This window comes from Ziziphus jujuba, chromosome 9 (assembly GCF_031755915.1).
Source record: "Ziziphus jujuba cultivar Dongzao chromosome 9, ASM3175591v1".
In the NCBI taxonomy this organism is placed as follows: Eukaryota; Viridiplantae; Streptophyta; class Magnoliopsida; order Rosales; family Rhamnaceae; genus Ziziphus; species Ziziphus jujuba.
This window is the reverse complement of record NC_083387.1, coordinates 17,652,875-17,797,053: the sequence shown is the minus strand read 5'-3', so window position 1 is coordinate 17,797,053 and position 144,179 is coordinate 17,652,875. Positions and strand designations below refer to the sequence as shown.

The window sequence follows — 144,179 nt, the reverse complement described above, 5'->3', positions numbered from 1 at the left end:
TTTTTAATTATTTTTTTAAATGTTACATTAAAAATGATGAAAAAAAAACTAGAAAATGAAGGAGTAGGAGTAGGATTTTTTAAAATGTTTATATTTAACAAGGATAATTGTTCATCAAACACCCCTTAAACTATAATTGATTTTGCATATGTGGTCCTTACTTATTTATTTATTTTTGTTTGGCAATTTGTCTCCCAAATATTTGTATAAAGGCTTCTTCAAATTTCTATCAAATCCATAATAAAAAAATGTACATTCAAGATACATGTAAAGATACTGTAAATTTCCTTAATGGAGAAATTACTAAGAATATACATCTAAATTCAAGATTCAAATATTGATTCAGATAAAACTAGCATTTATTCCGTGCGATGCATGGTATATCTAATCATAATATATAGTTTTAAAAATAATCTATAATAATTAATTATACTTAAAAGCTTATTTAAAAATTTTGTTATTAATAAATATATTTGGATTTTTTTTTTCAATCTGTACTATAAAATTTTATTAAAAAAAATTATAAATTTGACTTCTATATATAATACTATACAATTATAAAATTCAAATTCAAAAATATTTATCGATATAATATTTTTCATATATGAAATTTTCCTATCTAATTTTTTTATTTATGGAATTTTAATTCAAATTCATTTATATAATTTAATTTAAATTCAAATATATTTAAATAATATTTTCCATCTATAGAATTTAAACGCAAATTCAAACGTATTTTGATTCCTTGTAAATATTATCATAATTTTAAGATTATCTTTTTAATGCAACTTAATGTAAATATATGACCGGATGGTGAATTTTCGGACAAAAAACGTGATGAGATGGGAAATCGTTGGATTTTCACATCAGCATGAATGGCCCAAATTGAATAGCAACTCACGTATGAAATTTTGCCCAAATCTTCCCTTCCCATTCACACCTCTCTTCTTTTCTACTCTTCTCCTCTGCTTCCACACTTCCACCGTTCCAACGACATTGTAAGCTACCACCATCTCCAGCTCGCATGCAAGCCATTCCAGCCCCACTGTTCCATCCAATCTCCACTGGTTCCACCGACCAGCCCTGCCCCAGATTCTCTGTTGCTTCCACCATCTAGGGCTTGGGTTGAATCTTGAAGATCCCCAACTTACAAGCGTTCCAACGCCCAGGGCTTGTCATTGATAATCTCAAATCGATTTAGGGCTTGGGGTTAAAGGCTAGTAGCTGACCATAAACTAGATGACCTTGATTAAGATTTAAGATATAGACACTGATGGAGGTATGATACTACAAATTTGAAATACATTAATTAGATAGTCCATATGATATGATTAGGATTTTAAATGATATGATTATGTTTAGAATTGGGGAATACAAAATTCTGAATTAGGAATCTTCTGGTTGTTGAAGTTGTACTATCAAATTAATAAAGAATGAGATTTAATGGAGAAGAAGAGTCCAACTTAGTTATTTCATATAAAGGTCTTTGGTAATGGAACTACTGCTGTTTGCTATCATACTTTCTTTTTTGGTGAATGCTTATCATCATACTTTCATGTGATAATAAATTATAAATTAAATGAAACTATGATGGTCATTTTATTTGAATAGCATCTGTATTTTTTATTTTTTGGTTATTATTTTACATTTTTGTTTTCTTCTGGAATATGAGATAGGAAGGTTGTGTCTGCCATGCGCTAAGCATAAACAATTATCACAAAAAACCAAGTAATATTAGTTCGTTGATACTATTATTGCAGAAAAACAAGTTACTTTAGTTCTTTGAAACGTAAACAACGTTGTGAATGCTGCCAGGATTAGGAGACTTGGTACCCCTGAGCATTTTGTTTATTTGATAGTTGACTTTTGTATGGCAGGCCAATCTTGACTTGATACAAGCATTCCAAGCTGCTGTTGTAGCTAAAGGATCTGGGAATTCTAGTGCTTCTGTTAACAAATCTCTCAATGCTGTGATTATTGGTGATCTGGGAAGAAAAATTGGTCTTCGGTTAAGCATGTGAAAATTTGATGTCACTACTGCTATATATAATCCTTTGACTACTTTAAATTGGATTTAACATAACATTTTCTCTCATCTTTGTAATCTGTTCAGCTACCTGCAGATTCTCTGCCATGGAAGATACTCAATCAGTTTCGACACTGATAGACTCTACAACGTCTAAGATACAACAGCTTCAGAAAGCATTTGCTGAACTTGAAAGTCACCGAGCAATAACTCATAACTTGAAATGGAAGGAGATTGAAGAACATTTCCATGGGCTTAGAAGTCCTTAAAGAGGCGTTTTCATGAGTTGGAAGATCAAGAAAAGGAGTTTGAAACCAAAACATTGGCAGCTCGTGAAATGTTGGAGAAGAAGGAATCAGCTATTGTAGCCATGGAACAAGCTTCGCTGGAAATCCTCCAAGAGAAGAGAGATGCTGCTATATTTGCAATTGCTGCTGCTCGAGAGAAGCACAGGAAAATATCCTCTGAGGATCCAGATGTTGTCACTGATGAGGGCCAGGGAGGGCTACCATGTGTGGAAGAGAAACCACCAGATGTAATGGCTTCTGAAAGCAACTTTGAAGAAATGAAATTTTCTGAAACTAGGAATGTGGAGGTGAAGTCATATCCCCAGTTAGTGAAACTATGCAAACAGATGGACTCTGAAGGACTTCACAAATTTATATCTGATAATCGAAAGAATCTTGCTGCAATAAGGGAGGAAATTCCACTTGCATTGACAGCTACAGCTAACCCTGCCTGTTTTGTCCTAGACTCTTTGGAAGATTTTTACCGCATGGATGTGCCTAATTTGGATGGGAAGAAGGACTCAACCTTACTGGGTCTTCGTCGAACCTGCATCATGTTGATGGAATGTCTGAGCATTTTGTTAACAAACCTAGATATAGTCTCTGCTTCTGAGGTAATTACAGAAGAGGTTAAGGTGCGGGCAAAGGCAATTGCTGAAGAATGGAAGCCAAAGTTGGATGCCCTTGATATGGATGCTAGCAATGGGAGCTCTTTAGAGGCTCATGCATTTTTGCAACTTTTGGTGTTCAATCTGATTTTGATGAGGAAGAACTATCAAAGCTAATACCAATGGTTTCTCGTCGTCGCCAAACAGCTGACCTTTGCCGTTCCCTTGGATTGTCTGAGAAAATGTCAGGTTTGTCTTTTAATGTGAATGCTACCTAGCAATGTGGATTAAATCTTACCATGTTATTAAATATAGATTATAGCCAATTTTGCAAATATAGATTATTACTGAACCTACACACCTAGCTTTTGAAAATGAGTCCATAGCCAATTTCTTTTGTTCTTTAGAATGCCTCTTATTTTCATCCTAGGTGACTAATACAAAGTAAGTCAATGTATGTGGGTTTTGCATTTGCATATTGTGAAGAGGGTCAGCATATCAGCAAAACTCACTCAGTTTTTTTGGGAAAGTTTTGGTGGAGCTACTTTGGCTTGGATGAGACGATGGACCGACAAGAAGAGGCTTATATGATTTGGCTTGATGGATCAGACAGAAATACCAAGTCTAAAGAAATTTTTTCCAACTATTTTAAAATTCTATAATTTTCTAAAAGCTTCTTCTGTTCTCTTGGATTCTGCAGGTGTAGTTGAAGTACTTGTAAATAGTGGAAGGCAGATTGATGCTGTGAACTTGGCTTATGCGTTTGACCTCACGGAGAAGTTCTCACCTGTGGCTATACTTAAATCTTACTTGAAGGAGGCAAGAAAAGCTTCTTCACGTGTCAAACCTGAAAATGCATCTCCCACTGTACAGGTGCATGATGATTCTCAGCTTTCTTGAAAGTAGTGGTTTGTTGATTTTTGATTGCTTTTATTGAGGGATAAGAGGACACGGCAAGAAACCCATAATTGTGTTCAGACATAGTAATGAGTATGTTCCTTGCCAAAATATCCTTTAACATATGTCTCAGTGCTACTATAACACAGTATCTCTGACTCTGCCATTATTGTTAGATGGCTCCATACTATGATCTATTTTGTATTTTTCCATTAAGAATATTGCTTTGGACACAATGTCAGTTAGTGAGATTGACCTTTGGACAGTATACCAATGTTTCCATCAAACCATTTACCATGTGCGCTGAGGTGGAGGCTGGACAGGGTTTGGAGAAAGAATAGCATTTGTTTTTGCAATGCAAAAGGGACATTCCTAACTTATTTATTTATTGTTTCAGAATGAGGTGAATGAGCGTGAACTGACTGCACTTAAGGCTGTGATCAAGTGCATTGAAGAGCATAAGCTTGAGGAGCAGTACCCTGTGGATCCACTTCAGAAACGGGTTATCCAGCTGGAGAAAGCCAAAGCAGACAAGAAAAGGGTGACTGAAGCTGCAAAGCCTCAACCAAAGAGACCCCGAGCTAATGGTGTTGGATATGTGCCTCGTGTTACTAATATTGCTGCTGAAAAGAATTTTTATCCTAGAGTTGCCGATAATAGGTATCCACAGTACATGTATGAGAGGTCGTATGTTTACCCTGGGCCTAATGAAAACCATTGCCCCTCTCTGCTGGGTTCTGCTACTTACAACCTGTCTCCTGGTCACAGCAACTACTTTGCAAATGGCTACCAGTACCAAACCGCATATCTTCACTAGGAAGTAAAGGTGGCGAAATGGTGACTGATCCTCTCATTTTTAACGGTTAGTCTTTAACCCTTCAGTTCGCTGATATCCCAATGTATGAATGAATTTAGTATTTAAAAAAATGACCAAAAAAGAAAAAAAAAATGAAAAAACTCAAAAAAAAAAAAAAAGTCTTGTTAATTTGTTAGTTGATGTATGAAGAATATATTTTGATCCTCTAATATATGCACTTTGTTTTTCTTTTGTATAAGCGATTATTATATCTTGATTGCATGCAGAGATCCTGCATTTATGGAGATGGCCATAGGACGGAAAGAAAGTGGGATTCTTTCTTTCTTCAATATTTAGAAGTGAAAATAAAAGGAAGCAATTTTATTTAGGGTTAATTGCGCTTTTGAACTTTATGGTTTGGTTGCATTTTGAGTTTCTAAGTTTAAAACATTACAGTTTAGGCCTTCAAATTTTGATTTGTTGCCTTATGGTCTGATTATAATTTTTATTTTTTAGCTAATAGTGGTCAAAGGTAAGAGAGGGAATTAAAATGCAAATCTTAGAAATTAGAGGGGTCTAAATTATGACAAATTAAAATTAGAGGGTTTAAATTGGAAGAAATTGTGTTTTAGTGGTGATCATGTACGATGGTATTGGTACTGTTAAAAACATCTCCAATGGCATGGCATTTGGGCATATGCTATTACCAAAATATGTTTGTTTTGTGGTAATATGGTCAGTTTTACCAGGTTGCTTTGAGAGTTCATATTATCTAGAAAGGAATTTAGTTTTGCAGTGATGTCAATTCGGTTAAGCATGTGAAAATTTGATGTCACTACTGCTATATATAATCCTTTGACTACTTTAAATTGGATTTAACATAACATTTTCTCTCATCTTTGTAATCTGTTCAGCTACCTGCAGATTCTCTGCCATGGAAGATACTCAATCAGTTTCTACACTGATAGAGTCTACAACCTCTAAGATACAACAGCTTCAGAAAGCATTTGCTGAACTTGAAAGTCACCGAGCAATAACTCTTAACTTGAAATGGAAGGAGATTGAAGAACATTTCCATGGGCTTGAGAAGTCCTTAAAGAGGCGTTTTCATGAGTTGGAAGATCAAGAAAAGGAGTTTGAAACCAAAACATTGGCAGCTCGTGAAATGTTGGAGAAGAAGGAATCAGCGAGCGAGAGAGAGAGAGAGAGAGAGAGAGAGAGAGAGTTACAATTGGAAAATACAGGACACAAAACCCTAGAAAACATGGCGGTGAACAAGACAGTTGATGCGCCATCAAATGAAAAACAGACAACGACCATGGCGGCGAACAAGACAGTTGGTGGGCCATCAAATGAAAAACAGACTGGGCAGCATGAGTGCCCGTTTCAGCTGTTCGAAGACTTGGGTGTTGGGCTCGCCGGCCACTTGGCCTTGTACTTCGCTGACGGCTTCGTCAATACCCCGGCCGCTACCGCTACTAGGGTCATCGTTGGCGGCTTCCAGGCGTTCAAAATGAACGCCGCCAGGTTGCCTGCGGATGCGGGAAGATTTGCCGCGTTTTGCGGCTTGACGACGGCGTTCGATAGTTACATTGCACGGGCTTGCGGAGTCAATGATGAGTGGAATTTCGTCGGCGCTGCGGGAGCTGCCGCTGGGCTTGTACAGTGGCGTGGTGGTCTCCGATCATCACTGGGCTCAGCTCTCTCTGTTGCTGCTGTGGCCATCCTGTTTCAGACTTTTGAGGTAAAAGAGTAATTCTACCTAATTTCTATCAGGCTTTTTTATCATATATATATATATATAATATGTTTATTTCCTTCTGGTTGCTATATATAATATGTTTATTTGGAATTGTCTTTTCTAAAAACTTATGGATTTCAATATAATATGTTTATTTGGAGTTACCTTTTGTAAAAACTTATGGATTCTGATTTTGTTGGATCAAACATTGTGTTCCTTGTGGGTTTTATATTAATATTTAAACTCTTGTATTTATCTTTTTTTTTTTTAATCTTATTTAATAGTCTATTAGCTAGGATTATTCCCTTTATTTAAGTGAAAATAAAGGCGAAAATAAACATTGTGGTCATTTATTTGATCCATTTTAATAAAAAAAAAAGCGAAAATAAAATTGAAATTTAAACGATTCAGATATGTGGCTTTACATTGGGTCTGAGCTCATTCCAATTCAAGTTGTGAGGAAAAATTGATTGATTTTTAATTTTTATTTAATTTAAATTTTTTCGTTAGTATTATTATTTTTAATTAAAATTAATGGTATTTAATTTCCCAACAGATCTATCTGGCTTTTTATTTTTATTTTTGGTAAAATAAAAATAATGTCTTAATTTTTTGATATTTTAATTATTAGATTATTATTATTATTATTATGTTTTTTTTACTTGTCCTTTGTTTTCTAGTTGTTGCACATATCCTCTTTATGCTTATCCTCTAGTTCTACTGCTAGGGAAGTCTCAGAGTCTCACACTGGGGTTTTATTTAATTAATCAATAAATTTATCAAAAATAAAAATAAAAAGCCAGGTAGATCTGCCGGGAAATTAAATACCATTAATTTTAATTAAAAATAATAATACTAACAAAAAAATTTAAATTAAATAAAAATCGAAAATCAATCAATTTTTTCTCACAGCTTGGATTGGAATGAGCTCGGATCCAGTGTAAAGCCACAGATCTGAATCGCTTAAATTTCAATTTTATTTTCGCTTTTTTTTTTATTAAAATGGATCAAATAAAGGACCACAATGTTTATTTTCGCCTTTATTTTCACTTAAATAAAGGGAATAATCCTAGCTAATAGACTATTAAATAAGATTAAAAAAAAAAAAGAAGATAAATACAAGAGTTTAAATATTAATATAAAACCCACAAGGAACACAATGTTTGATCCAACATAAATTAGAATTCATAAGTTTTTACAAAAAGTAACTCCAAATAAACATATTATATATGAAATCCATAAGTTTTTAGAAAAGACAACTCCAAATAAACATATTATATATAGCAACGGGAAGGAAATAAACATATTATATATATATATATATGACAAAAAAGCCTGATAGAAATTTGGTAGAATTACTCTTTTACCCCAAAAGTCTGAAACAAGGCGGCCACAGCAGCAACGGAGAGAGAGCTGAGCCCAGTGATGATCGGAGACCACCATGCCACTATACGAGTCCAGCGGCAGCTCCTGCGGCACCGACGAAGTTCCACTCATCGTCGACTCCGCGAGCCCGTGCAATGTAGCTATCGAATGCCGTCGTCAAGCCGCAAAACGCGGCAAATCTTCCCGCATCCGTAGGCAACCTGGCGGCGTTCATTTTGAACGCCTGGAAGCCGCCAACGACGACCCTAGTAGAGGTAGCGGCCGGGGTATTGACGAAGCCGTCAGCGAAGTACAGGGCCGAGTGGCCGGCGAGCCCTACACCTAAGTCTTCGAACAGCTGAAACGGATACTCGTGCTGCCCAGTCTGTTTTTCATTTGATGGCCCACCAACTGTCTTGTTCGCCGCCATGGTCGTTGTCTGTTTTTCATTTGATGGCTCATCAACCGTTTTGTTCGCCGCCATGTTTTCTAGGGTTGTGTCTTGTATTTTCCAATTGTAGCTCTCTCTCTGTGGGAATCAAAAAAGGAATTGCCTCTGGTTTTCGTAGCACGTGTCCATTTTCAATTATTATTAGGGAAAATTTTATTGATCCCTCTGGTTTAACAAAACCACATTTACCTCTGTAAAATTATTTAATTCATCATTAACATCCCTAGATATTAACATTGATTAACAAATTTTATATTTTAATTTATTTAAATTACAAAAAGTCTATTTTACCTTTATATAGATTAAAATTAACATTAATTCAATACTTCATCATTTTATCATTGTATCATAATCTTGTTTTTGGTAAATTGTATTACAATCTTTTTGCTAATGTGTATCACAAATTATGATATATATTACCTTATACATGTATATATATATAAAAAAAAATTATTCTAACAATTTTGAAAATTTTAATATTTATATTTATCTTATTAATTATGAACATGAAATGAAATATCACGTATGAAATACTTACTAAAATAAATTCAAAGCTTAAATCATTATGTTCAAACGAATACGTGTATAAAATAGGTAACATTGCAACAAAACTAAAATGCACATGAGAGAATGTTTATGACATAATTTACAAAGTATAAAAACATGCAAAATTGATAAAACATAGGGAGTGATATTAATTCTTTTGTTAAAATTTTTTTTTTCTTTTTTTATATTAACTTTTTTTTTTAATCTTTTCAAATTTTCACATGCAAATCTCATTTATTTTTTCAGTAAAACATTCATATTTAAGATTAGATAAATTCAAACTAAACGATTGAATATCTTAAAGTCTAACCAATATCGCTATTATATATATATATATATATATAGTTTATGGTAGAAAAATATGACATGAATTGCCATATATTTCGCTATTTAAGATTTAAAGTAATAGTTATTGTTATGTATAAATAAATATTTTATTAGTTTTATTATTATTATTTACAATAATTTATCCTTCTTAGCATCTCATATCCAGATATGAATATGAGAAATTTATCAATTGAACCAACTTTTTTACTTAACCCTCTATCATTGTTTGAATATCTATATATTATATGAGTAATACTACATGCATTAAATTTTTTTACCAAAATTTTAGTAATAAATTAGGTGGTAATTTTTTAATGGTGTTAAATTGATATTGCTATATATACATGAAAATGTAAACCATTTAAAAGATACTAAATCATGAATATCAAAATTTTGATAAAAAAATTTGATCACTCTATATTTATCCATATTGTATACATGCTTATCATTCATAAAATATGTTCCATACAAATTTGAGTTTTTTACTTGTTATATCACTGTGTATCCCATGGCATATACCCAAATTTATTTATTTATTGCATTGACTAAAATATGAATTTATTTATTTTTAGATGGAGACATAGAGATTTAAATTAAAAATTAAAAACAGTGATAAATGATTTTATGACTGTTAATCACTCTATTTTTTTTATAAAATGTATTACTATTTATGATTGTTTGTCATAATCATTAGTGAAACTCCAAATGAATTGATTCATTTAAAATAATTTGCAAATTAAATTGTCATATGGACATATAAAATGTATTTGGTAGTAATTTTTTTTCTCTTACAAATGCTTTTATTTTGTGGCGTTGTTTTCGTTCAATAGCATATCATAAAACAAACAAAATAAATAAATAAATAAATAAATAAATTTTGAATTAAAAGGAGTAACATAGATGTAAAATGAACATACATATAAAATTTATCAATGATCATTATCAATTGTAATAAATACTCAATTTTTTTTAGTGCTGTGTAAACACAAATCGTTGAATTCAATCCTTCTCCATAAGAAAAGGATGTTTGTTTTTTCTTTTGATGTTTTACGGTTTTGTGTTTGTGGAAACAAAACAAGTTTTTTTTTTTTTTTTTCTTCATTAGTTTCTTCTTTCCTATTAAAAGATACGAATCGCTAATGTCCTGTACATTTATAGATTCATACAGTGAGCTGAGACCTGTTGTCGCCATCATTTTGCACACAAAATTCCTTCCCCAAGCCACCAACAAAATCCTCCATGGATAGCCTGCAAGTCTCCATGCTAGGAACTTGCTTAGCAAGTTCCAGACCAGTATTCATCCATTTCTTTCCCACATATACAGTGAGCTGAGACCTGTTGTCGCCATCATTTTGCACACAAAATTCCTTCCCCAAGCCACCAACAAAATCCTCCATGGATAGCCTGCAAGTCTCCATGCTAGGAACTTGCTTAGCAAGTTCCAGACCAGTATTCATCCATTTCTTTCCCACATCAATCTGACCTAACCGCATTGGCAGTGCTGCCCTGTTCCAAGCCGTCGTGGCTAGCCATTTTCCCTCTTCAATGGGATACTCACCGTCCTTCAAACCGACCATTACTCGGTACGCTTGCTTGTACATTGCATGCAATGCTTCATCATCTGTTTCACCCTTGCGTATGCTGGCTATTACAATGAGCTTCCGGACAATGAGAGCCACATTTTGGTAATCCGGGGATGGTGATGAAAGAAGAGCTGAAAGGCACTCATTTAGAGCAAAAGTGGCTATTTCGTAATTTGGCCATGGACCCTGTGAGGCGCGGAGGCCAATCTGAAGGAGGTATCTGGGGTTGCACACCTTTGAACTGGCGAAGCCCTTCACAAGGACTAATTGTGATCCTAAATCGTTGAGCCGTCCTTGTATTTCATAGGCGCAGAAGGTGTATATGAAGAAGAGATCGGGCTCAATGTTGCTAGCTTGATCATCATTAAGCCGAGTTCCTGTTGAGTTTGTCTTCAGTATCTGCATCAGGGCAAGAAATGAACGCCATTTTAAGGTGATCCTCCGTTAAACCATAAGACATAGGCCTATCATTTCGACAGTCAGTTTTAGCTAGACAAAGATGGTTGCAAGTTCTATACGTTACTTAATAATGTGCTGCAAAAGAACCATTCAAGTCACAAAATGCTATATGAATCTAAAAGGCAATTAGTTATTTCTTACCTTCCCTGCTCTATCTAGCAATTCGATAGCTTGTTTTACTTCACTGTCCGACAATGCAGCATTTTTCTGATTCTCTGAAGCAATCGTGGCAGATACAGTCAATATCAACGATTTGCAAACCATGATACTGTTTTCTTCTACTTCCAAATCAACCAGAAATCCATAAAATTTGGATGCCAATTTCATGAAATGGGAACATAACTCAAAATTCCTCTCCTTCCCAGTTTTTGTCCCTAAGTTCCATGAAGTCACCGCAAACCAATTCCTTTCCCGTCTTCCAACCTCACCTTTCCCAAAGAAGCAATCAGAGCCAACCTCAGATGCACGATTATAAGCCCATTTAACAAACTTGAAAACTTCCAGTTCATTGCCAGGCTCTTGAGTTAGGATTGTAATCAAGGTACGTAGAACTACAACTTCTGGTGTTGGCATGGATTTTCCATTGGCATAAAAGTTAAGGAGACTAGATAGAGCAGCAACAGCAACAGTAAGAGCACGGCAAGCTACAGCTTCATGCGCAGCAAGGGAGAGAAAGTCTGGACTAAAATCAAGGCAAGTTGTCATTGCTTGAATCTGATTAATTGAACTATTCTTGTCGTTCTTCTGCAGATAGATCTTTAACTGCATAATATAGAAAAGCTATAAAGTTGCTCATAACTTATTAAAGAATTTTGTTGCAAAGATCTGAATAAATTGTGGTTTTAGTACTCAGTACAAATACAATAACTAAATATGTTTTACAAGTTAATGGAGAAGACATATTTATATAATGTTGTGTGAGAGAACCTTCAGGAAGGCAGCAGTAATGTTGGGTTCAAGCTGTAGAGATGAAAACAAGGCATTATTAGAAGGTGAACTTTTTTGTAGATTGCAAGCAAGATATCAGTGATCTTAAATACCAGAATTCCAGCTTCTTGTACGCATTAGAATGTACCTTTTCTGCCTCATTGATGTATTCTTGAGCTTGATCAAGTTGAGAGAGACCAAGGTGGCAGAGACACAAAACTCTGAAGCCCTTGGCTCGGAGTATACTATTCTCTGAATCATATGGAACATAAAGCATTGATTTTTCGAAAATCTCAGCACTTGTTTCATAGTCTTTGGATCGAAAATGATCTGCAGCGCTGTTAATAAAAGAAATTAAATAATCGAAATTTCGTAAAACGAAAGACTTCAACTCACGAAAGTATAATGAAAGCACAAGATCATAACTACCAAAGTGAATCGCAAGCTGGGCCGACTAGATAGAAAAAGCCAAATATGACTCGACTATTTCTTTAACTTCTGTTTTTCACTCATTGGGTGGAATTCATACCATGTTTTACCCTGCCCTTGTCAGAAACTCGTCCTCGATTGGAGTTCAAATCGAAACTTATAATACTTAATTGGAATTATGCAAAGAAATTACAAGGCGTTAATTTATTTAAGATGGTTATTAATTAGCCCACAGTCCTTCAACATGCTCATAGGGAAATAAATCTAATAAGCCGCTTCAATTGAGCATGGAAGCGATCATTCAAATTCACGTTAGGCAATTCATTACCAAAGCACGATGAATTTCAAAAGACAAATAAGCATAAAGAATTACGAACTTACCAATTCCATAGTAGAGCATGCATAGCCACCCTCTGCTTCCCGGCTGCCTCGCCGGAGAAGAGTGCTACGACCCTCTCATCCGACACGAGCTCCGCCACCACTTTGGCCCTCACCCTCGCCCCCTCACCGCCACTTCCACCATCCCCAACCACCTTGTGGGCGACCCTCACGGCGGCGCTGGCACTGATGTGGCACCGCCCCAACAGCCCCAGGAACACCCCCTTCGCCGTCTCTGCTCCGGCCGTCCCAGCTGCCTGAAAGTAAGCCTCTACCGCTGATACCCAAACGCCCTCCGGAATCCCCTTATTTACCACCTTGCTTCCGAGCTACTGTTCACATATACTGTTCACCTATGGTTAAATATCTCTTTTTTTTTTTTTTTTTGATATTTTGGGCTAAAATATCTGCATATAAACATCAATCTCCAGCTTGTATGGCTGCCGAGCTATCTTGCTTCTGAACTACTGTTCACATGCACTGTTTACCTGTGTTGTTTAAATATATTTTTTTTTTTTTCTAAAATATCTGCATATAAACATCCATTTCCAACTTATACTGCTGCGAGATACTGTTTATGTGCACTGTTTATCTTCTGAGCTACTGTTCACGTGCACTGTTTACCTGTGTTGTTTAAATATTTTTTTTTTTTTTTTGGCTAAAATATCTGCGTATAAACATCAATCTCCAACTTGTATTGCTGCCGAGCTACCTTGCTTCCGAGATACTGTTCACATATACTGTTCACCTATGTTTAAATATCTTTTTTTTTTTTGATTTTTTTGGGCTAAAATATCTGCATATAAACATCAATCTCCAACTAATATTGCTGCCGAGCTACTGTTCACGTGCACTGTTCATCTGTGTTGTTTAAATATTTTTTTTTTTGATTTTTTTTTTGGCTAAAATATGTGCGTATAAACATCAATCGCCAGCTTGTACTGCTGCCGAGCTACCTTGCTTCCGAGCTACTGTTCACGTTCACTGTTAACCTATGTTTAAATATGTTTTTTTTTTTTTTGATTTTTTTGGACTAAAATATCTGCATATAAACATCAATCTCCAGCTTGTATTGCTGCCGAGCTACCTTGCTTCCGAGCTACTGTTCACGTGTACTGTTCATCCATGTCTAAATATCTTTTTTTTTTTTTTGATTTTTTTGGGCTAAAATATCTGCATATAAACATTAATCTCCAGCTTGTATTGCTACCGAGCTACCTTGCTTCTGAGCTACTGTTCACGTGCGATGTTCACCTTTGTTGTTTAAATATCTTTTTTTTTTGGCTAAAATATGTGCATATAAACATCCATCTCCAGCTTGTATTGCTGCCGAGATACTGTTCATGTGCACTGTTTATCTGTGTTGTTTAAATATCTTTTTTTTTTTTTGATTTTTTTTTGGCTAAAGTATCTGCGTATAAACATCAATCTCCAGCTTGTATTGCTGCCGACCTATCTTGCTTCCGAGCTACTGTTCACGTGCACTGTTTACCTGCGTTGTTTAAATATCTTTTTTATTTTTTTTGATTTTTTTGGGCTAAAATATCTGCATATAAACATCAATCTCCAGCTTGTATTGCTGCCGAGCTACCTTGCTTCTGAGCTACTGTTTACGTACACTGTTCACCTGTGTTGTTTAAATATCTTTTTTTTTTTTTTGATTTTTTTTGGCTAAAATATCTGCATATAAACATCAATCTCCAGCTTGTATTGCTGCCGAGATACTGTTTACGTGCACTGTTCATCTGTGTTGTTTAAATATCTTTTTTTTTTTTTGATTTTTTTTTGGCTAAAATATTTGCGTATAAACATCAATCTCCAGCTTGTATTGATGCCCAGCTATCTTGCTTCCGAGCGACTGTTTACGTGCACTGTTCACCTAAGTTGTTTAAATATCTTTTTTATTTTTTTATTTTTTTGGGCTAAAATATCTGCATATAAACATCAATCTCCAGCTTGTATTGCTGCCGAGCTACCTTGCTTCTGAGCTACTGTTCACGTGCACTGTTCACATGTGTTGTTTAAATATCTTTTTTTTTTTTTTTTTTGGCTAAAATATCTGCGTATAAACATCAATCTCCAACTTGTATTGCTGCCGAGCTATCTTGCTTCCGAGATACTGTTCACGTGCACTGTTCACCTATGTTTAAATATCTTTTTTTTTTTTTGATTTTTTTGGGCTAAAATATTTGCATATAAACATCAATCTCCAGCTTGTATTGCTGCCGAGCTACTTTGCTTCTGAGCTACTGTTCACATGCACCGTTCACCTGTGTTGTTTAAATATGTTTTTTTTTTTTTGATTTTTTTTGGCTAAAATATCTGCATATAAACATTAATCTCCAGCTTGTATTGCTGCCGAGCTACTGTTTATGTGCACTGTTCATCTGTGTTGTTTAAATATCTTTTTTTTTTTTTTTTTTTTGGCTAAAATATATGCGTATAAACATCAATCGCCAGCTTGTACTGCTGCCGAGCTAGCTTGCTTCCGAGCTACTGTTCACGTGCACTGTTCACCTATGTTTAAATATGTTTTTTTTTTTTTTTGATTTTTTTGGACTAAAATATCTGCATATAAACATCAATCTCCAGCTTGTATTGCTGCCGAGCTACCTTGCTTCCGAGCTACTGTTCACGTGTAGTGTTCACCTATGTTTAAATATCTGTTTTTTTTTTTTGATTTTTTTGGGCTAAAATATCTGCACATAAACATTAATCTCCAGCTTGTATTGCTGCCGAGCTACCTTGCAGCTACAGTTCACGTGCACTGTTCACCTTTGTTGTTTAAATATTTTTTTTTTTTGGCTAAAATATCTGCATATAAACATCCATCTCCAGCTTGTATTGCTGCCGAGATACTGTTCAAGTGCACTGTTCACATGTGTTGTTTAAATATCTTTTTTTTTTTTTTGATTTTTTTTTGGCTAAAGTATCTGCGTATAAACATCAATCTCCAGCTTGTATTGTTACCGACCTATCTTGCTTCCGAGCTACTGTTCACATGCACTGTTCACCTGCATTGTTTAAATATCTTTTTTTTTTTTTTTTGATTTTTTTGGGCTAAAATATCTGCATATAAACATCAATCTCCAGCTTGTATTGCTGCCGAGCTACCTTGCTTCTGAGCTACTGCTTACGTACACTGTTCACCTATGTTGTTTAAATATCTTTTTTTTTTTTTGATTTTTTTTGGCTAAAATATCTGCATATAAACATTAATCTCCTGTTTGTATTGCTGCCGAGATACTGTTTATGTGCACTGTTCATCTGTGTTCTTTAAATATCTTTTTTTTTTTTTTTGATTTTTTTTTCGCTAAAATATTTGCGTATAAACATCAACTTGTATTGCTGCCGAGCTATCTTGCTTCCGAGCTACTGTTCACATGCACTGTTCATCTGAGTTGTTTAAATATCTTTTTTTTTTTTTGATTTTTTTGGGCTAAAATAATTGCATATAAACATCAATCTCCAGCTTGTAATACTGCCGAGCTACCTTGCTTCTGAGATACTGTTCAAGTGCACTGTTCACATGTGTTGTTTAAATATCTTTTTTTTTTTTTGATTTTTTTTTGGCTAAAATATCTGCGTATAAACATTAATCTCCAGCTTGTACTGCTGCCGAGCTACCTTGCTTCCAAGTTACTGTTCACGTGCACTGTTCACCTATGTTTAAATATCTTTTTTTTTTTTTGATTTTTTGGGCTAAAATATCTGTATATAAACATCAATCTCTACCTTGTATTGCTGCCGAGCTACTTGCTTCTGAGCTACTGTACATATGCACTGTTCACCTGTGTTGTTTAAATATCTTTTTTTTTTTTATTTTTTGATTTCTTTTTGGCTAAAATATCTGCATATAAACATCAATCTCCAGCTTGTATTGCTGCTGAGCTACTGTTCATGTGCACTGTTCATCTGTGTTGTTTAAATAACTTTTTTTTTTTGATTTTTTTTTTGGCTAAAATATCTGCGTATAAACATCAATCTCCAGCTTGTATTGCTGCCGAGCTACCTTGCTTCCGAGCTATTGTTCATGTGCACTGTTCACCTGTGTTTAAATATCTTTTTTTTTTTGATTTTTTTGGGCTAAAATATTTGCATATAAACATCTACTGTTCACGTGCATTGTTCACCTGTGTTTAAATATATATATATATATTTTTTTGATTTTTTTTTGGCTAAAATATCTGCATATAAACATCAATCTCTAGCTTGTATTGCTGCCGAGCTACCTTGCTTCCGAGCTACTGTTCACATGCACTGTTCACCTGTGTTTAAATATCTTTTTTTTTTTTGGCTAAAATATCTGCATATAAACATCAATCTCCAGCTTTTATTGCTGCCGAGCTACCTTGCTTCCGAGCTACTGTTCATGTACACTGTTTACCTGTGTTGTTTAAATATCTTTTTTTTTTTTTTGATTTTTTTGGCTAAAATATCTGCGTATAAACATCAATCTCCAGCTTGTATTGCTGCCGAGCTACCTTGCTTCCGAGCTACTGTTCACATGCACTGTTCATCTGTGTTGTTTAAATATCTTTTTTTTTTTTTTTTGGCTAAAATATCTGCATATAAACATCAATCTCCAGCTTGTATTGCTGCCTTGCTACTGTTCACGTGACTGTTCAACTGTGTTTAAATATTTTTTTTTTTTTTGATTTTTTTTTGGGCTAAAATATCTGCATATAAACATCAATCTCCAGCTTGTATTGCTGCCGAGCTACCTTGCTTCCGAGCTACTGTTCACGTGCTTTGTTCACCTGTGTTGTTTAAATATCTTTTTTTTTTTTTTGATTTTTTTGGGCTAAAATATCTGCATATAAACATCAATCTCCAGTTTGTATTGCTGCCGAGCTACCTTACTTCTGAGCTACTGTTTACGTGCACTGTTCACCTATGTTGTTTAAATATCTTTTTTTTTTATTTGTTTTTTTGCTAAAATATCTGCATATAAACATCAATCTCCAGCTTGTATTGCTGCCAAGATACTGTTTATGTGCACTGTTCATCTGTTTGTTTAAATATCTTCTTCGTTTTTTTTTTTTTTTTTTTTTTGGGTAAATGAAGTAAGCCCATTTGGGGATTCTGAAGACCACAATGTGGATAAACGACATAGGTATTAAACAAACATTTCTGGATTTACCTTATCAAAAAAAAAAAAAAAAACATTTCTGGATTTAAGCCCAAAACATCGCATCCACTCACAGGCACGCCTTATATTTTAACCCAGTCGGATACATGTATCAACATGAATTAGTCTTCTCTTACATATTACAACTCATGTAATTATGCATTTAACAAAAAAATAATAATAAAAGAAAAATAAAAAAAAAAAATCACGGAATAATGCATGTTTCTTTTTTGCCTTTAAGCCAGCTTCTTACTTCTTCATTCTAAAAAATAGAATTGCACCTAATTTAAAACTGAATGAACAAGGTTTAAAATAATCCATTTCGATCCAATTCATTTAACATTCTTATATCTTACACCAAAGCCTAATAGGATGATGAATCCTTAGGAATTGCATATCCCTTCTTATACGAAGATAATAAATACATAAAGCCCCGTAGACATATTTTCCTACGTGTACTAGGTCATGCTCAAACAAAAGATTCTTTTAAGACTACTATTCATTAATATATGTTCATATATCTCCCACATTTTCTTTTTTACTCTAATTATATGGCATTCGCCCTCCATATTACAAACACATTTCATATTACTATTCATCATTGCTCAGTTTCCACCTTCTATAGTTATATATATATATATATATATATATATGCCCCCCACACCTTACACGCACACACCTCTATACGCATTATACACACACACACACACACACACACACCCCTCGGCCTCACACACACACGCCCCTGTATATGACCATACATTATTTATTCTATGCATATGCTTTCATACACTACACCCACATCCATAATCACGATCCTAACTTTTATACATAATTTACTGCATATATACGCATTCATACAGTATTTTTGAAGTTTAATCCAAATATATATATATATATATATATAACGAAATTTAAGTGAGGATGTTTTCAACTTTTTAATTTGAGAATAAATAAAATTAATTATTTACAAATGTCAGATTATATTTATTTGTTATAGAAGTTTAAATAAGAATATTTTTAACTTTTCAATTTAAAAATGAGTGAACTTGATCATTTAGAGTTGTTAAATTATATTGTGATTATATGCATTTGATGTGATTAATATATGTAATCAATGGCTTTACAGGATCAAACTCAGTTATTTTTAAAGAATCAGTCTAACAGCTTTAAACGATAATAGCTTTCTTCCTATTGCTTGTCGTCTATCTATTCTTTTAAAGCCAATTAAGTGGTTTCTTTAAAGCAAAATTATTAAAAATCACTATTATATTTTTTTTAGCCAAACACTATCGAATAATTTTATCTTCTTTGCAGCACTTTCAAAGATCTAAAAAATCACTCTCAAATACATAACAGTCTTATTAAATAAACGATTTGATTATTTTAGAAGCTGGTCCCTTGTAAGCCCTAGATCCAAAGAACATATCGTTCGGGTTTTTTTTTTTTTTTAATTATTTTGGTTGAAAAGAACCTATCGTTAAATTTTGAAAAAGTTATACGCTTTGGCATCCAAATTATTTTGCAAACTCACCTTTGTATTTTTAAAAACTACACTAACTCTTCTATTTTATGAATTTTGCAAATCTATCTTTGTATTTTCACAATCCACCTAAAAGTGCCTCATGAGTTAGAGATAAGCATAAACTGCTATGAACAGACCAAATTGAATTGATTTGGTTCGATTTAATATTTGATTTGTAATTGATTGGATTCGATTTGACCAATTTTTAACCCAAATGATCCAATCATTAATATTATATATAATTTTTAATATTTTATTGTAATTAATTATAATTTTAGTATAATTTTATGCTTTTAAATTATTTTTGTCAAATGTATTAATAATCAAATTCAAATCATTAAAAAATAATAATATTTCTTTAAAAAATAATTATTCAAAAATTATCGAAGTTAGGTCAATTCAGTTTTGTTTGATTCTTTTTTTTTTTTGGGGCAAAAAAAGGGGGAAAAAACCAACTACTTGAACTAAGGCCCACACCTACCCTGAATTTGACGTTTAATGCAATGTCATATTTTTTCTTTTGCATATATAAGTTGAATTTATTTTAAGTAAAATATATATATATATATATATATATATATGTGTGTGTGTGTGTGTGTGTGTGTGTGTGTGTACGTTGAATTTATGGGAATATAGAAATGTCAATTACAGTAGTTAGATGAGAGTTTGACAATTTATATGTACAGTTATATTTAGATGCAACTCTTTGCTCATTAGAATTCAGTTTCAAACTTTAGAATATAAATAATTATTGGCTAAAAAAAAAAAAATACAATCATTTTAGCTAAAACTAAAAATTATAGATTTTCGCACATCTAACTTGTATATAAAATATTTTAAAAAATGTTTATCAAATTTATTTACTATAGATAATGCTAAATTTTTTTCTAAAAAAAACTTGCTTATAAAATATTTATATAATTTGTTTATCATATGACATAATAAATTATGTGACATTTTTTATGGATATACACACACAAATATGTTAACTAACCCTATATTAACACTTTTCAAGTTAAAAAAACAAAAAAAAAAAAAAACCTATATTAACACTTTTTATTTGGTAAATATTTTTAATAAATATTATGATATGCGTTGCATTAGTGTAAATTTTTGCTGGTTTATTATTGAATTTCATTTAGCCATTACTTATACATATCTAAATCATATGAAAATTTTGAACTATTAATTTACTATCGCATTATTTAATAAATAAATTTAATTTTGTTATTTATTATTAATAATGATATTTTTTGAAAAAAACTGTATAGATAATATAACAATTGACTATGCTAACTGCGTTTTAACTTTTTAAACTAAATATTAAAAAAAAAAATGAACAGTTTCTGATAAAGTATTAGATAGAGATGACATGTGAATCCCAATAATTATATAGCATAATATGGAGGGAGCTTGGAAAGGCACAGAGTCATCGACCAGAAGACTATCGGTCAGACAGAAAATCCTTAACACCGCTCTAGCCCTTAAAAACTGGAATAGGAATGTTTTTGGTTTTTGTCAATCTAGAGTTTCGGACCTCGAAGATAAACTCCAACGGATACAAAGAATTAATCCAACTGATGATAACTTGCTTGAAGAGCAGAGTTTACAATGGGAACTAGATGAGTGGAGAAAAAGATTAGAGCTTCTGTGGCGACAAAAATCAAGAGAATTGTGGATCAATGTAGGTGACAGAAACACCAAATTCTTCCATGCCTCGACAGTTGCAAACAGGAAGAAAATTTTTATACCTGCCCTGAGAGATAGTAATGGAACCTGGAAAACAACTAGGAGCGAAGTGGGAAATCTGCTAGTAGAAGAGTTCATAAAGTTGTTTAAGGCAGACCATTTAAGGAGAAGTGAGAGGATGGGAGAGTTTATCCAAAGTTGTATTACTTATGAAGATAATAGATCTTTAAAAGCCATCCCTTCAGAAGCTGAAATCTGGAACGTGGTGAAAGGGATGCATCCTACTAAATCTCCTGGGCCCGATGGAATGTCTGCAGTATTCTCCTAAAAATATTGGAGCATTGTCGGAAATGATATCACAACCTTGGTTCAGAATGTGCTTAGGTCAGGATGGCTACCAAGAGACCTCCACCGCTCCTTTGTGGTCTTGATTCCAAAAGTGATCGGTGTGTCGGAATTCAAACATCTTAGACCGATAAGCTTGTGTAACATGGTGTATAAGATTATCTCGAAAATCTTATTTGACAGGATCAAGCCGCTGCTTAATAAGATTATTTTGCCAAATCAATTGGCCTTTATTCTCGGTAGATGGATTGGGGAAAATTCCATCTTAGCTAATGAAATTTTGCACTCCATGAAGCGGAAAAAAGGAGTGGAAGGTATTGTAGGTATTAAAGTGGATATGCAGAAGGCATACGATAGGGTTGACTAAGTCGTTATGACCAGGATCCTCATCTTCTTTGGTTTTAAGGACAGATTCGCCAAGCTTTTCCGCAACTGCATTTTCTCTGTTTCGATGGAGCTTTTGCTTAATGGTAGCGTTTTCGGGAAAATTCCTATGGAGAGAGGCCTCCGGCAAGGTAATCCTTTATCTCCCTTTTTATTTATCATCTTAATTGAACTGCTATCTAGGATGCTACACTCTTGGGAATTTGATAGGAAATTTAATGGTGTAAAGCTCGTTCGTCTGGCCCCTCCTATTTCGCACTTGTTATTCACGGATGATATGATCATTTTTTGCAGAGCTAATTTGGAGGAGGTTAGAAATGTCCAAAACTGTCTTCATTTGTATTGTAAGTGGACTGGCCAGGATTTTAATAAGGATAAATCTAGCTGCATTTTTTTCTCATAACGTTCCCGCAAGGACAAAAGCCTTGATTAAGAGATGTTTGGGAATGAAAGAGTTTGACAAAAGAACAAAGCATCTAGGTTTGTCGATGGTGGTGGAGAGGAATAAGTCTCTAGTTTTTTAGGACCTTAAGGACAAGGTGGAAAGCAAGTTTAAAGGTTGGAAGGCTAAATTGTTATCTCAAGCTGGTAGAGCGACTCTAGTGAAACACGTTGCCACGTCGATTCCGGTCTATACCATGTCTTCGATCCTTCTCCCTAAAGGGTTGTGTGAGAGCTTAGATAAGATGGCTAGGGGTTTCTTATGGAATAACAACCAGAGAGATTCTAGAGGTTTTTATCCAATCGCTTGGAATCGTACCTGCCAACCGAAATTTAATGGAGGTTTGGGCATTAGAAAGCACTGGTCTTTCAATGGAGCCTTGATCGCCAAATTAGGTTGGAACCTCGCCACCAAGGATAATTTACTTTGGGTGAAGGCTTTTAAAGCAAAATATTTTCCTCATTCTTCTTTCATGAATTGAAAAAAGAAAAAAGATTGTTCCTAGTTCTGGAGTGGAATCATGAAGACTAAACCTTTACTTGCTAAAGGTCTATGTTTTAGAGTGGGCAGAGGAGATTCTGTAAATATTTGGGAGGACCCTTGGGTTCCTAATCTCCCGAACTTCCTTTCGAAACCAAGAATTACTTCTGAGTCCACTATAGGAATGGTTAGCTCGTTAAAATTAAGCAACGATCAGTGGAACCATGATTGGCCGGAGAGTCTCTTCGAGTATGAGTCGGCCAAGTGCATAAAGGAAAATTTCTGGGCTAATAATGATCAAGCTGACAAAATCATCTGGATAGGGATCAAATCTGGATCTTTCAAAGTTAAATTGGCTTATAATATGGATGTTGAAGGTGAGGTTAGAAATGAGCAGTGGTGGAAATTCTTGTGGGAAAGCAGGATCCATAAAAGAACCAAGTTTTTCCTTTGGAATCTGGCCAATGTAGGGCTTCCTCTATTCTCTAATCTGATTTTTAGAGGTTTATCTTTGGACAATGTGGAATGTCCTCACGGTTGCCAGGCGGTGGAAACGGAACTCCATCTCTTCTTCCACTGCAAAATTGCCAAGAGATTATGGTTTGTGAGCCCGTGGGGTATTAGGTGGAAGAGTTTCGATAACCATGATATTTTTACCCTCCTTAAGTGCATTTCCAACCTGGAGGCTTCCCTTCCAGTTCATCAGGAGGACAAGGCAAATTTCTTCATGTTTAGTGCTCTCACCCTGGAACATATCTGGTGGATTCACAACAAAGTCATCCATGGTGGCCGAGCGGAGGGTTTTGAGCTTGCTCCTGAAGTTGTGATGAAAAGATTCAAGGAGCTTAAGAATGCCATCAGACATGATGTTTCAGATAGGCATCCCCAGACAATAGACATTAATCGTTTTCTGTCTGGCTGGAGAAAACCACCTGAGGGTGTTATCAAGCTTAATTCAGATGCTGCTGTTAGAACCTCAGGTAGTCATCTGGCGGTGATAGCCAGAACTAGCAGAGGTAAAGTTCTTCATATCCAAGCTTTTAAATCGAATGTGAATGTCCTAGAAATCACATAGCTAAAAGCTATTTTGAAAGCCATTCAAGTGGCGAAATTCTTCAATTGGAGCAACATTTAGTTCGAATTCGATGCGTTAAATGTGATCAAAGCTCTTCATAATGACGATTTTAGTAATCTTCACTGGGCGACCGAACCCTTTTTCAATTCCATTTCTTTGATTTTGGACAATTTCAGTTCTGTTTCTTTTTGCTGGGCCCCTAAGAAAGCTAATGCTTTGGCCCATTTTGTTAGCCATTGGGCTGAGAGCCGAAATATATATGGCCCATTGACCTAGATTGGCTCCCGCAAAATTGGTTCCGTTATATAGTTCGGGAAAGCGCTCTTAAGGACACTCCCCGAAACTAGGTTTTTGCTTCTGCCATCTTTTGGTTTCTAATGAAACTCCGTTCTCAGCCCCAAACAAATTAAAAAAAATGGTTAGATACGGTCTCAACTTTGTATAAATAGTATTTTCAAGAAATTTGATAAATGTTATTATAAGCGGCACCGCAGTGCTGATGTGGCACAATTTTGAGAGCACTTCTAAATTCACTAAATACCCACAGGCGCACCAAATGTAGAATGGTCTTTTAAAAGCCTTCCTGGCGTAGGCGTGACTCATCATGACCCATTGCTGGCGAATAGTTAAAAAGGGAGTGCCCAACAAAAAGCAAAAGGAAAGGAAGGCTGCGATAAAACACACACTCTTGCTTGTCTCAACTTTCCTCTCTCTCTCTCTCTCTGTCTGTCTCTGTGTCTATGTAGGGATTGCGGAGTAGCTAGCAGCCACACCACACATTCACCCAATCCATCTCAACGCTATGGATTGATCGTTTTCTCGGCGAAATTCTCAATTTCTGACCCAATTGCTCGGTATATCTCTCTCAATTACTTTCGGCTCGCTTAGATATTTGTTTGGTCATTGCTTTGTACTCAGATCGGGGTCGTTTGTTTCCTCGGAAAATATCTCCATTTTCTTGCGGAATTGGTCAAATTTTCGTTGGTCGGATAAAGGGTAGGAATTTTTTCTCTTTTTCCTTTTTTGTGTGTCGGGCTCGATTTTGTGAGGAAATTTTTTTCCGCGGAAGAAGGACTCAACCTTACTTGAAATGGATGACCCTGCATCATGTTGATGGAATGTCTGAGCATTTTGTTAACAAACCTAGATATAGTCTCTGCTTCTGAGGTAATTACAGAAGAGGTTAAGGTGCGGGCAAAGGCAATTGCTGAAGAATGGAAGCCAAAGTTGGATGCCCTTGATATGGATGCTAGCAATGGGAACTCTTTAGAGGCTCATGCATTTTTGCAACTTTTGGCCACTTTTGGTGTTCAATCTGATTTTGATGAGGAAGAACTATCAAAGCTAATACCAATGGTTTCTCGTCGTCGCCAAACAGCTGACCTTTGCCGTTCCCTTGGATTGTCTGAGAAAATGTCAGGTTTGTCTTTTAATGTGAATGCTACCTAGCAATGTGGATTAAATCTTACCATGTTATTAAATATAGATTATAGCCAATTTTGCAAATATAGATTATTACTGAACCTACACACCTAGCTTTTGAAAATGAGTCCATAGCCAATTTCTTTTGTTCTTTAGAATGCCTCTTATTTTCATCCTAGGTGACTAATACAAAGTAAGTCAATGTATGTGGGTTTTGCATTTGCATATTGTGAAGAGGGTCAGCATATCAGCAAAACTCACTCAGTTTTTTTGGGAAAGTTTTGGTGGAGCTACTTTGGCTTGGATGAGACGATGGACCGACAAGAAGAGGCTTATATGATTTGGCTTGATGGATCAGACAGAAATACCAAGTCTAAAGAAATTTTTTCCAACTATTTTAAAATTCTATAATTTTCTAAAAGCTTCTTCTGTTCTCTTGGATTCTGCAGGTGTAGTTGAAGTACTTGTAAATAGTGGAAGGCAGATTGATGCTGTGAACTTGGCTTATGCGTTTGACCTCACGGAGAAGTTCTCACCTGTGGCTCTACTTAAATCTTACTTGAAGGAGGCAAGAAAAGCTTCTTCACCTGTCAAACCTGGAAATGCATCTCCCACTGTACAGGTGCATGATGATTCTCAGCTTTCTTGAAAGTAGTGGTTTGTTGATTTTTGATTGCTTTTATTGAGGGATAAGAGGACACGGCAAGAAACCCATAATTGTGTTCAGACATAGTAATGAGTATGTTCCTTGCCAAAATATCCTTTAACATATGTCTCAGTGCTACTATAACACAGTATCTCTGACTCTGCCATTATTGTTAGATGGCTCCATACTATGATCTATTTTGTATTTTTCCATTAAGAATATTGCTTTGGACACAATGTCAGTTAGTGAGATTGACCTTTGGACAGTATACCAATGTTTCCATCAAACCATTTACCATGTGCGCTGAGGTGGAGGCTGGACAGGGTTTGGAGAAAGAATAGCATTTGTTTTTGCAATGCAAAAGGGACATTCCTAACTTATTTATTTATTGTTTCAGAATGAGGTGAATGAGCGTGAACTGACTGCACTTAAGGCTGTGATCAAGTGCATTGAAGAGCATAAGCTTGAGGAGCAGTACCCTGTGGATCCACTTCAGAAACGGGTTATCCAGCTGGAGAAAGCCAAAGCAGACAAGAAAAGGGTGACTGAAGCTGCAAAGCCTCAACCAAAGAGACCCCGAGCTAATGGTGTTGGATATGTGCCTCGTGTTACTAATATTGCTGCTGAAAAGAATTTTTATCCTAGAGTTGCCGATAATAGGTATCCACAGTACATGTATGAGAGGTCGTATGTTTACCCTGGGCCTAATGAAAACCATTGCCCCTCTCTGCTGGGTTCTGCTACTTACAACCTGTCTCCTGGTCACAGCAACTACTTTGCAAATGGCTACCAGTACCAAACCGCATATCTTCACTAGGAAGTAAAGGTGGCGAAATGGTGACTGATCCTCTCATTTTTAACGGTTAGTCTTTAACCCTTCAGTTCGCTGATATCCCAATGTATGAATGAATTTAGTATTTAAAAAAATGAACAAAAAAGAAAAAAAAAATTGAAAAAACTCAAAAAAAAAAAAAAAAAAGTCTTGTTAATTTGTTAGTTGATGTATGAAGAATATATTTTGATCCTCTAATATATGCACTTTGTTTTTCTTTTGTATAAGGGATTATTATATCTTGATTGCATGCAGAGATCCTGCATTTATGGAGATGGCCATAGGACGGAAAGAAAGTGGGATTCTTTCTTTCTTCAATATTTAGAAGTGAAAATAAAAGGAAGCAATTTTATTTAGGGTTAATTGCGCTTTTGAACTTTATCGTTTGGTTGCATTTTGAGTTTCTAAGTTTAAAACAGTACAGTTTAGGCCTTCAAATTTTGATTTGTTGCCTTATGGTCTGATTATAATTTTTATTTTTTAGCTAATAGTGGTCAAAGGTAAGAGAGGGAATTAAAATGCAAATCTTAGAAATTAGAGGGGTCTAAATTATGACAAATTAAAATTAGAGGGTTTAAATTGGAAGAAATTGTGTTTTAGTGGTGATCATGTACGATGGTATTGGTACTGTTAAAAACATCTCCAATGGCATGGCATTTGGGCATATGCTATTACCAAAATATGTTTGTTTTGTGGTAATATGGTCAGTTTTACCAGGTTGCTTTGAGAGTTCATATTATCTAGAAAGGAATTTAGTTTTGCAGTGATGTCAATTCGGTTAAGCATGTGAAAATTTGATGTCACTACTGCTATATATAATCCTTTGACTACTTTAAATTGGATTTAACATAACATTTTCTCTCATCTTTGTAATCTGTTCAGCTACCTGCAGATTCTCTGCCATGGAAGATACTCAATCAGTTTCTACACTGATAGACACTACAACCTCTAAGATACAACAGCTTCAGAAAGCATTTGCTGAACTTGAAAGTCACCGAGCAATAACTCTTAACTTGAAATGGAAGGAGATTGAAGAACATTTCCATGGGCTTGAGAAGTCCTTAAAGAGGCGTTTTCATGAGTTGGAAGATCAAGAAAAGGAGTTTGAAACCAAAACATTGGCAGCTCGTGAAATGTTGGAGAAGAAGGAATTAGCGAGAGAGAGAGAGAGAGAGTTACAATTGGAAAATACAGGACACAAAACCCTAGAAAACATGGCGGCGAACAAGACAGTTGATGTGCCATCAAATGAAAAACAGACAACGACCATGGCGGCGAACAAGACAGTTGGTGGGCCATCAAATGAAAAACAGACTGGGCAGCACGAGTATCCTTTTCAGCTGTTCGAAGACTTGGGTGTTGGGCTCGCCGGCCACTCGGCCTTGTACTTCGCCGACGGCTTCGTCAATATCCCGGCCGCTACCGCTACTAGGGTCGTCGTTGGCGGCTTCCAGGCGTTCAAAATGAACGCCGCCAGGTTGCCTGCGGATGCGGGAAGATTTGCCGCGTTTTGCGGCTTGACGACGGCGTTCGATAGTTACATTGCACGGGCTTGCGGAGTCAACGATGAGTGGAACTTCGTCGGCGCCGCGGGAGCTGCCTCTGGGCTCGTACAGTGGCGTGGTGGTCTCCGATCATCACTGGGCTCAGCTCTCTCTGTTGCTGCTGTGGCCATCCTGTTTCAGACTTTTGAGGTAAAAGAGTAATTCTATCTAATTTCTATCAGGCTTTTTTATCATATATATGTATATATAATATGTTTATTTCCTTCTGGTTGCTATATATAATATGTTTATTTGGAATTGTCTTTTCTAAAAATTTATGGATTTCAATATAATATGTTTATTTGGAGTTACTTTTTGTAAAAACTTATGGATTCTGATTTTGTTGGATCAACTTATATTAATATTTAAACTCTTGTATTTATCTTTTTTTTTTAATCTTATTTAATAGTCTATTAGCTAGGATTATTCCCTTTATTTAAGTGAAAATAAAGGTGAAAATAAACATTGTGGTCATTTATTTGATCCATTTTAATAAAAAAAAAAAGCGAAAATAAAATTGAAATTTAAACGATTCAGATATGTGGCTTTACATTGGGTCTGAGCTCATTCCAATTCAAGTTGTGAGGAAAAATTGATTGATTTTCAATTTTTATTTAATTTAAATTTTTTTGTTAGTATTATTATTTTTAATTAAAATTAATGGTATTTAATTTCCCGACAGATCTATCTGGCTTTTTATTTTTATTTTTGGTAAAATAAAAATAATGTCTTAATTTTTTGATATTTTAATTATTAGATTGTTATTATTATTATGTTTTTTTTACTTGTCCTTTGTTTTCTAGTTGTTGCACATATCCTCTTTATGCTTATCCTCTAGTTCTACTGCTAGGGAAGTCTCAGAGTCTCACACTGGGGTTTTATTTAATTAATTAATAAATTTATCAAAAATAAAAATAAAAAGCCAGGTAGATCTACCGGAAAATTTAATACCATTAATTTTAATTAAAAATAATAATACTAACAAAAAAATTTAAATTAAATAAAAATCGAAAATCAATCAATTTTTTCTCACAGCTTGGATTGGAATGAGTTCGGATCCAGTGTAAAGCCACAGATCTGAATCGCTTAAATTTCAATTTTATTTTCGTTTTTTTTTTTTATTAAAATGGATCAAATAAAGGACCACAATGTTTATTTTCGCCTTTATTTTTACTTAAATAAAGGAAATAATCCTAGCTAATAGACTATTAAATAAGATTAAAAAAAAAAAGAAGATAAATACAAGAGTTTAAATATTAATATAAAACCCACAAGGAACACAATGTTTGATCCAACATAAATTAAAATTCATAAGTTTTTACAAAAAGTAACTCCAAATAAACATATTATATATGAAATCCATAAGTTTTTAGAAAAGACAACTCCAAATAAACATATTATATATAGCAACGGGAAGGAAATAAACATATTATATATATGATAAAAAAGCCTGATAGAAATTAGGTAGAATTACTCTTTTACCCCAAAAGTCTGAAACAGGGCGGCCACAGCAGCAACAGAGAGAGAGCTAAGCCCAGTGATGATCGGAGACCACCATGCCACTGTACGAGCCCAGCGGCAGCTCCTGCGGCACCGACGAAGTTCCACTCATCGTCGACACCGCGAGCCCGTGCAATGTAGCTATCGAATGCCGTCGTCAAGCCGCAAAACGCGGCAAATCTTCCCGCATCCGTAGGCAACCTGGCGGCGTTCATTTTGAACGCCTGGAAGCCGCCAACGACGACCCTAGTAGAGGTAGCGGCCGGGGTATTGACGAAGCCGTCAGCGAAGTACAGGGCCGGCGAGCCCAACACCTAAGTCTTCGAACAGCTGAAACGGGTACTCTTGCTGCCCAGTCTGTTTTTCATTTGATGGCCCACCAACTGTCTTGTTTGCCGCCATGGTCGTTGTCTGTTTTTCATTTGATGGCCCATCAACCGTCTTGTTCGCCGCCATGTTTTCTAGGGTTGTGTCTTGTATTTTTCAATTGTAGCTCTCTCTCTGTGGGAATCAAAAAAGGAATTGCCTCTGGTTTTCGTAGCACGTGTCCATTTTCAATTATTATTAGGGAAAATTTTATTGATCCCTCTGGTTTAACAAAACCACATTTACCTCTGTAAAATTATTTAATTCATCATTAACATCCCTAGATATTAACATTGATTAACAAATTTTATATTTTAATTTATTTAAATTACAAAACGTCTATTTTACCTTTATATAGATTAAAATTAACATTAATTCAATACTTCATCATTTTATCATTGTATCATAATCTTGTTTTTGGTAAATTGTATTACAATCTTTTTGCTAATGTGTATCACAAATTATGATATATATTACCTTATACATGTATATATATATTAAAAAAAATTATTCTAACAATTTTGAAAATTTTAATATTTATATTTATTTTATTAATTATGAACATGAAATGAAATATCACGTATGAAATACTTACTAAAATAAATTCAAAGCTTAAATCATTATGTTCAAACGAATATGTGTATAAAATAGGTAACATTGCAACAAAACTAAAATGCACATGAGAGATTGTTTATGACATAATTTACAAAGTATAAAAACAAGCAGAATTGATAAAACATAGGGAGTGATATTAATTTTTTTGTTAAAAATTTTTTTTTCTTTTTTTATATTAACTTTTTTTTTTAATCTTTTCAAATTTTCACATGCAAATCTCATTTATTTTTTCAGTAAAACATTCATATTTAAGATTAGATAAATTCAAACTAAACGATTGAATATCTTAAAGTCTAACCAATATCGCTATTATATATATATATATATATAGTTTATGGTAGAAAAATATGACATGAATTGCCATATATTTTGCTATTTAAGATTTAAAGTAATAGATATTGTTATGTATAAATAAATATTTTATTAGTTTTATTATTATTATTTACAATAATTTATCCTTCTTAGCATCTCATATCCAGATATGAATATGAGAAATTTATCAATTGAACCAACTTTTTTACTTAACCCTTTATCATTGTTTGAATATCTATATATTATATGAGTAATACTACATGCATTAAATTTTTTTACCAAAATTTTAGTAATAAATTAGATGGTAATTTTTTAATGGTGTTAAATTGATATTGCTATATATACATGAAAATGTAAACCATTTAAAAGATACTAAATCATGAATATCAAAATTTTGATAAAAAAATTTGATCACTCTATATTTATCCATATTGTATACATGCTTATCATTCATAAAATATGTTCCATACAAATTTGAGTTTTTTACTTGTTATATCACTGTGTATCCCATGGCATATACCCAAATTTATTTATTTATTGCATTGACTAAAATATGAATTTATTTATTTTTAGATGGAGACAGAGAGATTTAAATTAAAAATTAAAAACAGTGATAAATGATTTTATCACTGTTAATCAATCTATTTTTTTTATAAAATGTATTACTATTTATGATTGTTTGTCATAATCATTAGTGAAACTCCAAATGAATTGATTCATTTAAAATAATTTGCAAATTAAATTGTCATATGGACATATAAAATGTATTTGGTAGTAATTTTTTTTCTCTTACAAATGCTTTTATTTTGTGGCGTTGTTTTCGTTCAATAGCATATCATAAAACAAACAAAAAAATAAATAAATAAATAAATAAATTTTGAATTAAAAGGAGTAACATAGATGTAAAATGAACATACATATAAAATTTATCAATTGTAATAAATACTCAATTTTTTTTAGTGCTGTGTAAACACAAATCGTTGAATTCAATCCTTCTCCATAAGAAAAGGATGTTTTTTCTTTTGATGTTTTACGGTTTTGTGTTTGTGGAAACAAAACAAGTTTTTTTTTTTTTTTTCTTCATTAGTTTCTTCTTTCCTATTAAAAGATACGAATCGCTAATGTCCTGTACATTTATAGATTCATACAGTGAGCTGAGACCTGTTGTCGCCATCATTTTGCACACAAAATTCCTTCCCCAAGCCACCAACAAAATCCTCCATGGATAGCCTGCAAGTCTCCATACTAGGAACTTGCTTAGCAAGTTCCAGACCAGTATTCATCCATTTCTTTCCCACATCAATCTGACCTAACCGCATTGGCAGTGCTGCCCTGTTCCAAGCCGTCGTGGCTAGCCATTTTCCCTCTTCAATGGGATACTCACCGTCCTTCAAACCGACCATTACTCGGTACGCTTGCTTGTACATTGCATGCAATGCTTCATCATCTGTTTCACCCTTGCGTATGCTGGCTATTACAATGAGCTTCCGGACAATGAGAGCCACATTTTGGTAATCCGGGGATGGTGATGAAAGAAGAGCTGAAAGGCACTCATTTAGAGCAAAAGTGGCTATTTCGTAATTTGGCCATGGACCCTGTGAGGAGCGGAGGCCAATCTGAAGGAGGTATCTGGGGTTGCACACCTTTGAACTGGCGAAGCCCTTCACAAGGACTAATTGTGATCCTAAATCGTTGAGCCGTCCTTGTATTTCATAGGCGCAGAAGGTGTATATGAAGAAGAGATCGGGCTCAATGTTGCTAGCTTGATCATCATTAAGCCGAGTTCCTGTTGAGTTTGTCTTCAGTATCTGCATCAGGGCAAGAAATGAACGCCATTTTAAGGTGATCCTCCGTTAAACCATAAGACATAGGCCTATCATTTCGACAGTCAGTTTTAGCTAGACAAAGATGGTTGCAAGTTCTATACGTTACTTAATAATGTGCTGCAAAAGAACCATTCAAGTCACAAAATGCTATATGAATCTAAAAGGCAATTAGTTATTTCTTACCTTCCCTGCTCTATCTAGCAATTCGATAGCTTGTTTTACTTCACTGTCAGACAATGCAGCATTTTTCTGATTCTCTGAAGCAATCGTGGCAGATACAGTCAATATCAACGATTTGCAAACCATGATACTGTTTTCTTCTACTTCCCAATCAACCAGAAATCCATAAAATTTGGATGCCAATTTCATGAAATGGGAACATAACTCAAAATTCCTCTCCTTCCCTTTTTGTCCCTAAGTTCCATGAAGTCACGCAAACCAATTCCTTTCCCGTCTTCCAACCTCACCTTTCCCAAAGAAGCAATCAGAGCCAACCTCAGATGCACGATTATAAGCCCATTTAACAAACTTGAAAACTTCCAGTTCATTGCCAGGCTCTTGAGTTAGGATTGTAATCAAGGTACGTAGAACTACAACTTCTGGTGTTGGCATGGATTTTCCATTGGCATAAAAGTTAAGGAGACTAGATAGAGCAGCAACAGCAACAGTAAGAGCACGGCAAGCTACAGCTTCATGCGCAGCAAGGGAGAGAAAGTCTGGACTAAAATCAAGGCAAGTTGTCATTGCTTGAATCTGATTAATTGAACTATTCTTGTCGTTCTTCTGCAGATAGATCTTTAACTGCATAATATAGAAAAGCTATAAAGTTGCTCATAACTTATTAAAGAATTTTGTTGCAAAGATCTGAATAAATTGTGGTTTTAGTACTCAGTACAAATACATAACTAAATATGTTTTACAAGTTAATGGAGAAGACATATTTATATAATGTTGTGTAAGAGAACCTTCAGGAAGGCAGCAGTAATGTTGGGTTCAAGCTGTAGAGATGAAAACAAGGCATTATTAGAAGGTGAACTTTTTTGTAGATTGCAAGCAAGATATCAGTGATCTTAAATACCAGAATTCCAGCTTCTTGTACGCATTAGAATGTACCTTTTCTGCCTCATTGATGTATTCTTGAGCTTGATCAAGTTGAGAGAGACCAAGGTGGCAGAGACACAAAACTCTGAAGCCCTTGGCTCGGAGTATATTATTCTCTGAATCATATGGAACATAAAGCATTGATTTTTCGAAAATCTCAGCACTTGTTTCATAGTCTTTGGATCGAAAATGATCTGCAGCGCTGTTAATAAAAGAAAGTAAATAATCGAAATTTCGTAAAACGAAAGACTTCAACTCACGAGAATTGATCAATGAAATTATAATGAAAGCACAAGATCATAACTACCAAAGTGAATCGCAAGCTGGGCCGACTAGATAGAAAAAGCCAAATATGACTCGACTATTTCTTTAACTTCTGTTTTTCACTCATTGGGTGGAATTCATACCATGTTTTACCCTGCCCTTGTCAGAAACTCGTCCTCGATTGGAGTTCAAATCGAAACTTATAATACTTAATTGGAATTATGCAAAGAAATTACAAGGCGTTAATTTATTTAAGATGGTTATTAATTAGCCCACAGTCCTTCAACATGCTCATAGGGAAATAAATCTAATAAGCCACTTCAATTGAGCATGGAAGCGATCATTCAAATTCACGTTAGGCAATTCATTACCAAAGCACGATGAATTTCAAAAGACAAATAAGCATAAAGAATTACGAACTTACCAATTCCATAGTAGAGCATGCATAGCCACCCTCTGCTTCCCGGCTGCCTCGCCGGAGAAGAGTGCTACGACCCTCTCATCCGACACGAGCTCCGCCACCACTTTGGCCCTCACCCTCGCCCCCTCACCGCCACTTCCACCATCCCCAACCACCTTGTGGGCGACCCTCACGGCGGCGCTGGCACTGATGTGGCACCGCCCCAACAGCCCCAGGAACACCCCCTTCGCCGTCTCTGCTCCGGCCGTCCCAGCTGCCTGAAAGTAAGCCTCTACCGCTGATACCCAAACGCCCTCCGGAATCCCCTTATTTACCACCATGCCCCTTAGCTCCTTCTCCGCCTCCATGAACCTCCCTAACCCCAACCATCCTTTCATGGCCAGCACGGGAAGGCTTGGATGGTGGTGTTCCCCACTGTCACCATCTCTCAACACCTTCACGCACTTGATTACGCTCTCGTACTCACCCATCTGCAGATGAATGGCTGAGACGAACCGAAGCGTCTTTGATCTCAAATCCTTAAGCTCATGCATCTCTTCCCGTGTTCTCGCCGCATGCAATCCTTTCTCGTACAAATCCAGAGCCTCGTTCATCAGTCTCAAAGCTTCGCTCAGGCCACCACTCTCACTCTTGGCCAGCACGGTCTTCCCGAACATCATGTACTGGCTCGCGAGCGCTTTGTAGTGTTCCGCCAAACCGAATAGCAAGGTCCGCGCCCGGTTCAGCAACGTCATCGCAAGATTCTGATCCGAGATTTCCCATGCGGTTCGAGACCTAGCAATGCTCAAATCCAGCAGCAGTTTTCTCTCCCCAGCATCCGTGATCGTGTTGAGATCGAAATTCGATACCAGATCCGTGGCTTTCTCGAAGCAGGTAGAAGCAAGATCAAAGTTCCGAAGCTCATGCCAGATCAATCCGGTCTTGTGGTAGAACGAGGCGGACTTGATCACCGGAGAAGGAACACTGCTCACTCCGCCGGCGACAGCTAGTAGGTCGGCGGCGATATGGCGGAGCTTGGCATGCTCTTCGGCGGAATCTTTCCTGGAGGATGAAGAGGAGGAGGGATAACGAGAACGGATGGAAGCAGCATTGGAGAGGTCGATGCAGGCGTTCCAGAGGCGATAGCTGAGCTTCCATACGAGGAGCTTGAGGGAGTTCGGGAAGGGAGCGAGTTGGCTAAGCTGATTAAGATATTTTCTGAGATCATCGGAGATTGTTACCGGTAATGGCTTTCCCAACGAGAGATTTTCGGCTTGCTTGATTGAGGACTCGATTTGAGAGACGAGATGAAGATGATGTTGCTGCTGAAATTGAGAGTCATGGTGGCCTTGCCGGTGGTCCGGCGACGACATCTCGGCGATCTTCATCTGTTTCGGAGTAGATAGATTACACAGAGAATAATTTCTGAAATTTTGAAAAGCACATCCAAAAATGTGAATTCGGAGGAAAAAAAAATACAAAAAATACAAAAAAGCAGCACGGCGCTGAGCTTTGGATACGACGCACTGAATGATGTCGTACAAAATAGGCTCCCAAGTCCATAATGGGCTAGGTGGATTTGGACCGATGTGAGCCCCTTCCAACTTCCCTTTTTTTTTTTTTTTAAATACTTCTTTTTACACTACTGTTTTCCCTTCTTTGAATTTCCAAAAATGCTTTGTTTTTTCATGACCAACAAAAATACACTTTTTCATTAAAATTTTGTTAGATCTTGACAAAACAATATTAAAAACTGAATTATTTTCTTATACCATAAATGAGAACATTTAATCTGTCCAAGTAGGGCAGAATTCATTCATAAATTTTATTAAATATAATTATATTTGATAAAAAAAATATTAAATTAATAAAGTATTCAACTTTTAAAACATTTATTAAAATAAAATATACAAAAAATGATTAAGGTTGGAGTTTTAAAGGATATTTAAATCTCATTTGTCACATAAAATTATATTTTTAAAAATTAGATAATGTATATGTGAAAATTATATTACATATAATGAATAAAAGTTATATGTTTTTACTATGAAAAAATTATTTTTAAAGGTCAAAAGTATGTTGTGTTCTTATTAATTGAATATATTTATATTTTTCGGTTAAAATATATTGAACAATTTAATATTGTTCAGTTGATATATACTGAAATTTAATATTTTTTAATAAAATATTGATCATGTGAAGAAGACATTAATAAATAAGAATATTTTTGAAATTTGTATAGAAGGTAGTGGGAAAAAAAATGATTGTATAAATCCTTTTTCTCTTTTTCTTTTTCATAATATATTTTGTTTTCCATTTCAAAATTATATTTTTAAAAATTACATAATGTATATGTGAAATTTATATTACATATTATGAATAAAAGTTATATATTTTTGCTATGAAAAAATTATTTTTAAAGGTCAAAAGTATGTTGTGTTCTTATTAATTGAATATATTTATATTTTTTGGTTAATATATATTGAACAATTTAATATTGTTCAGTTGATATATACTGAAATTTAATATTTTTTAATAAAATATTGATCATGCAAAAAAAAAAAAAAATTAATAAATAAGAATATTTTTGAAATTTGTATAGAAGGTAGTGGGAAAAAAATGATTGTACAAATCCTTTTTCTCTTTTTCTTTTTTATAATATATTTTGTTTTCCATTTGCTGTTAGTTAAACGTTGATATTATTTTTGACGCACCTAACCTAAGGCTTGCTTTAAATTCAACAAGACTATTTTTCCGGTTTAAAAACAATTATTTACCTCTCCAATGGTTTTACAAGATTTTCATTTACCTACGTTATTTTTACGTTCACACTTTTATACTTGACATCAATTTTGATCATTTGCACTATCTATTCGAGTACAATTGACATTTCAAAACCAAGTCGAATTAAATAAAGGCAAATCACATGGATGAAATAATTATAGCTTGTTTAAATAAGATTACTACTGAAAAAACAAACAAACAAACAAAAACAAAAAAGGGTAATACAGGGAAATGTCGGTATTTTATTTTAAAATGAAACTAGGGGCAATCCATCAAGAAAATGAAAAAATTAAAAATGAAAATTCAAGTTGGCAAGACACTCTGCGGCATTTTATATTAATGTTGAGTCAGAAAAAATTTTTAATTTTGCAAAAATTTCTTTACGACTCCACAACAAGGATGATTCAAGTGATTGTCTCCATTAATACAAGAAACCACATTGCTTAAATCAAGCTCCACACCCATACTGAATGGCTAACTTTTAGACCATAAACAACCACCAAACTTCCTCACCCATACTTGCAATAAACCCAGCAATCCAACTGATATAGAATGAGTCTTGTCGCATATAATGAAACGTATGTGTTGGTCATTCAGTCAATGCCGGGCAATCTTTCTTATTTAGACGTGCTCAAAATTTAAATCCGCATATAAGACTAAAAGAGAAATAAATAAATAAATAAATAAATAAATAGCATTCATATAAAAGGAACAGTGTGTCTCAAACCAAAAAAAAAAAAAAAAAAAAAGGTGTCGAAGAAGGATGAGGAAAGAAAAACAAGAAGGGAGGAACGGAAAGTCCATATCTCGTTTAGCAGTTGGAAGAAAAGGGAAAATCCAATGTGGGAAGATTGAGAAATGGAATGAAAAATTAGATAAGCAAATTTAGCCATAAGAAGACTTTATTCTTTTGTATGTTTCATCTCATGGCAAAGGAAAAGATAATACAGTTTACCAAAAGAAAAAGGAAAAAAAAAAAAGAAGGGAAAGAAAATATATTTTATTTCCTTCCTATAATAAGAGAGCAATATTAAGAGAAAGAAAGAAAGGAATGGGAGAGAGGAGAAATAATGAAAAGTAAATAAATAGTTTGACAAAAGGACCAAGAGCAAGGGGATAAATCATACAATGAAATTAATTAGCGTAAATTGTAATCTAGTACCTCTAATTCGGAGAAGATGCATTTCAACCTACGTTTCAATTTGTTGCGTTATACTCTAATTAGATATTTTGACTACCAATAACTAAGAACTATCTACTTGCAAATACCATTTTTTTTTTTTGGGCCAAAACTTGCAAATACCATTTTAGCATTACTATTTTTAAAATTTAATATTCACATAAACTTTTCTATAATAAATGTCAATACCAATAAAACATTTTAACATTTGACTTTCGACGTACTACAAAATAGCACTTCGAAATTATAAAACCACCGAAATTATAAAACCAACATTGGCAATGGATCCCACTTCAGTTTTACCTTTATCAATTAAAAAACAAATTTAAATCAAAATCGTATTAGTAAATGGTGTGAGCCCCATAAACTCTACTACAAGGGATCTGCTACCAAATTTTGCCAATAGCAAATTCAGTGTCAAAACAGGCACAAAAATGATATTGGCAAAATTTACAACTCGCCATTAGGAGTGAAAAAAAAAAATTGGATATTATGCTATATTTTGGTAATAGCATATGCCCAAATGCCATGCCATTGGAGATGTTTTTAACAGTACCAATACCATCGTACATGATCACCACTAAAACACAATTTCTTCCAATTTAAACCCTCTAATTTTAATTTGTCATAATTTAGACCCCTCTAATTTCTAAGATTTGCATTTTAATTCCCTCTCTTACCTTTGACCACTATTAGCTAAAAAATAAAAATTATAGTCAGACCATAAGGCAACAAATCAAAATTTGAAGGCCTAAACTGTAATGTTTTAAACTTAGAAACTCAAAATGCAACCATACGATAAAGTTCAAAAGCGCAATTAACCCTAAATAAAATTGCTTCCTTTTATTTTCACTTCTAAATATTGAAGAAAGAAAGAATCCCACTTTCTTTCCGTCCTATGGCCATCTCCATAAATGCAGGATCTCTGCATGCAATCAAGATATAATAATCGCTTATACAAAAGAAAAACAAAGTGCATATATTAGAGGATCAAAATATATTCTTCATACATCAACTAACAAATTAACAAGACTTTTTTTTTTTTTTTTTTTGAGTTTTTTCAATTTTTTTTTCTTTTTTGGTCATTTTTTTAAATACTAAATTCATTCATACATTGGGATATCAGCGAACTGAAGGGTTAAAGACTAACCGTTAAAAATGAGAGGATCAGTCACCATTTCGCCACCTTTACTTCCTAGTGAAGATATGCGGTTTGGTACTGGTAGCCATTTGCAAAGTAGTTGCTGTGACCAGGAGACAGGTTGTAAGTAGCAGAACCCAGCAGAGAGGGGCAATGGTTTTCATTAGGCCCAGGGTAAACATACGACCTCTCATACATGTACTGTGGATACCTATTATCGGCAACTCTAGGATAAAAATTCTTTTCAGCAGCAATATTAGTAACACGAGGCACATATCCAACACCATTAGCTCGGGGTCTCTTTGGTTGAGGCTTTGCAGCTTCAGTCACCCTTTTCTTGTCTGCTTTGGCTTTCTCCAGCTGGATAACCCGTTTCTGAAGTGGATCCACAGGGTACTGCTCCTCAAGCTTATGCTCTTCAATGCACTTGATCACAGCCTTAAGTGCAGTCAGTTCACGCTCATTCACCTCATTCTGAAACAATAAATAAATAAGTTAGGAATGTCCCTTTTGCATTGCAAAAACAAATGCTATTCTTTCTCCAAACCCTGTCCAGCCTCCACCTCAGCGCACATGGTAAATGGTTTGATGGAAACATTGGTATACTGTCCAAAGGTCAATCTCACTAACTGACATTGTGTCCAAAGCAATATTCTTAATGGAAAAATACAAAATAGATCATAGTATGGAGCCATCTAACAATAATGCCAGAGTCAGAGATACCGTGTTATAGTAGCACTGAGACATATGTTAAAGGATATTTTGGCAAGGAACATACTCATTACTATGTCTGAACACAATTATGGGTTTCTTGCCGTGTCCTCTTATCCCTCAATAAAAGCAATCAAAAATCAACAAACCACTACTTTCAAGAAAGCTGAGAATCATCATGCACCTGTACAGTGGGAGATGCATTTCCAGGTTTGACAGGTGAAGAAGCTTTTCTTGCCTCCTTCAAGTAAGATTTAAGTAGAGCCACAGGTGAGAACTTCTCCGTGAGGTCAAACGCATAAGCCAAGTTCACAGCATCAATCTGCCTTCCACTATTTACAAGTACTTCAACTACACCTGCATAATCCAAGAGAACAGAAGAAGCTTTTAGAAAATTATAGAATTTTAAAATAGTTGGAAAAAATTTCTTTAGACTTGGTATTTCTGTCTGATCCATCAAGCCAAATCATATAAGCCTCTTCTTGTCGGTCCATCGTCTCATCCAAGCCAAAGTAGCTCCACCAAAACTTTCCCAAAAAAACTGAGTGAGTTTTGCTGATATGCTGACCCTCTTCACAATATGCAAATGCAAAACCCACATACATTGACTTACTTTGTATTAGTCACCTAGGATGAAAATAAGAGGCATTCTAAAGAACAAAAGAAATTGGCTATGGACTCATTTTCAAAAGCTAGGTGTGTAGGTTCAGTAATAATCTATATTTGCAAAATTGGCTATAATCTATATTTAATAACATGGTAAGATTTAATCCACATTGCTAGGTAGCATTCACATTAAAAGACAAACCTGACATTTTCTCAGACAATCCAAGGGAACGGCAAAGGTCAGCTGTTTGGCGACGACGAGAAACCATTGGTATTAGCTTTGATAGTTCTTCCTCATCAAAATCAGATTGAACACCAAAAGTGGCCAAAAGTTGCAAAAATGCATGAGCCTCTAAAGAGTTCCCATTGCTAGCATCCATATCAAGGGCATCCAACTTTGGCTTCCATTCTTCAGCAATTGCCTTTGCCCGCACCTTAACCTCTTCTGTAATTACCTCAGAAGCAGAGACTATATCTAGGTTTGTTAACAAAATGCTCAGACATTCCATCAACATGATGCAGGTTCGACGAAGGCCCAGTAAGGTTGAGTCCTTCTTCCCATCCAAATTAGGCACATCCATGCGGTAAAAATCTTCCAAAGAGTCTAGGACAAAACAGGCAGGGTTAGCTGCAGCTGTCAATGCAAGTGGAATTTCCTCCCTTATTGCAGCAAGATTCTTTCGATTATCAGATATAAATTTGTGAAGTCCTTCAGAGTCCATCTGTTTGCATAGTTTCACTAACTGGGGATATGACTTCACCTCCACATTCCTAGTTTCAGAAAATTTCATTTCTTCAAAGTTGCTTTCAGAAGCCATTACATCTGGTGGTTTCTCTTCCACACATGGTAGCCCTCCCTGGCCCTCATCAGTGACAACATCTGGATCCTCAGAGGATATTTTCCTGTGCTTCTCTCGAGCAGCAGCAATTGCAAATATAGCAGCATCTCTCTTCTCTTGGAGGCTTTCCAGCGAAGCTTGTTCCATGGCTACAATAGCTGATTCCTTCTTCTCCAACATTTCACGAGCTGCCAATGTTTTGGTTTCAAACTCCTTTTCTTGATCTTCCAACTCATGAAAACGCCTCTTTAAGGACTTCTCAAGCCCATGGAAATGTTCTTCAATCTCCTTCCATTTCAAGTTAAGAGTTATTGCTCGGTGACTTTCAAGTTCAGCAAATGCTTTCTGAAGCTGTTGTATCTTAGAGGTTGTAGAGTCTATCAGTGTCGAAACTGATTGAGTATCTTCCATGGCAGAGAATCTGCAGGTAGCTGAACAGATTACAAAGATGAGAGAAAATGTTATGTTAAATCCAATTTAAAGTAGTCAAAGGATTATATATAGCAGTAGTGACATCAAATTTTCACATGCTTAACCGAATTGACATCACTGCAAAACTAAATTCCTTTCTAGATAATATGAACTCTCAAAGCAACCTGGTAAAACTGACCATATTACCACAAAACAAACATAATCAAATATTAGCATGAGGATGTACAATAATTCATATTATATATATATAAGTAAATTCAATCTGGATTCTGACATGTGGTATCAACATATATTGGTAATTCGATTGCTTTTCCAGCACCACTGGAGGTAAAACCATTAATCATAACATCATAACATATCATAATTGTCCCTCTTGAATAAATACCCCAAACAATAAGGGTACATCACATCAACAAGTTTGACAAAGAAAAGTTAATGAACTTCAATAAATAATCCAATAAAAGCCACATCCATAAAAGCTACCGAGCATAAGAGACACAGATCCTGATCTGTCCATATGTCTTGAGTACTTATTTGCTATATGATCCTCTTCCTTCCAGGGTTTCCACAAGTACTTCCCAAGAAGAACCTATTTCGTCTCCAAAACAGAACAAATTTCACTACTTAATTAAACTACAACATTCCTGACTTTGTGGACCATACATAAATAAATCCCCTTCCCTTGTCCAAAAAGGTGCCCAAGGCATTTTCAAGAGATAACACCTAGAAAATGAGAAAGTGCACACAGGCTTAACAAAGACCTTTTTATCACTACCCACGTTGCTAGTTTATAAGCCTCTTAGCACCTGTCCAAAAGCTAATGCCATCGAATAGTTTGAATTACTGTAATTAGTCAAATTTCATAAATATCCAGGAACCAAAGCAATGATTACTAAAGATCACTGGCAAAACAGATACTTATCTCCAATGAAAAGAAACCATTGCACAGCAATACTATGAAAGCAAAACTTATTTTATGAAAAAATAAAAAATAAAAAAAAAATTTAAACAGATTAACATATTTAACTTTATGTGCACCTTGGAACAAAATTTACATTTTTCAGTATTGCACTGGCAAAAAGTAATGACTTCAATGAATGTCCAGTGATGCCTTTCCATTTTCATCTGACTTCACTTGGTGTACACATAATGCCATTTGATTATCGAAGCTCGACAATCAACAATGCCATGCATAGCAGAAATTAAATGTAAAAATTGCAAAAATCTCATACTTTCTCTTTTTGCCACACATGCCTTCACATAGACACTTAACCTAAATATTACCCTCACATATGCAGACTACAGAAACTCAAATGACAGACTTAATCATTACTTAATGTAAGCTTGAAACAAACAGTACTTCATACGGCCCCTCCAAGACAATCAACCTATAAAAAGTCCGAATACTTTATAGGAAGAACATACAACTGAAAAATCCATTTTCCAGCCTCAGTAGTTTCTACATCCTTCAGACACCTCTCTGATCATCTTGATTATATAACTAACATCGATTATAAAACCCAAGAACTACAATTACGCAAGCTCAAATGAAATAAGTCAAATTAAGGGCAAATAAAAAACTGAGATACATACATGGCTACGCAGGTAGCTGAGCTACAAAAGATAAACAAGAAGAGTGAAAAAGGCTTTTAACAAAAAAACAACAAAAGAATAACTCACCAATTATATAGCAAGCTTGGATTTTGACAACAAGTATACCAACTAAGAGATCTCGTAACGTCAATTCACCAAAACATTCAAAACCCTAAACAAAACAAACCAAAAAAATCAATAAAAGGGGGAAAAAAAAAAAGAAAAAAAAAACATAAATTTTAAGATCCAAATGCTACGAAAAGCAGAAGAAATTCCCCAAATCCTGCAAACTACCCATTTCGCTTCCGCGGAAAAAAATTTCCTCACAAAATCGAGCCCGACACACAAAAAAGGAAAAAGAGAAAAAATTCCTACCCTTTATCCGACCAACGAAAATTTGACCAATTCCGCAAGAAAATGGAGATATTTTCCGAGGAAACAAACGACCCCGATCTGAGTACAAAGCAATGACCAAACAAATATCTAAGCGAGCCGAAAGTAATTGAGAGAGATATACCGAGCAATTGGGTCAGAAATTGAGAATTTCGCCGAGAAAACGATCAATCCATAGCGTTGAGATGGATTGGGTGAATGTGTGGTGTGGCTGCTAGCTACTCCGCAATCCCTACATAGACACAGAGACAGACAGAGAGAGAGAGAGAGAGGAAAGTTGAGACAAGCAAGAGTGTGTGTTTTATCGCAGCCTTCCTTTCCTTTTGCTTTTTGTTGGGCACTCCCTTTTTAACTATTCGCCAGCAATGGGTCATGATGAGTCACGCCTACGCCAGGAAGGCTTTTAAAAGACCATTCTACATTTGGTGCGCCTGTGGGTATTTAGTGAATTTAGAAGTGCTCTCAAAATTGTGCCACATCAGCACTGCGGTGCCGCTTATAATAACATTTATCAAATTTCTTGAAAATACTATTTATACAAAGTTGAGACCGTATCTAACCATTTTTTTTAATTTGTTTGGGGCTGAGAACGGAGTTTCATTAGAAACCAAAAGATGGCAGAAGCAAAAACCTAGTTTCGGGGAGTGTCCTTAAGAGCGCTTTCCCGAACTATATAACGGAACCAATTTTGCGGGAGCCAATCTAGGTCAATGGGCCATATATATTTCGGCTCTCAGCCCAATGGCTAACAAAATGGGCCAAAGCATTAGCTTTCTTAGGGGCCCAGCAAAAAGAAACAGAACTGAAATTGTCCAAAATCAAAGAAATGGAATTGAAAAAGGGTTCGGTCGCCCAGTGAAGATTACTAAAATCGTCATTATGAAGAGCTTTGATCACATTTAACGCATCGAATTCGAACTAAATGTTGCTCCAATTGAAGAATTTCGCCACTTGAATGGCTTTCAAAATAGCTTTTAGCTATGTGATTTCTAGGACATTCACATTCGATTTAAAAGCTTGGATATGAAGAACTTTACCTCTGCTAGTTCTGGCTATCACCGCCAGATGACTACCTGAGGTTCTAACAGCAGCATCTGAATTAAGCTTGATAACACCCTCAGGTGGTTTTCTCCAGCCAGACAGAAAACGATTAATGTCTATTGTCTGGGGATGCCTATCTGAAACATCATGTCTGATGGCATTCTTAAGCTCCTTGAATCTTTTCATCACAACTTCAGGAGCAAGCTCAAAACCCTCCGCTCGGCCACCATGGATGACTTTGTTGTGAATCCACCAGATATGTTCCAGGGTGAGAGCACTAAACATGAAGAAATTTGCCTTGTCCTCCTGATGAACTGGAAGGGAAGCCTCCAGGTTGGAAATGCACTTAAGGAGGGTAAAAATATCATGGTTATCGAAACTCTTCCACCTAATACCCCACGGGCTCACAAACCATAATCTCTTGGCAATTTTGCAGTGGAAGAAGAGATGGAGTTCCGTTTCCACCGCCTGGCAACCGTGAGGACATTCCACATTGTCCAAAGATAAACCTCTAAAAATCAGATTAGAGAATAGAGGAAGCCCTACATTGGCCAGATTCCAAAGGAAAAACTTGGTTCTTTTATGGATCCTGCTTTCCCACAAGAATTTCCACCACTGCTCATTTCTAACCTCACCTTCAACATCCATATTATAAGCCAATTTAACTTTGAAAGATCCAGATTTGATCCCTATCCAGATGATTTTGTCAGCTTGATCATTATTAGCCCAGAAATTTTCCTTTATGCACTTGGCCGACTCATACTCGAAGAGACTCTCCGGCCAATCATGGTTCCACTGATCGTTGCTTAATTTTAACGAGCTAACCATTCCTATAGTGGACTCAGAAGTAATTCTTGGTTTCGAAAGGAAGTTCGGGAGATTAGGAACCCAAGGGTCCTCCCAAATATTTACAGAATCTCCTCTGCCCACTCTAAAACATAGACCTTTAGCAAGTAAAGGTTTAGTCTTCATGATTCCACTCCAGAACTAGGAACAATCTTTTTTCTTTTTTCAATTCATGAAAGAAGAATGAGGAAAATATTTTGCTTTAAAAGCCTTCACCCAAAGTAAATTATCCTTGGTGGCGAGGTTCCAACCTAATTTGGCGATCAAGGCTCCATTGAAAGACCAGTGCTTTCTAATGCCCAAACCTCCATTAAATTTCGGTTGGCAGGTACGATTCCAAGCGATTGGATAAAAACCTCTAGAATCTCTCTGGTTGTTATTCCATAAGAAACCCCTAGCCATCTTATCTAAGCTCTCACACAACCCTTTAGGGAGAAGGATCGAAGACATGGTATAGACCGGAATCGACGTGGCAACGTGTTTCACTAGAGTCGCTCTACCAGCTTGAGATAACAATTTAGCCTTCCAACCTTTAAACTTGCTTTCCACCTTGTCCTTAAGGTCCTAAAAAACTAGAGACTTATTCCTCTCCACCACCATCGACAAACCTAGATGCTTTGTTCTTTTGTCAAACTCTTTCATTCCCAAACATCTCTTAATCAAGGCTTTTGTCCTTGCGGGAACGTTATGAGAAAAAAATGCAGCTAGATTTATCCTTATTAAAATCCTGGCCAGTCCACTTACAATACAAATGAAGACAGTTTTGGACATTTCTAACCTCCTCCAAATTAGCTCTGCAAAAAATGATCATATCATCCGTGAATAACAAGTGCGAAATAGGAGGGGCCAGACGAACGAGCTTTACACCATTAAATTTCCTATCAAATTCCCAAGAGTGTAGCATCCTAGATAGCAGTTCAATTAAGATGATAAATAAAAAGGGAGATAAAGGATTACCTTGCCGGAGGCCTCTCTCCATAGGAATTTTCCCGAAAACGCTACCATTAAGCAAAAGCTCCATCGAAACAGAGAAAATGCAGTTGCGGAAAAGCTTGGCGAATCTGTCCTTAAAACCAAAGAAGATGAGGATCCTGGTCATAACGACTTAGTCAACCCTATCGTATGCCTTCTGCATATCCACTTTAATACCTACAATACCTTCCACTCCTTTTTTCCGCTTCATGGAGTGCAAAATTTCATTAGCTAAGATGGAATTTTCCCCAATCCATCTACCGAGAATAAAGGCCAATTGATTTGGCAAAATAATCTTATTAAGCAGCGGCTTGATCCTGTCAAATAAGATTTTCGAGATAATCTTATACACCATGTTACACAAGCTTATCGGTCTAAGATGTTTGAATTCCGACACACCGATCACTTTTGGAATCAAGACCACAAAGGAGCGGTGGAGGTCTCTTGGTAGCCATCCTGACCTAAGCACATTCTGAACCAAGGTTGTGATATCATTTCCGACAATGCTCCAATATTTTTAGGAGAATACTGCAGACATTCCATCGGGCCCAGGAGATTTAGTAGGATGCATCCCTTTCACCACGTTCCAGATTTCAGCTTCTGAAGGGATGGCTTTTAAAGATCTATTATCTTCATAAGTAATACAACTTTGGATAAACTCTCCCATCCTCTCACTTCTCCTTAAATGGTCTGCCTTAAACAACTTTATGAACTCTTCTACTAGCAGATTTCCCACTTCGCTCCTAGTTGTTTTCCAGGTTCCATTACTATCTCTCAGGGCAGGTATAAAAATTTTCTTCCTGTTTGCAACTGTCGAGGCATGGAAGAATTTGGTGTTTCTGTCACCTACATTGATCCACAATTCTCTTGATTTTTGTCGCCACAGAAGCTCTAATCTTTTTCTCCACTCATCTAGTTCCCATTGTAAACTCTGCTCTTCAAGCAAGTTATCATCAGCTGGATTAATTCTTTGTATCTGTTGGAGTTTATCTTCGAGGTTCGAAACTCTAGATTGACAAAAACCAAAAACATTACTATTCCAGTTTTTAAAGGCTAGAGCGGTGTTAAGGATTTTCTGTCTGACCGATAGTCTTCTGGTCGATGACTCTGTGCCTTTCCAAGCTCCCTCCATATTATGCTATATAATTATTGGGATTCACATGTCATCTCTATCTAATACTTTATCAGAAACTGTTCAATTTTTTTTTTAATATTTAGTTTAAAAAGTTAAAACGCAGTTAGCATAGTCAATTGTTATATTATCTATACAGTTTTTTTGAAAAAAATATCATTATTAATAATAAATAACAAAATTAAATTTATTTATTAAATAATGCGATAGTAAATTAATAGTTCAAACATTATTAATAATAAATAACAAAATTAAATTTATTTATTAAATAATGCGATAGTAAATTAATAGTTCAAAATTTTCATATGATTTAGATATGTATAAGTAATGGCTAAATGAAATTCAATAATAAACCAACAAAAATTTACACTAATGCAACGCATATCATAATATTTATTAAAAATATTTACCAAATAAAAAGTGTTAATATAGGTTTTTTTTTGTTTTTTTGTTTTTTTAACTTGAAAAGTGTTAATATAGGGTTAGTTAACATATTTGTGTGTGTATATCCATAAAAAATGTCACATAGTTTATTATGTCATATGATAAACAAATTATATAAATATTTTATAAGCAAGTTTTTTTTAGAAAAAAATTTAGCATTATCTATAGTAAATAAATTTGATAAACATTTTTTAAAATATTTTATATACAAGTTAGATGTGCGAAAATCTATAATTTTTAGTTTTAGCTAAAATGATTGTATTTTTTTTTTTTTAGCCAATAATTATTTATATTCTAAAGTTTGAAACTGAATTCTAATGAGCAAAGAGTTGCATCTAAATATAACTGTACATATAAATTGTCAAACTCTCATCTAACTACTGTAATTGACATTTCTATATTCCCATAAATTCAACGTACACACACACACACACACACATATATATATATATATATATATATATATATATATATATATATATATATATATATATATTTTACTTAAAATAAATTCAACTTATATATGCAAAAGAAAAAATATGACATTGCATTAAACGTCAAATTCAGGGTAGGTGTGGGCCTTAGTTCAAGTAGTTGGTTTTTTCCCCCTTTTTTTGCCCCCAAAAAAAAAAAAAAAAAAAGAATCAAACAAAACTGAATTGACCTATCTTCGATAATTTTTGAATAATTATTTTTTAAAGAAATATTATTATTTTTTAATGATTTGAATTTGATTATTAATACATTTGACAAAAATAATTTAAAAGCATAAAATTATACTAAAATTATAATTAATTACAATAAAATATTAAAAATTATATATAATATTAATGATTGGATCATTTCGGTTAAAAATTGGTCAAATCGAATCGAATCAATTACAAATCAAATATTAAATCGAACCAAATCAATTCAATTTGGTCTGTTCATACCAGTTTATGCTTATCTCTAACTCATGAGGCACTTTTAGGTGGATTGTGAAAATACAAAGATAGATTTGCAAAATTCATAAAATAGAAGAGTTAGTGTAATTTTTAAAAATACAAAGGTGAGTTTGCAAAATAATTTGGATGCCAAAGTGTATAACTTTTTCAAAATTTAATGATAGGTTCTTTTCAACCAAAATAATTAAAAAAAAAAAACAAAAAAAAAAACCCGAACGATATGTTCTTTGGATCTAGGGCTTACAAGGGACCAGCTTCTAAAATAACCAAATCATTTATTTAATAAGGCTGTTGTGTATTTGAGAGTGATTTTTTAGATCTTTGAAAGTGCTGCAAAGAAGACAAAATTATTCGATAGTGTTTGCCTAAAAAAAATATAATAGTGATTTTTAATAATTTTGCTTTAGAGAAACCACTTAATTGGCTTTAAAAGAATAGATAGACGACAAGCAATAGGAAGAAAGCTATTATCGTTTAAAGCTGTTAGACTGATTCTTTAAGAATAACTGAGTTTGATCCTGTAAAGCCATTGATTACATATATTAATCACATCAAATGCATATAATCAATATATAATTTAACAACTCTAAATGATCAAGTTCACTTATTTTTAAATTGAAAAGTTAAAAATATTCTTATTTAAACTTCTATAACAAATAAATACAATCTGACATTTGTAAATAATTAATTTTATTTATTTTCAAATTAAAAAGTTGAAAACATCCTCACTTAAATTTCGTTATATATATATATATATATATATATTTGGATTAAACTTCAAAAATACTGTATGAATGCGTATGTATGCAGTAAATTATGTATAAAAGTTAGGATCGTGATTATGGATGTGGGTGTAGTGTATGAAAGCATATGCATAGAATAAATAATGTATGGTCATATACAGGGGCGTGTGTGTGTGAGGCTGAGGGGTGTGTGTGTGTGTGTGTGTGTATAATGCGTATAGAGGTGTGTGCGTGTAAGGTGTGGGGGGCATATATATATATATATATATATATTTATATATATAATGTATGTGTACTTACACACTATAGAAGGTGGAAACTGAGCAATGATGAATAGTAATATGAAATGTGTTTGTAATATGGAGGGCGAATGCCATATAATTAGAGTAAAAAACGAAAATGTGGGAGATATATGAACATATATTAATGAATACTAGTCTTAAAAGAATCTTTTGTTTGAGCATGACCTAGTACACGTAGGAAAATATGTCTACGGGGCTTTATGTATTTATTATCTTCGTATAAGAAGGGATATGCAATTCCTAAGGATTCATCATCCTATTAGGCTTTGGTGTAAGATATAAGAATGTTAAATGAATTGGATCGAAATGGATTATTTTAAACCTTGTTCATTCAGTTTTAAATTAGGTGCAATTCTATTTTTTAGAATGAAGAAGTAAGAAGCTGGCTTAAAGGCAAAAAAGAAACATGCATTATTCCGTGATTTTTTTTTTTATTTTTCTTTTATTATTATTTTTTTGTTAAATGCATAATTACATGAGTTGTAATATGTAAGAGAAGACTAATTCATGTTGATACATGTATCCGACTGGGTTAAAATATAAGGCGTGCCTGTGAGTGGATGCGATGTTTTGGGCTTAAATCCAGAAATGTTTTTTTTTTTTTTTTTTTGAGAAGGTAAATCCAGAAATGTTTGTTTAATACCTATGTCGTTTATCCACATTGTGGTCTTCAGAATCCCCAAATGGGCTTACTTCATTTACCCAAAAAAAAAAAAAGTAACGGGCTAAGTCCTACATGTGGTAAATGGGATAGAGCTCTTACTTTAAGTTTCGTGTTAATCAATCCATTTCTCTCTCATCTATGAGCCGCATGGTAATTTTCCCTTTTTTTTTTTTCTTTTTTTTTTTTTTGTCAGAGCCACATGGTATCTTGAAAGTTGAAACTTACTTTAAACTTTTGTTTTTTTGGTGAATAAGAACTGATTTTGCGCTTGGTACTTGAATGAACATGTTATGTGATCTGTGTATATTTTCGTTGAATTGTGTGAAATGTGCGTTGGTACTTGATTTAGACTGTTTGAATTACAATTTTGACTATTCAACAAATAGTTGAATAGTTAAAAAAGAAAATAGTTAAATAATTGTTCTTTATTTTTAAATCTTGTTTGGTTAAAAAATTGGAAAGTAAAATGTTGTCTTTATAATTAATGATTTTTTTTTTTAATACTGGTTAAATACTTTTTTTCTCATGATTCCTCATGAATTTTTTAAAGATTTTCTTATTGGCTGTAAGGATTTTTATTATTTATAAGCAAATAATTTTTAAAAGTTTTGACAAAAAATAATTTTAAATATAAATGTATGCCATAATGACACTGTTACAGCTCCAGGTAGCACTTTGGTCCTTCCTAACAAGTTTAGAGAAGTGAAATTATTAGGAATACCCTCTACACATATTTTGATTTTTTGGCACCATTAAATTTCTTACAATTAAATTTTTTTAATATTTTCTGAAAAATATTTAAGATGTACTTATATATATATATATATATATAGACAGAGAGGCTAGCATGAGGACCGACCGCATGAGTTATATGCGGACCAAACATGTGATGAAATTTCCTGCCCTTCGATTTGCACTGCTGGCATCTACGGCGCAACTTCAAAGCAACTCTCACGTGAGAATGGCTGGCCAAATTTCCCCTGAGCCCTTCCCCCTTACATTCCCGCTCTCATCAGCTCAAAAAGACTTTGCCAAAATTCCCAATCGCACCAGCAGTAACCAGCCAAAATTCCCAATCGCACCAGCAGCAACCAGCATTGCCATCCTTGCAAACCCACCAGATCGCACCACCATTGCCACATCATTTCCATCTTGCAAACGCACCTGTTTGCACCACGATTGCCACCCTTCTCTGTACCCACCAGCTCATAATCTTCTACTCTGCATGTCTATATTCTGGCTCTTCGTATCTGTGAGTGAGTGAGTTTATGTTTTGTAATTTTTTTTTTCATTCTATTTTTTATGTTGGTGATTTTATGTAATCTTGCATAATTGAAATTGTTAAATGTGGGATTGTGATTTGGGTTGAGAAATAACTTGAACGAAGGCCAATCTTCATGATGATTTTTGAAAATTTAGAAAATGATACTTTTCGCAGAAAAAGCATGAATGTATGCATGTTGTTTTTCTTTCCTGGTGTATAAATACCACTGTTCACGCATACTATTCACGCATACTGTTCATTGTGTAATAATCAATTCACTTAGTCTATCATAATAATATTTATACTATTTATTATTCTTATGCAATTTGTATGATTATACTTTGTACAAACCATGCTGCTCATCTATATAGGTCCTCACAAAATGAGGAAAGTCCTCAGCACGCCTCGGAATATGATTCTAAAGCTGATAGTTTTTCCTCCACAGGTATGAAACTAAGTGGTATCGTATGGTCTTCGATATTTTATTGAACTAACATGCTGCTAATCTAAGGACGTGCTGGACTTTGGCAGGTCTGCATGAGAAAATGAAAGGATGACCTATCTTGAAACAATTTGGGAGAAGAAGTTGTTTTTTTATTTTGGTGTGCTTGTCTGGGATTTTCTATCTTATAGCAAGCACTATCAGCTGACTATATAAAATAGAGATGTGTTTTGATTATTGGATTGAATGTATACTGGTTTTGCCATATATTCACGTGCTACTCTTTATGTTTGGAACGTTTAATTTCTGTACATCATGATAAATGAAGAGAAGAGGAGCCATTTTTGCAACAGATTATCTTCTTCCACATACCACTGCCATTTTGCTCTACTTCAATATTCTAATCTGTCATGTTATTGATTTACTTCTAAAATGCCACATTGTACTTCACCACCTTAGTTTATTTGTTAGAAGACTTATTGGCCTGTTTATTTCATCTTTCTCATGTTTTTTCTATGCCTGTTTATTGGATTTATGCTTATTAGGAATTTTCTGGCCTCTACTTAGGTGTGTTTGTCAATGGATAGATTGGCATCTCAAAAAAAGATCTAAAAAGTCCTAAGCTAGATGAAGCACATAGAAATATCCTATGGGACATTAATAATCGAAACGAAAAAGGAAAGTGCTCTAAGGAATAGGATGCTCAATGTTGTGGTAAATTATGCATAGAACAAAAAGCTGATATTTTGTTCATTGGTTTTGTAGAAAAGTAGATTATTTTCATGGGATTCTGTCATTGGTTGGTATATTTGTTAACTAGGATAAAAAAGTCATAGTACAAACTAGTATAGAAAACTTAAGAAAGCAAGAAACTTAAGAAAACAAGCTTCGTGATTATTGTTCACGCGTACTGTTCACGTAAACTGTTTACCTGCATTTAAACATTCTTCTTTTTCTTACATTTTTTTGTCTTTTTTTGTCATATTGCAATAACTATCAGCTTAGTTACTAAAAGAGAGTTGAGTTATGATTATAGACTTCTTAAATTGCCATGTATTGGAAACATGAAGTCTTGTTTGATTATTTGACGAAATGTATGCTAGTTTGCTTTTAGTCTAGTTTGCTGTTTATTTACCAATGTGGTTTACTTCAATTAGCAGGAAAGAGAAGCTGGAGATTGATGTTTATACACAGGTATTTTAGCAAAATAAAAAAATAAAAAAATCCAAAAAAAAAAAAAGATGTTTAAACACAGATGAACAGTGCACGTGAACAGTGCGCATGAACAGTCACGTAAACAGTATCTCGGCAGCAACATAGCTCGGCAGCAATACAAGCTGGAGATTGATGTTTATACATAGGTATTTGAGCCCCAAAAGCAATAAAAATAAATCTAAAAAAAAAAAAGGATGTTTAAACATAGGTGAACAGTGCACGTAAACAGTACACATAAACAGTAGCTCGGCAGCAACATAGCTCGGCAGCAACTCAAGCTGGAGATTGATGTTTATACACAGGTATTTTAGCCAAAAAAAAATTTAAAAAAAATCTAAAAAAAAAAGATGTTTAATATAAATGAACAGTGCACATAAACAGTACACGTAAATAGTAGCTCGGCAGCAATACAAGCTGGAGATTGATGTTTATATGCAGATATTTTAGCCAAAAAAAAATCAAAAAAAAAAAAGAAGATATTTAAACAACAACAGATGAACACACGTGAACAGTATCTCGGCAGCAATACAAGCTGGAGATTGATGTTTATATGCAGATATTTTAGCCAAAAAAAATCAAAAAAAAAAAAGATATTTAAACAACACAGGTGAACAGTGCACGTGAACAGTAGCTCAGAAGCAAGGTAGCTCGGCAGCAATACAAGCTGGAGATTGATGTTTATATGCAGATATTTTAGCCAAAAAAAATCAAAAAAAAAAAAAGATATTTAAACAGCACAGATAAACAGTGCATATGAACAGTAGCTCGACAGCAATACAAGCTGGAGATTGATGTTTATATGTAGATATTTTAGCCAAAAAAAAGATATTTAAACAACACAGGTAAACAGTGCACGTGAACAGTAGCTTAGAAGCAAGGTAGCTTGGCAGCAATACAAGCTGGAGATTGATGTTTATATGCAGATATTTTAGCCAAAAAAAATAAAAAAAAAAAAAGATATTTAAACACAGGTAAACAGTGCACGTGAACAGTAGCTCGGAAGCAAGCTAGCTCGGCAAGCTGGAGATTGATGTTTATATGCAGATATTTTAGCCAAAAAAAAAATCAAAAAAAAGAAAAAAGATATTTAAACAACACAGATAAACAGTGCATGTGAACAGTAGCTCAGAAGCAAGGTAGCTCGGCAGCAATACAAGCTAGAGATTGATGTTTATATGCAGATATTTTAGCCAAAAAAAATAAAAAAAAAAGATATTTAAACACAGGTGAACAGTGCACATAAACAGTAGCTCGGAAGCAAGGTAGCTCCGCAGCAATACAAGCTGGAGATTGATTTTTATACGCAGATATTTTAGCCAAAAAAAGAATCAAAAAAAAGAAAAAAGATATTTAAACAACATAGATGAACAGTGCACATAAACAGTAACTCGGCAGCAATAAAAGGTGGAGATTGATGTTTATATGGAGATATTTTAGCCAAAAAAAATCAAAAAAAAAAAAATATTTAAACAACACAGGTGAACAGTGCCGTAAACAGTAGCTCAGAAGCAAGGTAGCTCGGCAGCAATACAAGCTGGAGATTGATGTTTATATGTAGATATTTTAGCCCAAAAAAATCAAAAAAAAAAAAAAGATATTTAAACATAGGTGAACAGTGTATGTGAACAGTAGCTCGGAAGCAAGGTAGCTCGGCAGCAATACAAGCTGGAGATTGATGTTTATACGCAGATATTTTAGCCAAAAAAAAATCAAAAAAAAAAAAGATATTTAAGCAACACAGTTGAACAGTCACATGAACAGTATCTCAGCAGCAATACAAGCTGGAGATTGATGTTTATATGCAGATATTTTAACCAAAAAAAATTAAAAAAAAAAAGATATTTAAACAACATAGGTGAACAGTGCACGTGAACAGTAGCTCAGAAGCAAGGTAGCTCGGCAGCAATACAAGCTGGAGATTGATGTTTATATGCAGATATTTTAGCCAAAAAAAATCAAAAAAAAAAAATATATTTAAACACTGGTAAACAGTATACGTGAACAGTAGCTCGGAAGCAAGGTAGCTCGGCAGCAATACAAGCTGGAGATTGATTTTTATACGGAAATATTTTAGCTAAAAAAAGAATCAAAAAAAAGAAAAAAAGATATTTAAACAACATAGATGAACAGTGCACATGAACAGTAAGTCGGCAGCAATACAAGGTGGAGATTGATGTTTATATGCAGATATTTTAGCCAAAAAAAATCAAAAAAAAAAAAAAATATTTAAACAACACAGGTGAACAGTGCACGTAAACAATAGCTCAGAAGCAAGGTAGCTCGGCAGCAATACAAGGTGGAGATTGATGTTTATATGTAAATATTTTAGCCCAAAAAAATCAAAAAAAAAAAAAAAAGATATTTAAACATAGGTGAACAGTGCACGTGAACAGTAGCTCGGCAGCAATACAAGCTGGAGATTGTTGTTTATACGCAGATATTTTAGCCAAAAAAAAAAAAAAAAAGATATTTAAGCAACACAGTTGAACAGTCACGTGAACAGTATCTCAGCAGCAATACAAGCTGGAGATTGATGTTTATATGCAGATATTTTAACCAAAAAAAAAAAAAAAAAAGATATTTAAACAACATAGGTGAACAGTGCACGTGAACAGTAGCTCAGAAGCAAGGTAGCTCGGCAGCAATACAAGCTGGAGATTGATGTTTATATGCAGATATTTTAGCCAAAAAAAATAAAAAAAAAAAAAAATATTTAAACACTGGTAAACAGTATACGTGAACAGTAGCTCGGAAGCAAGGTAGCTCGGCAGCAATACAAACTGGAGATTGATTTTTATACGCAGATATTTTAGCTAAAAAAAGAATCAAAAAAAAGAAAAAAGATATTTAAACAACATAGATGAACAGTGCACATGAACAGTAAGTCGGCAGCAATACAAGGTGGAGATTGATGTTTATATGCAGATATTTTAGCCAAAAAAAATAAAAAAAAAAAAAAAATTTAAACAACACAGGTGAACAGTGCACGTAAACAGTAGCTCAGAAGCAAGGTAGCTCGGCAGCAATACAAGGTGGAGATTGATGTTTATATGTAAATATTTTAGCCCAAAAAAATCAAAAAAAAAAAAAAAAGATATTTAAACATAGGTGAACAGTGCACATGAACAGTTGCTCAGAAGCAAGGTAGCTCGGCAGCATTACAAGCTGGAGATTGATGTTTATACGCAGATATTTTAGCCAAAAAAAAAAAAAAAAAAAAAAGATATTTAAGCAACACAGTTGAACAGTCACGTGAACAGTATCTCAGCAGCAATACAAGCTGGAGATTGATGTTTATATGCAGATATTTTAGCCAAAAAAAATCAAAAAAAAAAAAAGATATTTAAACACAGGCAAACAGTACACGTGAACAGTAGCTCGGAAGCAAGCTAGCTCGGCAGCAATACAAGCTGGAGATTGATGTTTATACGCAGATATTTTAGCCAAAAAAAAAAATCAGAAAAAAGAAAAAAGATATTTAAACAACACAGATAAACAGTGCACGTGAACAGTAGCTCAGAAGCAAAGTAGCTCGGCAGCAATACAAGCTGGAGATTGATGTTTACATGCAGATATTTTAGCCCAAAAAAATCAAAAAAAAAAAAGATATTTAAACACAGGTGAACAGTGCCATGAACAGTAGCTCGGCAGCAACACAGTAGCTCGGCAACAGCACTAGCAGCAAACACAGCAAGCTCGGCGACAGCAAAAACAAGCTCGGCAGCAATGCAGTAGCTCGGTAATAGCACTAACAGCAACACAGCAAGCTCGGCAGCAGCAACAACAAGCTCGGCAGCACCAGCAACAGCGCCAACAGCAATACAGGAGCACCAGCAACAGCACCAGCAGCAACACAGCAAGCTCGGCAGCAGCAACAACAAGCTCGGCAGCAACACAGCAAGCTCAGCAGCACCAGCAGCAATACAGGAGCACCAGCAGCAACACAGCAAGCTCGGCAGCAGCAACAACCACTAAATATAAGGCAAAAGCAGAAACATGTAATTCGACAGATGAATTTATACTGCATGCCCAAGTTGCTTTCTTGTGTGTGCAAGAAGTCGCAGCAGATAGACCAAACATGGCAGATGTTGTGTCAATGCTTGGAGGATATGCAGTAACTCCCCCACATCCAAACGGGAGAGGTTGGGAGCATTGAAACTGATAAGGCAATCACAAAAGACTATCATCCAGCCATATATTATTGACAGCAAAGAAAATCAAATAAAAAATGTTTTGACTGGGTTTGATTAATTTATAAAAATATTGTAAAAAGGATAGGAAATAATACATTAAAAAAAAAAAAAAAAACACAGTCCATAGAGCTAATATATTTAAAGGACAAAACATCTCAAAGGAACAATATCATAGAAACTTGAATGAGTAAAATCCAGTACTACTGGTTTCACTATTGAGTAACTTGTAGTTTAAGATTAAGAGCGTCTTTTATTATATATGAATTTTTAATTTTGAATCTCTCTATTAGTAGATTCGTTGTCACTAACTATCCTTGATTAAGACCAACTTATGGTTTAACAGCCAGAATAAATAAAAATAAATACATAAATAAAATAATTCATTAAAATGATATGAAATTAGAGGGTCCGCAAAAATCAACAGTTGTTATATCCATAAAGACCAAAGAAACATACAGTGAAAGAGATGCTTGGAGAGAGTATCATTAGGCATATACTCCGCTACTAACAACTGCTCGTCTCCCTCAGTACATCATCCACAGAAATCTAACAAGCTTCTCAACTCTAGATATTGGAGCCACAATCTTAAAAAAGAAAGCAATTTCTTGAATATTTGCTCCCAATAAACAATGAGATCCATAGAATAAACAAAATAATTCAAAAGAGTTTATTACATTACGATTTCTAGAAGCCTAAGTAAATAAGAATAACTATATACATTAAGTGATTACCCAAAAAAAATAAAAAATAAAAACACTTTAAAAGCAATGAAACAAAAAGAGAAACATTATTATTATTTTTTTTTAAAAGAACAGAACTGAACCAGAATGAAAAAAGAAAAAAAAAATATATATAATATATATATATAAAACATAAAAACACAAACAGAGGTATAGAAAAATCAAAATGAAAGAGAGGAAGGAAGGAATGGCAAAGAACCCACACTCCAACGGCAAGGCACTAACGGTTTGAGATTTTTGAAATAATCAGGTCGGTGGCTGGTTGGGCTGGTTCCGAATGGGGAGATGCGAGCGGGAAGGGGGTGGAAGCAGAGGAGAAGAGGAATTTTGGCAAAGGTGGTTCCAGCTGATGCAAGGGGGAATGCGAGCTCCTGTGAGCGGGAAGGGGAGATTTTGCCAAAATTCTCACGTGAGAGTTGCAATTCCATCTGGACCGTTGACGCCAGATATGAAAATCCAATGGTCCTTATTTACTCACGTTTTTGGTCCGCATATAACCCATGCGGTCGGTCCTCATGCTAGCCTCTCTGTATATATAGATATCTATATATAGAGGAAGGCTACCTTGAGGACCGACCTGACCAACTTAAATGCGGTCCAAAAACGTGCAAAATATACTGGCCTTTAGATTATACCGAACGGCTCAAGTTGCATCTTTTTTTCCCCTCCCAAAAGGGCTCTTACGTGTGTTCCCTTACCCTTCTGCTTCCACCCTTGCTCCTCTCCTCTGCTTTCACCCATCCAGTAGCCAGCATCTCTCACCATTCCAGCAAGTCACCACCATCTCCCCGTCAAGCAAGCAGCTACCAGATTTTATTTTTAGAAAAAAAAAAAAAAAAAAAAAAAAGAAGAGAGGGATAGAGTATTAGAAATCTTACCATGTTATTAAATATAGATTATAGCCAATTTTGCAAATATAGATTATTACTGAACCTACACACCTAGCTTTTGAAAATGAGTCTATAGCCAATTTCTTTTGTTCTTTAGAATGCCTCTTATTTTCATCCTAGGTGACTAATACAAAGTAAGTCAATGTATGTGGGTTTTGCATTTGCATATTGTGAAGAGGGTCAGCATATCAGCAAAACTCACTCAGTTTTTTTGGGAAAGTTTTGGTGGAGCTACTTTGGCTTGGATGAGACGATGGACCGACAAGAAGAGGCTTATATGATTTGGCTTGATGGATCAGACAGAAATACCAAGTCTAAAGAAATTTTTTCCAACTATTTTAAAATTCTATAATTTTCTAAAAGCTTCTTCTGTTCTCTTGGATTCTGCAGGTGTAGTTGAAGTACTTGTAAATAGTGGAAGGCAGATTGATGCTGTGAACTTGGCTTATGCGTTTGACCTCACGGAGAAGTTCTCACCTGTGGCTCTACTTAAATCTTACTTGAAGGAGGCAAGAAAAGCTTCTTCACCTGTCAAACCTGGAAATGCATCTCCCACTGTACAGGTGCATGATGATTCTCAGCTTTCTTGAAAGTAGTGGTTTGTTGATTTTTGATTGCTTTTATTGAGGGATAAGAGGACACGGCAAGAAACCCATAATTGTGTTCAGACATAGTAATGAGTATGTTCCTTGCCAAAATATCCTTTAACATATGTCTCAGTGCTACTATAACACGGTATCTCTGACTCTGGCATTATTGTTAGATGGCTCCATACTATGATCTATTTTGTATTTTTCCATTAAGAATATTGCTTTGGACACAATGTCAGTTAGTGAGATTGACCTTTGGACAGTATACCAATGTTTCCATCAAACCATTTACCATGTGCGCTGAGGTGGAGGCTGGACAGGGTTTGGAGAAAGAATAGCATTTGTTTTTGCAATGCAAAAGGGACATTCCTAACTTATTTATTTATTGTTTCAGAATGAGGTGAATGAGCGTGAACTGACTGCACTTAAGGCTGTGATCAAGTGCATTGAAGAGCATAAGCTTGAGGAGCAGTACCCTGTGGATCCACTTCAGAAACGGGTTATCCAGCTGGAGAAAGCCAAAGCAGACAAGAAAAGGGTGACTGAAGCTGCAAAGCCTCAACCAAAGAGACCCCGAGCTAATGGTGTTGGATATGTGCCTCGTGTTACTAATATTGCTGCTGAAAAGAATTTTTATCCTAGAGTTGCCGATAATAGGTATCCACAGTACATGTATGAGAGGTCGTATGTTTACCCTGGGCCTAATGAAAACCATTGCCCCTCTCTGCTGGGTTCTGCTACTTACAACCTGTCTCCTGGTCACAGCAACTACTTTGCAAATGGCTACCAGTACCAAACCGCATATCTTCACTAGGAAGTAAAGGTGGCGAAATGGTGACTGATCCTCTCATTTTTAACGGTTAGTCTTTAACCCTTCAGTTCGCTGATATCCCAATGTATGAATGAATTTAGTATTTAAAAAAATGACCAAAAAAGAAAAAAAAAATGAAAAAACTCAAAAAAAAAAAAAAGTCTTGTTAATTTGTTAGTTGATGTATGAAGAATATATTTTGATCCTCTAATATATGCACTTTGTTTTTCTTTTGTATAAGCGATTATTATATCTTGATTGCATGCAGAGATCCTGCATTTATGGAGATGGCCATAGGACGGAAAGAAAGTGGGATTCTTTCTTTCTTCAATATTTAGAAGTGAAAATAAAAGGAAGCAATTTTATTTAGGGTTAATTGCGCTTTTGAACTTTATCGTATGGTTGCATTTTGAGTTTCTAAGTTTAAAACATTACAGTTTAGGCCTTCAAATTTTGATTTGTTGCCTTATGGTCTGACTATAATTTTTATTTTTTAGCTAATAGTGGTCAAAGGTAAGAGAGGGAATTAAAATGCAAATCTTAGAAATTAGAGGGGTCTAAATTATGACAAATTAAAATTAGAGGGTTTAAATTGGAAGAAATTGTGTTTTAGTGGTGATCATGTACGATGGTATTGGTACTGTTAAAAACATCTCCAATGGCATGGCATTTGGGCATATGCTATTACCAAAATATAGCATAATATCCAATTTTTTTTTTTCACTCCTAATGGCGAGTTGTAAATTTTGCCAATATCATTTTTGTGCCTGTTTTGACACTGAATTTGCTATTGGCAAAATTTGGTAGCAGATCCCTTGTAGTAGAGTTTATGGGGCTCACACCATTTACTAATACGATTTTGATTTAAATTTGTTTTTTAATTGATAAAGGTAAAACTGAAGTGGGATCCATTGCCAATGTTGGTTTTATAATTTCGGTGGTTTTATAATTTCGAAGTGCTATTTTGTAGTACGTCGAAAGTCAAATGTTAAAATGTTTTATTGGTATTGACATTTATTATAGAAAAGTTTATGTGAATATTAAATTTTAAAAATAGTAATGCTAAAATGGTATTTGCAAGTTTTGGCCCAAAAAAAAAAAATGGTATTTGCAAGTAGATAGTTCTTAGTTATTGGTAGTCAAAATATCTAATTAGAGTATAACGCAACAAATTGAAACGTAGGTTGAAATGCATCTTCTCCGAATTAGAGGTACTAGATTACAATTTACGCTAATTAATTTCATTGTATGATTTATCCCCTTGCTCTTGGTCCTTTTGTCAAACTATTTATTTACTTTTCATTATTTCTCCTCTCTCCCATTCCTTTCTTTCTTTCTCTTAATATTGCTCTCTTATTATAGGAAGGAAATAAAATATATTTTCTTTCCCTTCTTTTTTTTTTTTCCTTTTTCTTTTGGTAAACTGTATTATCTTTTCCTTTGCCATGAGATGAAACATACAAAAGAATAAAGTCTTCTTATGGCTAAATTTGCTTATCTAATTTTTCATTCCATTTCTCAATCTTCCCACATTGGATTTTCCCTTTTCTTCCAACTGCTAAACGAGATATGGACTTTCCGTTCCTCCCTTCTTGTTTTTCTTTCCTCATCCTTCTTCGACACCTTTTTTTTTTTTTTTTTTTTTGGTTTGAGACACACTGTTCCTTTTATATGAATGCTATTTATTTATTTATTTATTTATTTATTTCTCTTTTAGTCTTATATGCGGATTTAAATTTTGAGCACGTCTAAATAAGAAAGATTGCCCGGCATTGACTGAATGACCAACACATACGTTTCATTATATGCGACAAGACTCATTCTATATCAGTTGGATTGCTGGGTTTATTGCAAGTATTGGGTGAGGAAGTTTGGTGGTTGTTTATGGTCTAAAAGTTAGCCAATCAGTATGGGTGTGGAGCTTGATTTAAGCAATGTGGTTTCTTGGATTAATGGAGACAATCACTTGAATCATCCTTGTTGTGGAGTCCTAAAGAAATTTTTGCAAAATTAAAATTTTTTTCTGACTCACATTAATATAAAATGCCGCAGAGTGTCTTGCCAACTTGAATTTTCATTTTTAATTTTTTCATTTTCTTGATCGATTGCCCCTAGTTTCATTTTAAAATAAAATACCGACATTTCCCTGTATTACCCTTTTTTGTTTTTGTTTGTTTGTTTGTTTTTTCAGTAGTAGTCTTATTTAAACAAGCTATAATTATTTCATCCATGTGATTTGCCTTTATTTAATTCGACTTGGTTTTGAAATGTCAATTGTACTCGAATAGATAGTGCAAATGATCAAAATTGATGTCAAGTATAAAAGTGTGAACGTAAAAATAACGTAGGTAAATGAAAATCTTGTAAAACCATTGGAGAGGTAAATAATTGTTTTTAAACCGGAAAAATAGTCTTGTTGAATTTAAAGCAAGCCTTAGGTTAGGTGCGTCAAAAATAATATCAACGTTTAACTAACAGCAAATGGAAAACAAAATATATTATAAAAAAGAAAAAGAGAAAAAGGATTTGTACAATCATTTTTTTCCCACTACCTTCTATACAAATTTCAAAAATATTCTTATTTATTAATTTTTTTTTTTTGCATGCTCAATATTTTATTAAAAAATATTAAATTTCAGTATATATCAACTGAAATTGTTCAATATATATTAACCAAAAAATATAAATATATTCAATTAATAAGAACACAACATACTTTTGACCTTTAAAAATAATTTTTTCATAGTAAAAATATATAACTTTTATTCATAATATGTAATATAAATTTCACATATACGTTATGTAATTTTTAAAAATATAATTTTGAAATGGAAAACAAAATATATTATGAAAAAGAAAAAGAGAAAAAGGATTTATACAATCATTTTTTCCCACAACCTTCTATTCAAATTTCAAAAATATTCTTATTTATTAATTTCTTTTTCGCATGATCAATATTTTATTAAAAAATATTAAATTTCAGTATATATCAACTGAACAATATTAAATTGTTCAATATATTTTAACCGAAAAATATAAATATATTCAATTAATAAGAACACAACATACTTTTGACCTTTAAAAATAATTTTTTCATAGTAAAAACATATAACTTTTATTCATTATATGTAATATAATTTTCACATATACATTATCTAATTTTTAAAAATATAATTTTATGTGACAAATGAGATTTAAATATCCTTTAAAACTCCAACCTTAATCATTTTTTGTATATTTTATTTTAATAAATGTTTTAAAAGTTGAATACTTTATTAATTTAATTTTTTTTTTATCAAATATAATTATATTTAAAACAATTTAATAAAATTTATGAATGAATTCTGCCCTACTTGGACAGATTAAATGTTCTCATTTATGGTATAAGAAAATAATTCAGTTTTTAATATTGTTTTGTCAAGATCTAACAAAATTTTAATGAAAAAGTGTATTTTTGTTGGTCATGAAAAAACAAAGCATTTTTGGAAATTCAAAGAAGGGAAAACAGTAGTGTAAAAAGAACTATTTAAAAAAAAAAAAAAAAAAGGGAAGTTGGAAGGGGCTCACATCGGTCCAAATCCACCTAGCCCATTATGGACTTGGGAGCCTATTTTGTACGACATCATTCAGTGCGTCGTATCCAAAGCTCAGCGCTGTGCTGCTTTTTTGTATTTTTTGTATTTTATTTTTCCCTCCAAATTCACATTTTTGGATGTGCTTTTCAAAATTTCAGAAATTATTCTCTGTGTAATCTATCTACTCCGAAACAGATGAAGATCGCCGAGATATCGTCGCCGAACCACCGGCAAGGCCACCATGACTCTCAATTTCAGCAGCAACATCATCTTCATCTCGTCTCTCAAATCGAGTCCTCAATCAAGCAAGCCGAAAACCTCTCGCCGGGAAAGCCATTACCGGTAACAATCTCCGATGATCTCAGAAAATACCTTAATCAGCTTAGCCAACTCGCTCCCTTCCCGAACTCCCTCAAGCTCCTCGTATGGAAGCTCAGCTATCGCCTCTGGAACGCCTGCGTCGACCTCTCCAATGCTGCTTCCATCCGTTCTCGTTATCCCTCCTCCTCTTCATCCTCCAGGAAAGATTCCGCCAAAGAGCATGCCAAGCTCCGCCATATCGCCGCCGACCTACTAGCTGTCGCCGGCTGAGTGAGCGGTGTTCCTTCTCTGGTGATCAAGTCCGCCTCGTTCTACCACAAGACCGGATTGATCTGGCATGAGCTTCGGAACTTTGATCTTGCTTCTACCTGCTTCGAGAAAGCCACGGATCTGGTATCGAATTTCGATCTCAACACGATCACGGATGCTGGGGAGAGAAAATTGCTGCTGGATTTGAGCATTGCTAGGTCTCGAACCGCATGGGAAATCTCGGACCAGAATCTTGCGATGACGTTGCTGAACCGGGCGCGGACCTTGCTATTCGGTTTGGCGGAACACTACAAAGCGCTCGCGAGCCAGTACGTGATGTTCGGGAAGAGCGTGCTGGCCAAGAGTGAGAGTGGTGGCCTGAGCGAAGCTTTGAGACTGATGAACGAGGCTCTGGATTTGTACGAGAAAGGATTGCATGCGGCGAGAACACGGGAAGAGATGCATGAGCTTAAGGATTTGAGATCAAAGACGCTTCGGTTCGTCTCAGCCATTCATCTGCAGATGGGTGAGTACGAGAGCGTAATCAAGTGCGTGAAGGTGTTGAGAGATGGTGACAGTGGGGAACACCACCATCCAAGCCTTCCCGTGCTGGCCATGAAAGGATGGTTAGGGTTAGGGAGGTTCATGGAGGCGGAGAAGGAGCTAAGGGGCATGGTGGTAAATAAGGGGATTCCGGAGGGCGTTTGGGTATCAGCGGTAGAGGCTTACTTTCAGGCAGCTGGGACGGCCGGAGCAGAGACGGCGAAGGGGGTGTTCCTGGGGCTGTTGGGGCGGTGCCACATCAGTGCCAGCGCCGCCGTGAGGGTCGCCCACAAGGTGGTTGGGGATGGTGGAAGTGGCGGTGAGGGGGCGAGGGTGAGGGCCAAAGTGGTGGCGGAAATCGTGTCGGATGAGAGGGTCGTAGCACTCTTCTCCGACGAGGCAGCCGGGAAGGCTATGCATGCTCTACTATGGAATTGGTAAGTTCGTAATTCTTTATGCTTATTTGTCTTTTGAAATTCATCGTGCTTTGGTAATGAATTGCCTAACGTGAATTTGAATGATCGCTTCCATGCTCAATTGAAGTGGCTTATTAGATTTATTTCCCTATGAGCATGTTGAAGGACTGGGGGCTCATTAATAAATATCTTAAATAAATTAACGCCTTGTAATTTCTTTGCATAATTCCAATTAAGTATTATAAGTTTCGATTTGAACTCCAATCGAGGACGAGTTTCTGACAAGGGCAGGGTAAAACATGGTATGAATTCCACCCAATGAGTGAAAAACAGAAGTTAAAGAAATAGTCGAGTCATATTTGGCTTTTTCTATCTAGTCGGCCCAGCTTGCGATTCACTTTGGTAGTTATGATCTTGTGCTTTCATTATAATTTCATTGATCAATTCTAGTGAGTTGAGGTCTTTCGTTTTACGAAATTTCGATTATTTACTATCTTTTATTAACAGCGCTGCAGATCATTTTCGATCCAAAGACTATGAAACAAGTGCTGAGATTTTCGAAAAATCAATGCTTTATGTTCCATATGATTCAGAGAATAGTATACTCCGAGCCAAGGGCTTCAGAGTTTTGTGTCTCTGCCACCTTGGTCTCTCTCAACTTGATCAAGCTCAAGAATACATCAATGAGGCAGAAAAGGTACATTCTAATGCGTACAAGAAGCTGGAATTCTGGTATTTAAGATCACTGATATCTTGCTTGCAATCTACAAAAAAGTTCACCTTCTAATAATGCCTTGTTTTCATCTCTACAGCTTGAACCCAACATTAATGCTGCCTTCCTGAAGGTTCTCTCACCCAACATTATAAAAATATGTCTTCTCCATTAACTTGTAAAACATATTTAGTTATTGTATTTGTACTGAGTACTAAAACCACAATTTATTCAGATCTTTGCAACAAAATTCTTTAATAAGTTATGAGCAACTTTATAGCTTTTCTATATTATGCAGTTAAAGATCTATCTGCAGAAGAACGACAAGAATAGTTCAATTAATCAGATTCAAGCAATGACAACTTGCCTTGATTTTAGTCTAGACTTTCTCTCCCTTGCTGCGCATGAAGCTGTAGCTTGCCGTGCTCTTACTGTTGCTGTTGCTGCTCTATCTAGTCTCCTTAACTTTTATGCCAAAGGCAAAATAAAGATTACCAATGACAGATAACTACACCAGCTTTATCGCTGATAACATTTATCCTGCACCAGTTTTGTTTTTATCACTTGGAGGTGATTTGTTTGAAGCAGATTCTTGTTGATCCAGATTGTATGATGGCGTGGCTATGCGATGACATGGCTGCAGCACAGTCAGCTTATCAGTAATTAGGTAGTGTAATGTGTCTTAATCAGAACAGCGGTGAGGTCAAAAAGAAAGCTATACTATATGTCATATGGACGCGACAGTGAGCATGAAAAAAAAAAATAAATAAATAATATTATATTTAATTATTTCAATTTTATAAAATAGGACCAATTAAAAATGGAGGAGGAGAAAGTAAACATATATCGGGACAAGAAAATGGACGTGAGAAGAATATATTTAAATTTGATTGGGAATTCCAGGGATGTAAGATTTCGTAGCCAATTTGAGAGATATGATGGATGATGATGATTACGTGCTATGCCAACTGCTTCTGAGCCCACCCAACAGCTAAAAAAACAAAAAAAACTTGTTTTGTTTCCACAAACACAAAACCGTAAAACATCAAAAGAAAAAACATCCTTTTCTTATGGAGAAGGATTGAATTCAACGATTTGTGTTTACACAGCACTAAAAAAAATTGAGTATTTATTACAATTGATAAATTTTATATGTATGTTCATTTTACATCTATGTTACTCTTTTTAATTCAAAATTTATTTATTTATTTTATTTTTTTTTTTTTTGTTTTATGATATGCTATTGAACAAAAACGCCACAAAATAAAAGCATTTGTAAGAGAAACAAAATTACTACCATATACATTTTATATGTCCATATGACAATTTAATTTGCAAATTATTTTAAATGAATCAATTCATTTGGAGTTTCACTAATGATTATGACAAACAATCATAAATAGTAATACATTTTTAAAAAAAAAATAGAGTGATTAACAGTCATAAAATCATTTATCACTGTTTTTAATTTTTAATTTAAATCTCTATGTCTCCATCTAAAAATAAATAAATTCATATTTTAGTCAATGCAATAAATAAATAAATTTGGGTATATGCCATGGGATACACAGTGATATAACAAGTAAAAAACTCAAATTTGTATGGAACATATTTTATGAATGATAAGCATGTATAAAATATGGGTAAATCTAGAGTAATCAAATTTTTTTATCAAAATTTTGATATTCATGATTTAGTATCTTTTAAATGGTTTACATTTTCATGTATATATAGCAATATCAATTTAACACCATTAAAAAATTACCACCTAATTTATTACTAAAATTTTGGTAAAAAAATTTGATGCATGTAGTATTACTCATATAATATATAGATATTCAAACAATGATAGAGGGTTAAGTAAAAAAGTTGGTTCAATTGATAAATTTCTCATGTTCATATCTGGATATGAGATGCTAAGAAGGATAAACTATTGTAAATAATAATAATAAAACTAATAAAATATTTATTTATACATAACAATATCTATTACTTTAAACCTAACCATTTATAAATTACATTGATATATTAAATATTAAATAGTAATAATATAGTTTTGATAGATATGCTGATTGTCTTTGTTGTAATCTTGAAAAATTGTCCCTACGTGAAGTATAAATATGAGAGCGAAATATATGGCAATTCATGTCATATTTTTCTACCATAAACTATATATATATATATATAGAAAATAGCGATATTGGTTAGACTTTAAGATATTCAATCGTTTAGTTTGAATTTACCTAATCTTAAATATGAATGTTTTACTGAAAAAATAAATGAGATTTGCATGTGAAAATTTGAAAAGATTAAAAAAAAAAAGTTAATATAAAAAAAGAAAAAAATATTTTTTTTTAACAAAAGAATTAATATCACTCCCTATGTTTTTATCAATTTTGCATGTTTTTATACTTTGTAAATTATGTCATAAACAATCTCTCATGTGCACTTTAGTTTTGTTGCAATGTTACCTATTTTATACACGTATTCGTTTGAACATAATGATTTAAGCTTTGAATTTATTTTAGTAAGTATTTCATACGTGATATTTCATTTCATGTTCATAATTAATAAAATAAATATAAATATTAAAATTTTCAAAATTGTTAGAATAATTTTTTTTAATATATATATACATATATAAGGTAATATATATCATAATTTGTGATATACATTAGCAAAAAGATTGTAATACAATTTACCAAAAACAAGATTGTGATACAATGATAAAATGATGAAGTATTGAATTAATGTTAATTTTAATTTATATAAAGGTAAAATAGACTTTTTGTAATTTAAATAAATTAAAATATAAAATTTGTTAATCAATGTTAATATCTAGGATGTTAATGATGAATTAAATAATTTTACAGAGGTAAATGTGGTTTTGTTAAACCGCAGGGATCAATAAAATTTTCCCTAATAATAATTGAAAATGGACACGTGCTACGAAAACAAAAAATCTAAAAAAATAAATACTGAATTGCAATTGCCTTTTGTGAAAAGAGCAGCTCCTTTATGACGGCGAACAAAACAGTTGGCCATCAAATGAAAAATAGACAACGAGCATGGCGGCGAACAAAACAGAACAAACTGACTGGAAAGTCTAATAAAAAATAAAAAAATCACCTCTTATATCTCTTTGCTGTACTGCGCTATGCCATATCAAGAGATTTGACCTCACTTTCTCTGTTTCTTCCCCTCTTCCAAAACCCACCGATTGAATTTTATTAGTTTGGTCAGTTTTCACATTAATTCTATTTTTCCTATCTTTTCAACTTTCATTCTGAAAATCTCCATAAAACCCTCTTCTTAATTTATCCTTTAACCACAAAACAACATTCTCTTTTAGTTTCCAGTCCCTTACACATATTTTGTTACTATTTTGCACCTATAATAAAAGAAAAAAAAAATGCAAATTTCCCAGAGGAAAGAGCAATAAAACAAAATCCACATCATTTGAGCCAATTGGGTTTTTCTTCTTTTTCTTTGTAACTCTTTAAAGGACTTCCAATTGAAAGTGAGGGGAAAGGAAGAAGTCCCAACGGAATGTGAATGGGGATTGGGGATGGGACCCATTAGTCTGATTCTTGAAAGTTTAGGGGTGAATAAGAAGTCTAAATATAGAGTGTGGGGCCTTGAGTGGTGGCATAGTGGTTGGTCACATAAACACTGGGAGTCACTGTCTTCGAGTTTGAGAGCGACTGTGGTGGCCTCTGCCCCTCACTTCACCAACCACGCTCCAACTTAATGCGCCTCGGACCTTCTTTTTTTTTTATAATTATTATTTTTATTTTTATTTTTGTTCTGTCCACTTGTCACTACCTAGACTGTCTAGCCCTTGTACATATGAAAACACATGATTCATTAAGGGCCCACCATATCAAAAATCCCAAGCTGACGGGAATTAGCCGAAAGCTATTTACGTGCTGATTTTTCTTTTTTCTTTTTTTTTTCTTTCTTCTTTATTTGTTTTAAATTTGTAAAGATTTTTTGTGTATACATATATATATATATATATTTTTTTTTTCTCGTATGGATTGTGTGGAGATTATATATATATATTTTTTTTTGGTAATTTGCGGAGATTATATGTTGTTGATAAATATACTAGTAAAGAATAATTTTGGCTTTGTGATAAGTTATTTCAGTGGGAGTTTTGAGTGGTAGTTGTGTTACAATCATAGGAAGATTTATCAAAAAAGAAAAAAAAAAAGTTGAAATCTTAGGAAGATCTTGTAGCCAATTGATATATATATATATATATATATATATTTTCCATGAAAATTTTAAAATTGTTGATGTGAAATATTTAAATTTTTCTTAAAAATTGAAGAAAATTCACCATGTTTGACAAATAATTTTGAAAATTCAATAAAAATTTCCACAGTTTGACATATCAATTACCTATAACAACATAAAAAAAAAAGCCTTTTTTTTCCTTTTTTTTTTTAGCAACAAAGTAAATTTCTAGCCTAATTAAATTTAGCTAAAATAATTATTTTAGCAATGCAATAAGTTGTATCTAAACATATTTAGCCATAACAAACTCTAACCCAAAAAAAAAAAAAAAAAAAAAAACAAAGAAGAAAAATTTGAGCCATTAGGTCACTGGGCATAAGCCAGATAGCCAACCTCTTGATGGAGAGAGAATAGTGGATCGAGAAATTGCATGTGAATTCAGATTTTATTAAATTTTTTCTTGGTAAAAATATTTTACTAAAATTTGGATATTCAGATGTGAAAACTATTGTATATTTATATTTTTATGGCTAATGCTTTTAGTAATGAAATTTAATACTTTTGGCTCCAATATTCCTGAAGTACCAACAAGATTTCATCATTTTGGGAACTTTCTACCTATATGAAACTGAACTATATGTTCCTAATTGAAATGGACCTTTACTTCTTTACTATAATAATGCAAGTTGCTTGAACATTTAATTTTCTTAATAAAAAAGGGAAGAATTCAAATCCTGAAAAGAGAGACACATGTCTTATACATAGGTTGCAGCCCCTTAAATGGTTAAAAGTCTAAAATCAATATGTTTTCAACATTTTTAATTTTCATTCCCTCGTTTATTTTAAAAAAGCAATTTTTCATTCTCTCTGGTTTTTTAATTCGTTGACAAGAAACTACTACTATTCTTTGTAATGGGATAGGGTCCACATTAATTTGAAAGAAAATTAATTAGAAGTGATATATAAAAGGTGGTGTTTACGTACACTACTTTTCCAATGATGGGTCTCTATGCCTCTGCATATAAATATTGATATGAAGTATTATTATTTTAAAGTGTCTCATTCAATTAAAAGGGAAGCAATTAGAGAATAAATATTTGATAATTAAGTTTTTTGGTGCTTTTAATCTCTAGAATTTTAAAAGTAATGTTGGTGCAATGCACTTTCTTCATAGATTAGCCTTGTAGTTGTGGCATCTCCTTGACTAACCTGTACATTATCATTGGTCTCTATTGGTGTTTGGTGTTTTAAAGCCAACATTAGTAAAAAGCTTTAGGTAGTCATAAGAAATTTCCAATTGGAATAAATTCTATGAATGGTCCCAGGTTCTAGTAACTCAATGACAATAAAATAAAAAACAAAAAATTGTGAAGGGATTAATCCTTTGGTAATAATTTTAGATACAAAAAGTTAAAAAAAATATAACAATTCTTATATCAAAACAATTTAATAGTTTTTTTTATCAGATCTCATTTATTAATTTGTAATTATTTAAAGATTAAGATGTAAAAATATTTTTAGAGTTTAAGTAAGTTCAAATAAACTTTACTGTATTCTCATAAAATTTTAATATTTTATCAAATTCATTTAATCTATAGCCTTAAAATAATTAAAAAAACAAACGATAACCATACCATTAACATATCTAATAAAAAACTGACTATAAAAAATATATTGTCATAATAAAGGAGTATCAAACACAAATGTGAATGTTCAATAATTATAATAACAGAACAAGTAAGAATTTTACCTCCTGATTCACATCAAAGACATAAGAATATGCATCCTGAACTTCTCTAAGTTAACAATAATAATTATTATATTCATAAAAAATACAAATTATTAACTTATTTATTGTCTTTTTTTTTAAAAAAAATTAAATAATAATAAAAATATATATGTGTGGTTAAAAGATGTGCTTTACATGCAACCATTTTGGTCATTGAAATGCATTCAACCCAGGACTCTTATATTATGGAAGAGGTGAGGTGACCACTGCTACCTTTCTAGTTTTGATATTCCGCTTTTAGACTAACAGTAATTGACCTTTTTTTTAAAAAAACAAAAAAGAAAAAAAAAATAGTAATTGACCTTGATACGGGCCAGGCCGACGACTATGGGACTCGTTGGGGCTAAATTTTTGTAAAGCACAAACAAAAATGAAATCAAGTTTCCAAATCCAGATCTAAGTGTGGGTAATTCAGTCCAAATCATAGTATTGGACTGGGTAGATCTGTCTTAAGAAAGTAAACGTCGCCAAGTTGCCACTGGTTTTTGGACTGGATAATTAGCCCGTTATTCAAAATCCTAATAATCCATCGTCTATTTTCTAAACTAGACTTAAAATGGTTCCTCTTAGTTCTACACGGTATAATTAAAGGAAGGTTCATGATCCTTTCCACATTGCATTTTATGTGAAATTTCAAAAAAGATCCATATCCATTTTTAAAAATTAGAATTCAGTCCGTTCCATCCAAATGAGACTATAAAATGTTGAATTTAACACAACCAAACCATCTAAGCATGAGTTAAAGAAAGTGTTTTTAGGTTTTGAAAACCGCATTTTTGGCTAAGCATTTTATCAAGACAACTAAGAAAGAAGGATTTGAGTATGTACGCTTGCATTTTTAGCCCCTTGAATTTTCTCAAATCAGAGATTGGATGAATATATAATAAATTGAAAAATTGAAAATCTAAATTAAAACCTATACCACAAATTTAAAAGCCAAAGATATTAAAATATTATTAATCTTAAAAAAACAAAAGGGCATTTTTAGCACCTGTACCTCCTCAATTTTTAAGTTTTTACACTTTGGTTCGTGATTTTTTGCTTGGCACTTTATATAGTCCTCAAACTTGAAAATTTTCCACTTAGGTCCTCAACTATTTTGTTATGTACTTTTTTGCACTTTTTAAGCGTGTAGTACTAGTACATATATTGAAAAAGATAAAATAATGAAATTATAAAATAAAACAACCCTCAAAAAAATTCCATGCATGTTGCATTTAAATGCGCTACATATGCTTTAAAACCAGTAAAAAAACAAACAAATAAACGAAAAAACAAAAATTCTTAAAGTGGCGAAAAAACAATAATAATAATAAGAAGAAGTTTAAGGACATCGGATCACAAATAAAAAATAATAAACCAAAATGCAAAAAGCTAACACCAGGGCGGATTTACTGTGGTGTCAATGGATGCAAAAGTCAACGAACCCATCGAAAATATCGATAAATATATTGGAATTTTTACAAGTCTTGGCACCGATAGTGGGGATAGAAATATCTTTCTCGGTTTCACCAATTTGTATTTTCTAGTTTCGGAATGGATTAATGAGAATGACTTGACTTACTAGGTGAGTATAATATTAATGCTATATTTAATATTGTTGACTTATCTCCTTCAGGTGATGATTCTGATTTGAGATCAAATCTTTTTCAATGGGAGGGGACCAAACCAATTACTAGAGTACAAGCCAAGAGATTTAAAGATAACCTGATGGATTCATACCGAGAGTTATCACTTTTCAAAAGGGTTTATCTATATCGGAAGATACAAGAACCGTTTTATGCATCCAGATGATGGAGGCCGAGATGGACCCGGATAGCTGTTTTTGTGCAAATATGGACTCCGAACAGTATGGAATGGGTTCAACACTTCATGAATTCAATAAATATCACTAAGAGGTCATGGAATCAAGTCAAGGTAGAAGAAAAAGCAATCAAATAAGGCATTTGTGCATAGGAGAAGTTTTTGGCCGAAATTGTTGTTTTTGTTGCTGTCTTTACTGTATTTTGCTGATTTGGCATTTTCTCTTTGTTCCAATCAAGGACAACATATGGGAATCATCATTAATCCTATTTGGCATCTTACATGGCACATTAGATCAGATTTGGAGCCTTTACAGGCTGAAAATTAGTCAAAATTAACTTAGTAGTTAAACTAGTCAACTAGTTTCCTAATTTGATTTTGACTTTTTGTTTTAGGAAACTCGCTTTTATTTTGGTTTTATTTAATTATTTTTCTGGACAAATTAACTTAGGAAAGTTGTTATTTTATTTTTTCAATTGTAAATTAATTAATTCCTAATTCAAAATAAAGGAATTAATTAATCAAAATTAGATTAGAAAAGAGTGTGAAATTAGGCAATTTCCTAATTTGATTCTATGTTGGCCGAAATTTCCTAATCATTTTAGGGTTTCATTTTATTTTTTCAAAGCCTATTTAAAGGCTTATTTTCAATGAGAAAACACCTTCAATAATATTAAGAATTTATTTTGTGAAATAGAATTCTCTTTGAACACCTAAAACACCATTAGAGAGTGAGTGTTTTAATTTTGACTTATCAATAAGACATCCATAACCTATTGTGGCGTCTTCATTATACCAAGGTTTCTAATCACGAGTAAGTTAGAGTTTAAGGTTTCCATAAGAACTTGAACTTAATTAAGATTTGGATTAATATAATACGGGTTTAGGCGCGAGTCGACCTAAATTCATATCAGAATGTCTCTAAAAGTGTTTAATGGTATACTTCTGGACATATTTAAGATGTTTAGTCATATACTTCTAAATATATTTGAAATGTCTATATCTAAAAATGTTCAGTCGTATATTTCTGAATGCATTTGAAATATTCAATCGTATACTTACATAATTTCTTGCAAATTATGGCCAATACTAGGGATATAAGTAGTGATTTCAAATCCAGAGGTTAAGCATACTCTGGCAACTTTACATAAGGCAGTGTTTGGTTTTTTTTGGGATGATAATGGAAAGGTTGACAGATAAGTCACCCTTACTGCCACTCGACAGAATTGTAAATGAGATTTTCATCTCATACGACTTCTCATTCAATTCTTCTGAAGTCATTGGATCCCTTCTTCCGCTCCGTTCCGCAGAGTAATTGGGACCAATTCAATCACGTTTTCATTCATTTGGAATCTGGACACATCTGAGATAATCATATCTAAAAACTTTTGATTGCATACTTTAAATATATTTAAGATGTTTAATCACATATTTCTGAACACATTTAAAATATTAAATCTTATATTTCAGAATACAAATATATTTTAATTAGCAAATATCTTTAATGATAATTTTAAACGGAAGTAAAAATATAAATTTATAGTAAAATTGTGTAGAGTTCGGTTTGTAATGCAACTAAAAATTCTCAAAATATTGTTCTTTATTCTTTTCTATTTTTATTGGTTCAAATTTAATTTTTTTATTTTGGGAAGGAATTTAGTAGAAAAATATGGTTTTCTTGTGTAAATCTGAAACCATTTTTCTCCAAGTTATTTTCTATAGCAATTTGTTTTGTAATATGATCCAACTATTAAAAATAGTTTAGTTGGCTATTTAATACTTTAAAAGACAAAAAAAAAAAAGTATTATCCATTTCCAAATACGCATTATCTTTGTTCATTTTATTATGTTTGATGAATATTTCATACTATTTAAGGAAAAAAATTAGGTAAGCAAATCAGGTTATCTGTTTATATATATAATTTTATATAATTTAAGAGTAAAAAAGAGTTTTTATAATTTCATTTTATTCTTATTTTTTTATTCTTAATTATTTATATCATATTTGTTAAATTGTTAGTTTATTTTATCAGTTAGGTACATTATAGATTAAAAAAGAGTAAAGACATTATAGATTAAAAAAGAGTAAAGCTTTTTTCAATATGAAAAAATGTTTTAAAATTTTCTAAAGATTTTGTTTGGACTATATAGGAATGGCAATTTATCCTGAGCAATCCAAAATCAATGGTGCCCCGCCCCTAACGGGGCTATTTTTTCTCAAAAAATTGGGGTTACAAAACAGACTCAAGGCAAAAATATGAAACCTGAATTGGACCAGGCCAGGACCAAGGAATAAAAACCTTGGCTCGAATCTAACCCGATATATGTATTATTTTCTTTTTCATAGCTTTATGAAATTGGATCCGGGGACATCATTTTCTTTCGGGGAATTTGGCCCAATGCCCTCTTTAGAATGGCCATGACGATATATACCCCTGCATTGGTGGACTTTTTTATTTTGCCCTTTAATATCCATTACACCTTTAAAAAAATTTTAAAAGACCTAGATATCCTTTATTTTAGATCTAATACACGAAAACCTTTTGTGGCTCCAAAACCAATGCTGAGATTAGAAAGAGGACCAAATCCGAGGACAACAAGTTTGAGTTCGATGAAAGCAATGCTCAGATCTTCAGGCTAATGCTCGACGATGCCCATCTTCAATCTCACCTTTATTTCTATGAGTATCGGAATATTTTGACCTTCTCACTTGTGGTTATTTCTTCGTTGTTGCTTCAGAAATACTTGAATGGTGGATCAGAAGAATCTGGGTCTTTAGCAAATGGCGATTTTATTCTGATTCTACTAGGATTTGTGGGTCTTTTTAAGTTTTGACGTTGCTCGCCAAGGTTTCTTTTGAAAAATTTGCATCAAGGAGGTTGGAGAAGCAATTGAATGTTCTCTTTGGGGCTTTGGGAGCCATAGTTGGGAATATGTTTTGCTTCTCAATTAGTCCTTTGGTTCTAGATTTCAATTTTGGTCCACTTGATGGTTTTGGTAGATTTTCAATTGCTGTTTTAATGGTGAGCAACGTCCTTTGGTTCTGGATTACCGTAGGGCCTTCGGTAATTACCGATGAAACCTACGGTAATCAATTTGTTGTTGCTGGAAAAATTACCGTAGGTTTCATCCGTAATTATCAAAACCCATATGGTTATCACATTGTACCAATTTTTTGGCCCCCACAAGTCCCCTAATGTGTGTAAAATGCAAAAACATTCAAAATATACATTCTTCAATGATCCTAAGGAGAAAAAACCCAAAAGTTCTAAAAAGGTTCTCAAATTGGCACAAAAATTTGATTACCATAGGGCCTTCGGTAATTACCGATGAAACCTATGGTAATCAATTAATACTTGCTAGAAACATTACCAAAGGTTTCATTGGTAATTACCGAAACCCATGTGGTAATCACATTTTACCAATTTTTGGCCCCTGCAAGTCCCCTAATGTGTGTTAAATGCAAGAACATGCAAAATATACATTCTTCAATGATCCTAAGGAGAAAAAGCCCTAAAAGTTCTGAAAAAGTTCTCAAATTGGCACAAAAATTTGATTACCATAGGGCCTTTGGTAATTACCGATGAAACCTACGGTAATCAATTTATACTTGCTGGAAAAATTACCAAAGATTTCATCGGTAATTACCGAAGGCCCTACGGCAATCAAATTTTTTTGCCAATTTAAAATTTTTTTCAAAACTTTTAGGGTTTTTTCTCCTTAGGATCATTGTAGAATGTATATTTTGTATGTTTTTGCATTTAACACACATTAGGGGACTTGTGGGGGCCAAAAAATTGGTAAAATATGATTACCACAGGGGTTTCGGTAATTACCGATGAAAACTTCAGTAATTTTTCCAGCAAGTATAAATTGATTACCGTAGGTTTCATCGGTAATTACCGAAGACCCTACAGTAATTAAATTTTTGTGCCAATTTGAGAACTTTTTCAGAACTTTTGGGGTTTTTTTTCCTTAGGATCATTGAAGAATGTATATTTTGCATGTTGGTGCATTTAACACACATTAGGGGACTTGTGGGGGCCAAAAAAGTTGTCGAATGTGATTACCATAGGGGTTTTGGTAATTACTGATGATTTCTATGGTAATTTTTTCAGCAAGTATAAATTGATTACCGTAGGTTTTATCAGTAATTACCGAAGGTCCTATGGTAATCAAATTTTTGTACTAATTTGAGAACTTTTTCAGAACTTTTGGGGTTTTTTCTCCTTAGGATCATTGAAGAATGTATATTTTGCATGTTGTTGCATTGAACACACATTAGCGGACTTGTGGGGGCCAAAAAAGTTGTTGAATGTGATTACCATAAGAGTTTTGGTAATTACCGATGATTTCTACGAGAAGTTTTCCAGCAAGTATAAATTGATTACCGTAGGTTTTATCGGTAATTATCGAATGCCCTATGGTAATCAAATTTTTATGCTAATTTGAGAACTTTTTCAGAACTTTTGGGCTTTTTTCTCTTTAGGATCATTGAAGGATGTATATTTTACATGTTTTTGCATTTAACACACATTAGGAAACTTGTGGGGGCCAAAAAATCGGAAAAACGTGATTGCCACAAAGGTTTCGGTAATTACCGATGAAACCTACGGTAACCAAATATTTTTTCCAATTTGAGAACTTTTTCCGAAGTTTTAGACTTTTTTTTGTTTAGGATTATTGATATTTTATCAACACAATACGACAGATGACTTTTCCAACAAAACAACACATAAAACCAACGTCTATTACGCCAAAACACATGTTACGCGGTTGAGCTACTAATTGCATTCCTTACTACATTGCATAACACACGCATACCACATAACATGCCCCCATTGTCTTAATATAGCGTAGAGCTATTTATGGTCCTTCAGTTGAATGGTGCTGTTGGTTGGCAGTGCTATCAAAAGGTATGGCGGCTGAGCATGATTGGATGCTATGACCAATCTGTTTGCACCTCCTGCATCTATATTAATGACGCTTCTCTCCTTGAGAAATATGTTGATGCTTACATGCTGCAATTGCATGGACCCAAGGAAAGCCAGGTTTCTCTATACGGCATGTGCATTATCTGTCAAATTTAAATGAATAATATGCTTCAATGACTACCAAATAAGGGCACTTATGAAATGAATGATGCAATCTAGAGAAATCAACTCTAATAAATTGAAAAGTGTGCAAAGACTTTCAGACAGAAATTTTACTAGCCTAATCAAGTACACTCCTCATTCCCAATAGTATGATAAAGAAAGGTTGTAAACATGTCCCCAAAGAAAAAAAGTTGTATCCATGTTCCTAAAGAAAAGTTTATAGTATATGGTTAGACAACATAAAAGAAAAGCTCTTTAGGTAAACAAATCAAACACCGATAACATACAAAACTACATGGTAATAATTTAGAGAATGTCATATAAAAGAATAAAGCAAAAGGTCATCAAGTTATTTTCTCTCATGGACATAATAAAATCCATTTCCTCCAAATCATAGTTAACATAAGAGAGCTGCATTAGGATGATAAAATGCTTTAAATTTTCTTTTTTTTTGAAAAAAAAAAAGTAAACAACCAAGATATAGTAGTGTATTTAGACTTTGAATATATGAAACAACTTACATAATATATTAAACAATACGTGAACAAAACTATGATGCACATTATATGTGAGTCTACATAAATATGAATTTTAGGGACACAGATATTGCACACGTGATATACATTATGAGCTAATTCACTTAGAATTCTGCTTTAGAATTTTGCTTTAGCTAGTTGATGGAGAATATGTCAATGTCACCATTCATATGACCTTATAACGCAAATAAACAAAATAAAACTTCAAGTTAAATAGAATATACAATTAAAAAACCAAACAAAACATAGAATTCTTCCAAAACTTCAATTTCTATTCTCCATAATTCAGTCTTCAATCTCCATACTTCTAGCATACAAAAAAACACAACATATAATTCTTCCAGCATACAAAATCCACATTCCTCAGCATAAAGAATTCACATTCTTCCATACTTCATCAAAAATAAAGACAAAATTAGGGAGAAAAATTTAGGCTATGTACCTTTGAAAATTTATGTCACTGCCCAAATTTAGTCAATCCTTCAATTAACCGGTTCTTCCTTTCTTCATATGTGATCTTCTTTAAGTTGAACCTGTCAAACAAAGAAAGAGAGCAACTATCGTCAGATTCTTTGTTTATAAAAGGAAAAACAAACAAAGAAAGTCATCCATGTAACCAAATAACTATTGTAAGGAATGGCTAATGCAGCTATGTATCGGAATTATTATTATCATATAGCAAACACACCTTCCTTTTCCAAATTTGTTTTAGGTATATTATGACAAAGAAATATAACTGCTATCATAATTTTTCTGGTGAATTACTTGCTTTATGCAGAATTTAAATAATCCACTCACAAGAGTTTACTGTAGTCGATAAAAGACCTTCAAAATTCTTCAACTGAGGTGCAGGCATTTTGCAAAATTTGTTAGGAGTCAAATTTCAAATGTACAAAACTAGTATCTTAACCTAACCACAAAAATATTAAATGTTTTTTAGTGTACAAAACATATGAATATTAATTTAAGCAACAAATGGAATATAATGTTTGACTTTTATCCAATACCACAAGGCAAAGAATATTAACTCCAAAATATATAATCTTCTTGGTGATTATTGGAGAAATTTCCAATTGGATCATCAAAATTTGCAAGTGGGATAGCTTGAGTGGGCTTAATGTAGAAAAATGAAATAGACCTTAAAATTTTCTAATATGTGATCATCATATTCTGCCATCGATATGTATTTGCAGCAACCCAAGAACTAAAATTATGATTTAATATATACCTTTTTTCTTGAAATAATCATGACTAAAAAATATGTAAATGTGAATGAAATAGAAATATATTTAAAATATTTACGTCTTTAATTGATAATAAAGTTGTGTAAAGTTCATTAAAATATATTTTTGGTTTAATATTATACCTCCTTTTTTAAGCCACCAATCTCCACAGTAGCTTATTATGCCATGGCAAGATGAAAAATGCAATCCTAAGATAAACCAAGCCCATGAGTTATCCTTTGAAAAACATTATAACCCATTGTTACCGATGCATGTAATATATATATATATATATATATATAGTCTGTGCATGAAAGAAATAAAAAACAGGGGCATAAATTTACTTTTTTACCAATTAAAATACACGATGAAAGAATAGGTTTATATATCACCTTTAGGCAATCCTATCCATAATTGTTATTGCAATTATTTCATAATATATATGAGACCATTGTCTTGTACTAATACATTTCTTCAATGCATCTATGTTAATATTTTTTCCAACGGACTACTAAGATAGCATAAGCAAAATATAAAGCACCTTATCACCAATAGGACTACTAATAACATGTATAGAACATTGCATAGTTGTTATATAGCATAATTAAGTGGATAAACTAAATACATATCCAGCTTAAGATTTAAGCTATAACATACCCCTAGCTAGTAAGATTTAGTACATGTAAATTGTTTTTAGTACTAAGATCCTTAGCATATCATGAAATTTCTTTCTGTATGCATATGCTAAAAGTCATGCTGGTGATCCATGAAGATCTTCTACAACATTTTTCCTTGAAGTCACTCACTCCATAGTTCAGTTTGCCATTTCCAACAAGTAAACTAGTTATCATTGTGATCCTTCTGGTAGGTAAGAACATCAAATGGAAGAAAAGTATATCAGAATTAGAATAAATATATCTTGAATTTCAACTAGAAATGTAAAATGATAAATGTTTCTTGCACTTTACTTCATTTAATATGATATATAAGCTGTTCTAACTTCTAATAAGAAAAGAAAATTTGTGATTAAAAAAACAAAACAACTAGAAAAGGGAAAAACCAAATACAAAAAACAAAGGTAAGAATTATTGCTCAAGCCTTGTAATATAAAGTTTTCAGCAATCCCAAGATCCTTGAAAGGGTACTCAAGAGAGACGTTGACAACCCTACAGCAAATAAACAAGAACACTATGGTAAACCTCATGCATGGAATAAGTTTATCTTAAAAGGCTTGGAAGGTTGCGTCTGAAGAAAAAAGTAACAAGGACTTGAGATTTGTAATTATATCATGTATCCTGTAATAAATATTATTCAGTACTACCTCTTACTTTAATATTGAAATTAAATTAAAAAAGCTCAAAGCAAAACAGAGCATGCTATCTTATTGCTAGAGTAAGTCGTATCCGAGATGGTAACCAAACAAAATTGTCCCAAGACAAGCAACACCAACATAAATTGTCTGTTTAGTTTTCAGTAACTATCAGAGGCAGTTCATGACTTCAAACACATGCAAGTTTTTCTTGTTAAAATCTTCTCAAATAGATAGGGAGCAAGAAAATTTATGGTCATTTACATTCATTATCATTTTCTTTTCTTTTTTTTGGTACTCCATTGGTTGTAAATTTAATTTCCATGTATAGAAGAAAACAACCAAAGATTGTTTTAATGCTTTTATTACAATAATAGAGAATTTGTATTTAACTTTAAATTATTGTTTGAGAGACTAAATCCTCTCAAGGCTAGGATATTTTAGGTTCATTAAGTTTGCATAATATTTGAAGTTGGGCATCTTTCCGCAAGGTAACATCCAGCAACATATTAGGACCCATTGATGGTAATGCTTTCGTACTTTTCTTTGTTATACGAACTATAAGATGAACATGCCAAACATTTATGGCAAATAAACAAAACCTCAAGCCCTAGTTTTTATCATTATAAATTCTGAAAACAAACTAGCAAGAATTTTGTCTAGAAAGCTGTGTAAAACTTAATATAAATCATTATCAGCATTGTAACTTTTTAGTTATTATTAATTTAATATAATCACAACATGGTCCACATTAACATTTAGCTGTCTTCCATGATCTAGTCAAGAAACTTTTAGAGCCATAGAAATTATGGGTCAAGGAAAAAGAAATGTCCTTTTAACTTTCCATTTCTAATTTAGAAACCTTCAAATGGTTGAAGCCAGTCTATTCAAATAATCCATAAGAAATTCAAATAAAAGATATATTGCCTAGAGATAAACATCCAAACTCTAAGCACTTTAATTTACAACACAAGAATGATAAATAATTCACTCCATTAGAAATTTTTTTTTTAGTAGTCCAATAAGAAATCTTAAGGAAAATGTTTTACTTGTATGAATAACACACTAAAATGTTTATTACATTATTTCAATGAGGAATCATTTTCCAGAAATTGATTTTGAAAATTCTTTAGTATTTGGTGCATGGAAAATAGAAGAAGGAACAAAAATTTTAAAAATTTAGGATAATGAAACTGGGGATTTTTATTTTATTTTATTTTTTTTGGGGACAAGTTTGAATTAAAAAATACTTCTCTCAACATGTCCCAAATAGCTCCCAAAAAAAAAAAAAACAAAAAAAAAAAGACACTACAGTTTACAAAGTCATACTCCTTTATAAAGTATTTTCCTTGGGAATTATCGGCCTTACCAAATAAGAAAGTGAATAATTCAAGCAAAAACCAGATACTGCCATTATCTTTTGTCTAATTGTGACAAACTATGAATGAAGGAGTAATTTAGAAGTTCCAAAACGTTGAATCTTGATGTGAAATTAATTATTTTTAGAAAAATAAAATAAAATTAATATAAACATATTTCACAGCAACTTACCGTTGAAGTTTGATGGTTTCTACTAATCCTTTAGCATCCATGCACTCAGCCTGATATTTTGAAACAGCCAGATTTGACTTGTCCAGCGACAAAACATACATCACCTGCAAATTCCTAGATAGGCTTTCAGTTCCACGCTTTAATCCCTGCACTTTCATCTTAGATTCGACAAGGAAGAAACCATCTAAACCATGATTATTGACTTCTGTCCCTCCTCCTGAAGAACTCTTTGGTCCTCCCAAGCCGTTTTGCCATTTTTTCTCACTTTCTCTCCCTCTCCTTCTTCGTCATGCTCCGTTTAGGGCTTGATTTTTTCTTTTTGATATTTGAAATGGGTAATTTGGAAATATATGAAAATGAAAAGGTAAAACAAAAAAAATTCAATCAAAATGGGTAGATTTCGTTAACACGTTTCAAATAAAGTTTCAAATAAAGGTATTGGGCTAAATTCCCCTATTCTTTCTTCTTACAAGCCCTAACAAGCAGCCCTCAACTCTCTTTCTCACGGCCCTCAACTCTGGCCGTGGCTGACTGTCATCACCTTCTCACAACCCTCAACTATGGCCGACTATCATCACCTTTGCACAGCCCCTTCACACCTTCACACAGCCCTCAACTCGGCCACCGGTCATCAATTTCGCATAGCCCTCAACTCGGCCGCCGACATCATCTTTGCACAGCCTTCCCTCACAAACAGCTGCTGCCGCTGCCGCACCAAGCTGCATCCTGCCGCCAACAAGCTTCACCGCCACCAAGCAAGGTCCTTACCGACCATCACCTTCACAAACAGCCCTCACAAATAGCCAGCCTTTCAACAGGTAAAATGTTGTCAATTTGGATTTTAATTTCTTGATTTTTTCAGCCAATGAAAAAAACTCAGCTAATGAAAGTTAAAAGAAGAATTTTTTTTATTTTTTGAGTGAAGCATTTGGGAAAATAAAAAGAAAAAAAAAGGATTAAAATGAAAAAAGTGTTGTTGTGCTGATGTGGTTGTTCTTTCGTTGATGTGGGAAAACAGAAAGAAAAAATACTTGTGCTCCTTTTGAAAAGATTAATATGAAAAAAGGATTGCTGATGTGGAAAAAAAAAAAAAAAAAAAAAAAAAAAAAAAAAAAGATTAGAAAACAGGGGTTGTTCTTTTGTTGAAAAACAGAGGGCGACCTGGTGTGGTTGTAATATTTTCTTCTCCATTAACGAAGATGCTCCTTTTGCTGGCTCGTGGATGTATGTTATCAATCTGGTAATTGAACCAGGTTAAAATACTTGTGCTCTTTGTTAGTTCTATCTCCTCTATTTTTCTGGTATGTTTACTGTTTATGTTTTCTGGTATACCTGATGATATGAGCTGTTGGTTTTTGGTCTGAAATATTAGCTAGAAACATTTATTCTTTTCACTGATTATTATGTTGGTTAGCTAGTTGTGTTAACTTATCTGGTTTGCATGCTTCACTAGAAAATTTTTTTGCTTGTAATAATGCTGCTACTTGGTCACGTTTGTGTATACGTGCAAGGTTGTGCATTGAATTTACATTATGCTATTATAAAAATAAAAAATAAAAAAAATTATAAAAAAATTATAAAAAAAAAAAAATCGTCCTCAATCAGTCCTATTTTTAAAGAAACAAAAAAAACTGCAGAAATAGGATGATGAAAATTTCCCATAGAAACAGGAATAGAATTTTAAAAATCGATCCGCCTTAGACTAATACCTACCATAGTTCACTAGACAGCCAGATAGGGAAGAATTAAAGAAGATAAGTTAAGTTAGGAGCATAAGACAAAAATTGAATTATTACAAGTCAAGATGGCAGTTAATAACTATTATTTAAACTCTAAATTGGTAATGATGATAAAAGAAATATAAATGAATAATTACAGTTGTTCTAAAAATGGAATCAACAATTGTATTTTATTATAAAATAAAAGAATATTGATACTAATGCAAGCCAAATTATATATAATTTAATATTTTACATTTTTTAAATTTTTTTAAAGCATTGTGATTCTTTTTGCACTTCTATTTCAGCTCTTTACAGTGCCATATAAGATAAAATGTCAAAAATATCCAAATTTTTTTCCTCTTTCCGTTTCCAAACCCAACTCATTTGCTGCCATCTCCTCTAGTGGGGATGAATGGGGATCTGATAAGCAAGAACATTGAGTTTCAAAATCTCATGGATTTACTGAAGGATATATAATTGTCGACATTCTTCAAAAACTTCTAGTAAAAAGTTTGGTCCAATTCCAATGCTTTTTACCCAATTTCTAGTTTCCCAAATTAATGCTCCTAAAGTGAGTTTTTATAGCATCAGAGTAACTAAAAATATCTCATTTTTCTCTAGCCGATAGGTTGTTGGGTGCTTTAGGGGGTATGGAAAGATCTACAACATGCAGAACCCATTTGATTGGATGGAGCTGATATCATTGCAGGGGAGACCAATTTCGTCGAGAAAAGGGTAGGTGAATATCAAAAACATTCACTTATGTCCAGCATCAATGGGAATGGTGTGAACCACGTGTTAAAGACGGATGAAGATTTTTGAAACTATGGTAAACCAATTTTGTCAATAGTTTTGGCTTTGGAACAACCACAATTGAGTAAATCGTTGGATATTCAAAGCAGTCGACAATAGATATGGATAAAAGAAGAAAGAATAAAATAAATAAAAAATTTTAAATTGGGTATTTTTTGTATTTCAAAATATTGAGACTCTGTAAAATAAATTTGGCAGTGGGACCAGAAATTCCCTTTTATTTTTGTGTAATTTGTATTTTATTATTATTATTATTTTTTTTTACAGATTTATCACATGTTTCGTACATGGAACAAAAAATAAGGTTGCAAATGCAATTTTATATAATTTAAAATACAAAAATTTTCAAGTAAAATATTTATTGAAAAATCAATAAATTGTTTTGACTAATGAAGATTATCATTTTTTAAATAAATTAATAATATTTTAAAGGAATACAAATGTAAATTTTAAAAATATAAAAAAAAATAATATCTAAACATTATAGAGATTCAAAAATAAATAAAGACTTATAACAAAGAAGCAATCAAGTATTCATGAAGGCTAAAATAAAATTTTGAAAGATTATTTTTATAAAATATGTTATTTTATTTATCACTTGTATTTTTTTATATTTTATAAATATGTTATTTATTTTTTAAAAAAAATACTTTTAAAATTTTCTAATATGTATTTTTTATAAAATTTTATTTTTCCAAAAAATGATTTTTTAATTTTTAAATATCTATTGATCTTTATGTTTTCTTGGATAATTATTTTATTTTTTATAAAGTTTAAATATTAATGTTTACGTATGATAAATATTCAAAGTAATAAAAAAAATAAAAATCCTTAAAAACATATAAAGTATTTATATAATCTAAAAAAATAAAAAATTATTAGAATAAAATATATTATTTTGTTTATGACATGTACTTTTTCCATTTATATTTATTATTTAGAAAAAAAAAATACTAATAAGATTTTCTAATATGTATTTTTAATAAAAATTTTACTTTTCCAAAAAATATTTTTAATGCAAAAGCAAATTTTTATTTGTCTTTGTTTATTTATTTTTTTGGGATATCTATTATATGTAAAGATTTTTATTTTTATTTTTGAATAATTACATTTTTAAATTATTTATTTCTTTTACGAATTTCTTTAAAAAGTGATAGTATTATTTACTAATTTTTTTATACTTTAATTAATTTTTTTATTTGAAATTTTTTTATATTTGCATCTTAAGTTGTACAATTTATTTTACTCCATATATCGAGCATGTAATAGGTCTGTTGAACAAGGAGTGGAGTGCGAAGAAAAATAAAATTCGGAATGTGTAATACTAAAAAAATAATTTAGGATGTATAATATGAAATCATATATGTATAATATGAAACCACATATAATATCCTAACATTGATGCCAGCATCCCTAAAATAAAATATTAATTAAGAACATTTTAATCAAATTATAAATTTAATTGTAGCAATAAAGTGGACAATTTTTAAATCAAACCAGTTATTATTATTATTATTATTATTATTATTTTAATGCTTTATAATAATTTTTTATATTTCAAACTCATAACTTTATGAATTTAATTGAAAAACACTTACCGATTAAATTATAGTTAAAAGGGACTGACTGGTTTAGCCAACTTCACTTAACGATGGATGTTTTTAGTATGCTATTTGAAGAAAATTCAAACTCTCGCTGACTGTGTATTTTTATGGCTAATCTCATAGGAGAAAAATGAATTAAAAAAAAAAAAATCCTTATACGATAAGAACGTTTTTTTTTCCCTTTTTTTTTTTTTTTTTTTTTTTTTTTTTTTTTTTTTTTTTTTTTTTCCTTCATTAGCTTCTTCTTTCCTATTAAAAGATACGAATCGCTAATGTCCTGTACATTTATAGATTCATACAGTGAGCTGAGACCTGTTGTCGCCATCATTTTGCACACAAAATTCCTTCCCCAAGCCACCAACAAAATCCTCCATGGATAGCCTGCAAGTCTCCATACTAGGAACTTGCTTAGCAAGTTCCAGACCAGTATTCATCCATTTCTTTCCCACATCAATCTGACCTAACCGCATTGGCAGTGCTGCCCTGTTCCAAGCCGTCGTGGCTAGCCATTTTCCCTCTTCAATGGGATACTCACCGTCCTTCAAACCAACCATTACTCGGTACGCTTGCTTGTACATTGCATGCAATGCTTCATCATCTGTTTCACCCTTGCGTATGCTGGCTATTACAATGAGCTTCCGGACAATGAGAGCCACATTTTGGTAATCCGGGGATGGTGATGAAAGAAGAGCTGAAAGGCACTCATTTAGAGCAAAAGTGGCTATTTCGTAATTTGGCCATGGACCCTGTGAGGCGCGGAGGCCAATCTGAAGGAGGTATCTGGGGTTGCACACCTTTGAACTGGCGAAGCCCTTCACAAGGACTAATTGTGATCCTAAATCGTTGAGCCGTCCTTGTATTTCATAGGCGCAGAAGGTGTATATGAAGAAGAGATCGGGCTCAATGTTGCTAGCTTGATCATCATTAAGCCGAGTTCCTGTTGAGTTTGTCTTCAGTATCTGCATCAGGGCAAGAAATGAACGCCATTTTAAGGTGATCCTCCGTTAAACCATAAGACATAGGCCTATCATTTCGACAGTCAGTTTTAGCTAGACAAAGATGGTTGCAAGTTCTATACGTTACTTAATAATGTGCTGCAAAAGAACCATTCAAGTCACAAAATGCTATATGAATCTAAAAGGCAATTAGTTATTTCTTACCTTCCCTGCTCTATCTAGCAATTCGATAACTTGTTTTACTTCACTGTCAGACAATGCAGCATTTTTCTGATTCTCTGAAGCAATCATGGCAGATACAGTCACTATCAACGACTTGCAAACCATGATACTGTTTTCTTCTACTTCCGAATCAGCCAGAAATCCATAAAATTTGGATGCCAATTTCATGAAATGGGAACATAACTCAAAATTCCTCTCCATCCCAGTTTTTGTCCCTAAGTTCCATGAAGTCACCGCAAACCAATTCCTTTCCCGTCTTCCAACCTCACCTTTCCCAAAGAAGCAATCAGAGCCAACCTCAGATGCACGATTATAAGCCCATTTAACAAACTTGAAAACTTCCAGTTCATTGCCAGGCTCTTGAGTTAGGATTGTAATCAAGGCACGTAGAACTACAACTTCTGGTGTTGGCATGGATTTTCCATTGGCATAAAAGTTAAGGAGACTAGATAGAGCAGCAACAGCAACAGTAAGAGCACGGCAAGCTACAGCTTCATGCGCCGCAAGGGAGAGAAAGTCTAGACTAAAATCAAGGCAAGTTGTCATTGCTTGAATCTGATTAATTGAACTATTCTTGTCGTTCTTCTGCAGATAGATCTTTAACTGCATAATATAGAAAAGCTATAAAGTTGCTCATAACTTATTAAAGAATTTTGTTGCAAAGATCTGAATAAATTGTGGTTTTAGTACTCAGTACAAATACAATAACTAAATATGTTTTACAAGTTAATGGAGAAGACATATTTTTATAATGTTGGGTGAGAGAACCTTCAGGAAGGCAGCAGTAATGTTGGGTTCAAGCTGTAGAGATGAAAACAAGGCATTATTAGAAGGTGAACTTTTTTGTAGATTGCAAGCAAGATATCAGTGATCTTAAATACCAGAATTCCAGCTTCTTGTACGCATTAGAATGTACCTTTTCTGCCTCATTGATGTATTCTTGAGCTTGATCAAGTTGAGAGAGACCAAGGTGGCAGAGACACAAAACTCTGAAGCCCTTGGCTCGGAGTATACTATTCTCTGAATCATATGGAACATAAAGCATTGATTTTTCGAAAATCTCAGCACTTGTTTCATAGTCTTTGGATCGAAAATGATCTGCAGCGCTGTTAATAAAAGATAGTAAATAATCGAAATTTCGTAAAACGAAAGACCTCAACTCACTAGAATTGATCAATGAAATTATAATGAAAGCACAAGATCATAACTACCAAAGTGAATCGCAAGCTGGGCCGACTAGATAGAAAAAAGCCAAATATGACTCGACTATTTCTTTAACTTCTGTTTTTCACTCATTGGGTGGAATTCATACCATGTTTTACCCTGCCCTTGTCAGAAACTCGTCCTCGATTGGAGTTCAAATCGAAACTTATAATACTTAATTGGAATTATGCAAAGAAATTACAAGGCGTTAATTTATTTAAGATATTTATTAATGAGCCCCCAGTCCTTCAACATGCTCATAGGGAAATAAATCTAATAAGCCACTTCAATTGAGCATGGAAGCGACCATTCAAATTCACGTTAGGCAATTCATTACCAAAGCACGATGAATTTCAAAAGACAAATAAGCATAAAGAATTACGAACTTACCAATTCCATAGTAGAGCATGCATAGCCACCCTCTGCTTCCCGGCTGCCTCGCCGGAGAAGAGTGCTACGACCCTCTCATCCGACACGATTTCCGCCACCACTTTGGCCCTCACCCTCGCCCCCTCACCGCCACTTCCACCATCCCCAACCACCTTGTGGGCGACCCTCACGGCGGCGCTGGCACTGATGTGGCACCGCCCCAACAGCCCCAGGAACACCCCCTTCGCCGTCTCTGCTCCGGCCGTCCCAGCTGCCTGAAAGTAAGCCTCTACCGCTGATACCCAAACGCCCTCCGGAATCCCCTTATTTACCACCATGCCCCTTAGCTCCTTCTCCGCCTCCATGAACCTCCCTAACCCCAACCATCCTTTCATGGCCAGCACGGGAAGGCTTGGATGGTGGTGTTCCCCACTGTCACCATCTCTCAACACCTTCACGCACTTGATTACGCTCTCGTACTCACCCATCTGCAGATGAATGGCTGAGACGAACCGAAGCGTCTTTGATCTCAAATCCTTAAGCTCATGCATCTCTTCCCGTGTTCTCGCCGCATGCAATCCTTTCTCGTACAAATCCAGAGCCTCGTTCATCAGTCTCAAAGCTTCGCTCAGGCCACCACTCTCACTCTTGGCCAGCACGCTCTTCCCGAACATCATGTACTGGCTCGCGAGCGCTTTGTAGTGTTCCGCCAAACCGAATAGCAAGGTCCGCGCCCGGTTCAGCAACGTCATCGCAAGATTCTGGTCCGAGATTTCCCATGCGGTTCGAGACCTAGCAATGCTCAAATCCAGCAGCAGTTTTCTCTCCCCGGCATCCGTGATCGTGTTGAGATCGAAATTCGATACCAGATCCGTGGCTTTCTCGAAGCAGGTAGAAGCAAGATCAAAGTTCCGAAGCTCATGCCAGATCAATCCGGTCTTGTGGTAGAACGAGGCGGACTTGATCACCGGAGAAGGAACACCGCTCACTCCGCCGGCGACAGCTAGTAGGTCGGCGGCGATATGGCGGAGCTTGGCATGCTCTTCGGTGGAATCTTTCCTGGAGGATGAAGAGGAGGAGGGATAACGAGAACGGATGGAAGCAGCATTGGAGAGGTCGACGCAGGCGTTCCAGAGGCGATAGCTGAGCTTCCATACGAGGAGCTTGAGGGAGTTCGGGAAGGGAGCGAGTTGGCTAAGCTGATTAAGGTATTTTCTGAGATCATCGGAGATTGTTACCGGTAATGGCTTTCCCGGCGAGAGGTTTTCGGCTTGCTTGATTGAGGACTCGATTTGAGAGACGAGATGAAGATGATGTTGCTGCTGAAATTGAGAGTCATGGTGGCCTTGCCGGTGGTCCGGCGACGATATCTCGGCGATCTTCATCTGTTTCGGAGTAGATAGATTACACAGAGAATAATTTCTGAAATTTTGAAAAGCACATCCAAAAATGTGAATTTGGAGGGAAAAATAAAATACAAAAAATACAAAAAAGCAGCACAGCGCTGAGCTTTGGATACGACGCACTGAATGATGTCGTACAAAATAGGCTCCCAAGTCCATAATGGGCTAGGTGGATTTGGACCGATGTGAGCCCCTTCCAACTTCCCTGCTACGAAATGCTACGAAAAGCAGAAGAAATTCCCCAAATCCTGCAAACTACCCATTTCGCTTCCGCGGAAAAAAATTTCCTCACAAAATCGAGCCCGACACACAAAAAAGGAAAAAGAGAAAAAATTCCTACCCTTTATCCGACCAACGAAAATTTGACCAATTCCGCAAGAAAATGGAGATATTTTCCGAGGAAACAAACGACCCCGATCTGAGTACAAAGCAATAACCAAACAAATATCTAAGCGAGCCGAAAGTAATTGAGAGAGATATACCGAGCAATTGGGTCAGAAATTGAGAATTTCGCCGAGAAAACGATCAATCCATAGCGTTGAGATGGATTGGGTGAATGTGTGGTGTGGCTGCTGGCTACTCCGCAATCCCTACATAGACACAGAGACAGACAGAGAGAGAGAGAGAGAGAGAGAGGAAAGTTGAGACAAGCAAGAGTGTGTGTTCTATCGCAGCCTCCCTTTCCTTTTGCTTTTTGTTGGGCACTCCCTTTTTAACTATTCGCCAGCAATGGGTCATGATGAGTCACGCCTACGCCAGGAAGGCTTTTAAAAGACCATTCTACATTTGGTGCGCCTGTGGGTATTTAGTGAATTTAGAAGTGCTCTCAAAATTGTGCCACATCAGCACTGCGGTGCCGCTTATAATAACATTTATCAAATTTCTTGAAAATACTATTTATACAAAGTTGAGACCGTATCTAACCATTTTTTTTTATTTTTTTGGGGCTGAGAACGGAGTTTCATTAGAAACCAAAAGATGGCAGAAGCAAAAACCTAGTTTCGGGGAGTGTCCTTAAGAGCACTTTTCCGAACTATATAACGGAACCAATTTTGCGGGAGCCAATCTAGGTCAATGGGCCATATATATTTTGGCTCTCAGCCCAGTGGCTAACAAAATGGGCCAAAGCATTAGCTTTCTTAGGGGCCCAACAAAAAGAAACAGAACTGAAATTGTCCAAAAACAAAGAAATGGAATTGAAAAAGGGTTCGGTCGCCCAGTGAAGATTACTAAAGTCGTCATTATGAAGAGCTTTGATCACATTTAACGCATCGAATTCGAACTAAATGTTGCTCCAATTGAAGAATTTCGCCACTTGAATGGCTTTCAAAATAGCTTTTAGCTCTGTGATTTCTAGGACATTCACATTCGATTTAAAAGCTTGGATATGAAGAACATTACCTCTGCTAGTTCTGGCTATCACTGTCAGATGACTACCTGAGGTTCTAATAGTAGCATCTGAATTAAGCTTGATAACACCCTCAGGTGGTTTTCTCCAGCCAGACAGAAAACAATTAATGTCTATTGTCTGGGGATGCTTATCTGAAACATCATGTCTGATGGCATTCTTAAGCTCCTTGAATCTTTTCATCACAACTTCAGGAGCAAGCTCAAAACTCTCCGCTCGGCCACCATGGATGACTTTGTTGTGAATCCACCAGATATGTTCCAGGGTGAGAGCACTAAACATGAAGAAATTTGCCTTGTCCTCCTGATGAACTGGAAGGGAAGCCTCCAGGTTGGAAATGCACTTAAGGAGGGTAAAAATATCATGGTTATCGAAACTCTTCCACCTAATACCCCACGGGCTCACAAACCATAATCTCTTGGCAATTTTGCAGTGGAAGAAGAGATGGAGTTCCGTTTCCACCGCCTGGCAACCGTGAGGACATTCCACATTGTCCAAAGATAAACCTCTAAAAATCAGATTAGAGAATAGAGGAAGCCCTACATTGGTCAGATTCCAAAGGAAAAACTTGGTTCTTTTATGGATCCTGCTTTCCCACAAGAATTTCCACCACTGCTCATTTCTAACCTCACCTTCAACATCCATATTATAAGCCAATTTAACTTTGAAAGATCCAGATTTGATCCCTATCCAGATGATTTTGTCAGCTTGATCATTATTAGCCCAGAAATTTTCCTTTATGCACTTGGCGGACTCATACTCGAAGAGACTCTCCGGCCAATCATGGTTCCACTGATCATTGCTTAATTTTAACGAGCTAACCATTCCTATAGTGGACTCAGAAGTAATTCTTGGTTTCGAAAGGAAGTTCGGGAGATTAGGAACCCAACGGTCCTCCCAAATATTTACAGAATCTCCTCTGCCCACTCTAAAACATAGACCTTTAGCAAGTAAAGGTTTAGTCTTCATGATTCCACTCCAGAACTAGGAACAATCTTTTTTCTTTTTTCAATTCATGAAAGAAGAATGAGGAAAATATTTTGCTTTAAAAGCCTTCACCCAAAGTAAATTATCCTTGGTGGCGAGGTTCCAACCTAATTTGGCGATCAAGGCTCCATTGAAAGACCAGTGCTTTCTAATGCCCAAACCTCCATTAAATTTCGGTTGGCAGGTACGATTCCAAGCGATTGGATAAAAACCTCTAGAATCTCTCTGGTTGTTATTCCATAAGAAATCCCTAGCCATCTTATCTAAGCTCTCACACAACCCTTTAGGGAGAAGGATCGAAGACATGGTATAGACCGGAATCGATGTGGCAACGTGTTTCACTAGAGTCGCTCTACCAGCTTGAGATAACAATTTAGCCTTCCAACCTTTAAACTTGCTTTCCACCTTGTCCTTAAGGTCCTAAAAAACTAGAGACTTATTCCTCTCCACCACCATCGACAAACCTAGATGCTTTGTTCTTTTGTCAAACTCTTTCATTCCCAAACATCTCTTAATCAAGGCTTTTGTCCTTGCGGGAACGTTATGAGAAAAAAATGCAGCTAGATTTATCCTTATTAAAATCCTGGCCAGTCCACTTACAATACAAATGAAGACAGTTTTGGACATTTCTGACCTCCTCCAAATTAGCTCTGCAAAAAATGATCATATCATCCGTGAATAACAAGTGCGAAATAGGAGGGGCAAGACGAACGAGCTTTACACCATTAAATTTCCTATCAAATTCCCAAGAGTGTAGCATCCTAGATAGCAGTTCAATTAAGATGATAAATAAAAAGGGAGATAAAGGATTACCTTGCCGGAGGCCTCTCTCCATAGGAATTTTCCCGAAAACGCTACCATTAAGCAAAAGCTCCATCGAAACAGAGAAAATGCAGTTGCGGACAAGCTTGGCGAATCTGTCCTTAAAACCAAAGAAGATGAGGATCCTGGTCATAACAACTTAGTGAACCCTATCGTATGCCTTCTGCATATCCACTTTAATAACTACAATACCTTTCACTCCTTTTTTCCGCTTCATGGAGTGCAAAATTTCATTAGCTAAGATGGAATTTTCCCCAATCCATCTACCGAGAATAAAGGCCAATTGATTTGGCAAAATAATCTTATTAAGCAGCGGCTTGATCCTGTCAAATAAGATTTTCGAGATAATCTTATACACCATGTTACACAAGCTTATCGGTCTAAGATGTTTGGATTCCGACACACCGATCACTTTTGGAATCAAGACCACAAAGGAGCGGTTGAGGTCTCTTGGTAGCCATCCTGACCTAAGCACATTCTGAACCAAGGTTGTGATATCATTTCCGACAATGCTCCAATATTTTTAGGAGAATACTGCAGACATTCCATCGGGCCCAGGAGATTTAGTAGGATGCATCCCTTTCACCACGTTCCAGATTTCAGCTTCTGAAGGGATGGCTTTTAAAGATCTATTATCTTCATAAGTAATACAACTTTGGATAAACTCTCCCATCCTCTCACTTCTCCTTAAATGGTCTGCCTTAAACAACTTTATGAACTCTTCTACTAGCAGATTTCCCACTTCGCTCCTAGTTGTTTTCCAGGTTCCATTACTATCTCTCAGGGCAGGTATAAAAATTTTCTTCCTATTTGCAACTGTCGAGGCATGGAAGAATTTGGTGTTTCTGTCACCTACATTGATCCACAATTCTCTTGATTTTTGTCGCCACAGAAGCTCTAATCTTTTTCTCCACTCATCTAGTTCCCATTGTAAACTCTGCTCTTCAAGCAAGTTATCATCAGTTGGATTAATTCTTTGTATCCGTTGGAGTTTATCTTTGAGGTCCAAAACTCTAGATTGACAAAAACCAAAAACATTCCTATTCCAGTTTTTAAGGGCTAGAGCGGTGTTAAGGATTTTCTGTCTGACCAATAGTCTTCTGGTCAATGACTCTGTGCCTTTCCAAGCTCCCTCCATATTATGCTGTATAATTATTGGGATTCACATGTCATCTCTATCTAATACTTTATCGGAAACTGTTCATTTTTTTTTAATATTTAGTTTAAAAAGTTAAAACGTAGTTAGCATAGTCAATTGTTATATTATCTATATAGTTTTTTTGAAAAAATATCATTATTAATAATAAATAACAAAATTAAATTTATTTATTAAATAATGCGATAGTAAATTAATAGTTCAAAATTTTCATATGATTTAGATATGTATAAGTAATGGCTAAATGAAATTCAATAATAAACCAACAAAAATTTACACTAATGCAACGCATATCATAATATTTATTAAAAATATTTACCAAATAAAAAGTGTTAATATAGGTTTTTTTTGTTTTTGTTTTTTTAACTTGACAAGTGTTAATATAGGGTTAGTTAACATATTTGTGTGTGTATATCCATAAAAAATGTCACATAATTTATTATGTCATATGATAAACAAATTATATAAATATTTTATAAGCAAGTTTTTTTTAGAAAAACATTTAGCATTATCTATAGTAAATAAATTTGATAAACATTTTTTAAAATATTTTATATACAAGTTAGATGTCGAAAATCTATAATTTTTAGTTTTAGCTAAAATGATTGTATTTTTTTTTTTTAGCCAATAATTATTTATATTCTAAAGTTTGAAACTGAATTCTAATGAGCAAAGAGTTGCATCTAAATATAACTGTACATATAAATTGTCAAACTCTCATCTAACTACTGTAATTGACATTTCTATATTCCCATAAATTCAACGTACACACACACACACACACACACACACACACACACACACACACACACACACACACATATATATATATTACTTAAAATAAATTCAACATATATATGCAAAAGAAAAAATATGACATTGCATTAAACGTCAAATTCAGGGTAGGTGTGGGCCTTAGTTCAAGTAGTTGGTTTTTTCCCCCTTTTTTTGCACCCCCCCCCCCCCCCAAAAAAAAAAAAAAAGGAAAGAAAAAACTGAACTAAATCCCCAAAAAAAAAAAAAAAAAAAGAATCAAACAAAACTGAATTGACCTATCTTCGATAATTTTTGAATAATTATTTTTTAAAGAAATATTATTATTTTTTAATGATTTGAATTTGATTATTAATACATTTGACAAAAATAATTTAGAAGCATAAAATTATACTAAAATTATAATTAATTACAATAAAATATTAAAAATTATATATAATATTAATGATTGGATCATTTCAGTTAAAAATTGGTCAAATCGAATCGAATCAATTACAAATCAAATATTAAATCAAACCAAATCAATTCAATTTGGTCTGTTCATACCAGTTTATGCTTATCTCTAACTCATGAGGCACTTTTAGGTGGATTGTGAAAATACAAAGATAGATTTGCAAAATTCATAAAATAGAAGAGTTAGTGTAATTTTTAAAAATACAAAGGTGAGTTTGCAAAATAATTTGGATGCCAAAGTGTATAACTTTTTCAAAATTTAACGATAGGTTCTTTTCAACCAAAATAATAAAAAAAAAAAAAAACCGAACGATATGTTCTTTGGATCTAGGGCTTATAAGGGACCAGCTTCTAAAATAACCAAATCGTTTATTTAATAAGGCTGTTATGTATTTTTTGAGAGTGATTTTTTAGATCTTTGAAAGTGCTGCAAAGAAGATAAAATTATTCGATAGTGTTTGGCTAAAAAAAATATAGTAGTGATTTTTAATAATTTGGCTTTAGAGAAACCACTTAATTGGCTTTAAAAGAATAGATAGACGACAAGCAATAGGAAGAAAGCTATTATCGTTTAAAGCTGTTAGACTGATTCTTTAAGAATAACTGAGTTTGATCCTGTAAAGCCATTGATTACATATATTAATCACATCAAATGCATATAATCAATATATAATTTAACAACTCTAAATGATCAAGTTCACTCATTTTTAAATTGAAAAGTTAAAAATATTCTTATTTAAACTTCTATAACAAATAAATATAATCTGACATTTGTAAATAATTAATTTTATTTATTCTCAAATTAAAAAGTTGAAAACATCCTCACTTAAATTTCGTTATATATATATATATTTGGATTAAATTTCAAAAATACTGTATGAATGCGTATGTATGCAATAAATTATGTATAAAAGTTAGGATCGTGATTATGGATGTGGGTGTAGTGTATGAAAGCATATGCATAGAATAAATAATGTATGGTCATATACAGGGGTGTGTGTGTGTGAGGCTGAGGGGTGTGTGTGTGTGTGTGTGTGTGTGTGTGTGTAATGTGTATAGAGGTGTGTGCGTGTAAGGTGTGGGGGGCATAAATATATATATAATGTATATGTACTTACACACTATAGAAGGTGGAAACTGAGCAATGATGAATAGTAATATGAAATGTGTTTGTAATATGGAGGGCGAATGCCATATAATTAGAGTAAAAAAGAAAATGTGGGAGATATATGAACATATATTAATGAATAGTAGTCTTAAAAGAATCTTTTGTTTGAGCATGACCTAGTACACGTAGGAAAATATGTCTACGGGGCTTTATGTATTTATTATCTTCGTATAAGAAGGGATATGCAATTCCTAAGGATTCATCATCCTATTAGGCTTTGGTGTAAGATATAAGAATGTTAAATGAATTGGATCGAAATGGATTATTTTAAATCTTGTTCATTCAGTTTTAAATTAGGTGCAATTCTATTTTTTAGAATGAAGAAGTAAGAAGCTGGCTTAAAGGCAAAAAAGAAACATGCATTATTCCGTGAGTTTTATTTTTTTTTATTTTTCTTTTATTATTATTTTTTTGTTAAATGCATAATTACATGAGTTGTAATATGTAAGAGAAGACTAATTCATGTTGATACATGTATCCGACTGGGTTAAAATATAAGGCGTGCCTGTGAGTGGATGCGATGTTTTGGGCTTAAATCCAGAAATGTTTTTTTTTTGTTTTTTTTTTTAATAAGGTAAATCCAGAAATGTTTGTTTAATACCTATGTCGTTTATCCACATTGTGGACTTCAGAACCCCCAAATGGGCTTACTTCATTTACCCAAAAAAAAAAAAAGTAACGGGCTAAGTCCTACATGTGGTAAATGGGATAGAGCTCTTACTTTAGGGGAATTTGGCCCAATACCCTCATAGGACCGAGTTTCATGAATTTTACCTCCTCAATTCATTTCTTTTTTGATCTATCCCTCCAATTTTTTAAAATCCCAAAATACCTTTATATGTTTTTTTCTTTCCTTTCTTCGACTTTTCTCCTCCATCTCTTTATCTATAACCAGACCTTAGGAGCCCTCTGTTTCCTTTCATGAATCGGCCGGATTGTAAGCGTGGAGACTGCGCGTTTTGAAGGAGATGGTGAAGAGGCGACTCAGAGAGAAAACTGCAGGATTTTAGAGAGCCCTAGTATAGGTTTTTAAATTTGTGGTATAGGTTTTAATTTAGATTTTCAATTTTTCAATTTATTATATATTCATCCAATCTCTGATTTGAGAAAATTCAAGGGGCTAAAAATGCAAGCGTACATACTCAAATCCTTCTTTCTTAGTTGTCTTGATAAAATGCTTAGCCAAAAATGCGGTTTTCAAAACCTAAAAACACTTTCTTTAACTCATGCTTAGATGGTTTGGTTGTGTTAAATTCAACATTTTATAGTCTCATTTGGATGGAACGGACTGAATTCTAATTTTTAAAAATGGATATGGATCTTTTTTGAAATTTCACATAAAATGCAATGTGGAAAGGATCATGAACCTTCCTTTAATTATACCGTGTAGAACTAAGAGGAACCATTTTAAGTCTAGTTTAGAAAATAGACGATGGATTATTAGGATTTTGAATAACGGGCTAATTATCCAGTCCAAAAACCAGTGGCAACTTGGCGACGTTTACTTTCTTAAGACAGATCTACCCAGTCCAATACTATGATTTGGACTGAATTACCCACACTTAGATCTGGATTTGGAAACTTGATTTCATTTTTGTTTGTGCTTTACAAAAATTTAGCCCCAACGAGTCCCATAGTCGTCGGCCTGGCCCGTATCAAGGTCAATTACTATTTTTTTTTTCTTTTTTGTTTTTTTAAAAAAAAGGTCAATTACTGTTAGTCTAAAAGCGGAATATCAAAACTAGAAAGGTAGCAGTGGTCACCTCACCTCTTCCATAATATAAGAGTCCTGGGTTGAATGCATTTCAATGACCAAAATGGTTGCATGTAAAGCACATCTTTTAACCACACATATATATTTTTATTATTATTTAATTTTTTTTAAAAAAAAAGACAATAAATAAGTTAATAATTTGTATTTTTTATGAATATAATAATTATTATTGTTAACTTAGAGAAGTTCAGGATGCATATTCTTATGTCTTTGATGTGAATCAGGAGGTAAAATTCTTACTTGTTCTGTTATTATAATTATTGAACATTCACATTTGTGTTTGATACTCCTTTATTATGACAATATATTTTTTATAGTCAGTTTTTTATTAGATATGTTAATGGTATGGTTATCGTTTGTTTTTTTAATTATTTTAAGGCTATAGATTAAATGAATTTGATAAAATATTAAAATTTTATGAGAATACAGTAAAGTTTATTTGAACTTACTTAAACTCTAAAAATATTTTTACATCTTAATCTTTAAATAATTACAAATTAATAAATGAGATCTGATAAAAAAAACTATTAAATTGTTTTGATATAAGAATTGTTATATTTTTTTTAACTTTTTGTATCTAAAATTATTACCAAAGGATTAATCCCTTCACAATTTTTTGTTTTTTATTTTATTGTCATTGAGTTACTAGAACCTGGGACCATTCATAGAATTTATTCCAATTGGAAATTTCTTATGACTACCTAAAGCTTTTTACTAATGTTGGCTTTAAAACACCAAACACCAATAGAGACCAATGATAATGTACAGGTTAGTCAAGGAGATGCCACAACTACAAGGCTAATCTATGAAGAAAGTGCATTGCACCAACATTACTTTTAAAATTCTAGAGATTAAAAGCACCAAAAAACATAATTATCAAATATTTATTCTCTAATTGCTTCCCTTTTAATTGAATGAGACGCTTTAAAATAATAATGCTTCATATCAATATTTATGTTCAGAGGCATAGAGACCCATCATTGGAAAAGTAGTGTACGTAAACACCACCTTTTATATATCACTTCTAATTAATTTTCTTTCAAATTAATGTGGACCCTATCCCATTACAAAGAATAGTAGTAGTTTCTTGTCAACGAATTAAAAAATCAGAGAGAATGAAAAATTGCTTTTTTAAAATAAACGAGGGAATGAAAATTAAAAATGTTGAAAACATATTGATTTTAGACTTTTAACCATTTAAGGGGCTGCAACCTATGAATAAGACATGTGTCTCTTTTCAGGATTTGAATTCTTCCCTTTTTTATTAAGAAAATTAAATGTTCAAGCAACTTGCATTATTATAGTAAAGAAGTAAAGGTCCATTTCAATTAGGAACATATAGTTCAGTTTCATATAGGTAGAAAGTTCCCAAAATGATGAAATCTTGTTGGTACTTCAGGAATATTGGAGCCAAAAGTATTAAATCTCATTACTAAAAGCATTAGCCATAAAAATATAAATATACAATAGTTTTCACATCTGAATATCCAAATTTTAGTAAAATATTTTTACCAAGAAAAAATTTAATAAAATCTGAATTCACATGCAATTTCTCGATCCACTATTCTCTCTCCATCAAGAGGTTGGCTATCTGGCTTATGCCCAGTGACCTAATGGCTCAAAATTTTCTTCTTTGTTTTTTTTTTTTTTTTTTGGGTTAGAGTTTGTTATGGCTAAATATGTTTAGATACAACTTATTGCATTGCTAAAATAATTATTTTAGCTAAATTTAATTAGGCTAGAAATTTACTTTGTTGCTAAAAAAAAAAAAGGAAAAAAAGGCTTTTTTTTATGTTGTTATAGGTAATTGATATGTCAAACTGTGGAAATTTTTATTGAATTTTCAAAATTATTTGTCAAACATGGTGAATTTTCTTCAATTTTTAACAAAAATTTAAATATTTCACATCAACAATTTTAAAATTTTCATGGAAAATATATATATATATATATATCAATTGGCTACAAGATCTTCCTAGGATTTCAACTTTTTTTTTTCTTTTTTGATAAATCTTCCTATGATTTCAACACAACTACCACTCAAAACTCCCACTGAAATAACTTATCACAAAGCCAAAATTATTCTTTACTAGTATATTTATCAACAACATATAATCTCCGCAAATTACCAAAAAAAAAAAAAAAACATATAATCTCCACACAATCCATACGAGAAAAAAAATAAAATATATATCTATATATATATATACACAAAAAATCTTTACAAATTTAAAACAAATAAAGAAGAAAGAAAAAAAAAAAAGAAAAAAGAAAAATCAGCATGTAAATAGCTTTCGGCTAATTCCCGTCAGCTTGGGATTTTTGATATGGTGGGCCCTTAAGGAATCATGTGTTTTCATGTGTACAAGGGCTAGACAGTCTAGGTAGTGACAAGTGGACAGAACAAAAATAAAAATAAAAATAATAATTTTAAAAAAAATTTAAAAAAAAAAAAAAAAAAGGGTCCGAGGCGCATTAAGTTGGAGCGTGGTTGGTGAAGTGAGGGGCAGAGGCCACCCACCACAGTCGCTCTAAAACTCTAAGACAGTAACTCCCAGTGTTTATGTGACCAACCACTATGCCACCACTCAAGGCCCCACACCCTATATTTAGACTTCTTATTCACCCCTAAACTTTCAAGAATCAGACTAATGGGTCCCCCCGATTCCCATTCACATTCTGTTGGGACTTCTTCCGTTCCCCTCACTTTCAATTGGAAGTCCTTCAAAGAGTTACAAAGAAAAAGAAGAAAAACCCAATTGGCTCAAATGATGTGGATTTTGTTTTATTGCTCTTTCCTCTGTGAAATTTGCATTTTTTTTTTTTATTATAGGTGTAAAATAGTAACAAAATATGTGTAAGGGACTGGAATTTTCTTCAATTTTTAACAAAAATTTAAATATTTCACATCAACAATTTTAAAATTTTCATGGAAAATATATATATATATATATCAATTGGCTACAAGATCTTCCTAGGATTTCAACTTTTTTTTTTCTTTTTTGATAAATCTTCCTATGATTTCAACACAACTACCACTCAAAACTCCCACTGAAATAACTTATCACAAAGCCAAAATTATTCTTTACTAGTATATTTATCAACAACATATAATCTCCGCAAATTACCCCAAAAAAAAAAAAAAACATATAATCTCCACACAATCCATACGAGAAAAAAAAAATATATATATACATATATACACAAAAAATCTTTACAAATTTAAAACAAATAAAGAAGAAAGAAAAAAAAAAGAAAAAAGAAAAATCAGCATGTAAATAGCTTTCGGCTAATTCCCGTCAGCTTGGGATTTTTGATATGGTGGGCCCTTAATGAATCATGTGTTTTCTTATGTACAAGGGCTAGACAGTCTAGGTAGTGACAAGTGGACAGAACAAAAATAAAAATAAAAATAATAATTTAAAAAAAAATTTAAAAAAAAAAAAAAAAAAAAAGGGTCCGAGGCGCATTAAGTTGGAGCGTGGTTGGTGAAGTGAGGGGCAGAGGCCACCACAGTCGCTCTAAAACTCTAGGACATTAACTCCCAGGGGCGTGGTTGGTGTCTGGAAAACTAGCAAAAGAAACTGCTTTGATTGATCAACTCATTAGCCCTTTTGAATTGAGTAAAATTTCCATCCCAAAAAAAAAAAAAAAAAAAGAAAAAGGAAAAATTTGAGTCTTTTTAATAGCTCAAAGCAAGAAAGCAGAAAGCTTTTTCATTCATCAATGGCCTACATCAATGGCCCACACCGCTGGGCTCATCATCAGCTATCCGCCAAGAAGAATATTTTAGCCACCAAGTTATGATTGCTTGCCCGTTTCAGCTGTTCGAAAACTTGGGTGTTGGACTCGTCGGCCACTCGGTCCTGTATTTCACCAACGGCTTCGTCAATACCCCGGCCGCTACCGTTACTAGGGTCGTCGGCAGCGGCTTCCAGGCGTTCAAAATGAACGCCGCCAGGTTGCCTGCTGATGCGGGAAGATTTGCCGTCTTTTGCAGCTTGACGACGGCGTTCGATAGCTACATTGCATGGGATCGCAGAGTCGATAATGAGTAGAACTTCGTCGGCGCCGCAGGAGCTGCCGCTGGGCTCGTACAGTGGCGTGGTGGTCTTCGATCATCACTGGGTTCAGCTCTCTCTGTTGCTGCTGTGGCTGCCCTGTTTCAGACTTTTGGGGTAAAAGATTAATTCTACCTAATTTTTATCAGGCTTTTTTATCATATATATATATATATAGATAATATGTTTATTTCCTTCCGGTTGCTATATATAATATGTTTATTTGGAGTTGCCTTTTCTAAAAACTTATGGATTCTGATTCTGTTGGATCAAACATTGTGTTCCTTGTGGGTTTTATATTAATATTTAAATTCTTGTATTTATATTCTTTTTTTTTTAATCTTATTTAATAGTCTATTAGCTAGGATTATTCCATTTATTTAAGTGAAAATAAAGGCGAAAATAAACATTGTGGTCCTTTATTTGATCCATTTTAATAAAAAAAAATGAAAATAAAATTGAAATTTAAGCGATTCAGATTTGTGGCTTTACACTGGGTCCGAACTCATTCCAATCCAAGCTGTGAGGAAAAATTGATTGATTTTCGATTTTTATTTAATTTAAATTTTTTTGTTAGTATTATTATTTTTAATTAAAATTAATGGTATTTAATATGCATATCCTTACAAATTTTAATTACGTTGAGTGAGAAAGTGGGGAGAAAAACAAAGATAGCAAAAGGAAAATTGATACCTGCTGCTCTAAAGAGAGTTTTATTTATTTTTATTATATTGTTAATTTTGTTTATTTATTTATTTTTTGTTACACCTGCTATTCAAAGAGAACAAACATAGAAAAAGCCTAACACAAACAAACCGGCAACACGTGTAGGGTTGAAATTTGTAGGATGCGAGACGCAGCCCAAAAAAAAAAAAAAAGGAAAAAAATTGTAGGATATGAGGAAACCAAACTCTCCTGTCGGCAGGCATGAATCATACTTGTAAAAATACATAGACATTCTTTTCTTTGGAAGCCAAAAAATTAAGACATTGTTTTTATTTTAATTATTAGATTATTATTATTATTATGTTTTTTTTACTTGTCCTTTGTTTTCTAGTTGTTGCGCATATCCTCTTTATGCTTATCCTCTAGTTCTACTGCTAGGGAAGTCTCCGAGTCTCACAGTGGGGTTTTATTTAATTAATCAATAAATTTATCAAAAATAAAAATAAAAAACCAGGTAGATCTACTGAGAAATTAAATATCATTAATTTTAATTAAAAATAATAATACTAACAAAAAAATTTAAATTAAATAAAAATCGAAAATTAATCAATTTTTCCTCACAGTTTGGATTGGAATGAGCTCGGACCCAGTGTAAAGCCACAGATATGAATCGCTTAAATTTCAATTTTATTTTCACTTTTTTTTTTATTAAAATGGATCAAATAAAGGACCACAATGTTTATTTTCGCCTTTATTTTCACTTAAATAAAAGGAATAATCCTAGCTAATAGACTATTAAATAAGATTAAAAAAAAGAAGAAGATAAATACAAGAGTTTAAATATTAATATAAAACCCACAAGGAACACAATGTTTGATCCAACAGAATCAGAATCCATAAATTTTTACAAAAGGCAACTCCAAATAAACATATTATATATGAAATCCATAAGTTTTTAGAAAAGACAACTCCAAATAAATATATTATATATAGCAAGCGGAAGGAAATAAACATATTATATATATATATATATATATGATAAAAAAGCCTGATAGAAATTAGGTAGAATTACTCTTTTATCCCAAAAGTCTGAAAAAGGGCGGCCACAGCAGCAACAGAGAGAGCTGAGCCCAGTGATGATCGGAGACCACCACGCCACTGTACGAGCCCAGCGGCAGCTCCCGCGGCGCCGACGAAGTTCCACTCATCGTCGACTCCGCGAGCCCGTGCATGTAGCTATCGAATGCTGTCGTCAAGCCGTAAAAATTGGCAAATCTTCCCGCATCCGCAGGCAACCTGGCGGCGTTCATTTTGAACACCTGGAAGCCGCCGCCGACGACCCTAGTAGCGGTAGCGGCTGGGGTATTGACGAAGCTATCGGCGAAGTACAGGGCCGAGTGGCCGGCGACCCCAACACCCAAGTCTTCGAACAGCTGAAACGAGTATTTGTGCTGTCCAATTTGTTTTTCATTTGATGGCCCACCAACTGTCTTGTTCGCCGCCATGGTCGTTGTCTGTTTTTCATTTGATGGCCCATCAACTATCTTGTTCGCCGCCATATTTTCTAGGATTTTGTGTCTTGTATTTTCCAATTGTAGCTCTCTCTCTCTCTCTCTCTCTTTCTCTCTCTCTCTCTCTCTCTCTCATTTTGTTTTTGTAGCACATGTCCATTTTCAATTATTATTAGGGAAAATTTTATTGATCCCTCTGGTTTAACAAAACCACATTTACCTCTGTAAAATTATTTAATTCATCATTAACATCCCTAGATATTAACATTGATTAACAAATTTTATATTTTAATTTATTTAAATTACAAAAAGTCTATTTTACCTTTATATAGATTTAAATTAACATTAATTCAATACTTCATCATTTTATCATTGTATCACAATCTTGTTTTTGGTAAATTGTATTACAATCTTTTTGCTAATGTATATCACAAATTATGATATATATTATCTTATATATGTATATATATATTAAAAAAAATTATTCTAACAGTTTTGAAAATTTTAATATTTATATTTATTTTATTAATTATGAACATGAAATGAAATATCACGTATGAAATACTTACTAAACGAAATTCAAAGCTTAAATCATTATGTTCAAACGAATACGTGTATAAAATAGTTAACATTACAATAAAACTAAAATGCACATGAGAGATTGTTTATGACATAATTTACAAAGTATAAAAACATGCAAAATTGATAAAACATAGGGAGTGATATTAATTCTTTTGTTAAAAAAAAATATTTTTTTTCTTTTTTTATATTAACTTTTTTTTTTAATTTTTTCAAATTTTCACATGCAAATCTCATTTATTTTTTCAGTAAAATATTCATATTTAAGATTAGATAAATTCAAACTAAATGATTGAATATCTTAAAGTCTAACCAATATCGCTATTTTATATATATATATATATATATATATAGTTTATGGTAGAAAAATATGACATGAATTGCCATATATTTCGCTATCATATTTATACTTCACGTAGGGACAATTTTTCAAGATTACAACAAAGACAATCAGCATATCTATCAAAACTACATTATTACTATTTAATATTTAATATATCAATGTAATTTATAAATGGTTAGGTTTAAAGTAATAGATATTGTTATGTATAAATAAATATTTTATTAGTTTTATTATTATTATTTACAATAATTTATCCTTCTTAGCATCTCATATCCAGATATGAACATGAGAAATTTATCAATTGAACCAACTTTTTTACTTAACCCTCTATCATTGTTTGAATATCTATATATTATATGAGTAATACTATATGCATTAAATTTTTTTACCAAAATTTTAGTAATAAATTAGGTTGTAATTTTTTAATGGTGTTAAATTGATATTGCTATATATACATGAAAATGTAAACCATTTAAAAGATACTAAATCATGAATATCAAAATTTTGATAAAAAAATTTGATCACTCTAGATTTATCCGTATACATGCTTATCATTCATAAAATATGTTCCATACAAATTTGAGTTTTTTACTTGTTATATCACTGTGTATCCCATGGCATATACCCAAATTTATTTATTTATTGCATTGACTAAAATATGAATTTATTTTATTTTAGATGGAGACATAGAGATTTAAATTAAAAATTAAAAACAGTGATAAATGATTTTATGACTGTTAATCACTTTATTTTAAAAAAAAATATATATTACTATTTATGATTGTTTGTCATAATCATTAGTGAAACTCCAAATGAATTGATTCATTTAAAATAATTTGCAAATTAAATTGTCATATGGACATATAAAATGTATTTGGTAGTAATTGTTTTTCTCTTACAAATGCTTTTATTTTGTGGCATTTTTATTCGATAGCATATCATAAAACAAACAAAAAAAAAATAAATAAATAAATTTTGAATTAAAAAGAGTAACATAGATGTAAAATGAACATACATATAAAATTTATCAATGAGCATTATCAATTGTAATAAATACTCAATTTTTTTTAGTGCTGTGTAAACACAAATCGTTGAATTCAATCCTTCTCCATAAGAAAAGGATGTTTTTTCTTTTGATGTTTTACGGTTTTGTGTTTGTGGAAACAAAACAAGTTTTTTTTGTTTTTTTTAGCTGTTGGGTGGGCTCAGAAGCAGTTGGCATAGCACGTAATCATCATCATCCATCATATCTCTCAAATCGGCTACGAAATCTTACATCCCTGGAATTCCCAATCAAATTTAAATATATTCTTCTCACATCCATTTTCTTGTCCCGATATATGTTTACTTTCTCCTCCTCCATTTTTAATTGGTCCTATTTTATAAAATTGAAATAATTAAATATAATATTATTTATTTATTTATTTATTTCATGGTCTCACTGTCGCGTCCATATGGCATATAGTATAGCTTTCTTTTTGACCTCACCGCTGTTCTGATTAAGACACATTACACTACCTAATTACTGATAAGCTGACTGTGCTGCAGTCATGTCAAAGTCACCAGCCATGTCATCGCATAGCCACGTCATCATACAATCTGGATCAACAAGAATCTGCTCCAAACAAATCACCTCCAAGTGATAAAAATAAAATTGGTGCAGAATAAATGTTATCAGCGATAAAGTTGGTGTAGTTATCTGTCATTGGTAATCTTTATTGTAACTAACTTATGGTGAAATACTTGTATAAATAATGCTGTAAAAGTCAATATTAAAAGAAGAAAAAGTGCAGTAAACAATTAAGTAATACAATATAAACAAGCACATTTTTTGTTCCTTTCTTGTTTTTTATCAATTACAATGCCGTGTTTGCCGTAACTATCAGTGTGCGTTAGATATATATAATAAAGGAGACAGTCTCTCAGATGCTTACCACGTAATTGGGTTGAAGTCAATTTGGAGTTTGAATATGTCACATGCAGGTTATTTTATAGTTGCTTAGCATGCGTGTCATTTTTCTTATTCGGAGATCGTATGGTATACAGGCTGATCTTCGTGCACTAAGCTCGAGGAGGTCAAGTACTGCTCTGCACCATTCCACTTGAAGGTTCCTAAGCTTGGCTCACTTGCAGGTCTATGTTTGCGTTAAAAATTTTACTACTTGTTACAGCTGTTCATTATTACTACTTAAACTACAGCCATTTCGTCCGTAATTACATTAAAAGAAAAAAAATCCATATGATCAAAGTAAATACAATGAATATCCAACGATGATGATGTGCATTGCAATTAAAATAATTTAAAGTCTCTAAAACATTAAAAATTGAAAGTTATATTATAACTTTAAGTCACAGATTTAATAATTTTAATGTTGTTGTTGTTCTTGGGTTTATATATATATATATATATATATATATCTATATATATTACCTCTCTTAATAAATGTTATAATCATCTTAGGTAAAATATTTTTTACATACAAATTTATATTTTAAATGTTTATATGTGGGTTTTTTTTTTTTTTTTTTAAATAGGCAATTGTATTTAGTGTTAAGTTTCTACTCAAGTAGTTCTTAAGTGCACATTAATATAATCTATTCATTCACTTTAATCAAAACTTGAATTATTTTTTTAATAACTAATAATGACATTGTGGTGGTGTTTTCCGACTCAATATTCTTTAGTGAGAAATAAAACTGTTTAAAGGATAGAGAATTAAATTGATTATCATAATTTAAACAAAGAGATGTCATTGTAATTGTCATAATAAATTTTGTTTTAAATAATTGTGAGTTCCCCATGTTCCACATTAATATGAAAACACAATAAGATGACAGATTTTGTTGCTAACTATTTTATTTTTTACTTTGACGGAATTGCTAACTTTAACTTTATTTTAGGCTGTCATTTGTTTCTTAAAGCACCAACTAGAAGAGTCTTACACGTTAAAAATAATTGAATAGATATTTTATATCCTCCATGACAAGAGAACGTAGTAAATAAAAAAAAAAAAATAGCGGTTTGTTAATTGTAAAAATAGTTTATACTCCCAAAAATTGGCACTCATAACTCACAATAATATGAACTCTACATGCTTTTGCGAATTAGGAATACCAACTTCCAAAAGCATTAGAAATTTCTCCTCTTAATTTTTATTTTTTTGTGTAAAAATTTATCCTCTTAATTTGGTTGTGTCAAGCTAGTGAGAACTAGATTTTTGGGAAATTAAACATTTCAAGTGCTTGGATAATCTACTGCAATAGAAATATGGATATGCATGAAGAATTTGATTTCAAATACTAAGGAAAGTTGCATGGTAAGGTATTGTTAGTAATGTTTTATAAAACATTTAAGAATGTACTTTTCAATATGAAAAAAAGTTGCATTACAAAAAGGTTATGTTTTCTAAAAGAATTTTGCAAAAATGAAAATGTTAAATTTAATTTTACTATTTTAGAATTTAAAAACGTGTTTGGTAAATGATTAAAATAAAAGATATGCAATTTTTTTTATTTGTATACATTGAAAACCTAGTATAAAAAATTAAATTTTTTAAAGATAGTATATATAGGTTCCGTTAATATTTGTTATCTAAATTCTATTCGTATTACTAGGGTCATTAATACTTATTTACTATTGAAATTAAACCCTAGTTTTATGAAAAATGACACCCCAATAACATCAAGTGGTAAACAAAATTTAGTGAAAAAATATTACCGTTAGCCAAGGACCTAAAGGTAAATTTGTGAGTTTTAACTAAAAACCGAGGAGTTCAAGGACTACGACAGCGTTTGTTAATTGTTCAATAAGTCACGGTTTTTATGCACCTTAAAAGAAGCGAACGGCAGTGTCGTAATTAAAGCAGGTAAAAGACAGAGATATTCAAAACCTAACCGCTAAACCGTGCAAGCCCACAGCCAAAGTAAAGCAAAGCGGTCCAACTTTAATAATAATAAGAAAAGAAATCCTTTTCCTTTATTTATTTATTTTGTGTTCTTTCTTCTTTTCCCACTATTATCGGCGCCACATGTTGTCTCTGTTGGCACACCCTTCTCTTCTTCTCTTCCCTAATTATTTAAATGCCCACCTTTCTTCTAGTGGCCGGACACGGGTCAACCTAATTTCCCTGCTGCAACAAAGAAACTTAAAAAGGATTTTCAAAACCTAAGCTCATTTTTCTTTTTTCAATTTATCATTTTCATTGATTCCAAACACAACTTTGTCTTTATTTCCTTATTCTTAATTATTATAGTTTCCATAACAAATTCGCAATCTCAGCGACAATTTTATTTATTTGTTAAATTTTTTTATAATTAATAATTTTTAATACTACAATCCCTATCTCATGGATTTCTCGTTGAAGAAATCGTTTAAATCACATGGTTCTTATAAGCAAATGTTAAAGATCGGTGGTGGCATAGATAACGACCACCATAGCCACGACGACCCAGAAGGGCTTCCCATTCTTTTTGATCAGGACGCAGCGGTAGCAGACCATCATCCTCAACAGCATCTAGATTCAATGTCCTCCACCGCCGTCGCCGGCGATTCCAATAACCGGCCGGAGGTTATCGTCAAAATAGACGACGGCGATTCTTCAACCAGTAGTAGAAACATGGAGGAGCAGCAGCAGTCGAAGATATGGCGGGGTTCGAACTACGAGTTCTGGAAAGGGGACGACAACAATGTGAGGGCGGTAATAAAGACGATTTTCGCTTCGTTCAACGAGGTCAGTCGTCGTCGGCTTCGCCGGAGGATCCGCCGTCGAAGCTTATGGGTCAGTTTTTGCATAAGCAGAAGGGCGTCCGGCGACATGTCGTTGGATATGGATTTGGAGATGGCTGAGCTCCGCCACGAGCGGAATTTGCCTCCGCTGGCAGAGTCTCTGGCGAAGAGGCGCTCTTTCAGTCAGTCGAAGGAGCTCAAGGTTTCGTTCCAGCCGACGACGACGGCGGCTTTGAATGACGACGTCGAGATTGGTCCCAGCGAGTCGGTACGTCGCCGGAAGAAGGACTCCCGGAGGAGGATGGCAGGGGTGGTAGTGTTAGAGGTAATGGTGATGATGAGGTCGTGAGGTGTACGTCAAACGCAGCGTTTGGGCGCGAGGTTTCGTTTCAGAACAAGTCCAGTTTGTTCAGGCTGAAGAAAACCAAGTCTAGACCGGTCGACCCGCCGGAGGAACCCGAAATTCGAGCGGGACGGGTTCTGAAATCTGGTAAGATGTTGAAATCGGGGCAGCTTAGATCCGGGATGCTGGGTAATTGGCTTTTGGATGACGAGGACGATGACCCGTCCTGGGAAGATGATTTATCGGATGAGTACAAGAAAGCTAATCTAAGCGCATTGACACTGCTTCAATGGTTGAGTTTGATTGTGATCATTGGAGTATTCGCCTGCACTCTCTCTATACCCTTTTTGAGGCGTAAGAACTTGTGGAAATTGAAGCTGTGGAAATGGGAGGGGTCCGGATGGTAGTGTTCTTTATAGAAAGGAATTTCCTTCTGCGGAAGAGGGTTTTGTATTTTGTTTACGGGCTTAGGAGAGCTGTTCAAAATTGCCTTTGGCTGGGTCTTGTTTTGCTGGCATGGCACTTTCTGTTTGATGAAAAGGTTGAGAGAGAGCGATAAACTTGAATATGTCACGAAAGTCTTGGCGTGTTTGTTGGTGGGTACCTTAGTTTGGTTGGTGAAGACCCTTATTGTTAAAGTTCTAGCTTCTTCTTTCCATGTAAGTAAATACTTTGATCGGATTCAGGAGTCTCTTTTCAGTCAGTATGTAATCGAAACGCTTTCGGATCCGCCATTGATTGAGATAAAGAGAACAGAGGAAGAGGAGGAGAGGCTTGTGGATGAGGCTAGGAAGCTACAGAATGCTGGGGCTACTATCCCTCCTGATCTCAAGAATGCTGCTTTCCCAACAACCAAAAGTGGAAGGGTGATTGGGAGTGGAGGTTTGCAGAGAAGTCCTAGAAGGAGCAATAAATTTTCTCAACCACTGAGCAAGAAGCAAGATGATGGGATAACAATTGATCACTTGTACAAGCTGAATCATAAGAATGTTCCCTCACTACACTGGATGAGCAGATCCAGGATTCCACCCGTGACGATGAGAAAGCAACCCAGATCAAAAGTGAAGTTGAGGCAAAGGCTGCAGCTAAAAAGATATTTCAGAATGTGGCTAGGCATGGGTCAAAGTAAGGTTCTTATTTCTTTTTAACTATAGTTGCTCTATGAATTGCCTTAAGTTAGTGTAATTATAAAAGTTATTGTTTGCCTTGTAACTTATCTTCCTCCCATCCCACCAATGCTATCTGTTGTGTTACGCGTACTTGATCAATTTTTTCAGCCGAATTTCGATAGAATTTGTAACCACAAGGGACACCCCAATCCATGGAAAGCTAAATTGGTTAAAATATACATAATTTATTCTTTCCTTTTCCTTCCCTATCCTTCCTTATCTTTTCATTTCTTCTATCGTTCCTTATCCTTTCTTTTCCTCCCATTTTTACAATGCAAACAAAGAAATTAAATCTTTTCCTTTCCTTTTTTAGCTATTCCCTTAATTCAAAGATAGTATTGGATCTAAAGCAACGTAGTATGACTTTGAATAAAATTAGGCCTATCACTATTTTATTTTGAAATATCTAAATTATAATAGAAAAAAAGACAAAAAGCAATAATACGCCATTAAATTCCATGTCATCTTTTTTTTTTCTTTTACTTTTTTTAATACACATTAATTGTATAATTAATCGGGACATGTATATGTATGAATATCACATAAAACTTTGATGATTTTTGTGAAAATGCTTTTTGGCCAAATTAATTAAACTAGGCAAGGAGTGGAATCTCTAATTGTCTCTTTCATGCATAAAATCGAATATGTTGTTTTCCTTTCACGACTATGATGAGGCAAATAGGTAAACTTTTATTTGAGTAGCCAAAATTGCAGATTGATAATTATTTAAAGTATGTAACATTACCACAAGCATAAAAAGATTAATATTAATAATTAATTATATGGGAAAGAAAAATGAAAATCTCCATCAGCATGACACAACAAAGTTTGAATCACAAATAGAGTCATTGTGATTAGTAGAAAGCTAATTGTGAAGAATATTCAAATATAATCAAAGGTTAAATGCTTGGTTTTGCTTGGTAGGCTATGGCCAAGTCACTTTCTTCTCCCAACTAACACCTTCGATTTCTCTCAAATAAAAACAAAGTACTTGAAAGAGACATCTCATAGTTATTGTCGGCATGCGCAAACTTCATATACATTTCAACAATATATACATATATATTGAGATGTATTTTAATTGTAGCATTTAGTTATAAATAGATTTACACTTTCCACGACTGTTTAATTTGTTGTTTAATTTTACTAGCCTAACTTTTAAAATACAAGTTTACAACTTTGGTATGCTATATTTCTAGTATCAATTAATAAATCCATATATTGGTTATATATATAATTAGTGTTAATAAGATTTATTTTACTTTATTAAACTAAGATACTTTTATTGACTATTAGATAATATTAAAGGTTAGGATTTAAAATTAAAAAAGTGCTCAAATATAGTTTAGTAATATATTAAAATTTTATTTACGAAAAATAAACCATATTGAACTGTGTAGTTAATAACTATAATTTTAAATTTAAACCCTTAATGCAATTCAAAAATTGAAAAAGAAAAACTTTATGTTAGTCCTTATATATAAGGTTCTCATATATATATATATATGTATGTATATGTATAGTTAGTCTCTTATTAGAATGTCCAAATGAATATTTTATTGGTATTTCACTCATCAATCTTTAGATTTTTTTAAAGGTTAATATTTAAAAATGTATTTGCATTTTATATAAGTTGAATAAAAATTTTTAAACATTAGAAAGGGAAAGTGAATCCTGTTAAGATTCATATAAATTCCAAACACATTTTTAAATCTTTCATATTTTGAAAAGATTTAAAAGTTAATAAATGAGATCCCGATAAAAAATTTATGAGGATGTTCTAATGAAAAATTGACTAGATATACATATGTATATCCATGTGTGTGTTTACATATACATGTTTGTTCCATTTGTGATGGTATGGTTGTTCTCATCCAAAGAGTTTTTGAATGGTGTGAATTCTAGTACAATCTAAATATGAAGAGGAATCAAATTATTTAGTTTAAATCTCCAAATAGCCCTTTTCCTTTTCTAATTTTCATAGAAATGCATCTCCATTCAAAAAGACAACAATCATCGTAGCCCTTTTTATTTTTATTTTTTTAAATTTAGCTTTTCATCTATATATATATATATATATATTTATTCTTCAATTTTGCCCTCCCTGTTAGTCAAACTATTAGCCTATTAATACATTTTTTTTCTTTCTAAAATGATATTTTTAATCTTTTCTTCTCTTTTCTTTTCTTTTTTTGGTGCTTAGCATTTTCTTTTATTTATATATACAAACAACCTATTTGCAAACGACAAATATAATGCCATTTATTTATTACCTAACTCTTTATTTTCTTGCAATATACATATAGCTAAGAAAATTATATAATAAAATTTAAATTCTATTTGGAAAAAAATAAAAAAATATAGGCATAATATGATAAATGGGTAGTTTGTATATATAAGTAGTAAAACAAAGGTTGAAGTATCATTTTGTAAAATACATGAGTTAATAATATTTTAACATCACATAAGGCCTATACTAAACTGAAACACGAAGGACTATAATAATTTTATTTTACTTTATTTTTTGCCAATAGAGATGTACTTTTGCAAAAAATGCAAAATAGAATGGTTGTACTTGAGGGAAGGAATGGAGTTTAAAATGAGGAGGAGGGGAGTTAAAAGAACTCTACAAATGCAATTGGATATTGAAAATTTCACTAAAAAAAATGAAATATTTGAGACATATTGGCCCAAATATTGGTTAATGGGCCAAAAAACCCCTTCTATATTTGTAAGCAAAGCCTTATTTATTTTAAATGGTTGAGATCCTAATGAGCAACATTCATTTGGAGCTGTCAATGAATCTGTGGCTTGAAATTCAAAGTATTATGGAGTAGAAATATAAACACTTCAAACCAGTAAAATTTTAAGAGATTTGTTGAAATCCTAAAATTTATGTCATTTCCATAGTTCATTCCTCTTCTTCTTGTATTAACTATTTCATCTTTGATTAAATATTACATTATTATTTTTTTCGAAGACTGTTTCTTGTAATGCAATGCCCTCATAGGGATGAGCTTCACGATTTTTACTCTTTCATTTGCTATCTTTTTTTTTTTTCTACCCTTCAATATCTATTTTAACCTTAAAACAATAAAAAATGACTTAGATATCCTTTTATATTTTAAACAAACAAAGAACAAAAATCTACTTTTTAGAAAAAGAAAACAAAGTACATGAAGTAATTGTTTTTACAAGAATACACAAAAATACAAAAAAAAAAAAACTTGCCGTGGAAAAGCCAAAGGAAGCTTCATCTCAGCACCCAAAAAAAAAAAAAAAAAAAAGAGAAACAAAATAACAAAACTTCATCTTATCTTAGCGCCCTTGAACGGCTATCTTCGAGGTAATTGTTTTAATATTTTTGTTTATTTTTTGCCATGGACCGGTGTGGGTTTGTTTTTGTGTGGATTTTTTGCCTTGCTGTGACCCGTGTGGATTTGTTTTTGTGTTTATTTGTTGCCTTGCCGTGGACCCGTGTGGGGTTTTATTTATTTATTTATTTTTTTGTGTTTATTTGTTGCCTTACCATTAAATACTTACAAATTAAGTACAATCTGAGATATTGAAACTTGTGATTTGTGTTTAGAACCAGTTAAAAATGTGAAATTTTTGAAGATTTAGGTTTTTGTATGGAAGTGATTATAACCTAGGTTTTAGGATAGATTGATATTGGGTATTAGTAGGAAATGAAGAGAGGAAAAAAAGGGGACCAGTTTGGCCTTGAACGGTGGTCGGAGGTGGGAGAAATAACCGGGTCAAGAATCGGATCGGGATCGGTTCAGGCGGGTTCGGGTCAAACCGGACAAAGGTTGAAGATGGATCGAATGACATGTCGTCTGGGATGAACAACACCTAGACGACACGTCGTTTTTAATTTTTTTTAAAATTAAAAAAAAAATTTTTTTTTTTTGGTTCCATCGACATCCCTGAGCATGGAAAATAAATAAAGGATGAAGGCAGGGAAATCAATGAATTTGATGAAGAATAATGTTAGTTTGTAATAATGTTAGTTTGTAATAAAAAAACATAATATATGTATATATATATTTGTTACAACTTAGGGATATAAGGATTTTTACCTTGATCGAAGTTTAAATCCTAAAGCTAAAGGTGTTATCTCACTAGGGCATGATACTCAAACTCTGTCTAGAAAACTGCTTTTGTGGGTTGAAAAGAATAATTTTTTTAAAAATGTACTTGACCCTTAGGAAAATAATTATATTTCTTTTGGGATTTGTATACAGATAAATCCTTGACCCTAAACTAATTATAGAGATAAAATAAATATAAAGTGAATGATTTGTATAGCATATATAGGTGTCGGTAGGTCTGAGCTTTTATAACCAAATCAGGTTAAACATAAGCAGTATGGGGAAGAGATGTAGCTACATTAGTTGACACACTCATATAGAAGTGGTGGACATGTTGCAGTCCAGCTTAACCTGTATGTTCAGATTATAGTCTGCAACTTTCTGTGCACATTTTTTAGACATATATTGTATGTTAAGAAATAATTAAATATAACATGAATATGATATGTATATATACAGTCTAAGGGCTGCTTTTGATTGGCTTATAACAATCTGTCTGTTGCGTAGCTTCTATGTAGTCTTCCACCTCTATACTTCACTTTCTTGTTTTTCTATTTTGGGTGAATTTACTACTTCCTCTCCAGTCATTTCAATATTTCACTTTATCTGCTTCTGCATGTAGCATCATAATTGGCCACAATTGTGGGTTGCTCTATTAAAACCCCACTTTAGACTATAGCTGCATTAGAAATCTTAGTTGCTTTTCAGACCTTCTTTTTTCTTTTAAGTTTTTTCTTCTTCCTTTTTGCTAGGGTAATTTATTACTAAAAATCAGTACTTAGAGATAAGAGAAAAATACTTTATGATTAATTAGAATTGAAGTTGAGATTTCCAGAGTTAGTACTTTTTAATTGTTAGTACTTTCTAAAGGTATAGATATATATATATATAGAGAGAGAGAGAGAGAAGATCGGTGTATAAAATTTTAGGTACATGGTTAGCTAGAAGCAAACATGCAAACACTTTATCCCTAAAAAAGAAAAAAAAAATTAAAGAAGAAGAAGAAGAAGATAGAAAGATTTAGAAGTAAACACATTGCTATATAGTAAATGTTCAGTAAATGTTTTATAGATGGCATACACAATATCCTTAGGAAGAGACGTATGAAACTGAGGATTGCGGATATTTATATATGTATACATAGTTGACAATGTGGTTAAAGGTAGATAAAAATTTATTAATCTTGTCAATGTACATTTGTAGGTTGTATTTTATAATGGCACCAAAGAGGAACTTGCGAGGTCAACCGAAGAAGGGAGGTAAGAAGGTGGAAAGTAAGAGACGCGGTGGTAGCACAGCAGCACCTGACTCTAAGCGTCGACGAACTACTAGACAGAAATCCAAAACTGAGACCGAAAGCGCCAAACTTTAAGGGCACGTTCCACTTTCCTCTCCCCAATTTGATATGGTAAGTTTTATATTCATTTATGTTGTTTTGTGCGGTAAATGATAAAACATCTGTCAGTATTTATTCATGAATGTGAAAACTCAAGAAAAACTTCACCCGATGGCCATCGGGATTTTTTTTAGTTCATTGTAGGTTGATTACCGATGGTTTCATTGGTAATTACCACTCGTGCAAAAATGTGAACCCATATGTCTTAAGATTTAGTTGGAAATTATTATTATCAAGTTAGGGTGGAAAAATAGGGTATAATTAAATTGTTGATGTCAGTTCCATTTATGTAATTCATTTTGCAGCCCATCGATGCTCCAAAGGAACGGATCTTTCAGGATGCCGATATATTTAAAGTTAGGGCACACTCATTCGGGAATCCAATAGAAGCGAACAAAGTAATTACAAGTGTCCTCACAAGTGAGCAGCTAGAAAAGTATAGTCAAACATGTTTTGGACACTTACTTGACATGAAGAACCTCAGGTTCTCTGGTCAAGTAGTGCATCACCTGCTTTACGAAGTAGGAATTTGCACTCATTAGTGGCTTAAAGTTTTGTAGGTACCCTTCCATGTATGATATGCAAATTTCCAAAGGAAAAGAGCTGCTCACGAGGTTGCTAGATGACAGGACTGACTTGAAACCGCCTGAACTGGAACGAATATTCAAGGGTACACTTTTTGTGGATGATTGGGATGCTGTAAGAATTGCGTTACTATATTTCTTAGTTCATGGTGTACTTGGAATGGATCCGAGGGTTCAAATAAATAGAAAATTCATTGATTTGGTTGCTGATATCGAGGTATTTAATTCCTACCCTTGGGGCATTCTGAGCTACAAGAAGATGATCAACTCATTCCACAATGCATTCCAGCATAAAGGACTTGCAGTAAAGAATAAATCACAGTCGTATGACCTAAAAGGTTTTCCATTGGCGTTTCAGGTACAGTAATATATTTAATACATGTAGCGTTTACTCAAAAATTATATTTAATAACCTATAATTTATATTTTGTAGTTGTGGGGGTTTGAAGCAATCCCTGATTTTGGTAACCAATTTGGCGAGCGGCGGGAAACCCGTTGTCTGAGGATCCTTGGATGACATGCTATAAGTCAACCAAACCATTTTGCTATCCATAATTGGTTCACCTCAAATAGTAATGTAAGGCAAATTTTTTTTAGACTACATGGTATGACTACATTCAAGTTACATTACCAAAGTCAGTTTCCAAATTTACTTTTTTTTTCCTTTCTTCATTTCATGTAGTATGTTGTGCACTGGAGGTTAGATGCTACCGATGAGGAGAAGACTATGGATTACTGGCGAACAATAGCAGTGAACATACACGAAGTTCGCTATACGGCATCACCACTTGTAGCACCAACAGCCACCGTTGGCGCTAAAGATGTGCCCAAAGCTGAGGAGCATTCTAGTGGCCCTCCAGATGCTAATTTCAGGGTATGCAATTGTTACTTGCACGCAAATTTGTATTTCATATGTTGTACTAATATATGTTGACTTATGTTTTGGATACTGATATTGATTAGCTTGCTTGCTGAGAGGCAAAATTTGATGAATTAAATAAAGAGATGGCATCATTAAGGAAGATACTTAGTTCTGTTATTGACCAACAAAAGCATCATGTATCATTTAGACAACTTAGTACACTTTAGTGTTTCAGCATTATTAAATTATATATTTTAATATAGCAATTATTTGTTGTTAGGGTTTGGGAACTGCAAAATAACCATTGTGTTTTGCAGGCCGAACATCATATGCACAGCCATTCACCGTCATCTTCGGTGCAACCATCATCCCCTGTGGCATCGTCATTTGGAGAGCAAGCTGAAGAATTTGATGCACCCATAGACGGTTCCAATAGTAGGAAGGAGGATGATGTTTTTGCTACACTGTTTGAGCCTATCGTACCTAAAGGACCCTATGTGGAGGATTCTTGGGCTTTGGTGCCATATCAGCTTTTGCATTTAGGGTGGGATATCGGTGCTTCAGCTGACAGTCCCACGACCAATCAGCTGAGATTGAGGTGGAAGATTGGACGCATAACGTTGGTGATACAAGTTGATTCGGTAGAGTTTACCACCAGTCACATCACATCATCTCTCCTTACACCGACCTGTGTAAGAAGAAGGTCAAATTTAATCTTAATCGACATATTGATGCATCGAAGGAGAGGGCGTTCGATGAGTGGTATAGGGTGGCACTGAAGGAAGCAACCGTGTGTACATCTTATATAACGGTGGGGAAGAAATTTTTTGCTGAGCTACTTACCTCTGAAGGATGGTTGACTTCCGATGTAAGTTATATACTTTATTTTCATGTAAAATCATTGTGTTCCTACGTTTGGAATGATGTTTTATTTATCACCTCGCACTTGTTATTTATTTCCTTTAATGTGGTTTTGCAACATATTGACACTATTTTGTATTTCATATGAAAAAGGCGGTTTGAGAATGAGAAGATGTTCACCCACACCTGTGCCATATTAGACGTGTTATTTTGGGTAAGATGATGGGATGTTACTGCGTTGCTTGATGTTATATTGATGACATTTTATATTGTATCTATTTCATTATTTGGCAGTCATCCATCAAAGGGCATTATCCCATATGGGGGGCATCTCCTAGCACATATTTATGTGATGCGACCCATTGTAGCTATGTGCGTGGGAAGTCACCCAAACCTAGCATGCTGTGGCGGAGATGTGATTATGTAAGTCCCTACATATATTTAAAAAAATTCTCACTAAGTTTCCCATTTTGTGGATAATGAGGTTATGTTTTAATTTGCAGATGTACATCCCTGTCAACAATGGAGGCGCCCATTGGTTGGCAGCATGTGTGGACTTGAGGGCCTGACATATTGATTTATACGATCCAAATATGGGAAATAAATATGTCCAGAATAAAGAGTTGAACAATGCGGAATGCCTTACGTATATGCTGCCTTACCTATTAAGGGATGGGGGATATTACGAGAAGAATCCAGACGTGCCTCCCACTTTAGAGCCATTCACAATGACCATGATCAAAGATGCACCCCGCCAAGATAATGGGTATGAATGTGTTGTCATTTCAAACCATTTCTATTGCTGCTGTTTTATTATGGTTACGTGTGGAAATACAAGTGGTTGGTTTTCATTAATGCTAATCATTAATACTATTCTGCAAGGGTGATTGTGGCGTCTACGCTTTGAAATTTATTGAATACAAGAGTAGTGAGGAGAATCTTTCATTTGGCCTGGAAGACATTAGGTTTTTTAGAAAAAAATATGCTGCTGATTTGTACTTTAATAAACTTTCAATGTAGATCGTATGTTTAATGTTATGACACCCTATACTAATGTTATCTTAATATGCTGAACCTAGCTTTAGTAATGATAACTGTTGAAAAAAAAAAAGAGAAAAGAAGACCCTCGGTTGTGATAAAAATTAAAGCATAGATGATTACCGATGGTGCATCGATAATTCCCGATTCACCATCGGTAATTATCGATACGCTTTCGGTAATATCAATTCACGTTTTTTTTTTCTCCAAATACTCAGCTAATGGGTGTCTCCGGCAAAAACATGCAAATTATACATTCATCAATGACCCCAAACAGAAAAATCCCAAATGTTCCAAAAACGTTCTGCAGTTGGCCAAAATATTTGATTACCGTAGGTTTCATGGATAATTACCGAAACCCTAGTGGTAATCATATTTTACCAATGTTATGGCCCCCACAAGTCCCATAACGTGTGTTAAATGCAAAAACATGCAAAATATGGATTATTAAATGATCCTAATGAGAGAAAAGCCCAAAATTTCTTAAAAAGTTCTCATATTGGCAAAATAAATATGATTACTGTAGACTTTCAGTAATTGCCGATGAAACCTACGGTAATCAATTTATACTCTCTGGAAAAATTATCGTAGATTTTATCGGTAATTACCGAAACCCCTGTGGTAATTACATTGTACCAATTTTTTGGGCCTCACAAGTCCCCTAACGTGTGTTAAATGCAAAAACATGCAAAATATGGATTATTAAATGATCGTACTGAGAGAAAAGCCCAAAATTTCTTAAAAAGATCTCAAATTGGCAAAATAAATATGATTGCTGTAGACTTTCAGTAATTACCGATTAAACCAACGATAATCAATTTATACTCTCTGGAAAAATTACCGTAGGTTTCATCGGTATTACCGAAACCCCAATGGTAATCACATTTTATAAATTTTTTTGCCCCCCACAAGTACCCTAATGTGTGTTAAATGCAAAAACATGCAAAATTTAGATTCTTCAATGATCCTAAGTGGAAAAAACCCAGCAGTTTGGAAAATTTTGACACTCTGATAACTTTTTCCAATCTTTTGGGGTTTTTTCTCCTTACAATCAATGAAGAATCCATAATTTGCATGTTGTTCCATTCAACATACATTAGGGGATTTTTGGGGCCCAAAAAATTGGTAAAATGTGATTACCATAGGAGTTTCGGTAATTACCAATGAAATCTACGGTAATTTTTCCAGAGAGTATAAATTGATTACCGTAGGTTTCATCGGTAATTACCGAAATCCTATAGTAATCATAATTATTTTGCCAATATGAGATCTTTTTAAGAAATTTTGGGCTTTTCTCTCCTGACGATCAATGAAAAATCCATAATTTGCATGTTTTTGCATTTAGCACACGTTAGGGGACTTGTGGGTCCCAAAAAATTGGTAAAATTAATTACCATAGGGGTTTCGGTAATTACAGATGAAATCTACGATAATTTTTCCAGAGAGTATAAATTGATTACCATAGGTTTCATTGGTAATTACTGAAAGCTTACAGTAATCATATTTATTTTGCCAATATGAGAACTTTTTAAGAAATTTTGGGCTTTTCTCTCCTTACAATCAATGAAAAATCCATAATTTGCATGTTTTTGCATTTAACACACGTTAGGGGACTTGTGGGGCCCAAAAAATTGGTACAATGTGATTACCACAGGGGTTACGGTAATTACCGTTGCAATCTACGGTAATTTTTCCAGAGAGTATAAATTGATTACAGTTTCATCGGTAATTACCGAAAGTCTATAGTAATCATATTTATTTTGCCAATATGAGAACTTTTTAAGAAATTTTAGGCTTTTCTCTCATTTGGATCATTTAATAATCCATATTTTGCATGTTTTTGCATTTAACATACGTTAGGGGACTTGGGGGGCCCAAAAAATTGGTACAATGTGATTACCACAGGGGTTTCGGTAATTACCGATGAAATATACGGTAATTTTTCCAGAGAGTATAAATTGATTACCGTAGGTTTAATCGGTAATTACCGAAAGTCTACAGCAATCATATTTATTTTGCCAATTTGAGATCTTTTTAAGAAATTTTGGGCTTTTTTTCTTAGTAGGATCATTTAATAATCCATATTTTGCATGTTTTTGCATTTAACACACGTGAGGGGACTTGTGAGGCCCAAAAAATTGGTACAATGTGATTACCATAGGGGTTTCGGTAATTATCGATGAAATTTACGGTAATTTTTCCCGAGAGTATAAATTGATTACCGTAGGTTTCATCGGTAATTACCGAACGTCTACAGTAATCATATTTATTTTGCTGATATGAGAACTTTTTAAGAAATTTTGGGCTTTTCTCTCATTAGGGTCATTTAATAATCCATATTTTGCATGTGGTGGCATTTAACATACATTATGGGACTTGTGGGGCCCAAAAAATCGGTCAAATGTGATAACCATTGAGGTTTCGGTAATTACTGATGAAACCTACGGTAATGTTTCCAGAGAGTATAAGTTGATTACCGAAGGTTTAATCGGTAATTACCAACGGTATACAATAATCGTATTTTTTTTGCAATTTGAGAACTTTTTTAGAGATTTTGGGGTTTTCTCTCCTTAAGATCATGTAAGCATCCACATTTTGCATGTTCTTGCATTTAACACACATTAGGGGACTGGTGGGGGCCATAAAATTGGTAAAATGCGATTACCATTGGGGTTTCGGTAATTACCGATGAAACCTACGGTAATGTTTGTAGCAAAAACAAATTGAATGTAAGCACTTATTAATGCCGTTTGATCTCTTACTTTGTCAGAAGTTATCATTAATAATGCTACATTTAGCATATTATTGGTTGGAACACACATGATTGAAGTTGTCGGATGGAATTGTGGTGATTCTTTTACAACGGTGTACAAATGTCAATTACCGACGATGCATCGGTCATTACCATTGGGCAGTAATATCATCCGTGCAATATTAAGAAACCTACAAACAACTGAACCAAAAATTGAACACAGAATGATATGTTATCAAAACAATACGACAGATGAATTTGACAACAAAAGAACACATAAAACCAACGTTTATTATGCCAAAACACATGTTACGCGGTTGAGCAACTAATTGCATTCTTGACTACATTGCATACACATGCATACCACATAACATGGCCCCATTGTCTTAAGATAGCGTCGCGCGATTTATGGGCCTTTGGTTCAATGGTGCTGTTGGTTGGTAGTGCTATTAAGAGGTACGGCAGCGGAGCATGATTTGCTGCTGTGACCAATCTGTTTGCACCTCCCGCATCTATATTGATGACGTTCCTCTCCTTGAGATTGAATCCTCTTCTTTCTCGGTCTTCCTGATTGTTTGCCAATTTGAGGTGGAAGTACAACCTGGTTTATGACATCATCTGGAGCATGCCACTGACATTTATCTCCAAGTGGATATATGGTTTCTGAATATGCGTTATGGAGTGAGTCAACCGAGTAATGTGCCGAGCAAAGGATATATTGAGAAATATGTCGATGCTTACATGCTGCAATTGCATGGACACAAGGAAATCCATCAATGTCAAATTCCTTGCATGAGCACGTCTTATTTTCTAAGTTAACAACTCCAACGAACATGCCATGGCCAACAACTTGAAACTCATATAAGTTCATTGGAATAACACATAAGCCTCTACCATTATTTGAGCGCTCTTGCATGATATTTTCCAACCAATCAGTAACAGGAGTTTGCACTGCAGCTGCGTTAGTTCGACGTTCATACCACCACCTTTGCAAGACATCACGAATGTGATCTAGTAATGACAAAACAGGTTTATCCCTAGCATCAAGAAGCATAGAGTTCATGTTCTTTGCGATGCTAGTTGTCATTATGTTGTATCTATTGCCCGGAAAATGTGATCTAGCCAATTTTGCAGGACTTGCATCCTTGAGATATTGTACAACTTCAATACTAACCCCTTCTAAAAGCTGCATGGCCTTATCAAAATCCTCAACAATATATGCTCTAGCTGCATCATTAAAAGTTGATATAATCGCATTGACATTACCTTTAAACTTCTTAGCACGTAAATTTGTACCAAGATGATATGTGCAGTGGCCATGGTGATTATTAAGGAAAACTGTACATATCGGTTTTGCAATGCTCTTGTGTTTATTCGATATAAAAGCTATATTCGGATCATCCCCAAACGCTTCTTTAAAGCTTTCAAAAAACCACGTGTAAGCTGCATTCGTCTCCCCAAGGCCTATTCCATAAGTAAGTGGATAAATTTGATTGTTCCCATCCAAACATGATGCAATATATAACAAACCTCTATATCTATTCTTCAGTGTAGTTCCATCGACAGCTACGACTCTCTGCATATGTTGAAACCCTCTAATCCTAGCTCCAAGTGCCATGAAAAAAATATAAAAATCTGTTTTGATCATCAGTTTCAATTTGAGTAAACGTAACTGGATTTTTGCTCTTCAAAATGTGACTCCATAAATGAAGTTCTGCATATGAATCTTCTGGTGTGCCCCACAAACCTGATAGTGCAACTTCCTTAGCGGCCCATGCTTTGTTGTAGCTTATGTTTACTCCGTAATTAGAGCGAATGTCATGCACGATATCTCGGGGTTTGTATTGCCTTGAAATCCCATCAAACGTTGGCTGGATGATGTCTTCGATAACTGAACTTGTTACTTGATGATGATCCCTTTTCATGATATTTAAAGAGCAAATATGCTCATCCTTGAAGGCCTCTATATTATCACCATGTAGTTTGGTAGCACGCATTCGCCACATGCAATTGTCGTTTGCACATACAACCTCATATCGAACTCTATCTGACTTCTTGACCTTGAATTCAAAATTTCTCCTTAGTGCATAAAGACTAGGCTTCTTCTGTAGCGCATTCTTACTCCCAAAGAGTTGGTTGATTCGAATGATTTCATGGGCATTGACAGATGAGAAGCGACGGTTAACCCTAAGTTCAGCCATAGATGCAGTAGAATCCTGTTGAATGTCCAAATGGTTTTTGGTACAAGGAGAGGCAAGCACATCATCATTCTCATTATCAATTGGACTATTACCATAAAGAGACTCACCATGTCGACTATCACCAGCTGAAAGTCCCAAATGTTGAGTCCAACAAATGTCACGTAACCCATCTTCACTATTAGTGTTGACCTCAACCTCAAATTGTTCATCTTGATCATAATCATGTCCACGATATTCATTCATATCATTAATGTTGAAGCACTCATTATCATGATCATGTTCCACAGATTGAACATTGTTTTCACAAATTTGATTTTTGGAGAATCCAGGTTGAGTTTCCGGCACATGAAGTTCGGTCGCTGGGGACTGCATGTCAGCATCAGAGGTACAAGTAGCTGTCTTAGGGAATTGCAGATAGTGGGGCAATAGTCATAAATCCTGAACTTGTAGGTATCCTATTCACAACACATCCATCAGTATTAATACTCTGTGGAACCCTGGATAACACGTCAACAATAAGTGGAGACCTGTCTTGAGGTCTGTGTGAACTATACTCTTCTATAAAACTTTGTAGGTCTTCATCATTTTCCACAACGTATGGCTCATATGACAAACACACATGGTATATGAACTTGAAGATTAATTGATGTTGTGTAGAATCTAATTTAAGAGCGTTGTAGACAACATCTTCAAGTCCTGCCAATGTACAAATCCTTTTGATACGTATAATCTTCGTTTTTCTATGTTGGTATCTCCAAGTACCTTCAGAACATACACTCCATGTTCCATCATAGAACACTAAAACTAAAATTTGTGACATTGAGCACAAAGAGTTTACCAATTCAAAACATAATAAGTATTTCCTTGTCATAAGCTTGTGGTAATTCGTGAGGTCGTATGACTAAAAATAATTGTAATCGTAAAATCTTTGCTGGAACGTTTAACTATAATCGTGAAGCAAAAGTAATAAAAAAATACAAATGCATTTTCAGTAAATGAGTACAGAAAATAAGCCAAACAATTATATTATTAACGCCTAGTGGAATAGCATTTTCAATACAAATACAAATGCATTTTCAGTAAATGAGTAAAGATAAAATACAAATGCATTTTCAGTAAATGAGTACAAATGCGTTTTAAATGTTGCATATTAACACCTAGTAGAATAGCTACTCTTGACAGACATAGTGGATCAAGTAGATTAAGATGTCAAATTTGTGGCATATGTGCTAAATCATAACATAACATTAGCTTGAATGGATGTAATGTTGACAATGTGGTGTTCTGTGGATTATTTTGTTAAACATCATAAATATAGTTACATTTAGCATGTTATTCGTTTACAATAACATTAGAGAAGTGGACAAATTCAATTGTCCAATCGGTTTGCTTTTAGAAAATGGAAAAGTTAAATATTCCGATGGAACTGCCATTAAATTTTCCAACAAGCAAGTGTTTCATAATTACTGATGGATTGTATGTAACAAACAAAGGTTGTAATTTTCAAATGGAAATTTCTGAACCATTTATGGATTGTTTTACATAAAATAGCACCAACATAGAACTTGCACTTATATATCATGTCAAAACGTGACAAACAATGAATCCAATATAAGGAAAAAATGTATACATATCTGTACATATATATATATATATATATGTATATATATACACATACCAAAAAATCTTTAATTCTGATCAGCAGAAACGTAGAATTTAATTACACCATTTTGAAGTGTATGGGCTCCACAATGAAGATTTTCAGTCTTGTTGTTATCACAAAAGATTGGGGGTATGCAAGGAGAGTGAACTGAATTGAAGGTGGTATTGTGTTTTCTGCAATGGTTTGTCAGTGCGAAGAAAGGCTAAAATGTACATAACCAACAAAAGAGAAAGAGAAAGGAAGACACACAGTATTCATTTAATGTGGTAGCAGGGAGAGTAAGAGAGAGAGGGATAGAAATTAATGAGGGTAAATGATAAATGGGAGATGGTAAAAAAATTATTTAAATATTTTCCACTTTATTCGACAGTTAATGAGAAATGAGGGTAGATGAGAAATGGGAAACTGTTACATTTATTTTACACTTTCATATCCATTTATTTAAATATTTTCCATAAGTGCACAATTAATTCCCTCCTAACAATTCTCGTTTGGACATACTACCATGGAGCCGCATTTTAAAAGTGATTGGAAGAAGCTTGCAAGCTGGGAATACTCTGGAATCTAAAACTAACTACATTTCAATGCATACCATTCAAACAAGTTCAGATGGTCAGAAACTAGAGAGCCAATATTTGAGAACTCAATTATCATCCATTTAAATTCTCATCCTTCTTATTTATTGCTTTTCCACATATCAAATAATATGGAGAATTTAATAATAAAATTGGGTCCTTATACATCATCTTGACACGAGAATCATGTACAAAAACTAAAAACAAAATCTGAATTAGCAAGAGGAAATTGTACAAGTGTTTTATGAATAAAAACTAGAGAATATTACGGCTCCTCCAAAAGCCTCTGTTGGTATTAATCCCGAATTGACTCAATGTTCCCCATCAATGTCAAAATCTCGAACACTAACTGGCACCATAATTGGTATAATGCCAAACTTTAATGACAGGATTAAAAGCATACGGGTCACCTCCACTAAAACGGAGACCGATTTGATACCTGGATGAAATCAAACAAAATATCTGCAGTTAGTTACAATATTTAGCATACAAGTTTCAAAGAAAATAATGAAATACCTAGAGTATCCATAAAGAAGTATAAAGGTTCAAATCTAACAATTGAGGCAATAGCTCATACCTAGTAATATCCCTTGGTCTCTATGAATTGTATGGAACCAAAATCCAATCTCATAGACTGATTTGCTAAAGGATGCCAAAATCTCCAAAACAGCAAAAAAAAGGAAGAATGTGAAAATGTTTTCCATCACATTCTTTTGCTACTTCCTTGTCAAACTCTGCCAACCTTCCAAAGTGCAGCATCAAATTCATCCACCAGTAATCTAACAAGTACAAAACATGTAGCAGAGAACAAACTACACATCACAGATGCAACAAATCAAACAAAACATCAACATGATCAACATTAAACAATGCTTTGGATTGCCAATAACCAAAAATTAATAAAAATAAATAAATAACAAACAGTAGAAGAATAAGAAAAAGCATACCATTACACAACACAACTACGGTAATAAAAAGATAAGCAATGGCACCAGGCAACTAAGTACAGCAAAGACATACATTAAATAAGTATCACATGCGACTATGTAAAGCAATAAATTAAATAAGTATCACATGCAAAACAGTGACTAATGAACAGTCGAACTTTTACCCTTATTTTACAAGAGCTCATTTGTTCTATCTATGGAGAAACCACAAACATTACTTAACTTTAATAGCATCTAGCTACCATTTTTAGAGCTGTCAAGGAAAAGATTCATACAAATCTAAAAGACCCAAGTATCCATGCAAAACAACGTACACCTAAATGCAGATAAAAAAATTGCTACTACAGTATGCATCATATTTGCAATACCAAATGCAAATTATCAAACACGCAGGAACCTTAAAGGCAACAGATTTTACATCATAATTAGATGCATAAGCATAAGCAACTAACCATCATACTTAATCAATTTTTCATACCAATCACAAATTTCCAATAAATGGACAAAATTATTCTAAATTTCATAAAATGTTTTAGAGTCTTTAGCATATATGTTGAAACATTCCTTACATAATTGCCAATGAAGAGTTCACGTTAATATTCAATTTCATTTCTGCCTTGTCATTTTCCAAATAGACCTTTTAACAAAATAACTAACAAATATTGAATTCTTATTCAACACATATTCCGCTCGTTAGCCTAAAGCCACTTAAAAAAATGATTACATAACCTCTTGTACCTTGATGTCAATGAAATAAGGTAAGCCATAAGTCTCAATAGCTCCAAAATTGTCCATGACCCTCCAAATAGAAGTTTGAAACATCCATCTTTCAGACTAACTATTCAAAGGGCAATCTTTTCTTTTATGGAGTTGGGGAACTGTATTACAAACCCCCAACTTTAACCAGTTTAACCATCAAGCTCAATAGGAAAAAAGGAACTCTTGTCCTAATAAAGTTAAAATTACTTTTACATATATATATATAATGAACAACAGACAACAAATAACGAAAACCAATGCAACCCCTAAATCATCATAGGCGACGCTTTTGATGAGTGAGAAATAAGAGATACGAGAATCTAAACCTTTTGGTTGTTGTCTTCTCTCCTGAGATAGAAGAAGAACTCCGTGTAAAGTGAATAGCAGACCCAACTCCAAAAACTCCAATGGTTTCATTCACATAAAGCGATTTACAATCAGGATTTTCTGTTTCCTTCGACATAAAAACAGAGGGAAAACCTCGCAAGACTCTGATTGACAGGTAAACCAATCCAAAGCTTTCGCATTGGAAGGCACAGCGACCTTTAGAAATCCTCACAAAATCACATATGAAATGAAAACCAAACAAAACGACATAGTATCAAAACAGCAAAGTTTTACGGAATTTTCCAGTACCTGAAATCGAAAGAACACATTGGAGGTAGAAGGAGGATTTAGCTTCAACTTCCCCACAACATCTTTGATATTCTCTAATCCCTTCTCAAGTGTCAATGCCGGGGGTAGAGTATGTGTAATGCAAGTCTCCACCACAAAATCCCCGTCCTCCATTCCCAAATCCTTACCGATTTCCATTATCAGACCGTCAAATCGCACACCGAACACTACCTAAAACAAAAATTACAAAAGTATAACGAAAAAAATTACAGAAATACAAAAAAAAAAAAAAACATAACCCTAATTTCGATTTCAACTTATCCTAAAAGCAATCAGGGAAAAAAAAAAAAAACACCCCACAAATGTTTTAAAAAAACCTTAGAAACCACTCAAATCGAAAAGTCAAAGGAAAAATGAAGCAAACAGACCATGCATTTTATCAGAGAGGCCAAGTGAAACAGCAAGCTTAGGCATCTGCTTCTGCCATGCAGTACCACCCTTGAGCTTTGTATGCAAATCCACGTCCTCGTTCTTCACAATACCCTAATTTCAAATTACAAACCATCAATTTCTTTGTATGGAATTTTGGTGACCGGAGAGACGAAACGGGGCTGTTTGGCAAAAGGGCAACTAAGTGAAGAAAGCTTGATGGATGAATGAGAAGAGATGAGCCAGCTTTAGGGAAGGGTGATGAAGGAGAAGAGAACAGTCAGGTGAAGAAAAGAAAGAAATAACATAAAATAAAAAAAAGTAAAAATATTTAATTTGGATATAAGAGTATTTTAGGATTATTAAAAATTGAAAGGGTAGAAAAAAAAAAATAGCAAATGAAGGGGTAAAAATCATGAAACTCATCCTTATAAGGGCATTGGGCCAAATTCCCCAAATTTAAAATAGCCTCAATTTGGTTGGGCTGAACTTAAATAACTCTAATCCAACACAAACCAAACTTGCATTTTAAATGGGACCCTATTAGGTGTTCTAAGGGCGTGCATTATGACAATGTTATTCCTAATAGAATTTTAGCAATAAAGAAATTGAGTAAACAACGGATGATGGAAGTGATTTTTGAAATTCAATAATATTTTTGTAATTAAACCAAATTTAAAGAGACATATGTGAAATTAACCTTAAAAAAGAAAAGGGTTAAGGCCTCTTACAATGTGGCAAGAGCATTATATCAATGCACACTTTTGTATCCCATTCAATAGCTTTGAGCTTATCTTTTTACATTTGGAATGTATTTATCTTAACAGTGTATTAGTACAAGTTTTGCTCTCTGCCAGGATATATCTAAGATACACAGAGAATATAAAGTAAACAAATACATTATATTCTTTTATTATTTTTGAAAATGACATTCCTTATACACGATCATCTTTTCTTCTACTACTGCAATTTACGTAAATTTTTAAAAAAAATCCCTACGCATTTGAGAAAATATTTAGTTTCAAATTTCCAAATATTATTTAAATGTTTGGCAGATCCCAACTAAATAATATTCAAATATTTATTTATATATTTAGTACATATCAACAGTTTAATTGAAAATGAATCTATTTTTGGCATTAAAAAATGAGTTATATTTTCATGGTAGAAACAAAAATCTTTAATCTATCCAATTCAATATAGCCAATTATTTTTTTAAATTATTTTTTATAGATTTTCATTTATATTTTGCAAAATTTCATTGTAGTCCTTTTACTTTTTATTTCTGTATAATTTTAGCCTCTTTTATATATATATATATATTTTTTTTTTTTCAATTTTATATTCATTGTTGTACAAACTATTAGTGTTTTTGCAGCGGTAAAATAATAGAGAATACGTCTTCGCATCCAGGATTTAAATCTTGATCTAAATAACATTATAAGCTTTTTAATAATTTGATTCACATTGAAACTAAACTGAAACAAAAATGAAAATGAGGGACTATACTGAATTTTTCCAACGCAAGTTTACTTTTTTGCCAAAAGTACCAAAAAGAAGGGCCAAAGTGAACTAGAATGGGATGGGTGTTTTAAATCTGGGGTAGTATAGCTTTACCAGTGCAATTATTTAATTTTTTGATCATGTTGCACTTTTTCAACTTATAAGTGAGAGAATGTGTTAGGGTCGCAGTGGCAGCTCAATTGGCAGAGCAAGCCACAACCCACCAGGGAAGTAAAAATCGGCGAGACAGTGGAAATGTCGCCAACAGTTTCCGTTGTCGACGTTGTCCGACACCGACAGGGGGGGGGGGGGGAAGAAGTTTCTTGCACGCGTGTCATCGATCTGTCGCCGGAATCGATGGAAGTCGATGGAATCGTCCATTGTCGGTGAAGATGTCGGGTTTTGGGTGGATAAGGTGGAAAGATCGGGCCGGTTGTCGATGGGAAAATGTTGAAATTTCTGGATATATCGGCCGGACTGGTTCATACCTTTACAGTTTTACTAATCGAAGATAATTATATTTACATATGAAATGAGATGAGAATAATGATTGGGAATGAAGAATTCATTCGGTTCGGGGGGGAATAAAGGGAAATTGATGCAGCAAACAAAGAATCAATCCAATTAACCAAACAGCAGAAGAAAAATACAGAAAAAATAAAGAACATAATGATTGGGAATGAAGAATTCATTCGGTTCGGGGGGAATAAAGGGAAATTGATGCAGCAAACAAAGAATCAATCCAATTTACCAAACAGCAGAAGAAAAATACAGAAAAAATAAAGAAAATAATGATTGGGAATGAAGAATTCATTCGGTTCGGGAGGAATGAGGGGAAATTGATGCAGCAAACAAAGAATCAATCCAATTTTCCAAACAGCAGAAGAAAAATACAGAAAAAATAAAGAAAACTAAAAAGTTAGAACTTAGAAGAGCAGAGCAGCGAGAAAGAGAAATACCCAGGGCTCCAGCGACGCTACTCCCATATCTCCCCTTCACGCACTGACGCACGCAGTCAATCGTTTATGAAGCCTGGTGCTACTTCTTCAATTCCACCACCATTTAGCTAATTTTTTCTCTTTTTGTTTATGATCTTTCCTTCTTGAATACCATTAACCATCTGTCAATTTGCTAGCAAGGCAAATAAATTTTTTTTTTTTTTAACCCCATGTGTTATGAGTCTTGGGTGTGTGTGTTTGCTGTGTGTTTGGTCGGCCGGGAGAAGAAGTTTGAAGAGATGGCCGGCCGAGAAGAGAGAAGAGGGGAAAGAGAGGGCCGGCCGGAGGGGGGGAAGAGATGGGGGTTTCACAGAGAGAAGAGACGAGAAGAGAAGAGAAGAGAGAGGCCGAAATTAGGAAATTGGGTTTTTTTTTTTTTTTTTTTTTTTTTTGCTTTTTTGGTTGTTATTGGCTTAAAAAAAAAAAATTGAATGAGAGGGTGAGAGTCGAAATTGAAGAAATAAAACATGAATGAATGTGCCGAAATGATTGATTGTTTGATTTTTTTTTTTAAAATATTAATCAAGTATGATACCGAAAGTATAGGAAAAAAATTTGAAATGAAAAAAATAATAAGTTTACTGTGAGTTCACATGCTCTGAGCCTCTGAGCCTCTGACTGAAAAAGTAAAAGTGACGAAAAAAAAATAATCAAACAATTGCAGAAACAAATAATACAACGAGAGAATTGCGGAAAGAAATAATAAAATAAAGTTATTATAGGCAAGTTGGTGCTGTCGTTTTTGTTTTTTTTTTTAAAGTACATTCACGAGACAATTATAATTTTGAAGAGGTAAGGAAATGAATGTACTATAAAAATGCGTGTATAGCACCTCAGCCATATTTTGATGTTTTGAATCCGTCTGTTTCACTTTCAGCATAAATCATAGAGAGAGTAAACATAAAACTTCAGAAAAATGAAATTGAGTGCACGCGAAATTTTCACTGCAGTAATTAGTTTTTAATCTTCTTTTTTTTCTTTATTTAACATTTATATTCATAAAAGGAAGAACTTTTGGAAGATCCACGTTAGAACAAAAATCTCAATTCACAATTTCTAGATCCTCAAAAGTAAGCATTTCAATAATAAATATTGTTAAAATTGTGTTTATTATTTAACAATTTCTAATTATTATTGTTATTATTCTTATTAATATTCTTATTATTTATATTATTATTAATATTGTTATTATTATTATAATTAATATTAATATTATTGTTATTTTTTTCTAATTTATTATTGTTATTATATTTATTATTGTTATTAGTATTAATTTTATTATTATTATTATTAATATTGTTATTATGGTTATTATTCTTCTTCTTATTATTGTTATTATTATTATTATCATGTTGTCATTATTTATATTATTATTAATATTGTTATTATTTATATTATTTTTAATATTGTTATTATTGTTATTATTATCATGATTGTTATGAATATTGTTATTATTGTTGATGTTATTACTTTTATTAATGTAGTCATTATTATTTCTATTATTAATATTATTATTAATGTTGTTATGATTGTTGTTTATTATTATTATTATTAATATTATTATTATTGTTATTTTTCTTCTAATTATTATTCTTATTATATTTATTATCGTTATTAGTATTAATGTTGTTATTATTGTTATTAATATTGTTATTATGGTTATTATTCTTCTTCTTACTATTGTTATTATTATTATTATTATCAAGTTGTTATTATTTATATTATTATTAATATTGTTATTATTATCATGATTATTATTAATGTTGTTATTATTGTTGATGTTATTATTTTTATTAATGTAGTTATTATTATTTCTATTATTAATATTATTATTAATATTGTTATTATTGTTGTTTATTATTATTATTAATATTATTATTATTGTTATTTTTCTTCCAATTATTATTCTTATTATATTTATTATCGTTATTAGTATTAATGTTGTTATTATTGTTATTAATATTGTTATTATGGTTATTCTTCTTCTTCTTCTTCTTATTGTTATTATTATTATTATTATCAAGTTGTTATTATTTATATTATTATTAATATTGTTATTATTATCATGATTATTATTAATGTTGTTATTATTGTTGATGTTAATATTTTTATTAATGTGGTTATTATTATTTCTATTATTAATAGTATTATTAACGTTGTTATTATTGTTGTTTATTATTATTATTAATATTATTATTATTGTTATTTTTCTTCTAATTATTATTCTTATTATATTTATTATCGTTATTAGTATTAATGTTGTTATTATTGTTATTAATATTGTTATTATGGTTATTATTATTCTTCTTACTATTGTTATTATTATTATTATCATGTTGTCATTATTTATATTATTATTAATATTGTTATTATTATCATGATTATTATTAATGTTGTTATTATTGTTGATGTTATTATTTTTATTAATGTATTTATTATTATTTATATTATTAATATTATTATTAATGTTGTTATTACTGTTGTTTATTATTATTATTAATATTATTATTATTGTTATTTTTCTTCTAATTATTATTCTTCTTATATTTATTATCGTTATTAGTATTAATGTTGTTATCATTGTTATTAATATTGTTATTATGGTTATTATTCTTCTTCTTCTTATTGTTATTATTATTATTATTATCAAGTTGTTATTATTTATATTATTATTAATATTGTTATTATTATCATGATTATTATTAATGTTGTTATTATTGTTGATGTTATTATTTTTATTAATGTGGTTATTATTATTTCTATTATTAATATTATTATTAATATTATTATTATTGTTATTTTTCTTCCAATTATTATTCTTATTATATTTATTATCGTTATTAGTATTAATGTTGTTATCATTGTTATTAATATTGTTATTATGGTTATTCTTCTTCTTCTTCTTATTGTTATTATTATTATTATTATCAAGTTGTTATTATTTATATTATTATTAATATTCTTATTATTATCATGATTATTATTAATGTTGTTATTATTGTTGATGTTATTATTTTTATTAATGTGGTTATTATTATTTCTATTATTAATATTATTATTAATCTTGTTGTTTATTATTATTATTGTTATTTTCTTCTAATTATTATTCTTATTATATTTATTATCGTTATTAGTATTAATGTTGTTATTATTGTTATTAATATTGTTATTATGGTTATTATTATTCTTCTTACTATTGTTATTATTATTATTATCATGTTGTCATTATTTATATTATTATTAATATTGTTATTATTATCATGATTATTATTAATGTTGTTATTATTGTTGATGTTATTATTTTTATTAATGTATTTATTATTATTTATATTATTAATATTATTATTAATGTTGTTATTACTGTTGTTTATTATTATTATTAATATTATTATTATTGTTATTTTTCTTCTAATTATTATTCTTCTTATATTTATTATCGTTATTAGTATTAATGTTGTTATCATTGTTATTAATATTGTTATTATGGTTATTATTCTTCTTCTTCTTATTGTTATTATTATTATTATTATCAAGTTGTTATTATTTATATTATTATTAATATTGTTATTATTATCATGATTATTATTAATGTTGTTATTATTGTTGATGTTATTATTTTTATTAATGTGGTTATTATTATTTCTATTATTAATATTATTATTAATATTATTATTATTGTTATTTTTCTTCCAATTATTATTCTTATTATATTTATTATCGTTATTAGTATTAATGTTGTTATCATTGTTATTAATATTGTTATTATGGTTATTCTTCTTCTTCTTCTTATTGTTATTATTATTATTATTATCAAGTTGTTATTATTTATATTATTATTAATATTCTTATTATTATCATGATTATTATTAATGTTGTTATTATTGTTGATGTTATTATTTTTATTAATGTGGTTATTATTATTTCTATTATTAATATTATTATTAATCTTGTTGTTTATTATTATTATTGTTATTTTCTTCTAATTATTATTCTTATTATATTTATTATCGTTATTAGTATTAATGTTGTTATTATTGTTATTAATATTGTTATTATGGTTATTATTATTCTTCTTACTATTGTTATTATTATTATTATTATCATGTTGTCATTATTTATATTATTATTAATATTGTTATTATTATCATGATTATTGTTAATGTTGTTATTATTGTTGATGTTATTATTTTTATTAATGTAGTTATTATTATTTCTATTATTAATATTATTATTAATGTTGTTATTATTGTTGTTTATTATTATTATTAATATTATTATTATTATTATTTTTCTTCTAATTATTATTCTTATTATATTTATTATCGTTATTAGTATTAATGTTGTTATTATTGTTATTAATATTGTTATTATGGTTATTATTCTTCTTCTTCTTATTGTTATTATTATTATTATTATCAAGTTGTTATTATTTATATTATTATTAATATTGTTATTATTATCACGATTATTATTAATGTTGTTATTATTGTTGATGTTATTATTTTTATTAATGTGGTTATTATTATTTCTATTATTAATATTATTATTAACGTTGTTATTATTGTTGTTTATTATTATTATTATTAATATTATTATTATTGTCATTTTTCTTCTAATTATTATTCTTATTATATTTATTATCGTTATTAGTGTTAATGTTGTTATTATTGTTATTAATATTGTTATTATGGTTATTATTATTCTTCTTACTATTGTTATTATTATTATTATCATGTTGTCATTATTTATATTATTATTAATATTGTTATTATTATCATGATTATTATTAATGTTGTTATTATTGTTGATGTTATTATTTTTATTAATGTAGTTATTATTATTTCTATTATTAATATTATTATTAATGTTGTTATTATTGTTGTTTATTATTATTATTAATATTATTATTATTGTTATTTTTCTTCTAATTATTATTCTTATTATATTTATTATCGTTATTAGTATTAATGTTGTTATTATTGTTATTAATATTATTATTATGGTTGTTATTCTTCTTCTTCTTATTGTTATTATTATTATTATTATCAAGTTGTTATTATTTATATTATTATTAATATTGTTATTATTATCATGATTATTATTAATGTTGTTATTATTGTTGATGTTATTATTTTTATTAATGTGGTTATTATTATTTCTATTATTAATATTATTATTAACGTTGTTATTATTGTTGTTTATTATTATTATTAATATTATTATTATTGTTATTTTTCTTCTAATTATTATTCTTATTATATTTATTATCATTATTAGTATTAATGTTGTTATTATTGTTATTAATATTGTTATTATGGTTATTATTATTCTTCTTCTTATTGTTATTATTATTATTATTATCAAGTTGTTATTATTTGTATTATTATTAATATTGTTATTATTATCATGATTATTATTAATGTTGTTATTATTGTTGATGTTATTATTTTTATTAATGTGGTTATTATTATTTCTATTATTAATATTATTATTAACGTTGTTATTATTGTTGTTTATTATTATTATTATTATTTTTTTTTCTTATTCTTATTGTTGTTCTTAATATTATTCTTAACTTAATAATTATGTATGATTATTAAAAGGAAAAGTGGAAAGTAGTAGCGGAAAAGCAGATCCAGCTTGGTCACATTGTATTCCGATTGAAGGTAACAAGTATGGTACAATTTGCAAATATTGTAACCATAAAATGCAAAGTAGTGGAATAACAAGATTAAAGTATCATTTAGCACATTCTGATCTAAAAAGTAATGTCAAAAAGTGCCTCAATTTACCATTATTTGAGGAAGAAAGAACATGCAAAATTGAAAAAAAAAGACAATGGAGGAAGACATTCGTAATGAATTACGGGGTAATTTAGCTCCATCTCGGAGTAATTATGATGATGGTGACGATGATGATGATGATAATGATGATATATGTATATATCTAGCAGATATGCATCCTGATGAAAGAGACTCATATAAAGCTGTAGTTCGTGCATCTAAACAAGATAGATGGGAAGAAGAACAAGGAAGGAACTTTGTTAACCCTAAAGGTCAAGGATCAGGATCTTCTCGAGAGGGTGGTAGTCAACCATGTGCTCAATTTCGTCGTGCAACAAGTGTGAGGGAGCCCATTCGTAGACAACAATATCAACAATTTTCTCCAGTTGCACTTGCACATTCGTTGTATAAGTCATCCGGTGCAAAACAAAAAAATATAAAAGATGTGTTGACAAAAAGTGGTATGAAAAACACATTGGGAAGACTAGTAGCAAAGTTCTTTATTTATGATAATGTCCCACCTGCAAAGGCAAAATCGCACCATTTCAAAAACATGATCGTTGGTGCTCAACAATCAGGTATGGGAGTTCAAATTCCATCTCTATATGAAATTAAGGAAAAATATCTAGACATGGAATATAAAGAGATGTAACAGCATATTGAAAAGTTTAAAGAAAGCTGGAAGACATATGGTTGTACAATTATGTGCGATGGATGGACAGGACCAACTAAGCTGTCCATATTGAATTTTATGGTCTATTGCAAAGGGTCATCAGTGTTTCTTAAGTCAGTTGATGCCTCAGATAAAATAAAAAACTATAAGTATATATACAAACTTTTGGAGAATGTTATCAATGAAGTGGGCAAGAACAATGTTGTGCAGGTAGTCACGGATAACGGTTCTGCATTCGTAAAGGCTGGTAAGAAATTGATGACACAGTACAACTTGTATTGGACACCATGTGCTGCGCATTGTATTTATCTTATATTTGAGGATATTAGAAAGCATGAAAGTATTGCAAGGATCATTCAGCGTGCAAGAATGATAACCAATTATATTTATAATCATAATTGGTTACTTTCTTTAATGCGAGATATATGCAAAGGAGACATCGTTGGACCAGGAGCAACAAGGTTTGCAACAAACTATATTGCTTTAAATAGTCTCCTTAAAAAGAAAGCTTCTCTAAAACAATTCTTTACAAGCGATACATGGGCTGAGCATCAATTGAGTCAAACAAAAGCAGGTAAAGAAGTGGAGAAACTTATTCTTGATAATCATTTTTGGGATTCTGTTACTCACGTTGTTAATTTGTATGGGCCATTATATAATATTTTGCGAATTGTTGATACTGAGTTCATACCTACGATGCCAATATTGTATGATTGTTTTCAAAAAATGAGATATGCAATCAATAACCAAAGAGGAATTCAGTGGGTGATGGGCATCATAAATGCTCGATGGGACAATACACTTTCTCATCCTCTTCATATGGCTGGTAATTTTATGTCAATTACTTATTATTAATTAATTTTGTCTTATAATTTATATGTTAGATTTAATTTTTATTATTATTTTGTAGCATACTTTCCAAATCTACGGTTCCAGTATAAAGAAGGAATTTGCACTGATTCAGATCTTGTACAAGCTGTTCATGATGTCTTTGTAGCATTATATCCAAATTCGGATCATATATCTCAATTTGGAAATGAAGTAAGATTTTGTTTATTATTATTTTTTAACTAACATACTAATAACATTTTTTATAATTTTTTTCATTTTTACATATATATAATATGCTTTAGAGATGCACGAAAAGGGTTTGATGATCGTGCAGCAATTGCCGCCCGGGCAGAAATGATACTTGGTATGTGCATTTCAATTACTTGTT

The 144,179-nt window shown here is 33.0% G+C and overlaps 12 protein-coding genes, 2 long non-coding RNA genes and 2 pseudogenes across 25 annotated transcripts; 8 read left to right on the top strand and 8 right to left on the bottom strand.

The window, feature by feature from the left end:
* Positions 1-901: 901 nt before the first annotated feature.
* On the top strand, positions 902-4,873 carry LOC107422058 (FRIGIDA-like protein 3). Its single transcript, XM_060820268.1, is given in 7 exon segments — positions 902-1,279; positions 1,878-2,017; positions 2,124-2,281; positions 2,284-3,054; positions 3,057-3,170; positions 3,622-3,794; positions 4,216-4,873. Coding segments are annotated over 7 exon segments (1,782 nt in total). The 5' UTR covers positions 902-1,273; the 3' UTR covers positions 4,636-4,873.
* A 5,074-nt stretch (positions 4,874-9,947) lies between these two features.
* Positions 9,948-15,840, bottom strand: LOC107408759 (TPR repeat-containing protein ZIP4). Its single transcript, XM_060811217.1, has 6 exons — positions 15,835-15,840; positions 12,824-13,149; positions 12,162-12,351; positions 12,014-12,046; positions 11,228-11,848; positions 9,948-11,026 (listed from the first exon to the last, which is right to left on the bottom strand). The coding sequence occupies exons 1-6, from the start codon at positions 15,838-15,840 to the stop codon at positions 10,205-10,207; spliced, it is 1,998 nt and encodes a 665-aa protein (XP_060667200.1). The 3' UTR covers positions 9,948-10,204.
* A 5,038-nt stretch (positions 15,841-20,878) lies between these two features.
* Positions 20,879-21,493, top strand: LOC132799411 (uncharacterized). The gene has a single exon (XM_060811216.1). It carries the CDS (start codon positions 20,879-20,881, stop codon positions 21,491-21,493), a length of 615 nt encoding a protein of 204 aa, XP_060667199.1.
* A 762-nt stretch (positions 21,494-22,255) lies between these two features.
* On the top strand, positions 22,256-30,554 carry LOC132805396 (FRIGIDA-like protein 3). 7 transcript variants are annotated; one of them, XM_060820274.1, is made up of 4 exons: positions 24,980-25,311; positions 25,763-25,935; positions 26,357-26,821; positions 27,684-30,554. In XM_060820274.1, the coding sequence occupies exons 1-3, from the start codon at positions 24,999-25,001 to the stop codon at positions 26,774-26,776; spliced, it is 906 nt and encodes a 301-aa protein (XP_060676257.1). In that variant the 5' UTR covers positions 24,980-24,998; the 3' UTR covers positions 26,777-26,821; positions 27,684-30,554. The 7 variants fall into 7 exon arrangements, 5 of the variants coding, with proteins under 5 accessions (XP_060676259.1, XP_060676258.1, XP_060676257.1 ...); XM_060820272.1 differs by having other exon boundaries at positions 27,674-30,554; XM_060820273.1 differs by lacking the exon at positions 27,684-30,554 and adding an exon at positions 27,047-27,154.
* A 1,493-nt stretch (positions 30,555-32,047) lies between these two features.
* Positions 32,048-36,163, bottom strand: LOC107408886 (TPR repeat-containing protein ZIP4-like; annotated as a pseudogene).
* Positions 36,164-39,636: 3,473 nt separating this feature from the next.
* LOC132805395 (FRIGIDA-like protein 3) lies at positions 39,637-44,751 on the bottom strand. 3 transcript variants are annotated; one of them, XM_060820270.1, is made up of 5 exons: positions 44,381-44,749; positions 44,093-44,177; positions 41,344-42,411; positions 40,720-40,892; positions 39,637-40,298 (listed from the first exon to the last, which is right to left on the bottom strand). In XM_060820270.1, the coding sequence occupies exons 3-5, from the start codon at positions 42,389-42,391 to the stop codon at positions 39,879-39,881; spliced, it is 1,641 nt and encodes a 546-aa protein (XP_060676253.1). In that variant the 5' UTR covers positions 42,392-42,411; positions 44,093-44,177; positions 44,381-44,749; the 3' UTR covers positions 39,637-39,878. The 3 variants fall into 3 exon arrangements, with proteins under 3 accessions (XP_060676253.1, XP_060676252.1, XP_060676254.1); XM_060820269.1 differs by having other exon boundaries at positions 44,523-44,749; XM_060820271.1 differs by lacking the exon at positions 44,093-44,177 and having other exon boundaries at positions 44,523-44,751.
* A 3,023-nt stretch (positions 44,752-47,774) lies between these two features.
* On the bottom strand, positions 47,775-48,389 carry LOC132799410 (uncharacterized). The gene has a single exon (XM_060811215.1). The coding sequence runs from the start codon at positions 48,387-48,389 to the stop codon at positions 47,775-47,777; it is 615 nt and encodes a 204-aa protein (XP_060667198.1).
* Positions 48,390-60,361: 11,972 nt separating this feature from the next.
* LOC132805397 (FRIGIDA-like protein 3) lies at positions 60,362-61,871 on the top strand. Its single transcript, XM_060820277.1, has 2 exons — positions 60,362-60,793; positions 61,215-61,871. Exons 1-2 carry the CDS (start codon positions 60,521-60,523, stop codon positions 61,632-61,634), a joined length of 693 nt encoding a protein of 230 aa, XP_060676260.1. The 5' UTR covers positions 60,362-60,520; the 3' UTR covers positions 61,635-61,871.
* Positions 61,872-65,224: 3,353 nt separating this feature from the next.
* LOC132805378 (TPR repeat-containing protein ZIP4-like) lies at positions 65,225-65,797 on the top strand. The gene has a single exon (XM_060820150.1). The coding sequence runs from the start codon at positions 65,225-65,227 to the stop codon at positions 65,795-65,797; it is 573 nt and encodes a 190-aa protein (XP_060676133.1).
* Positions 65,798-66,032: 235 nt separating this feature from the next.
* Positions 66,033-68,233, top strand: LOC132805377 (TPR repeat-containing protein ZIP4-like). Its single transcript, XM_060820149.1, has 4 exons — positions 66,033-66,756; positions 67,243-67,432; positions 67,548-67,580; positions 67,746-68,233. The coding sequence occupies exons 1-4, from the start codon at positions 66,035-66,037 to the stop codon at positions 67,953-67,955; spliced, it is 1,155 nt and encodes a 384-aa protein (XP_060676132.1). The 5' UTR covers positions 66,033-66,034; the 3' UTR covers positions 67,956-68,233.
* Positions 68,234-82,707: 14,474 nt separating this feature from the next.
* Positions 82,708-85,137, bottom strand: LOC132799531 (uncharacterized). Of its 2 annotated transcripts, none has more exons than XR_009634247.1 (2): positions 84,997-85,137; positions 82,708-82,997 (listed from the first exon to the last, which is right to left on the bottom strand). It is a non-coding gene; the product is annotated as an uncharacterized LOC132799531 (long non-coding RNA). The 2 variants fall into 2 exon arrangements; XR_009634246.1 differs by having other exon boundaries at positions 82,708-83,302; positions 84,997-85,136.
* Positions 85,030-87,794, top strand: LOC112492335 (uncharacterized). Its single transcript, XR_003056656.3, has 2 exons — positions 85,030-85,814; positions 87,339-87,794. It is a non-coding gene; the product is annotated as an uncharacterized LOC112492335 (long non-coding RNA).
* Positions 87,795-89,204: 1,410 nt separating this feature from the next.
* Positions 89,205-94,258, bottom strand: LOC107422047 (TPR repeat-containing protein ZIP4-like). Of its 3 annotated transcripts, none has more exons than XM_060820400.1 (6): positions 93,628-94,258; positions 91,906-93,269; positions 91,229-91,418; positions 91,081-91,113; positions 90,295-90,915; positions 89,205-90,093 (listed from the first exon to the last, which is right to left on the bottom strand). In XM_060820400.1, the coding sequence occupies exons 2-6, from the start codon at positions 93,267-93,269 to the stop codon at positions 89,428-89,430; spliced, it is 2,874 nt and encodes a 957-aa protein (XP_060676383.1). In that variant the 5' UTR covers positions 93,628-94,258; the 3' UTR covers positions 89,205-89,427. The 3 variants fall into 3 exon arrangements, with proteins under 3 accessions (XP_060676383.1, XP_060676382.1, XP_060676381.1); XM_060820399.1 differs by having other exon boundaries at positions 93,770-94,257; XM_060820398.1 differs by having other exon boundaries at positions 91,906-94,258.
* A 311-nt stretch (positions 94,259-94,569) lies between these two features.
* On the bottom strand, positions 94,570-95,664 carry LOC132799409 (uncharacterized). The gene has a single exon (XM_060811214.1). The coding sequence runs from the start codon at positions 95,662-95,664 to the stop codon at positions 94,570-94,572; it is 1,095 nt and encodes a 364-aa protein (XP_060667197.1).
* Positions 95,665-97,027: 1,363 nt separating this feature from the next.
* LOC132799408 (uncharacterized) lies at positions 97,028-97,642 on the bottom strand. The gene has a single exon (XM_060811213.1). It carries the CDS (start codon positions 97,640-97,642, stop codon positions 97,028-97,030), a length of 615 nt encoding a protein of 204 aa, XP_060667196.1.
* A 15,344-nt stretch (positions 97,643-112,986) lies between these two features.
* LOC132805379 (mechanosensitive ion channel protein 8-like) lies at positions 112,987-120,810 on the top strand (annotated as a pseudogene).
* Positions 120,811-144,179: the final 23,369 nt, after the last annotated feature.

What these genes read in the sequence shown, in the direction of transcription:
- LOC132805377 (XM_060820149.1), top strand. Translation starts at nt 66,035, where the DNA reads ATGACGTTGCTGAACCGGGCGCGGACCTTGCTATTCGGTTTGGCGGAA. An exon ending in CATGCTCTACTATGGAATTG is followed by an intron (nt 66,757 to 67,242) that starts GTAAGTTCGTAA and finishes TTTTATTAACAG; the next exon opens with CGCTGCAGATCATTTTCGAT. An exon ending in ACATCAATGAGGCAGAAAAG is followed by an intron (nt 67,433 to 67,547) that starts GTACATTCTAAT and finishes TCATCTCTACAG; the next exon opens with CTTGAACCCAACATTAATGC.
- LOC132805395 (XM_060820271.1), bottom strand. Translation starts at nt 42,391, where the DNA reads ATGGAAGATACTCAATCAGTTTCGACACTGATAGACTCTACAACCTCT. An exon ending in ATTGTCTGAGAAAATGTCAG is followed by an intron (nt 40,893 to 41,343) that starts GTTTGTCTTTTA and finishes TGGATTATGCAG; the next exon opens with GTGTAGTTGAAGTACTTGTA. An exon ending in ATGCATCTCCCACTGTACAG is followed by an intron (nt 40,299 to 40,719) that starts GTGCATGATGAT and finishes TTATTGTTTCAG; the next exon opens with AATGAGGTGAATGAGCGTGA.
- LOC132805397 (XM_060820277.1), top strand. Translation starts at nt 60,521, where the DNA reads ATGGATCAGACAGAAATACCAAGTCTAAAGAAATTTTTTCCAACTATT. An exon ending in ATGCATCTCCCACTGTACAG is followed by an intron (nt 60,794 to 61,214) that starts GTGCATGATGAT and finishes TTATTGTTTCAG; the next exon opens with AATGAGGTGAATGAGCGTGA.
- LOC132799411 (XM_060811216.1), top strand. Translation starts at nt 20,879, where the DNA reads ATGGAGGGAGCTTGGAAAGGCACAGAGTCATCGACCAGAAGACTATCG.
- LOC132805378 (XM_060820150.1), top strand. Translation starts at nt 65,225, where the DNA reads ATGGACTTGGGAGCCTATTTTGTACGACATCATTCAGTGCGTCGTATC.
- LOC132805396 (XM_060820274.1), top strand. Translation starts at nt 24,999, where the DNA reads ATGTTGATGGAATGTCTGAGCATTTTGTTAACAAACCTAGATATAGTC. An exon ending in ATTGTCTGAGAAAATGTCAG is followed by an intron (nt 25,312 to 25,762) that starts GTTTGTCTTTTA and finishes TGGATTCTGCAG; the next exon opens with GTGTAGTTGAAGTACTTGTA. An exon ending in ATGCATCTCCCACTGTACAG is followed by an intron (nt 25,936 to 26,356) that starts GTGCATGATGAT and finishes TTATTGTTTCAG; the next exon opens with AATGAGGTGAATGAGCGTGA.
- LOC107408759 (XM_060811217.1), bottom strand. An exon ending in CATGCTCTACTATGGAATTG is followed by an intron (nt 12,352 to 12,823) that starts GTAAGTTCGTAA and finishes TTTTATTAACAG; the next exon opens with CGCTGCAGATCATTTTCGAT. An exon ending in TGCTAGATAGAGCAGGGAAG is followed by an intron (nt 11,027 to 11,227) that starts GTAAGAAATAAC and finishes GCCCTGATGCAG; the next exon opens with ATACTGAAGACAAACTCAAC.
- LOC132799409 (XM_060811214.1), bottom strand. Translation starts at nt 95,664, where the DNA reads ATGAAGACTAAACCTTTACTTGCTAAAGGTCTATGTTTTAGAGTGGGC.
- LOC132799408 (XM_060811213.1), bottom strand. Translation starts at nt 97,642, where the DNA reads ATGGAGGGAGCTTGGAAAGGCACAGAGTCATTGACCAGAAGACTATTG.
- LOC107422047 (XM_060820398.1), bottom strand. Translation starts at nt 93,446, where the DNA reads ATGGACTTGGGAGCCTATTTTGTACGACATCATTCAGTGCGTCGTATC. An exon ending in CATGCTCTACTATGGAATTG is followed by an intron (nt 91,419 to 91,905) that starts GTAAGTTCGTAA and finishes TTTTATTAACAG; the next exon opens with CGCTGCAGATCATTTTCGAT. An exon ending in TTACTGCTGCCTTCCTGAAG is followed by an intron (nt 90,916 to 91,080) that starts GTTCTCTCACCC and finishes TATATTATGCAG; the next exon opens with TTAAAGATCTATCTGCAGAA.
- LOC132799410 (XM_060811215.1), bottom strand. Translation starts at nt 48,389, where the DNA reads ATGGAGGGAGCTTGGAAAGGCACAGAGTCATCGACCAGAAGACTATCG.